Genomic DNA, 137,886 nt, shown 5'->3' with positions numbered 1-137,886 from the left:
CAAATAAACAGTAACTGGCTGGTTTTCTTCTGGCAAAGTGGAGGCCCAAAGAAGATAAACGTACACAGAAGGAGAAGCAGTGCTCTAGCCTTTGTGAGAAAGACGGAGAGAGCAAGGCCCAGAATCATGGCTGTACTTGTCCAAAACTCAGCCATGGCTTCAGAAGCACAGACAGTGCTCAGGTGGTTGGGAAATAAAGATCATGAGTTCTCTTCTAGTGACTACTGCTTTCTTTCTTCTTCTGCAGTTTCAGATAAGAATGTTTCCTGTTTTCCTGGGGTCCTAGAGTAGAACTTCCCCTTTCACTAGCTGCTCACTGGTGGTCTTTGAACAGCCTTTCCAATCCCTCCTTTATAGCCAGTCTCCCCGACATGCTCCTGATGGCTGTGCAGCCTGGGAAGGAAGTCCCCAGATGGCCCAGACTCCTGCTGATCAAAGACAGAGACGTTTCTTCATTACTCATAGGTTAGGGAGCCTGAGGCATTGATTCATGGTCTGTTGGTCACCCCCTAGACCTGGAGCACCTAAGTGTCGACTGGGAGTGTTTACTGCTCCGTCTCTCTCTCTCCCTTTTTTTTTTTAGAGGGTTGGGGAGGGGCAGCAGGACTTGGAGAGAGAGAATTTCAAGCAGACTCCACACTCAACATGGGCTTGATTTCACAACCATGAACCAAAACCAAGAGTCAGCTGAGCCACCCAGGTGCCCACCTGCTGTCTCCTTGTTGTCCCTAGGACAACATTTTGTATTTTGTATCTCAGCTGGGCATCCCTTCTAATTCATGGATCTGGGTCCTCACAAAGCAAGCCTAGAGACCATCTCAGCTGCCATCACTGGCTCTGGGATTCACTCTTATATTTCCCCAACAGGTTCCAAGGATTTTTCTCTAGTTCTGGTGGAGACTCTTGCCAAGCCTGGAAGACGGGACTTCTAGCAGGGGGAGTCATTACTCCTGATCTTGGAGACCACAAGCCCATTGCATTTAGGAAGACTTGCCAGAAATCTGCAAGATCATGACTGACTTGCTTCAGGCCTCCTATACCATTTTCTCCTTCCTTTCCCCTGCTTCTCCCAGCAAAAGTATATAAAAGTTGCTCTTATTTTCAAGCAGTTCCCTTGATGTGGTCAGTTGTGCTCAGGCTTTCAGCTCAGTCTGGGGCTCAAATCCCAGTTCTACCAGTAACTTGGTTTTCTTTTTCCTTTTTTTTTTTAAATAAAGATTTTATTTATTTATTTGACAGAGAGAGGCAGGCAGAGGCAGGCAGAGGGACAGAGGAAGAGGGAGAAGCTGACTTCTTGCTGAGCAGGGATCCTGATGCAGGGCTCAATCCCGGGACCCCGCGATCATGACCTGAGCCAAAGGGAGACGCTTAACTGACTGAGCCACCCAGGTGCCCTTATCTAATTATTTTTTAAAGTAGACTTCATGCCCAAGGTGGGGCTCGAACTCATTACACTGAGACTAAGAGTCGCGTGGTCTACGGACTGAGCCAGCCAAGTGCCCCAGGCTCAAATTTTTTCTCTTACACTGCAGCCCTTAAGCTTTTGAACTCTTCCTTGGCCTCATCATCACCTACCACTGCACCCCACAAGTAGTGACTGTAATACTTTTTGTGACTGAGGCCATACCATTACGTACATCCTTCAGACTTCTAAGGATAACAGCTGTGTGGACAACCTTCTCAGGAGTAAGGGGAATGCCACACTCTAGAACTCTGACAGGTGAAAGCAAAGATCAATGTCCAGAGCTGGACTCGCACATTTCACTTTTTCTAAAGAACAGGAAAAAGCAGACTGTGTAGTGAGCTGAGCCCTGGACTAGGAACACTGGCTAATACTGTGTCAATGGGTAGGGATATTTTAAAATTTAATGGAATTCTAAAATGAAAAATTATTATTAAAAAATAAAAATGGATTACTATTTCTAAAAACAGTTACAGTAATTCACTTGGATAATATATTTAGATCATAAAGTTTTGCTTTCTTAAAACCAGCCAATAGACAGATTAATCACAATGAATGTTTGGTCATTGATTGTGATGGTTAATTTTTTATGTCAGTCTGATTGGACCACAGGGTACACAGATATTTAGTTAAACATTATTCTGGATGTTTCTATGAAAGAATTTTAGATGAGATTAACATTTTAAGATTTATTTATTTATTTTAGAGAGGAGAGGGGCATAGGGAGAGGAAGAGAAGCAGATTCCTCACTGAGCATATAGCCTGAGGTAGGGCTTGATTCCATATCCTTGATATCATGACCTGAGCTGAAATCAAGAATCGGATGCTTGGGGTCCCTGGGTGATCTACTTTTGGCTCGAGCCATGATCCTGGAGTCCTGGGATTAAGCCCTGCATCGGGCTTTCTGCTCAGCAGCCCTCTTGCTCACCTGCCACTCCACCTGCTTGTGCTCTCATTCTCTCTCTGTCAAATAAATAAATAAAATCTTTTTAAAAAAGTCAGATGCTTAACCAACTGAGCTACCTGGACACTTCATGAATTTAACACTTAAATGGTTGGCTGAGTAAAGCAGATTGCCCTCCCCAATGTAGGTGGGCCCTATCTGATCAGTTGAAGGCCTCACTAGAACAAAAGTCTTCCTCTCCTACAAGTAAGAGATAATTCTCCTGCTTGATGGCCTTTGAACTGGGACATGGGCTCTGCAGATTTCGGACTTGCCAGCCTCCATAATTGCATGAACCAATTCTTTATAATAAATCTCTACCTCCATCTTTATCTCTATCTCTGCATTTGTGTCTACATGTCTCCTAGTTACTCTGTCTCTGGAAAACTCTAAAGTACTTGGTCTTATGTTATGTAGTTGAAAATGTGGAAACTTGGAGAATTGATATTTTCAGTCATCATACACATAATATAGCCATTGTAAAATATGTAAGAATAAAAAGTCAGTCACACTCTCACTCAATCCTCCTTAAAATTCTGTTTCTTTATCAAAAGGTTACTGTTATGATTGTTTTCCCTTGGGCATATTTCTCTGCATTTACAACTATTCAGAGAACATAAATTCACACACTTAGTTCTGTCCACCTAAACAGAATTATATTATGCACATTGCCTTGTGAATGTCTTAGACCTTTTTTTTTTAAAGACTTAATTAATTTATTTGACAGAGAGAGACACAGGGAGAGAGGGAACACAAGCAGGGGCAGAGAGAAAGGGAGAAGTAGGCTTCCCACCGAGCAGAGAGCCCGATGTGGAGTTTGATTCTAGGACCCTGATCATGACCTGGGCTGAAGGCAGCGGCTTAACTGAAAGCCATCCAGGTGCTCTTGTCTTAGAGCTTAATGTGTGTATATATACATTTGTCTTATTCTTTTTATTTTATCTTAAAAAAGTGAAATCCTTATTTATTTGAGAGACAGCAAGAGAGAGCGAGCACAAGTGGGGTGGGGGTGAGGGAGAGAATCTCAAGCAGACTCCCTGCTGAACGTGGAGGCCGATGTGGGACTGGATCTCATGACCCTGAGATCATGACTTGAGCCAAAATCAAGAGTTGGATGCTCGACTGACTGAGCCACCCAGGCGCCCCCATCTTACTCTTTTTAAAGGTTTCTTAATATACTGTAGTATAGAATCAATACACCATTTCCCCCCAACTCTTTGCTACTAATTAACAGTTTGGCTATTTCTAGTTTTTTACTGAACATTGCTGTAAGGAAGAATCTTACCTATCTTTGGGCATTTGTGAAAGTGTTTTTGGTGCATTAGAGTATTTCTGTTGGATAAATTCAAAGAGGGGGACCTGCTAGGTCAAAGGGTGTGAGTAATCATGTGTTAATGATTGTTGGGGTGGCTGGGTGGCTCAGTTGGTTAAGCATCTGCCTTCAGCTTGGGTCATGATCCCAGGGTCCTAGGATTGATTTCCGTGGGCACCTGCTTTTCCCTCTGCCTATCCCATTCCCCCCTCATGCTCTCTCCCTCCCTCCCTCTCTCTTTCTCAAACAACTAAATTAAATAATAATAAAAAAAGAATCATTTAAAAAATTTTTATTTAAGTGCCTTCTAATGAATTATCAGAACTAAAGGTGGTCCTAGGGACTCCATAGTGGGTGGTCTGGGGGACTCGTGAACTTTGCAGTTGGGCTATACTAGAATAACTTTGACTCAGTGAAAGATGATGGAAGTATGATTCAAGAAAAGGAAGGATGAGAGGGTGGGGGTTGGTGAACATTTAATTCCTGGATGGCCACTGACTTTTCAATGTCCCCGACTTACAGAGACCTGGAGAATATGCATGGAATGTGGGGCTATGGGAGTCTCTGAATTTATGTGGCCTTTGTAGGGTCTTGGGTGTTCATGCTAAAGTGGCTGAATTACACAGAGGGACCTCTGTACAAAGACCCTGCAGGGCAGGATATAGATCCCACAGAGGCAGGATCATCACGCTTTAGCTCACCAGAGTCTCTCATGATATGCTTTCTTTAGGAAGTCATTCATTCTTTCAGCACTCAACACTCTGTAACCAACTACTAAGCGCCAGACATCAGGCCAGGTTCTGGAAACACTAACGAGAGCACAGACTTCATGATGAAGCGGTCAGGGGTGGGCAGGGCAATGTGTAGACTGTAACTGAGCTCAAGAGGTTCACTGCTTGGGGTGCATGAAATGGAATACAACCCAAGGAAATGTTGAAAGCAAAGAACTTTTCATTACTTACTATAAGTAAGGAGACAAGGAAATAGCTCTCAACGTGCTGTCTCCTGTGGGGTTAGTACAGGATGCTTTCACTCAGTGCATTAGGAGACAGGAGCTCATTCAGTGTATTAGGAGACAGGAATGGGGATCTTACAAAAGCAGTCTGTTCAATTGCACAAGCCTAGCATGTCAGCATTCTGGTTGCATACATCATACGTTCAAAAAGTGGCAGAAAACCGCCTGTAGGAGGAGATGTTAGTATTCTAATGAGCTACAGTTAACTTCAGGACAACTCAGGGGGCTTCTGCAAAGGTCCTCAGCTCCAATCCAAGTCAATGACTCACATAAGGGGCTATCAGGGGAGACACATCTAGCAAGGGGCTCTCAGATGAAACATCTAACTGGGCATCTCTTTGGCTAGAACTGTTGGTTCTGCAAAATGAAACACATCCCTTCCTTGCTTTTGTCCCTTTCCCTCCTCCCTTTTGCTGATAGCTTTCAGCTCTCTTATTTGAGTAACTTCCCGTTGCATTCTAGCTAACAAGACCACAAGACATAATGATATGTCTGCTCCCAGTTCAGTGTCCAGGGAATGGTAGGTATCCCTGCGACGTGTGGAGAAAGGATAGAGCCGGTGTTGGGGTCAGGATCAGTGAAGCAGATTCACAAATGTTTATTAGCTGCTTTGAACTGTTGGAGTTCGTCCTCTCTCTGTCGTAGCAGGAGATGTAGCTTACATGGTGCATTATGTCATAAGCTGTACTTCTCAAAGTCAAGGGCATGGCCAGATAGGCTCTGAGGAAGCTCCGCAGTGGGGAGGGACTGCCCCTTGGCAGAGCGGATAACCATGGAGCCAGTGGGAATAAGCGATGCAGGACTTAAAATAAAAATAAAATGAAAAGAAGGAAAAGAGGGGCGCCTGGGTCGCTCCGTTGGTCAAACATCAAAGCCTTGATTTTGGCTCAGGTCATGTTTTCAGGGTCATGAGAGCTAGGCTCCCTGCTCAGCCCGGAGTCTGTTGGAGAGTTTCTTTCTCCTCCCTCTGCCCCTATCCCCACTTGCTCTCTCTCCCTCTCAATCAATCAATCAATCTTAAAAAAAAAAAAACAAACGGCACTTACTTGCATCCAGAATTCTTTTTCGTGCGCACTTTCAGCTACAGTTATTGACTTGAGGAATCAAATCACTAGTTATTGATTGTGAGAAACACAAGCCAAGGACTGACCCCACAGGCTCAGAAAGCAACTTGGCCAGGGTCACGCAGGTTGTTAAGTCGCTGAACTGTCCCTCTAGTCTCCAAATCTGTGCTCTGTCCAGAGCACCCTGCTTTCTTCACTGGTAGTGGAGGCTGCAGTCGGCCTCCCCTGAGCCCAGCCTCGGATGGGGTCTTTGGAAATGGATCAAAGGAAGGAAAAAAAGAAGAAGGGCTAACTGGAAGGGAACCGAAAGTATTTGCAGCTGAGGGGAAAGCAGAAGAAAGAAAAAAAAATCAAGGAGACCTGGGGTATGGCCTTAAAGCAAATGCTTTCTGGGAAGGTGGGGAGCCCCTACCTCTCCCCCTCTGTGGGGGCCTAAGAAGGGTCAAAGCTTCCTGGCCTTCGTGGAGTGCAGAACTGAAGTGTGCACAGGGGAGGACGGCAAAGATGAATTTGGTTGCTGTCTGGGTGAGAGAAGGCAAGAGAAGGAAGAGAGAAGTACCGTGGGAAAGTAGAAGAGGAAAGGAGGGAAAGTAGAAGCACAGACAGGAGATGAGCGAAAGCAAATCTACGTCAAGACATTTCAGGTTGCATGTGCGTAAACCTGGCTATCCACTCACACAGCCTCCCCGGGGTCTTAGATCTTCCTGCTCCTTTCCTTCAACATGCACCCCCTTACCCAGGGCTCCACTTCTCAGCCACACACCCCCAGTCCTCTCCTCCCACGTTCACTGTGCCTGTTGGAATGGGACTGTCTGAGATAATGACTCTTTGGTCCCCTTGCCTACTGGCGGTTTCTTCATATTGCCAGCAGGATGGAGACAGCCGGAACATTTCTTCACCTCTGTCCCTGAAGGAGGCAGCCTGACCAGGGCAGAGCGATGGACAGGATTTTGAAGCTGGTTTTGTGAGTCACTGAGAACTCAGCACCCGCCCACTTGAGGCCAAATTTGAAAGTTCAGCTTGTGAAGTGTAGGACCACGTCCAGGTACTGGGGCTTTCTCCGTGGCCTTGCTCGCTCTCAGCTGCTGAGAACAGCCTTGAGTTGAGGAAATTGTGGCCGGACAAACAGCGAGGCAGTTCTGCTCCGCGTCAGCCTCCAGCTGGCGGGTTGCTGCTGAGCCTGGGCGCGAGCAGAGCATCTGGTGGGCGAGGAGCCGGCCGACCACTCCGCCCTCTGGGGATGCTGGGACAAGCTCTCGTCCTCACACTCCTCCTGCTCCTCAATGGGCATCAGGCCCAAGGTAAGGAGGCCCAGCCTGGCATGCGGTGGGGGATAGCATGGACTTGGGGCCATAGCCTCTAGGGAGATCAGAACCCACAGCCCCTGGATTATGCCATTTCCAAGGTCACCTGGAAGCGCGATGTTGAGCTGCTCCTGACAGCTCTGGCTAGGGCACAGCAAACAGGCTGGCAGCAGGTTGGGAGGTCCTCGAGAAGGGGGTCTGGCCATGACTTCAGTAATCCAGGTGGCCTGGGGCAAGGAGACTCCTTTCCTCGGGCATCAGTTTATCTTTCTGTGTAATGGGGAGAAAGTATCCTCTCTGCTGATTGTAAGATGGACAAAGGAAATATTCTCTAAGTGGCGTGATTACCAGCAGAGAGAAGTGGTCCCTGGGCTTGGGTTTCTGTAAGGAAGTTGGGTGGTTCTGGAAAGCAGAGACTGACAGATTGCTCCCTGAGGCAGGGAAGCTGAGCAAGGCGGAGGGACCACCAACAGCCACGCTACCTGAATGGCCTGGTCCCCCACTCCCCAGCAGTCTCCAGCAGCCCAGAGGCTCCAAGAACATGAGAATTAGTAGGGAAATGTTGGCTTGGAGCAGGAGGTGGAGAAGAAGGAGGAAGGAGACAGTATCAGGAAGAGCACATGGAAAACTCAGCTTGGGGAGATCTCGGCTGAAGGCTGCTCCCCCCTCCTCCAGCCCTGGAGTCAAGGGTGCTCTGAGATGGGAGTCTGCATTCTAGGTCAGTGGCTCTTCCAGGGGCATCAAGGGGGAGGGAGCGAGCGGAGGACACATTCTGGGTGAACAGGGAAGGAAGTGGGGCACAGGGTAGTGTTGGTCCAAGGCCTGTTAGAGGCCGGATGCGGACACACTGCGGATACTCTTGTGTCCCCCAAGGCACCATCTAGGCTTCAGAGGACTGGGGGAGACAGATGGTTATGACACATGCATTTGTATTTACAAATCTGAACAAATACAGGCAGAGAAGGGCAGAGAGTGCTGGGACAGGGAGCAGTCAGGAAGGTCTGGATGCCAGAGTTGAGGGGGTCTGGGATGATGAGCCGGTGGGGCAGGAGACCCGGGCTGCCCCAGGTCCATGCTTCGGGGCGTGGGGGAGCACATCCACTGCGGGGAACGTTGGGGTGGGGCAGAGGACGGAACTGGCCCCGCCAGGGTGTGGGCACAGGCTGATGGGCTTTGACCTTGGGGAACTTCTCTCTCTTCTGGCTACTCCCCGTGTTTGTGGGGCTGGCCGGCCGTAAGCTGACGAAACTGCTGCTCCGTTTGTTTTAATTTTTAAACTTTTATTTTAAAAGTTTTTAAACCTTTATTATTTTTATTTATTTATTTATTTTAAGGAAGATTTTATTTATTTATTTGAGAGAGAGATTGAGAGGGGAGAGAGAAGGAGCGGGGGAGGGGCAAAGGGAGAGGGAGGAGCCGGCTCCCTGCTGAGCAGGGGGCTGGATCCCAGGACCCTGAGATCATGACGGGAGCCAAAGGCAGACACTTCACCGACTGAGCCACCCAGGTGTCCCATATTTTTTTAAAACTTTTAAGATAAAAAGTTTAAAATAGTAATTTCAGAGTTCCAGAGAAGTTGCAGGTATATTACAAAGAATTCTTATATTTCCTTCACCCAGACTCAACAGTTGTAAACATTTTATCACATTTGCTTTACTTCTCTCTGTCCCCTTACAGGTATGTGCATATAAATGGATAGTAAGTATGTTAACTAACAAAATTTAAATTTAAAAAATATTTTAAAAAGTATAATAATAATAATTTTTGCTGACCCATTTGAGAGTGAATTTTGTAGCCTGATTCTTCCAAGAACATGGGCATTCCCATGTCATATTATATCATATCAGCACAATTATCAAATTTAGTAAATCTAACATTGATAGAATCAAATACACAGACTGTATTTAAATATTACCAGTTGTTCCAATCACGTACTTTATGGCATTCTCCCCTCCCCAGTGCAGAATCCAATCAGGATCATGTATTACATTCACTTGTTAGGTTTTTTTCTCTTATGTGTTTTATTTTTTTATTAAAAAAAATTTTTTTAAAGTAAGCTTCCGCACCCAATGTGGGGCTTGAACTCACAACTCCGAGATCAAGAGTTGCATGCTCTGGTGACTGAACCAGCCAGGCACCCCGTTTTTTGTTTTTTTTTTTTTAAGATTTTATTTATTTATTTGACAGAGATCACAAGTAGGCAGAGAGGCAGGGAGAGGGATAGGGATAGGGGGACGCAGGCTCCCTGCTGAGCAGAGAGCCTGATGCGGGGCTCAATCCCAGGACCCTGAAGGCAGAGGTTTTAAATATCTTTTGATCTATAACAATTTCCCAGCCTTTCTTTGTATTTCATGACTTTGACACTTTTGCGAAGTACAAGTCAGTTGTTTTGTGGAAGGCTCCTGAATGTGGGTTTGTGTGAGGTTTGCTCATGTGAACTGGGCTATGTTTTTTGGGCGGGGCTACAACACAAGCGATGCTGTGTCTCTTTCAGAGCCTCCCATCAGGACACATGACGGCCGTGGGACCTTTTTTTTTTTTTTTTTAACTTGGTTTGCTGAAGAATTTAATGAGCATAATATATAAGTCAGAAGCTCCTATCACTCTTGGGGTCTACAGAACATTCTCAGAAGGCTTCTGAATGCAGAGGAAAAGCCACATGGTTCGCAATGGGCTACGTGATCTATCTTCCTTGACGCCCTCCCCCCCATTTCTTGCATGCCCTGTGTTCCTCTCTCCTTTCTTGCACGCCCGGCGTTCAGCGTCCCTGACCTGCTGCTCCTGGAGCACATGGCACTCCATGGCTTTGTATTTGGTTTTCTCCAGGGTCAACCCCACCATCCTGTAATGCCTTATCTTCCTCTCCGTGGTCCTCATCTCCACTGGACACACTCTACTGTTAACTCCTTTGTTTTCTTTTCTGTCTCCCAGGCTCCTCTTTACCTCACCGGAATGTAAGATTCTTGAGGCCAGGACATTGTTCTGTCTCGTTCACGGCTGTACCTTCAGCCTCTAGAACAGCCTCTGGCACAATTAGTGTCTCAGTAAATACTTGCTGAATGAATGGTGGGTGGACCCTTTAATCCACAGAATAAAGTGAGAGTTTTTCTGTCTATTGGCGAGTTTCATTGAGAGAAGCTGTTCTAGATTTTAAACATACTTCCTCTGTGGTCTTGAAGAAGCTAATTAACCTCTTGTTTCTCAGTTTTCCATTCATAAGGTGAAGTCCAGCGTGGTGCGTGCTCCACAGGGATGTGTGGGCATTAGGTGAGCTATGGTATTAAAACACTCTTAGAAAGTTCTTATACCAAGTCCTCCCAAATGTCCCTTGTGTTACTCAGTTCTTTGGAGGTAGAGTCTATGTTTCACTTTGTTTTGTGATCAGAGTCAAGAAGAGAGATTAATTTCTTGGCTAATTATTTGAGTCAGAGCGAGTTGGAAAATCCTGAGGGGTGCCGCAGGTGGCTCAGTCGGTTAGGCATCTGCCTTTGGCTCTGGTCATGATCTCAGGGTCCTGGGATTGAAATCCGAGTTGGGATTCCTACTCCATGGGGAGCCTGCTTCTTCCTCTTCCTGCCCCTTCGTTCTCATGCTTTTTCTCTCTCATGAATGAATAAAATCTTAAAAAAAAAAAAAAGAAAATCTTGGATGAGGGGCAGCCGGGTGGCTCAGTTGGTTAAGTGTCTGCCTTCAGTCCAGGTCATGATCTCCGGCTCTTGGGATGGAGCCCTGCACCAGGCTCTCTGTTCATCGGGGAGCCTGCTTCTCCCTCTGCCTCTCTCCCTGCTCTCAGCTTGTGTCTCCCTCTCTCTCAAATAAGTAAATAAATAAATACCTTATAAAAAAAAAAGAACATCTTGGATGAGATGATGTTTTATTTATTTTTAAGGATTTAAAGATTTTATTTTTTTTATTCGAGAGAGAGAGACAGAGAGCACAAGCAGGGGACAGGGAGAGAGAGAAGTAGGCTCCCCACTGAGCAGGGAGCCCCATTCCAGGACCCTGGGATTATGACCTGAGCTGAAAGTGAGACACTTAACTGACTGAGCCACCTGGGCACCTGAGATGGTGTTTTAATGGGTGACTCTTTTCTGAGGGTTTTCTCATTGTCATAGCTGGGATCTTTGGGAGAATGCAACATTTTTTAACTAAAAGAACAGGTGTTCAAGACACTTAATCCTATTATTACATTGTACAACATGAAATATTCTAAGATTTTCACAGGGATATCTCCTTCTCAATTCCTAGTCCTTCCCTGATGTGCTTGAACACCTTTGGGCCAGGCCTGGGGCTAGGTGTTGAGAATTCGATGGTGAATCGGTACCTGGGCCCCTTGTTCACAGAGCTAACCTCTAGCACAGGACTCAACATATAATTACAGCTGTCATGAGTGCACTACAAAGCGCCCACACTAGATACTCAAAATGTTAACCAAGTGAATAAATTAATAGTTTTTAGGTATCTTAGAAGCCGATTTGGATGATTTTGGGGTCAGATACATTGAGGAGCAAGGACCTTCCAAATGCTGCTCATAGGAGTGGGTCTGGGCCCTAAATTCAGGTTCGGCTGTGAATTCTGGGGGCACCCACACTGGGGACTGAACGCACAGGGCCTGCAGACAAAACAGAAGGGCAGGACAGCATCTCATGGATTAGCGGTAAGGCACGCTTGCCAGCTGTTCTTACAGACTGTGTTGAAATGCTCACTTCTCGGGAAGGAGCCTCTGATTCTGACTGCTCTGGCTGGGATCCAGGCATGTTCCAAGAAGACTTTAGCTGTTTATCTCTTCCTCACTGCACCTCCCCTGAAACCAAGTGAATGGTGAAGCTGTTGGGTACAGGGGACAGAAGGGGACTCGGGGGACTCAGGGCTGCAGCATTGTCCTGGAGGGAACCAGTTCCGTAAAAATCGCTCCAAGGATTGCTAGGCCATTGTCTTCATAAACGGACATTTAAAATTTTAATTTTATTTACTTTTTATTATTTTGAGAGAGAGAGAGAGCATGAGCAGGGTGGGGCAGAGGGAGAACGAGAGGGAGAATCTTGAGCACGGTACATACTCAGCACAGAGCCCAACATGGGGCTTGACCTTACCCCCCTGAGATCATGACCTGAGTCAAAATTAAGAGATGGACACCACCCGCTGAGCCACCCAGGGGCCCCAACAGACATTTTTATTAAAGTGTGACCCATGTACAGAAAAGTATACAAAATTAAAAACATACATCTCGGGAGTGCCTTGGTGGCTCAGTTGGTTGAGCATCTGCCTTTGGCTTGGGTCATGGTCCCGGGGTCCAGGGATTGAGTCCCGTGTTGGGGTCCCTGCTCCATGGGGAGACTGATTCTTCCTCTGCCTCTGCCTCCCTGTCTCTGTCTCTCATGAATAAATAAACAAAATATATAAAAAAGAGAAACGGACATCTCCATATGTTACTGTTAAATGAACATGCTTGTGTATCTACCACACGTTCTCTCCACTCATTAGCTCTTCTCCCTTTCACAAATACGACCACTATTCTGACTTTTGACATCATAGGTTAGTTTGGCCTGTACATAAAGGGTATTATATGGTGTGTGCCCTATGTTTGTCTTCTTCTGTTCAGCATCTGATGAAATTTACCTGTGTTATTACTTGCACCTGGTCATTTCATGGCTTTTCAGTGTATGAGCATGCAGAAGTTTATTCATCCCTTCTGCTATTGATGAATCTTTCGGCTGTTTCCTCCCCCCATTATAATAATGGTGCTAGCAGCGTATTGTACACACTTTTATATATGCATGTCTGTTGAGCATGTCTCTAGGTGTAGAATCATAGGGCATGTGTACAGACTTGCAGCAGATGTTGGCCAACTGTTTGCCAAGGTGGTTGAACCAAGCAGTATATGAGAATCCCATGATGTTTCAGGGCTGCTGGCTTCTTTTCTAAGGTCCTGCAAATGGGAAGTGAGGGTGCAGGTGTGTGGAGCCTGGAAGGCAAAGGCTGAAACCAAGGGAGCCACCTCTCTGCAGCCTTCCCGGTATTCTGCACGAAAGTCCTACAGTGCACTTGCTTCTGGGCCTTAGCTGAGATGCATTATTGGATTTAATTAATTAATTAATTAATTAACTTCATTAAGCATTTACTATGTTCTAAGAACTATACAAGATTCTGTTGATGAAACGAAGATGAAACATGTTGATTGTATCCTTAAGAACCTTTTAGACAGGGGCAGCTGGGTGGCTCAGTCAGTGAGGCGTCTGCCTGTGGCTCAGGTCATCGTCCCAGAGTCTTGGGATTGAGCCCCACATGGGATCCTTGCTCAGTGGAATGCCTACTTCTCCCCCTCCCATTGCTGCTCCCCCTGCTTGTGCTTTGTCTTTCCAAATAAATTAAAAAAAAAAAAAAGAATCTTTCAGACAGAGGAAAACGAGCATGTGCAGCAATGATTATAAGGGACGTGTCACCAAAAGACGAGACCCAGTAAGAGCACAAAGGGACCTGAGAAATGGAGATTCCTTCTGGCGGGGAGTGGTGTGGCCCGTGGCCTTGATGCATGCAGAATTGCTCAGGAGGTAGGGATAAGGAGGAAAGATAATATGAGTAGAGGGAACAGCTGAATGGAAGTAGGAAAAACACACAGGGTTTGGACAGGAAATGAAAAGCAAATGCACCTGTTAGTTTGGAGAAAGATTGCATAAATGAGCTGATTGACTTAACTGATACAAGGAGTTGAGGGGCATGGATTGAGTAAGGTCGATAGAGGTCAGGGGGTTGCATTGTCTGAGGAGAGGAGTCAGTATGGCCAATGAAGCCCCCAAGTGTGGGGTTAAGTGAAGAAAGAGGGGAGATAAAGTGGGATGTGGGCCCTCGAGGGTGCTTTATCTACTTTATGGTTTTGCCTTGACTGGGGCTGTCCCTGCCCCAGCACTTCTGGGATCTCACTGGGCTCTATTCACTCAGTCCTCAGCAGGTGGCCCCTCTTTTGCCTTCATCCCAAGCCTGGTGGCACAACCCAGAGCTGAGAAAACCTCAACATCCTTTTGTTGGCTGGTAAAGTATGCTGCTCTGCGACTTTCCCCCACCCCCTCCCTGCACTCGGCCCTCACCCCTCCTCCACCAGCAGTCCAGGTCAGAGTTGGCTGAGCTGACTGTGGACAGTGCATGGCCTTGGAGGCTGCTGGCCAGATTGTCTCCTTGGCCACCCTCCCTGCTAGCTGCCCGTTGTTTCCTGAGGAGGCAATGGAGCCAATCACCTCACCTCTGCTCTCCCTCTGCAGAGCTGCTGTCTTACTCCATTTGTTCTCAACCACCGGAAGAGGGGCCCCAAAGCTGCTGAACAGTAACAGCAGCAGTGGTGGCAGCCCCAGGGCCTCCCTGACCACCGGAATCTGCTGTGGCCTCTCCCCTCTGAACAAGCCAGTCCTTTTTGTCAGAGTCTCCTCCATCTCTCACTCAGCATGGGCTAACTTGTGAGGAACTTATGTTTTCTTTTTTTAAAATTATTTGTTTCAGGGGTATAGGTCTGTGATCCATCAGTCTTGCATAATACCCAACGCTCGTTACAACCCATACTCTCCCCCCACAATGTCCGTCCCCCAGTTACCCCATCCTCCCACCCCCCTACCCTCCACCAACCCTCAGTTTGTTTCCTTTGATTAATAGTCTCGTATGGTTTGTCTCCCTCTCTGGTTCCATCTTGTTTCATTTTTTCTTCTCTCCCCTATGATCCTCTGCCTTGTTTCTTAAATTCCACATATCACTGAGATCATGTGATAATTGTCTTTGACTGACTTTTTCCCCTTAGCATAATACACTCTTGTTCCATCCATATCATTGCAAATGGCAAGATTTCATTCTTTTTGGTGGCTGCATAACATTCCACTATCTATATCTATATCTATATCTATATTTATATCTAGCTATATCTCAATCTCACATCTTCTTTATCAATTCATCTGTTGATGGACATCTGGGCTCTTTCCGTAGTTTGACTATTGTGGACATTGTTGCTATAAACATTTGGGTGCATGTGCCCCTTCAGATCACTATATTTGTATCTTTGGGGTAAATAGCCAGTAGTGTGATTGCTGGGTCGTAGGGCAGCTCTATTTTCTTTTCTTTCTTTCTTCTTTTAAAAAGATATTTATTTATTGGAGAGAGAGCATGAGAGGGGAGAAGCAGACTCCCTGTGGATCTGGGAGCCCGATATGGGACTCAATCCTGGGACTCTGGGATCATGACCTGAGCCAAAGGCAGTTACCCAACCACTGAGCCACCCAGGCGCCCTGCTAACTCTATTTTCAACTTTTTGAGGAACCTTCATACTGTTTGAGTGGCTGCACCAGCTTGCATTCCCATCAACAGTGTAGGAAGGTTCCCCTTTCTCCATATCCTTACCAACATCTGTTCTTTTCTGACTTGTTAATTTTAGCCATTCTGACTCGTGTGAGGTGGAATCTCATTATGGTTTTGATTTGTATTTCCCTGATGCCAAATGATGTTGAGCACTTTTTCATGTGTCTCTTGGCCATCTGGATGTCTTCTTTGCAGAAATGTTTGTTCATGTTTTCTGCCCATTTCTTGGTTGGATTATTTGTTCTTTGGGTGTTGAGTTTGAGTTCTTTATAGATTTTGGATACTAGCTCTTTTTTTTTTTTTTAAGAGTTTATTTACTTGACAGACAGAGATCACAAGTAGGCAGCGAGGCAGGCAGAGGCAGAGAAGCAGGCTCCCCGCTGAGCAGAGAGTCCGATGCAAGGCTCAATCCCAGGACCCTGAGATCATGACCTGAGCTGAAGGCAGAGGTTTAACCCACTGAGCCACCCAGGTGCCCCTGGATACTAGCTCTGTATCTGATGTCATTTGCAAATATCTTCTCCCATTCTGTCAGTTGTCTTTGGTTTTGTTGACTGTTTCTCTTGGTGTGCAAAAGCTTTTTATCTTGAAGAAGTCCCAATAGTTCATTTTTGTCTTTGTTTCCCTTGCCTTTGGAGATTTTTCTAAGAAGCATTTGTTGTGGCTGAAGTCACAGAGGTTGCTACCTGTGTTCTCCTCAAGGATTTTGATGGATTTCTGTCTCACATTGAGGTCTTTTCATCCATTTTGAGTCTATTTTTGTGTGTGGCATAAGGAAATGGTCCAGCATGTGGCTGTCCAATTTTCCCAACATCATTTGTTGAAGAGACTGTCTTTTTTCTAATGAATATTATTTCCTGCTTTGTCAAAGATTAGTTGACCATAGAGCTGAGGGTCCATTTCTGGGTTCTCTATTCTGTTCCATTGATCTCTGTGTCTTTGTGCCAGTACCATACTGTTCAGATGATTACATCTTTGTAATAGAGCTTGAAGTCCAGAACTGGGATACCACCAGCTTTGGTTTTCTTTTCCAACATTCTTTTGGCTATTCAGGGTCTTTCCTGGTTCCATAAAAATTTTAGGATTATTTGTTCCAGCTCTGTGAAGAAAGTTGATGGTATTTTGATAGGCATTACATCAAATGTGTAGATTGCTGTAGGTAGTGTAGACATTTTAACAACATTTGTTTTTCCAATCCTTGAGCATGGAACATTTTTCCATTTCTTTGTGTCTTCCTCAGTTTCTTTCATGAGTGTTCTATAATTTTCTGAGTATGGATCCTTTGCCTCTTTGGTTAGGTTTATTCCTAGGTATCTTATGGTTTTGGGTGCAATTGTAAATGGGATCAAATCCTTAATTTCTTTCTCTTTTGTCTCATTGTTGGTGTACAGAAATGCAACTGATTTCTGTGCATTGATTTTTATATTCTACCACTTTACTGAATTTCTGTATGAGTTCTAGCAGTTTTTTACTGGAGTCTTTTTGGCTTTCCACATAGAGTATCAGAAGTTATGTTTTCATACTGGTGTTTCTTGTCTCCCCTTTTGGCATCTAAGCCCTCCAGAACAGTGAAAGAGTTGCAGCCCCCAGCATATAGTACCTTGTCCATTTGCTTTTCCATCATTTCTTCCCCACAGCATCCTGCCCCTATCCCCTTCCAGTTCTGCCCCACTCTGACCGTCCACCTTCTCCCCACATCAGGCTGGTGAGGGCTGCAGAAGAAAGTTCCACACCACAGATCAACTCCTGATTCAGAGCCTCCAATCTCAGCCAGGCCCCGGGTGTTCTGGGAATCCTTGTATCTGGCCCTCAGCACCTCCCATTCCCCAGAGAGAGGATTCTAGACCTTTACCGTCTTGTTGAGGGCCAGTTCTATGGTCACTGGCTCCGTCAACCCACACCCTCCTGGCAAGAAAGGACATGCCAGTGAGGTTTTCCAGCCATCTGCCAACCATTCCTCAATGTCAGAGACACTACTGAGGGGTTCCCCAATATCAACCACCTTGTTTACTCCCATAGGGAAACCCATTCTCCTCTTTCTTGGCTTGTCCTTTCCTGTGTGCTCTGGACGTCACCACTTCATCCACGAGGCCAGCCAGGACCTGCTTCTCCCTGATGACATCTCTGACCTTTCTTTAAACCTCTCTTTTTCTGCTGGATTTCCACTCCTAGTTCATTTCCTCTGCATTTTATTTTATTTTTTAAATATTTTATTTATTTATTTGAGAGAGAGACACACACACAGCAAGAGAGAGGAACACAAACAGTGGGAGTGGGAGAGGGAGAAGCAGGCTTCCTCCTGAGCAGGGAACCTGATGTGGGGCTCTATCTGAGGATGCTGGGGTCATGACCTGAAGTGAAGGCAGATGCTTAATGACTCAGCCACCCAGGTGTCCCTTCCTTTGCATTTTAAAAACTATATTGCAATACCACCCAGTTTTGTCTTCTTGTCTTTTGTCCTCTGTCTTCCTTTCCTCTGTAACTCCTTCACTACTCACACTTCATTACTTCACTTTTAACACTTCCACCACCAATTGTGGGGGTGCTTTTCACAAGCAGTTCTCTGTAACACTAGCTAGGTGACCTATAATTCAACTCAATTCTGACACTGTTTGCCCAGAGATAGCGTCAGATCCCACAAGTTCAGGGCTCAGCCCACAAAACTGTGCCTTCCTGCTTCAGATGCCAGTCTGGTTGTCGAGCCCCGGTTGTGCTTCTGACCAACTGGTTGTAGATCGAACGACCTACAACCAAGAGAGAATGGTTTGATTAATATGCTGGAGCAGCTCACAGAACTCAGGGAAACACCTATGTTTACCAACTTTTAAAGGGATACGATAAAGGGTAGGGATGAAGAGATACATAGGGCAAGGTCTGGGGGAGGGGTCCCAAGTGCAGGAGCTTCTGTCCCCATGGAGTTGGGATGTGTCATCCTCCCAGTGGGTTGTGTTTACCTACTTAGAAGTTCCCAAAACCTGTGCTATTGGGATTTTATGGAGGCTCCCTCATAGAGGCATGACTGATTGTTACCTCTGTCCCCAGCCCCCGTCTCCTCTCTGGAGAATAGGGAGTGGGGCTAGTTTGGATGACAACCAACTCTTCCCCAGATTATGTTGTCACAAATGACATCTTTATGCATTGTGTGCCTATTAACATAGATTTATAATTGTTGTTTTAAGCACTTTTTTTTGCATTGTAAAAAACAATCACAAACCAAAAATGCAATAATACTGGCTGTAATAATTACCTATGTAATTCCCTTTAGCACTGTTCTCTATGTCTTCATGTGGCTTTGAGTAACTGCCTGGGTGTCTTGTCTCTTTAGGCGTGCCTAAAGATCTGTTAGGAACAACTCCCAGCATTTCTTTGTCTGGGAATGCTGTCATTGTTCCTTCATTTTTTTGCAAGATAATTTTGTTGGAGATAGAATTCTTTTTTTTTTTAACCACTTTTTTTTTTTTTTAAGATTTTATTTATTTCTTTGGCAGAGACAGATCACAAGGAGGCAGAGAGGCAGGCAGAGAGAGGAGGAAGCAGGCTCCCTGCCGAGCAGAGAGCCCGATGCGGGGCTCAATCCCAGGACCCAGAGGTCATGACCTGAGCCGAAGGCAGAGGCTTTAATAACCCACTGAGCCACCCAGGTGCCCCTGGAGATAGAATTCTTAGTTGATAGTCTTAACAAGCTGTCAGAACTTTACATGTGTCATCTCACTGCTTTCCACCCTCATGGTTTCCGAAGAGAACCTGGTTATTAATCTTACTGGGGATACCTTGTGCATGACAAATAGCTTCTCGCTTGTTGTTTTCAAGATTCTCTGTCTTTGGCTTTTGACATTTTAGAATGTATCTTGGTATGAATCTCTTGTGTTTAACTTAGTTGGAGTTCATTGAGTTCATATACACATTTTTGGATGTGTATATTTGTGTCTTTTGTTGAATTTGGGAAGTTCTGGTCCATTATTTCTTTCTGCCCTTTTGTCTCTTTACTATCTTTTTGGGACTCCCATTATGCACATGGGGGTATATTTGCTGGCATCCCTCATGTCTCTTAGGCTCAATTTATTTTTCTTCATTCTTTTCTTTCTGTTCCTCAACTTGAATCATTTCAGTTGACCTAGTTGTGCTGTTGAAGCTCTCCAGTGAACCTTCATTTTAGTTATTATACTTTTAAGCTCCAGAATTTCTATTTGATTCCATCTTATAGTTTCTATTTATTAGTATTTTCTTTGTTGAAACATCAGTCATCTGGATTCCTTTAATTCTTTGTCAATAGTTTCTTTTGGCTCTTTGAGCATATTTCAGGCAGTTGAATAAAGTTTTTGACTAGGGGTGCCATGGTGGCTCAGACCTTGTTATCAGTTCAGATCTTGATCTCAGGATCATGAGTTCAAGCCTCATGTTGGCTCCATGATGGGCATGGAGCCTACTTCAAAAAAAAAAAAAAAGATGCTTTTTTCTATTAAGTTCAATGTCTACGATTCTTCCTGGTTACTTTCTTTTTCTCCCTTGTAAACAGGCCACACTTTCTTGTTTATGTGTTTTGCTATTTTGTTTGCTAGTCTTTTGCTTAGGATTTTTGCACCCCTGTTTCTGAGTGAAAGAGCCTTTGATTTTCTTCTCTTGTGATATCCTTGCAGATTTTGGTGTCAAACTAATAAATATGTTAACCTCATAAAACAAGTTTGGAAGCATTAGCTACTTCTATCTCTGAAAGCATTTGGGTAAGATTGTAGTTAAATCTTTTTAAATATTTTGTAGAGTTAACCAGTGATGCTAACTCGGTCTGGAGTTTACTTTGTGAGAAGGTTTTTCAGTATAGATTCAATTTACTTCATAGAAATTTTCTATTTAATCTCAATTTTAAAATTTACTGATGGAAAGCAGTTTATAACTCTTGAGATCTTAATATCTGTAGGATCTGTGGTGATATCTTTAAAAAATCCTGATATTGCTTGCTTGTATCTTTTCACATTTCTTTTGCTCAATCGACCTATGCATTTACCATACTTTGATTTTTTATGAAATAAAAAAATGGCTTGTTGATCCTCTGTTGTATAATTCTTTCTTCCTTTCTTCTTTCCTTCCTTCTTTTCTTTCTTTCTTCTTTTTTAAAGATTTTATTTATTTATTTAATACAGAGAGAGAGAGAGAGCGTGCACAAACAGGGAGAACAGCAGGCCTAGGGAGAGGGAGAAGCAGGCTCCCCACTGATCAGGGAGCCTGACTTGGGGCTTAATCCTAGGACCCTAGGATCATGACCTGAGCTGAAGGAAGACGCATAACCAAATGAGCCACCCAGGCATCCTGTATAATTATTTTCTATCTCCCTTTTCTCTGTGTCCTTTCTGTCTGTCTCTCTCTCTGACTCTTTCTAAAAAAGATTTTATTTATTTGAGAGAGAGGAAGACACAGAGAGAGAGAGAGAGAGAGTGTGCACATGGTTGGGGTGGTAGTGGAAGAGGGAGAGGTAGTAACAGACTCTGGGCTGAGCATGAAGCCCAGTGCCGGGCTCAATTCCAGGACCCTGAGATCATGTTCTGAGCTGAAGTCAGATGTTTAACTGACTGAGCCACCCAGGTGACCCTGGCACAATGTCATTTATGCTGCATTGTATTCAAAAGGCCACCCTAGTTACCAGAGATAGGAAAGTGAGCCTTATCTCTCTGATGTTGGGTGGAGCTACAAACTCACTTTGCAAGGGGCATGGTCATTTTTGCATTCTATCACACTGATTTTCTGCTGGAGTTCTCAAACTTTAAATTTTAATTCCTTGAAACATTCAACATAATTACAGAGTTATCTAAATGCTCCTTGAGCCTAATTCTATTGGTTATTTTTTCTTTTCGGTTTTGGACATGTTTCCTCTCCTTATTCTTGTTAGTTTTTTATTTCATTTTGGACATTTGCATGCAAATCTGCAAATTTTAGAAATAATTTAATGCTTATGTTGATGTTATTTTCCTCCAGGAATAATTTATATTTTTATCCTTTTAAGATTTTACTTATTTATTTGACAGAGAGAAAGCACAAGCAGGAGGAAGGACAGAGGGAGAGGGAGAAGCAGACTCTTCACAGAATAGGTAGCCCAACTTGGGGATCCTGGGATCATGACCTGAGCACGAGGCAGATGCTTAATCAGTTGAGCCACCCAGGTGCCCCTAAGGATTTTATTTACTTATTAGAGAGAGGGAGAGAGAGAGGGTTGGAGGGGAAGGGACAGAAGAAGAGGGAGAGAGAGGATCCTTAAGTAGACTTCATGCTGATCCCAGAGCCTGATGCAGGGCTCCATCTCAGAACCCTCAGATCATGACCTGAGCCAAAATCAACAGTTGGAAGCTTAACCAACTAAGTCACCCAGGTGACCCAGTATATCACTTCTTCTTAACATGAGATCCCTGAACTCTGTGTTCTTTTAGTTCCTTGAGTTTATTGCAAGCCTTCTGGGAACAGGAGTCAAAAATTCTAGCCTCACCTCTCCGAGTTTTCTCCTTCCAGATCTTGGCCCCGTTATATTTCACTGCTTTATTAGCTCCCTGATGCCGTTAGCAATATGCTTTTATACTTTGCCCATTTTTTCCCTAGTTATTCTCAGTGGGAGGGTTGGTTAGCATGTCTTAATGTGGTCTTCATGATCAGAATTAGATTTTTTTAGATGATTATTTATCTCAACTGTTAAGAATAAAACAGTTATGTTGTGGAATAAAAGTATGTTCTGCTTTCAGATCACAAATTCTTTGGAGTCAGAACCATGTCTGATACACAAAAGGGCCCCAACTCTTCAGGGCCCTGGTCACACTGTGGATTGTAACCAGTGGGGATTGATCTCAGGCTCTCTGGGCAATGCGTCATTGTGCCTCTTGCATTTGTAGGACCATAGGAGACAAATGCAGAGCCGGTTTCTGGTTTGGCAATGGACAGAGCCAGTTCAAACATGGAAATATGAATGGGAACCCTGTGTATGTGTGTGTGTGTTTAAAGATTTTATTTATTTATTTGATAGAGAGACATCACAAGTAGGCAGAGAGGCAGGCAGAGAGAGAGAGAGAGAGAAGCATACTCCCGGCCGAGCAGAGAGCCCGATGTGGAGCTCGATCCTGAGATCATGACCCGAGCGGAAGGCAGAGGCTTAACCACTGAGCCACCCAGGCGCCCCTTTTTGTTTTGTTTTTTAGAAGATTTTTTTCCTACGTAATCTCTACACCCAACGTGGGGCTCAAACTTACAACCCCGACTGAGAGTCTGCTCTCTTGACTGAGCCAGCCCAGTGCCCGGAACCCTATGTATTTTATTCTTAGGAATGTCAAGAGCAAAGAAATATAATCTATCAACCGAGTAACTTCTTTCTTTCTTTATTTTTTCAAGTTTCTTTAATTATTTACTCTGACTCCTGAGGAAATGCCAGGGTGAAGATGTGGCTGGGAGTGAACATGTTTGTAACGCAAGTGGACATCTAAAAGTCCCCCTCTCCATTGCTCTCCTCCCAATGTCCTCCATTTTAACAGATCTGTTCATATAACAATCCCTGTATCCTATTCTCTCCTCCAAATACTTTCTGACCCTCCCCGGCGGACCTTTTCATTTCCAGCATTTTCTATGTGACCACACAGCTTCCCTGCCAAAAATGGCCACTGGAACTTCCATTTTTCTTTCCTGACTGCACTGGTCTTTCCTCGGGGAGGCAAGAGATAGCAGCTCTATGTCACAGCCTCATTTTAATTAGCACACATCTTGATCTCTAGAGAGGACAACCGAGGGCATATATCAAGGCCGTGTAGTTTTATTTTTCTCTAATTATTCTTAAGGGAGCAATTGCTGTGGAGACTTCCTAGTGACTACAAAATTGGCAAACCTTAATGAGAAATGACCCCAGTTTGGTGTGTTAAGTGTTACAAGAGAGGATTATGAATCTAGCTCTATAGGAGGACAGGGGAGGGAGCTATGAGTTCAGTTTGGAGGGTTCATCTTACTGGGTTTGGCCGTTCAGAATTTCCTGCAGTCACTGGTGGTTGCTTCAGCTCTGTGGGGAGGGAGTCACATCCGATACAGTGTTTATAACATTATGGTTAAAAACGCCTCCTCTACAGCCTCTAAACTGACTGGATTTCAAGCTCATCTTTCTTGCTGTGTAACTTGGGCTAATTACTTTTCAGTAATATCTGCTCAGTTTTTTTTTCCCACCTGCAAAATAGGGATAAAACTCTTACAAGGTCATTGTTAAAACACATAGTTAAGGGGCGCCTGGGGGGCTCAGTCGTTAAGCGTCTGCCTTTCAGCTCAGGTCATGATCCCAGCGTCCTGGGATTGAGCCCCGCATCAGCCTCCCTGCTCACCAGGAAGCCTGCTTCTCCCTCTCCCACTCCTCCTGCTTGTGTTCCCTCTCTCGCTGTGTCTTTCTCTGTGAAGTAAATAAATAAAATTTAAAAACAAGAACAAAATCAAGAAAACCACATAGTTAAATGTGGTTAAAAAAATTTTTTTTTAAAGATTTTATTTATTTATTTGACAGACAGATCACAAGTAGGCAGAGAGGCAGACAGAGAGAGAGGAGGAAGCAGGCTCCCCACCGAGCAGAGAGCCCGATGCGGGACTCAATCCCAGGACCCTGAGATCCTAACCTGAGCTGAAGGCAGAGGCTTAACCCACTGAGCCACCCAGGTGCCCTCGTTAAAATGTTTTTATATAACTTTACATAAAAGTGTTTTATAAACTTTATATAAAGTATTTTATAAATTTTACATGAAGTGTTTAAAATCTGCTGCCCCACAGAAAGAAGTCGGGGGTTTTAACTATTTTTACTGGTTGGTGGGCTCCTTCAGAGGAGGGGCCCGGAGCCCAGGGAGCGGGGAGGCAGGAAAGGGAAGTACACTTCCAGGTTCTCTCAGGCTCTGGTCTCCTCACACATGCCCCCTTCCTCTTGGCTCAAGGGAAGTCATATCCAACTGCCCGCTATGCTCAGGGTGGCACCCTTCCTGCGGCCTCCAGCCTGGGTTCTCTTTTTTGGAATCCCTAGATTCTGCTGAAGCTGTGGTCGGACTCTCGGGAATGCAAGTCTCCCTCCAACCCCCCACAACACAGACAAAGCACATAAACTCTGTGAAATGGAAGATACAGAGGAACTCAACTTCAAAAACTTCCGTGATACTGACTTGGAAGAATGAGGTTGAAGTGTGGACTGACGATTTAAAAGAGATCTTCGATTTTAGGGAAAAGAATTTAACTCTTCTCATCAAAGCAGCTCAGCCGAGGGACAGTGGCCTCTACCTCCTGGAGGTGACTGATGACAGTGGGAAAGTCAAGCATCACCGGTTCTGGGTTTCTGTATTTGGTGAGTCCCTAGGACCGCTCAGCCTGCCCCTCTGACCCCCTGCAAGGTTTTTATTTCCAGTGCCTTTCTGATCAGAATCTCTGCTTCCAGATCCTGTAGGGACCCTTGAAGCAGTGGGGAAGACGAAGGTCCTGGGTGGAGGGAAATGCCAAGTGTCGCTGTCCTGCTCAGTCTCCGGAGGTGGCCATGTGAGCTATGTTTGGTATAGAGGGAAGGAGTTGATCGAGACCCCAGACAATCTCAGCAAACTGGAGGAGCAGATTGATGTCAACAGCTTGGAAAACTACACCTGCAACGTCAGCAACCCGGTCAGCTGGGTAAACCACACCTTCTCCCAGAGCTGTGACAACAAGCGTGAGTGGAGCACTTTGCACTAATAGGGGCTGAAAATGGTGGACCCCATAATCAGACTCATGCCAGAGATGCTTGGGTATAAGACCCCTTGGTTGCCTCCTCAAGTGCCTTGCAGCCCCTCCCTGGGGTGGTCCTAGGAGATGTGAGTTTTCCTTGTAAGGAAAGCTTAGTTGTTTGGTGGGTCACGGCCCTGCTCTGGCTGCTGGTCATCACTTCCTTCCTCTGACCGACTGATGGAGACCTGTTTCCTCCTCCCAGGGAAGGGTAACTTCCCTGAGCCATGTAGTTTCCCAGGAGGTGACAATGGGGTACAACAGTGCCCTGGGCCATGGGAAAGTCCGTTTGATCACAGGGTTCCTGGGAGAGTTCTTGGTTTATTGCCTGTGGTCATCCTAAGACTTATCTTGGGTTAAGTTTGCACCAATTTTTATCAGATAAATAAAGACTTAATGTGTCATCAGCAAAGGCATTACAGGGAAAAACCTCCTTGCTGTCCCTGTCCTTAAGAAACTTACAGCCCAATACGGGCAACAAAACCAGGCATTCCTAGGCAAAAAAAAAAAAAAAAAAAAAAAAAAAAGCAACCAACAAGCTGAAGCAATTGGAGTGACAAGAACCCTGGCTTTTGGGTCATGTCAGCTAGGGTTTCATTATTCACTAGCTCTGTGATCTCAGGAAGATTCCTTACCCTCTCTGAGCTTCAGTTTTTCTCTTGGGTAAAGTGGGGATGATAAGACGCATTTCCCAGGATTGCTGGTAAGAGTAGGTGAGGTTATGCTTGTGAAGAGCCTCACCAGCGAGCACCTGGAACGTGGAACTCCTTCTCCTTCTTCCCTTGTCGATGGGCTCCCACGTCATGCTCCGCCTATGACACAGATGTGGAATGTGGAAGTTCACACGAGGAAGGGGAGTGGCAGGAAGGGGAAGGGAGGGCTGCCGGGCACAGAGTGGGGCGCAGCGTGTTTTGTTGAGTTAGCAAAAGAATGGATATATGTCCCATTTGCTGTGCCCGCTGCTTTACATACATTAGATCATATGATCTACCCCTTTATGCAAATAACATCATCTCCTTTCATAAGTGAGAAGAGGGAGGCTCAGAGAGGTTGAGGAAGTTGCCCAAGGGCACAGAGCCAGGCCTGTCAGACATTGGTCTCCATGCCCTTAGCATCAGTCAGGGGAAGTCACCCAACTGCGGGGAGACAGGGTTGATGGTGCAATCAGTGGGTGTGAGGGGGGAGTGCAGGTCTGAAACAAGTCCTCTGGCCAACAGGTGGGAAGGGGGAGAGAGAGACTGAAAGCTCAGGCCTCATGCTTTCCGTGTCCTAGAACACACCTCTGTGGACTACTTGGTGTTCATCGTGATTTCTCTAATCATCCTGCTCCTGGTCACCCTCACCTGCTTCTGTGTGTGGAGGAGGAGGAGGAAGCAGTGCCGTAAGTGCGGGTCCCCAGGAGGTGCCGTTGCCTGACCTGGCGTCCCCAGTGGCTTGCGCCTGGGAGCATAGCACCTGCTTTTCCTCTGGAGCGTTGGGACATGTGTGTGCAGGTTTGGGGGAGGGAAAGCTGCTGGGCCCTTTTTCCCAGGTCATACCTACTGAGGGACCTCGGGGATGTTTGCAGGGGGCTGGTCTGTTGGGGGGCTGCCCAGCCTGACGGACTCCTCTGTTGCCTGATTGTTGCTCCTGTGGGCATCCCGGGGAGGGCACTAGTCTGCCTCCTTTCTAGAATCTTTCTCAAGGTCTTGGCCATCAGGGATGGAGGTGGGACTGTGAGAAGCAGAAGCCGGGACAGGAGGCCCTCTGGAGGTCTCTGCAGCTCTGTCTTTGCTGCTTTTCTCCCACAGATAACAACCCAGGGGAACCTCTGACAGTTTATGAAGACGTCAACAACTTGCAAAACAGGTGTAATCAAGTACGGTACACGAGGGGCTGGGGGTCTCTCTCCATTAGCCTGGAAGATGCTTGTGGGAGGGTGGTCATTAGGAGAAGGGAGACAAAGGGTACCACATAAGTGTCTTCCCAAAGTGGTCCTCAGCCCTCCCTTCTGTCTTCCCATCCCCCTCCTGGCTCTGGCTGTGGAGGACAAGCAGAAAACAAGGGAGAACCTGCTGAGAAGGATGGAACCCAACAAATCCACAGAAGAGGGCAGAATGCTGCTCTTGCCTCCCAGGGTGATGGCCGCCTGGTGTCCTCGTTTCTCCCTAGTCTCCCCGGCTGCGCCAAGACCCAAGAAGAATCCAGCTTCCTTGCATTTTGTGTCTGGCCACAAATTCTCATGCCCATGCATGTCCAAGTTTACTTTTGTGGGTCCCTCTATTGTTGCCCTGGGTGTGATGGAAGCCAGCCTGACCAGCCAATGCATAACAATGTTGTAGCTAGCTCAGTGGTCTGCGGCCACAACATTTTGGGAAGAGGCCTGAGTCTGGCTGAGATGCCCGAGCGAGAAACCAGTTTAGCACAAAACTGAGGAGCCAAAGTGGCTTCCTCCGAGAATCCATGAAGAACCTCCCCAAGCCAGCCTCCGCAGGGAGTGGCCAGTTCTGCCTGCCTGCAGGGTGGAGTCGGGGCGTAGCTCCACTGCCTGCCCTTAAGCAGGGCAGGAAGTGGTGACAGGCCTAGGGGGAAGGCAGGGCCTAACTGGCCAGCCGGGAGGGTGGGAGGGATGGGAAGGGTGCTCTTGCCACCCCCATTCCCTGTGCTCCACCTGAGGCGGTGAGACAGAAAGTCAGCGTGGTGGGATCTCCTGCTTTATCCCACGTGTGAGGCCTTGTGGAACAGGCAAGCCTCTTCCCTCCGGTCTGGGCCCCATGGGAATCAGGAATCAGGGCAGCTTCCCCCGCCCGTTTCCTTTCCCCATTCACGGACTACTGGGGTGTGAGACACGAAGGAGACTTTGTCTCTCCCATCACTACCAGCCACTGGGACCAATGCCCGAGAACAAATGTGTCTACCGACAGCTAGAAGCCCAGAGGCTTGTGACACATTGCCTTTCCTCCCACAAAATGAGGATGACTTTAGGTCATCTTCTAGGTCATCAACATTTAGGTAAATTCAGGGGAAGAGTGGAAAAGAGCTAGTCAGAGGATAAGAAATTTCTTGGGCTATGGTGAGTGCTGTGAAGTGTGTAAATCTGGTGATTCACAGACCGGTACCCCTGGGGCTAATAATACATTATATGTTTATAAAAAAATAAAAAAAATTATTTAAAAAAAGAAGAAAAAAGAAAAAGAAAAAGGAAAAAAGAAATCTCTTGAGGATTTAGGCCTCTGCCTCTGACTTGGGAGCTCCTCCCTCCGTGGCCTCATCCTTTGCTGGCTTCTCCCTATGGGTTTCGGGGTTTGGTCTGAAGGCCTAAATCTCAAGTTCCTGTGCTCTTACTCTGGGGCCCTGTTCTGACCTTTCTGGAGACACCCCACTCTCGTTTCTTGCCAGATGCCCATGACTCTCGAGTTCCCAGGACAGCAGGCATTTTCCTGCTCCTCTGAGCTCCTTCCTCTTGCTGGCCCCCTCTTCTCCCCGTTCGAGCCCAACCTGGCAATAGGTGCTCAGGGGTAAAACACCTCCAACCCTGACTCCTGTGGGCAGGAGGGGAACAGGAAAGGCATGGTCTCCCTGCCTTTGGCCTCCATCCAAGGCTTCACTCAGCTCTGCAGCTGCCCGGAGGCTGACTTCAGGCCTAGGGCAAACTCTGCACCAAGGCTGGATCTAGAGAAGGGGCTTTAAAACAGTGAAGGCCTCCGAGGTAGGCGCAGGCCCTGAGGTGAGGCTCAGATCACAGTCCTGCTCAGGGTTCAATGGTTACGTGGCAAATCTGGCTGAGAAGTCAGCAAAGGCAAGTTTCTAAGTTACCGAAGTAAAGCCAGTGATCGGAGCCCCCACGGACAGAGTCACGTTGTGCAATCCCTTCACACCTGGGGGGTCCTTGCATGGGACAGTAACTACTCCAGTGTGAGCCGCTCTCTCTACTGCCGCTCCCTATCCTGGGGTGACTGAGGACCACCTCCTTCACTAGCTTCCGGGCGCCCCTCTTGTTTGCTCTGTGTCTTCTCACCCAGCCCCAATCTGGAGAGACACAGCCATCCAACTGCGTGCCCCTTTACTCTTTCTTGTGCAGACGCAGAGGCAGAATCCCCCCGGGGAAGGAAGCACCATCTACTCCATGATCCAGTCCCAGGTACACTATGGCTTCTCGAGTCCGTTCCAGGCCTGTCTATGGGGCTTCCTAAGGCCTTCCAGAAGCTCACACTCCTGAATGACAGGAAAGAGCTTGGTGCTCCTAGGGTCTAAAGGACGGCGTGGCCTCAGCTGCATTAAGATGTTGGAAAAGATCTCTGTGGTTCTGGAGTGTCTTGGCAGAACTGAACAGAGCTTGAGAATCTGGTGTAGGTCTTCATTTCCTGTCCATGCCTGGTGGCAGGTGTGGCCCAGACAGCCCCTAGGGGGAGGAAGCTTGTCAGGGCCTTGGCTTCTGTTTTCTCTTCCCCGCTACTTCCAATACTTGGGGACCCTGTAGTGTGTTTGTTTTGTTTTGTATTGTTTTGTTTTCATTTCTGCTCCTTATTATACTTGTTTTCAGGGAAGAATGTGTCTGTGCTGTCCTCTTTTATCTTATTATGCCTTAACAATAACAATTTTTAAAAATTTATTTATTTGATAGGGATACAGAGAGGGGAAGCACAAGCAGGGGAGAGAGGCAGAGGGAGAGAGAGAAGCAGGCTCCCTGCTGAGCAGGGAGCCTTCCATGGGGCTCTACCCCAGGACCCTGGGATCATGACCTGCACTGAAGGCAGATGTTTAACTGACTAAGCCACCCAGGCACCCAACAATAACATTTATTATGTACTTACTATGTCTATTTTTTTCATGAATCTCACAAAACAGCCTCATGAACTGGGTCTAATCCAACCTCCATTTTGCAGATGAGGAGACAGACACAGGTTAACTAGTGTGTTCCAGGCCACAGAACTGAGCTAAAGGACTTCTGAGCCTCCCATTTCCCCTGCCCTCTCCCTGTCTCCAACATTCTGGGGTTATAGAAATTCACCATAAACTGGAGAAGCATCCTCTAATTTTGACAGCTAAAATGACATTTTCGATAACCCAGGCTGGGGCATCTCTCTCAAGGGAAACACTGCCTCTTGGTGGTTAGTGATGAAAAATTTCTAATAAATATGACATTTATTTTTTATTTTTTAAATAATTAAGTCCTGAAGCAGTAACCTCTTTGGTTTGGTGGCTAAGCTGCCGGGCAGAGAAAATCCCTGGGGGATAGTGATAGGCTTCAGAGAAAGATCAAGAGAAGGAGGAAGAGGAGAAAGTGGAGACAGAGGGAAGGGGAAGTTGGGGGGTGCCCCCTCCTGCTCCCCATAAGATCATGTGACTCACTGACAGTGGGTCAAAGTCCAAGAGCATTAAAGAGAGATGTAAGAGTGACCGATACCTGCTAGTTTTCCGGCTTTAGTCACGCTGGATTCCCACAAAAGGAATCTCAGTAAATGCAAGGGAGAGCTCATCTCAGACTGAGATGTTGAGCTAGAAGGAGCCTCTTCCTCCAGGGCTCCTTCGAAGAGGGTGGCTACCTTTCTCCGAGGACACCTGGTTCGGGTGCAGAGAAGGAAGGCGTGTTGCCAACGGGAGGCAGTGGGGTGTTGAGGAGAGACATCTGGCAAGTCTGGGGTCTAAATCCTGCTTCTACTGTGAATATACTGTCTGACTTGGGCCATTTACCTTTTTGGAGCCTCATCTGTAGAAGAGGCCGATGATGATCATTCCTGTCATGTAGGTGGAGCGTAAGGGTTAGGGGAGAACACTTATACAGAGTAAGTGCCATCGGGTTGTCTGACCTCCTGGGTCCAGGGTTCCTTTCACTAGTGCTTAGAGTCTGCCTGGGCAGGGTTGGGGGGAGGGGTGGAAGAGATGACCTCCCTCCCTAGGATTCTGCTGGATCCATGCTTCTGAAAGGCTTTTATTTCTCTTCTTCTTAGTCCTCGGCTCCCACATCACAAGAAGCAAATACGTTGTATGCGCTGGTACAGCCTTCCCGGAAGGTGAGTCTCCTCCTCCAGTGCTTGGGAGGCAGGTGTGGATCTGCACGCACACGTGAGCTTGCCGAGTGTGGGTGCACTGCCCTGTGAGTCGTCTTCCCTTGTGCGTATCTGAGCAGATTGGTTTAAATGGCCGGATTTAAATGTTAATGGGTCAACTAGAAATGCTTTTCCGATTCTGTTTGGAGAAAAAGAACAGCTCTGAGACTAAGAGAACAGCGGATTAAAGGAGTCTCTAGGAGTTTCTGTGGGACAAGGACAATCAGACAGAAAGGTGGTACTTTGTCCAGAGAGACCATGCCATCCTTAGTAGGCCAGCTGAGGCTGTGGAGGGATACTAGATGGGTTTCCGAGATGGGGGAAGATAGCCCAGAGCCAGAGGAGTAGCCCAGACGTAGAGAGACACAATGTTGACTTTCAGGAAACCGGATAAGGTTCTAGCCAGTCATCTGCTGGTTGGTGAGCTGAGGCAACCCATCACAGCCCCCTCAAATCCTGCTCCAAGCTGAGCTCACAGCTCTTTGGTGAACCTGGTGCCCATGGTGATCTTTAACCTTGAGTGGGAGGGGAGTTGGAAGAATGGTGTTTCCAAGGCTGGAGTCACAGCAGGACAATATAAACTTAACACGGTAGTACGGGAAGTTGGGAATATGCTGAACTGTGGGAGTGTTGAGTACATCGGGTGGGGGTCAAATGCGGGAGAGGTTTAAAACAGATTTTCAGACTTTTTATTCACCAGCCTTCTAATATGTCATTCAATCCCTCAAGATCCCACCTTGAGAGATAGTTACATTTCAGTTCTATGCTGCAGGGCATGGCCCTGGGGATGGTCGCAGGCACCACTGTCACGTGCTCGCTGCTGTTAAGGAGACTCTACCTAGTACCGCGAGTGCCTCTGAATTCCAATGTTTTTAGGGTTTCACCACGGTCAGGGATGTGTGTGCCAGAAATGCTTACACTAGGGGTGTGTGTGTGTGTGATGTGTATGGTGTGTTGATAAGATGCATGGTCTGAGGACACATGCGTATGTGTATGTGTGTGTGCGCTGGGAATGTGTGGGAGTGTGGATCTAGAGGTATGTGGGTGCGGGATACCAACTTCTGACTCGGGTTCAGTAAGTGTGTATTGTGCCTTCTCTGGAAACCATAAACCCCATTACTTACTCTTGGGGTAGGAGATTCCATTCACCCCTGGCTGTGGGTTCAGGGATTTTTTTTTGAAGGGGCCCTGAGTCTCTTTGGGGACCTCTCACATTAGTGAGGAGTGGGACGTTTCCTGACTTGAAGTTAAGCACTCTTTACCCTCTGAATTTCCAGTCTGAATCCAAGAAGAAAAACCAGAACTCTTCCTTCAGTTATACCATCTACGAAGAGGTGAGATTCTAGAGCTCCTTCTGAATGGGTTCAGGGCCCATAGAAAAGCCTTGAAGTTGAACACTCGTGAAAAAGCCATGCATAGAGTCTCAGAGTTGTAGAGATTTTAGGGATCTTCTTTTCTTTTTTTGAAGATTTTATTTATTTGAGAGAGAGAGACAGCATACAATTGGGGCGGGGGGGGGAGTCCATATTTTCTATTCCTTAAATGACCTCAATGGAGCCACCAGGCTCAATGGTCAATTTACAGTGTCCATTCCAGAATCAGCTTAAGATTATCCACGCCCCAGAATGGTTCCCAATTACTTGCTAACTTTGGAAAATCATTTAGATTTATTTATCCTCCCTTCTCTGCACCCTTGTCCCACACACCCGTGGAAAGGAGACATGTCCAATGTACAGCCCCCAGCTGGGGAACCAGCTGGAGGACAGTCCTAATTTAAAATTCAAGCTCCCTAATAAGAGTCCAACCCTAATACATTCTCTCACCTTGAATTAAACCCTTACTCTCCTTGGACCTCAGTTTCTTCGTCTCTAAAATGAAAATGTGGGTAAGAAGATCCCAGGGGGGCACCTGGTGACTCAGTCAGTAAGTGTCTGTGGCCCAAGTCATGATCTCAGGGTCAGGCTCCCTGCTCCTCCCTTTGCCTCTCAATGGTTATTGAGGGTGTATGATGTGTTTGGTAGCCTGCTAGTGGCATCATGTGAATTATCTCATTTAATCCTCATAGAATGCCATGAGGTAGGTATAATTATACTTCCCATTATACCCAGAAGAATTTGGGGCATGGAGGGCATTCCCACGCACTAGCCTCATGGTACATCAGAGCTTCCACCTGCGGCCCAATAAAGATGCTGCCGGTGGTCCCAAGGGAGAAGGCAGGTGGGTGCCTGCTCGAATCCCTGGCATTTCAGCAGTAGCCCCACATCAAAGCCAGCTGGACAGCCCAGGGTTGTAGAGGACACCGTGTGGGCCAATGCAACCTAGGGCTGGGTCATTGTTAAGAAAACACTAGAATCGGAGCCAGAAGAACTGGTTTCAAGCTTCTCCTTTATGTTATTTGTCCTACAACTCCAAGCTTCATTTTCTTAATCTGTAAAATGGGGGTAATAATTGATGCCTCTCAAGGATGCTGTGAGGATCTCCTCGCGGGAGAGGGTCTAAAGTTCTTCTTTTCTTCCGCAGGTTGGAAAGACACAACTCAAAGCCCAGAACCCTGCCCGACTGAGCCGCAGGGAGCTGGAGAACTTCTGCGTGTATTCCTAGTTGCTGTAGCCGTTCTCCCCTCCCTTAATGTCCCAGCGTTGCTTTGGGATTCAGCGCAATGGATGATACCACTTGAGTCTACAGAATGGTGCACAGTTTAGAGAGGACATGGGAGTTTTTTATAGTCTATGTCTTGTTTTTGGAAAATGATTTCTACTAAGAGCGAGTCTGTTAAATAATATCTCTAACTTACAGATTGGATGAGAATGAGTAGACCATTGGGTAGTTCATCAAAGACTGCAAAGCAAGCCGACAGCCACACAGCGAGTGTATCAAGTGCTATGCCGACGCAGGCTGCTATTATGACTAGCATTACGAACCCTTCCTCTGGTTTTCTAATGTGTGACTCATCTTTCCTCCTCTCTAATCGGGAAAGACCACGTTTCTAGACTCCCTCCTTGCCCAGGCCCATCTTCCAAAGAGGGAGGAAAGATAGGGTGACTCAGAGAAAGAGAAACAGCCCCCCGCCGTGAGGATGGACTAACTAGCTGTGAGCCGCTGGCAGCTTCTCCAGGAGGCCCGGGCCTAGGCTTTACTCCGATACAGAGGAAACCCCACTCCCCCCACCACACATTAAACCCTTACTTCTGGCCACTTGATCACGAGGGAGAGAGGGCAGGATTGAGAGTAGACGGTGCAGAGCAAGCTGACCTCTGAGTGGAAAGATCACCCTGAGCCCGTGCTGTCCTGATAACTGGACAGTGAGACCAGCTTTGCCTACGGTATGATGTATGATTTACAAAACCACGTTATTAGAAATCTGTTTTAGCGTCTTCGCAAATTCTTCACAAGTAAAAACATATTCTCTTTAAGTTCTGAGTCCTGACCAGTGCTCCCCATGGCGTATGCTGGAGCAAGGGTTCAGCCGGCTGAGCAGCTGTGAACTAGACCCCTGCTGGGCTCCCCTGAGTCTCAGGCCAGTCTCTTCCACGAGGCTGTGGGGACAAGAGACGAGACTCCGGCTGAGCCCAGTAAGGGGATGCGTGCGAGCTGGAAGAGGTCCCACTCAGAGACCCCAGCTGTGGCTATCGCATGGAGCCTGGTTCCTCAGTTGTCCACTCTGTATTTAACATGGAAATTTAATACAAAACCATGCTGTCATTCCGAGGCATTCTAAATTTCTTTTCTGAGTTAAATTTTTGTGTCCCTTCCATATTCTGTACTTTTCCTCTCTATAGCAGCCAGAGGGCACTTGTGACCATCAATAAACACAAGTCTGTTTAGTTCCTCCTGGAGAGGGGTCTGGATTCCTTGCAAGTTATTGGTGTCTTCCAGCCTTATTCACACTGGATCAGATGATCCCAGAGTCCCCAGACCCCAGGCCATTCAGTCTCATGGGAGCATAGTCACAGCTTATCCTTGTTCATCTCATGCCCTCCTGATCCCTCTCCCCTCGGGGCTCGTGGGCTGGCCAGCTAGCTTCCTCCTGGAGACAAGTGTGGGCAGACCACATTTTGAAGCAGGTGTCAAGGGTAAAAACCAGGAAAACATGCAAAAGGAGCCTGGGGGCTCCAAGGCACATACTGGCAACTCAGCGCTAGAGTCAGGAGTTTGGTGAGCAGAGGGAGCTGGAAACGATGGGAGCAGGAACAGTTCAGATGAACACCAGAGACACTGACCACTGACCCGGTCTTTCGTGCAGCCTGAGTTGCAGCTTATTAAAGGAGCAGAAGAGACCCCGTGGTCTCTCCCAGGACTTTTGGGGATGCTGTATTCTAGAGTGTGATAATGCACAGCGTTATCATATTGTGTGTCTTTACTGAGCTTCTGTAATAATGCCTTACGAGGATAATTATCCGTGCAATGACCAGCCAGGGAAGAAGCAGAAATTAAGCTCCTGCTGTGTAAGAAGCACTGCTTAGTCCCCGGGAGGACCCACGGCAGGACACAGAAGCATACGGACTCCACAGGACACATGCAGGAGAGCACAACAGCAGAAGCACAACATTAAGGACATATGTGGGCTTCTAGGTGCACGAGACACAAACGTTCACTATAGTGTCATGAATGTAAGTCAAGGTAGTGCAACGTACAGGCAGGGGGATCGGGCGGAGCCGCAGCTTGGGGGAAGGAGCGATGCTACGGCTGGACAGGACGATGACAGGAGAAGTTCTTTGAGGTAAATATGGGAAGCTTATATGGAAGAGGCATTTTAAGCACTTAAAAATACATCAAGAGAGTGATACACATATGCAGTTAAAAACAGAAATCCATAGGACAAAGAAGTATGCAGTAAAAGCAACGACCCAGTTCACTCCCTGGAGGTAGCCACTGATAAGGACTTCGTATTTCCTTTCGGAACGTTTGTACAACTATTTGAGCATATAGATACACGCTTCTTCTTTATCTAACCGGTAGCATGTGATACACACTGTCCTGGGCTGCTGCTTTGTCCTTTGAGTGTATTCCATATTAGCACATACAGGTCCTCCCTTCCTTCCCTCCTTCCTTCCTTCCTTCCTTCCTTCCCTCCCTCCCTCCCTTCCCTTCCCTTCTCCTTCCTTCCTTCTTTCCTCTCTCTCTCTTTCTTTCCAAGATTTAATTTGTTTATTTGACAGTGAGAGTGAGAGAGAGCACAAGCAGGGGGAACGGCAGAGGAAGAGGGAGAAGCAGCCTCACAGGTCAACACCCTAGCTGAAGGCAGACGCTTAACCACTGGGCCCCCAGGCCCCCCTGGTCTTTCCTTTCTTCACAAAAGTGGCAGGGCTTGCTGTCGCATGGGTTCACCATTACACATTTAACCACATTCCTACTAAATGGACATTTAAGTTGTTTCTGTCCTTTTATTTAACAAGATACTACAGTGGACATGATTTTACATGGGTCTTTGTGTCCTTGAGTGAGAATAACCATTGGATTCATTTTAGCAGCTGTTTAGAAGATGGGGTGGAGGTCCAGGGTCCTTCCAACAACGCTGGACCAGTCGTGGCAGAGTCCTGAGTTGGTGCCTCCAAACTGTAGAAGCCCACAAGGGGACGGATGGAGCAAGGACTTCTTGAAGGCCGGGGACTCCAAGACGGAGCCTGTGTCTGATCTATTCATAGATTTGGGAAGTCACAGGGGTGGAGGGAAGGGGGCGCGTCAAATTCAGGTATCTTGGAGACACTAAAGGCAGTTCTGAAGTGCTTCTGTCTATAAGAGCTCCAGGCCTTACACCCTCCAGGAGGTTTTCCAACTACAGGGAGAGAAGCAGCAGCTGCTTTTCTTTTCAGGTGAAATTTTCATAGGTAGGGATTTCAGAAGACTCAGGATCATTCTGCTGTGGTGGTGGCACCACCTGTGAGCCAAAAGACACAAAGCATATGGTTAACAAAGCCCGGGAAGCCCTGGTTTCCTCGGCCCTGTGCTGCTGAGAGAGGAAGGTCAGGCCAGGCTAAGACTGGTCCGTGCTGTAGGAGTCAGGTCAGATGGATTGGCCCTGGGATGGAACAGTCCATCAGGCCGACTGCAGGCATTTCTGGAGAACCTCCTACTGGGAAGCGGACAAGGCTCTCTGTAAGGCAGATAGAGGGCAGTTTAGTGCAGCACGTTGAGGGGATACAGAAATGGCAATAAAAGGCCTTGCTCTCAAGAAGCTACTGTCTAATGAGCTCAGTCTCTGCCCTGGCTGGAGAAGCAAGACAAACATCTAGAGAAAGACATTCCAGGTGGTAGAGGTTAAGCCGTAAAGTAATGGTTCAGACTCTCAGACTTCATGTTCCCAGGGTTCTGAGGCCTCTTCGTTCAGGGAAGGCCCCAAGAAGGAGGTGAGGCATGAGCTGATGCAGAGAGGAGGGGCGGCCGGGCGTCAGGAACAGCTTGGGAACGGCATAAACCTTCGAGATAACGTGCAGAGACAGTGTGAGGGAGTCCCTGGGGTGGTGTGTGAACCATGCAGGACCCACCAGACCACTGGTGACTCAAGGCCATTCTGAAACTCAGAGTAGGGACTGATGTCCATGACTTTAAGATAGACTAGTAGTGGCCCAAACACAAAGGGCCAGGTTGGAGTAGAAAGCAGCTTTGGGAGTATAGTGTAACGTACAGATGAGGTCTCAAGGCCACAGGTGAAGTACCTTGTTGGCTAAGCATAGGCGACCTTCCACAAGGCAGGACATGAGTAGACGATGGCTGAGCGGAGCTGCATACCTGCACAGATGCTTACCGACCAAGTTCTATCCACCTTTTAAGGTCCAACACAAGTTAGTTTTTTGTTTTTGTTTTTTCCCATGAAGTCTTTCCTGTCTACCTCAGTGCAATGATATCTCCTACTTTCAATGTCTGGAAAACCCTTGGGAATGGCACACCTCACAAGTAGTATGTAGAGTGTTTTCATTTCCTTTCTAGGTGATTGAATCTTCTCCATGCCTCTTCCACTGACAGCCAGATAAGATAATAGGTCTTCAAGGTTAAGGATAGTGCCTTCACCATATCTAAATTCCATAGTATCTAGCCTAATTCTAGACACACTCAAGATGTTCAATAAATATCTATTGATTGATGCATCAGTCACAGAGAAGTAGCATAACTGAAAACCTTTGAGTTTTTCTTTTTTAAATCTTGTTTGCGGGTGCCTGGGTGGCTCAGTCCGTCGAACTGAACTTGATTTCAGCTCGGGTCATGATCTCAGGGTTGTGAGAAAGGGCTATGTGCCTGGCTCTGTGCTCAGCAGGGAGTCTGCTTAAGATTGTCTCTCTCCCTCTGCACCCTCCTCCCGCAAAATAAGCAAATAAATCTTTAAAATTTTTTTGTTTGAGCATGTTAAAACAAGGAGGAAAAACAGGGAAGGAATTCTGGGGGAGATCTGAAAACAAAAAGTATATATGAACCCAATCTTTTCAGGGAAGTGAAAGCGGAGCAGGCAGCTGGATTCAGGTCAAGGTTAATTGGTTAAGGTTATTCAGGATTATTTTAAAGCTCTTTGTGGTTTTAATTTTTTACCTATAGATATATATGTATTGTTTTAAAAAGATTTTATTTGAGAAAGAGAGAGAGCATGAGCTGGGTCGGGGGTGGGGGCAGAAGGAGAGAGGGAGGGAGAAGCAGACTCCCCAGCTGAGCAGGGACCCTAGTGTGTGGCACAGTCCCAAGACCCTGAGATCATGACCTGAGCTGAAGGCAGATGCTTAACTGACTGAGCCACCCAGGCACCCTGTATTTTTATATTTTTAAAAGATTTTATTTATTTATTTGACATAGAGAGAGAGAGGAGAGTGTGCACACAGCAGAGGGAGAGGCGGGAGCAGATTCCCCCTGAGAAGGGATCCCAACGTGGGGCTCAATCCCAGGACCCTGGGATCATGACCGGAGCTGGAGACAGACACTTAATTGACTGAGGCACCCAGGTGCCCTTCTTTCTGTTCTTTTTTTTTTATTTTGTATTTTTTTAAAAGATTTTATTTATTTATTTGACAGATGGTGATCACAAGTAGGCAGAGAAGCAGGCAGAGAGAGAGGAGGAAGCAGGCTCCCAGCTGAGCAGAGACACCGATGCGGGGCTCAATTCCAGGACCCTGGGATCATAACCTGAGCCGAAGGCAGAGGCTCTAACCCACTGAGCCACCCAGGCGCCCTCTTTCTGGTTTTTAATACTGAAAGTCCAGCTACTGTCTGTATGACCTTAGGCAAACTTAGCTTCTGCGAATCTCAGCTTCTTTTGCTAGAAAATGTGGATGATAACACATTTGTAGAGGTGTCCTAGAAATCACATGAGAATATGTCCATGTTTTTTTTTTTTTTTTTTAAAGATTTTATTTATTTATTTGTCAGAGAGAGAGGGAGAGAGAGTGAGCACAGGCAGACAGAGAGGCAGGCAGAGGCAGAGGGAGAAGCAGGCTCCCTGCCGAGCAAGGAGCCCGATGTGGGACTCGATCCCAGGATGCTGAGATCATGACCTGAGCTGAAGGCAGCTGCTTAACCAACTGAGCCACCCAGGCGTCCCTATGTCCATGTTTTATAAACTTGTTATGAAAGTTAGTTCTTCTTCTTATTTAATGGTAAATTCTACCATTAAGGGACCTTTCAACATCACAATAAAACCAATGTATTATAGTTAATAGCACATTTTCCAAAAAATCTTGACATTGGACTATTGGCTAATTTCCAGTTGTTTTGGGAAATTGCCATACCGGTGGATTAAGATAGGGTTGGAAGTAAATTTGGAAATATACATAGATCATGCAGCATTTGTGTTTACAGCTTCTCATTCTGGGCAGTGTTAAGAATAATCAATACAAAACATTATTGAATCAATTAGAAACATTCAGCCTTTGGCCAAACAGATGTGAATCAGAAATATTTGTTTAAGCATTTCTGTTGACCATGGAGTGTGTCAGGGGGATGCGTAGTGGAGAGAACTTCAGCTCCTTTCCATGGGGATCTAGGACTTTCAGTTAAAATGGCCTGTGCAATAGTTCCTTGCTTTAGGAACCCTGGGATACAGAGAAAACTGTTCTTACCTTCTGAGGTATCTGTACACAGCTGTAGACTGTGGCTGAACTCTCCTTCTGCTCAGGAACTGGGGTATTTCCCTGTAATAGACCAACATCAGAGAATCTGTAATCACCAGATAAGAGCTTTCCAGAGTTTCACGTTCAGCCCTTCAGGAGAGGGGATACCCCACCAGGTTTAGGTTTCATTCAGAGGTTGGTGGCTGCCTCCGTGCAGTGGGGAAGTGCTCTGGTTGCTCCCACCTCCCTTATCAATGGCTCAAGATTGGGAGCTGAGGATGATCACCTTCACTCCAAGGGACCCCAAGGTTTGGTGAACATGGATAGAGCCACAGCTATTTGCCCATGTGCTGCTGGTTCTGGCCCCCATTTGGAGGGACTAATCATCCCAGTTATTGGATGGTTCTAGAAGTGGAGGAGGAGGGAAGGTGTACTGATCCAAAGGGCTCACCTGCAAGTTGACGACTACTTGCAAATACACTGTGTTGTCCTCAGGTGCAGGCACCATGTTTTCTGGAGTGACAAGATCATACTCTGCTTGCCCCTCAGATGATGAGTCGGATCCAGTGTCCTGAGTGAGCAAGTCATATTCATGGTGCTTCTCAGCCTTGGGTATGCCCATCCTCTCCCGGTCCTTCTCCGTTGTTTCACTGCTGTCAGAGCTGCTGTCGGAGGTGGGCCTGTGCTGTTGCTGGGCAGTCTCAGAGAAAGTGTCCAGCTTCTGACACCCTTGGGAGAGCATATCGCATGGTGTGTGGTCAGTAGTGAGTTTCGAACACATTGTGTGGCTTGGTTAGAAAGTGTGCCAGCCCCTACCTCTTTCTTGTTTTGTGCAAGGATCCGACCTGCTCTGATCTCTACTCCAAGTGAGGCCTAAGGAACTGGAAGAGAGGTTGTCCTGTGTCCCCACAGGGGACTCTGTTCTACTCTCCCTTCCTTCCTCCTTTCAGGGATTCACTCATTTCTCTTGGGTAAATATTCATGGAGGGTGACACGGGAGTGACTTAGCAACACTCTGTGAGCCGAACTGGCTCTGTGGGCTAAGCCACCCTGAGTGCCACAATGTGTGGTCTGGGAAAACACAAAGAGGCCATTAGACCTGCTCTTGAAGGAGGACACTGTTCAGCAGGAGGTCAGATCCATACAGAGATCAATGAATGCAAGCCCAGCTCTGGCAAGGGGGATGTGACAAGTGTCAGGAAAAGGTGAGGACTTGGTCTCGGGTTAGGAAGCAGAGAAGAACTCAGGAAGTTGGTGGGATTGAGGTGGGCCTTGACGGAGGGTTGGGATTTTGATGAGTGACAGGCTGTCGTTGGTTGAAGAAGCAGTATGATTAAGGTGTTCAAAATATTTAACAGGTGCACTGGGTGCAAGACAATCAGAGTGGGCCCCTGTATTGAACAATTTGTTGGTACACCAGGTGCATGTTTAGCTGCCTTTGTGGACACATCAAGTGGAGTATTTGGTCTGAGTGTAGAATAATAATGGTTCACACGTACCAAGTGCCTCATATGTATCAGACACCATCCTAAATGTCTTCAGTCTGCATGAAATCCCATGAAACAAAAACTACATTTATTTTTTTGCAGATGAGGAAACTGTAGCACATAAGGGTTAATTATTTGCCCGAGTAAGCGGTGGGGTCAGGATCTGAATGCTGGAAACCTTGTCCCTGATGTTCTTAATTAATACTCAAAACGAATACTCAAAATTTGCATAGGAAAAAAGCAGGTAAAGGGTGTTCTGGCTAAAGAATGAATGAGAATATAAGAGTAATTACCACCTCTTGAGTGCAGTGTTGGCACTGACCCACTCAGTACTCACAGCAACTCTAAGGACTGGGCGCACTTATTTTGCAAGGTAAGGAAACCGATGCATAGAGATTGAAGTGCTCAACGTCACTTATGAACAGAGTCAAGATTCAAACACAGGACTGCCTGGCCTCAGAACACACACACTTGGCCCCTAGGTTTTACTGACTTTTGAATAACAAACAAAGGCCATGAGGAGCCATTGATGGAGAGTTGAGCTTTGCAAGGTAGTGAGCAGAAGGGATAGAAAAGAGAAACCCTGGGGAAGGAATGGCCAGTTAGGAAACTGTTATACTTTTAGGGAAGAAATAATAAGGAATGGGAATGTCCGTTGATGAGGACTAGTTAAATAAATTAAGGTACATCTGTAGGATAGAATAAATAGGAATCAGTCTTACATATGTCAGTATTACTAGGATATTCTGTTAAGTTAAAAAAAGCCAGGTTCGGGAAAATGCTGTAGATTGCTCCCATACGTGTAATTAAAAGAAAGACACCCACCCACACACATATACACAAACACATACGCACAAACCTATTTAATGCCCATAAATGCATTAAAGACCCCAAAAAGATTTAGAAATGCATCTTAACGATGAAAGTCTCCGGGGGGAGAGACCAGGAGATTGGGATTGGGAAGGAGATTTAATTGTATACCATGAGAATATAGGATTTTTCAGTTAAAAAATCCCTACTCAGTAAACAGAAAAATTGTGACACAATGAACCTTGGTAGTGACCAAAGATCTGGAGAAGAGGACACTTTGATTCCGTCCTTCCTTCCTTCCTTCCTCCCTCCCTTTTAAAAAATAGATTTTGTTTATTTGACAGGCAGCGAGATAGCCAGGGAGGGAACATAAGCTGGGGGAGTGGGAGAGAGAGAAGCAGGCTCCTCACAGAGCAGGGGCCCAACATGGGACTTGATCCCAGGACCCGGAATCGGGGCCCGGGCTGAAGGCAGACGCCTAACAACCGAGCCACGCGGGTGCCCCAAGAAGAGGAGACTTTGAAGAGATGCTAGGGGGGTTAGAGAAGCGGAACTTGGGAGGTGCTGGGGAGGGAGGAAGATCAGGGATGACAGTGCTGTCCCCAACACTTCCTTACTCCTTCTCCTGTGCCCAGATCACAAAGGGACAATGGCACAGGCTGGGGGAGACCAGGGTCTTCCCCCTAGATGTGAGGAGCGAGCCGGTGAGAAGCTCCACCCTTACCATCATTCCTACTTCTTGGTCCCTTTCTCTTGGTAACATTTTCCCATCCTAAAGGCCCACACTGTGCGGTTCCTTGAGCTGCCGGCAGCCCACCCAACCCCTCTTTCCATCTCTTCGGGGGATCTCTTCCATGAGAGGTTACATGGTTTTTTTTTTTTTTTTTTTTTAAATAGCAGGGTTTGTCCCAGTGGTGGGGAGTTTGGGAATTCCTTAGAATCCCAGAGCTTCAAGTTCAGGGTGCTAATGGAGGATACTGAGCCAAGGGAAGCGGGGGTGGTAAGACGCAGGCATCTCATCTCAGCCCTCCAACGCCCATCAGGACAATTCCACGTTTGCATACTTTGTGCTGTTGGGGTGTTGCACAGTATTTTGTTCGAAGAAAGCATTCCTTAGCTTTTTTAAAAATTGGAAAACCACTGCCTCAGGGATGTTCTTGGGCAATAGGTGTCCTATGCAATCTCATGGGTTTTAATTTTAAATAGGTTTTAGTTTTGCTCCTACTGCAAATTTTACCATTCTATCTGGCCTTTGTTCCTCCATTCTTGGAGTGAGGAAAATAACTCCATCCTCATCGGAGCCCACATTTAAAGGATGATAATGCCGGAGGAAACTTACAGATCCCAGAGGCCAGACTGCCTCCCCATCTCTGGTTATCATCTTTCTGGAGTCCGTCCTGGCTTTGATTTCTGTTCCCCAAACTTTCCTTCTCCAAGCCACATAACTTCTCAAACTTTAACAAGCGTATGATTCACCTTGAGATGCAGACTAGAGTTCGGTATCTGGGGTGGTGCCCCAAACTGGAATTTCTAACAAGCTCCTGGGTGATGTCCCGTGTTGCAGATTGACAGATCACACTGAACAAATTGTCAGGCTTTGGAGCTTCCATCTGGCCCAGAAACCCCACAGCCCGTGTCATTGGTGATATTACCTGGTGCGTCTGCTGGGGTTTCAGTGGAGCTGGAGCTGGAGGCTGGGTCTGAACCTGACAAACCAAGGTAGAGAAGACTTAGCAATAGGTCTGTTTGGAGAGAGATGTGTGATTCTAAGTGACAAAGGAGACGGGGAGAGATTTCCAGAGACAAAGACAAGAAAAACGCTCTAGGGAGGGGGTGAACCCTGACATGAGTAGGAACCCACAGGACAGGGTGACCAGAGTCCCAAGGTCATTTTCAAATGAAGAGAGGGCCCTGGAGCCTCCTGCCATTCCTCTGTCCCCTCTGTGGTGGCCACTTCTCAGGTTCGTTTGCCGTGTTGTAGGAATTGCTGCAGGGATCTTATGTGTTCTACCCAATATGCTCTTTCGGGGAACTGTTCCATTTCCCCTGCAATATGAAATTCCAAGGAAGCTGCCAATCATAATAGCTAATCCCGCTGGCCACAGTGGTTGGTCCAATCAATAGTCACATGAGCCAAGGCTGCACCAATCAGAGATCTTTCAAGTCGGAGTTGGAGGGAAACATCTTTTTTCTCTTCCTGGTGGCATATCTCTTAGTAGACACCAGCCTGGAGCTACCAACTGCTGTGTTGTGGCACAGCCCACCCCCATCCCTGCCCCTCAGCTCAAAGAGTAAAGTAAGGGTGAGAGATGGAGGGCCCTGATTTTTAAGTCTCTGGTAACATTTGTCCCTAAGGCCAGCTCCTTCCCTTTCTTCCCCAAAGATTGATTATGTGAGTCCCAAAATAATGAATCACACCTCCTTCACCGCCCCCCCTTAAAGGTAGTTTGAGTTGGGCTTCAGCGATTTGTAACTAAATTTAGAGTCCCAACTAACAGCCCTCTCCCACATCAGGAGGAGAAGAAATGAAGTTTTGGGAGAGTGGGGGTAGGAGGGGACCAGGAGAGGGCAGACAAGCCTCCGAAGGTCCCAGGGATATGGTCTGGTGCTGGCACGTGCCAGTGATCTCAGAAACCCACGTGGTATTTTTCGCTTCCAAATGTACCCGATGAAGATCCCAAAGAACAGGATGCTGGCTATCAAGAGTCCAGTGTAAAGCTCCGTGTTCCTCTCAGGCCCTTTGAAGAGGAAATGAATGACATTAATACAAATAATGACAAGAAGATTGGAATAAGCAATGGACAAAGCATAATGGCCATCTTAAAAAAAAAAAAAAGCAAAATGTCCTCTTAAAAATCTCATGCTATCGCAGGAAATATTCCTTTTCATTCATTCATTCTACAACTATTTATTGAGTAGGTATTGTTCTGGGCTAGATATTATAGCAGTGCTTAAGGTAGACACTGTCCCTAGGTAGAGAGGTACATGCCTTGCCCAGTGTCACAGAGTTTTAAATACTTAGACAGGATTTGAATGTAGGCTGCCTGGTTCTACCCAAGACATGCTTATCCATCACACTACACTGCTCCTCTCTGTAAATGGTGTAAGGGCAGTTCTAGGCTCGAGACGGAGTCAAGATTTCCACTTCGTAGGGCTCTAAATCCATCTGCCAGCCTGACCTAGCGTTATCACCTCCCAGGTAAACCTTTCTTTTTCTACTTCCTTCTAGAACAGAACAGAGCACAGAACTCAGGGTTCCACTCGTGCTTTTGTTGTGTGACATTGAGCAAGTCCCTAATCCTTTCTGAGTCTCAGTGTCTTCATGTAACGGAGGATAGTAAGGGTATTTGCTGTGTAGGATTATTGTGAAGCTAATTGTGTTAAAATGCACATGGTCCTAGAATAGTGCCTGGCATCTAGGGAGAGACCCTAGGGCTTCCTTTCTAGCTTCCACTCAGAGTCTGTGGTCCTTCGTGGTTTGCCTTCCTTCACCGATCCATTTCAATCAACTCATCTCCACTAACTTCTGACACTGTGCTGTCCATGTATGGTAGCCACAACCCATGCTCTAAGCCCTTGGAGTGTGGCCAGTATGACTGAAGAACTAAATTGTTTACTTTATTTAATTTCTAAAAAATTGAAATGGAAATAGAAACATGGCGATTTAATTTCTTATTGAAAAATGGTAAGTAGGTTTGGAACAACTTGGATATGTAAAGCTATTTTTTTTCAACTGTCACTTTTATGAAATCTGAATACAGACGGAGTGCTTCCCATGGAAATTTGTCATCTGAACGGAGATGTGCTGTTGGTGCAAAATCCATACTGGATTTCAGAAGCTTAGTACAACAAGAAATGTAAGTTATCTCAATGGTAATTGTATTGAATATAATCCAAAACGGTGATATTTTGGATTTAGTGGGTTAAATAAAACATATTATTAAGGTTAGTTTTACTTGCTTCTTTTGACTTTATCTAATGTGGCTATTAGAAAGTGTGAATGACACGAGGGACTCCCGTTATATTTCTGCTGGAATGTCCTACTCTTGTCCACTCTCGTCCACACTCTCTCACTGCATTTCATAAAGAACCACTCAGACTGCGAACACTTGGATACCAACGTCCCAGTCCCTGAAGTCTGGCTGAGCAGAGATAAACGGTAACCTGGACAGATGTCGCCAGGAAGAAACTGCTGGGAGCTGCTGCTGACAGGGTTGCTGGCGATGCATGTGATGTTGGGGTGATTTGCACCACGTGTCCAAGAGACATTGAGGTGAGGTCCCTCTTGGGACTCGAAGGTTCCTTTTTGTAGGGGGGCCCATCTGTATGTCACGTTGTGTCCACTGTCCTCCACTGAGCATGTCAGGTTGACCCTGCAGATACCATCCTTAGCAAGCCCAGGATGCCAGGTAATTTTTGGCTTCTTCAATCTCCCTGTGTGAGGAGAAAGACAGACCTAATGTGGAGTCAGGCCTGCCTGCTGGGCAGTCACCACGTCCTCACTCATTCAGAACACGCTCCTGAAGTTGGGTGTTGGCACCACGTTAGGGCCGAGAAAGTGCCTCCAGGAGTCGCAGGAATTTTGGAATGCACCTGGCCTTTCTCTTGGCAGCCATGGAATCTCAGACATACCCCTTCACCACTACGGGACTTTGATGCTCAGATGTTAAACAAAGGAGTCAAAATAAAAACTGGAAAAAGAAAGACATCACATCACTCCATAGCGTACCCTGTGAAGAACCAGCAAACCCGTCCACACAGGTAGGTACAACGTCTCATGCACTCTGAGGACTTGAGGGCTTACCTGTTGAGGTTCCATCATCGACGTTCTTTACTCAGGAGATAAAGGGTGAAGAGCTGAGTGCCGCTCTGACATAGAGTTAGTGCTCAATAAATGTTAGTGATTTTAAAAGAAATATAACACTGGCACTAGTGATTCCTAATTTATTATTATTTTCACTTAATCTTCTTTCTCTTTTTTTAATAGTTGAGTCATGGCATGCTATAGATGTGGACTAGCTGACTTCCAGCATATTCTAACAGGACCATGCTCCGTGAGTCTCCATAGATAAGTAGACACCAACAAACCCAGGCAGGGGATGTGACGACCACGTCTGGGTGGTACAGCGGAAGCAGGTGGCAAATGTAAACCCAGCTGTCAAGCCAGCCTCCTGCAAGGCCCAGGCCTGAGGAGAAAGACCGCAAGTTCTGTCCCTCACACTCGGGAGAGCCAAGCAGCCGTCCCTCTTGGAGGTCAGAGGGTCTTTGGATACTAAAGCCTTTCTCCTCGGTCTTCTCTTTTCCACTCCAGCCTGCTGTGCCCTTATCTAAAAGGATACTCGTCTATAAAAATGCGGGTGGAAGAGTTCTGAGATTCACCTGACAAGCAATGCAGGAGGACAGGGATAAGCACTGCAGGTGGGGTGGCAGAGGCCAACCTCGAACTTAGCAGAAGGGGGACTTGGCAAGTAGTTCCTGCCCAGCTGCTGGCTGGAAAATTTCCCTCCGGTGAGTTGACTTGTCTGGACTCAAAAGCTGTGCTAGCGATCTGAGGTATTTGGGGAGGCAGGGAAAGGAGAAAAGAGGAAGGAGAACCATCCCAGGGGAGGAATGTAATGATGAGTACTCTTCTCAGAAACTCACCATAGACATGCAGCGTGATGTGCTTTGTGCTGATGACTCCGGAGGCCTGGGAGCACACGTAGGCATGGTAGTGGCCAGCATTCTCCATCTTTAGCCGGCCAATCATCAGGGAGTAGTCTTGGCTGGAGTTCATATTGGCATCCTTGAACTTCATGAGTGGATCAGCTGTTGCTGCTGCTTTCTGCTCTTTGCTGATAATAGACGCGTTAAACATCCAGATGACGTTCTCTCCGGAGTGACTGGCCGAGAGTGTTAGGGGCAGGGTGACTGACTCCCCCAGGATCCCCACTACTGTCTCCCCTATTGACTCTCCTCCTGAAGGTCCTGGGGCTGCAGTCAGAGATGAGACATTGTGGCTTCAGTCATTGGGTCTCTTCCCTAAACCCTCAGCCTGCCTGAAGGAGATTGAAGCCCCATAAGCTCTCCTGCCCACACCCCCTTCCCCTTCCTTTGACAAGGCATCCCTGCTGGACACTTGTCATGGACAGATATACACCTGGCTCTGCCTTTTGCATACTCAGGCCTCCCTTGCCCTCCCTGTCCTTCTGAGGAGACCGCAGGGGATACCTTCAACTAAATAAAGAACAAATTGGATCTCTTCATCCATATTCCCTTCCCTTCCCTTGCTTTATCTTTAAGGTTTCAGAATTCCCTGGGAGTTCCCAAGTGCCCTGCCAGTCTCCCTCAGACCCCGGAGGGTGGAGACCAAGAGTTCTTCAAGCCTGTCTTCGTCCTCACTCCACCTGTGTCCTGCCAGAACCCTGTTGGTTTAGACTCCGTGACTGCTCAGACCATCTCTGAAATCCCCTGGAGGGCCCAAGTGGAGCCTGTACCTATACAGAACTGCCGGGTGCGGACAGGGCTGGAGGTGCTCTGGCTGACCGGGTTCCTGGCTGTGCAGGTGTATTGCAGGTCTGGGTCACACAGCGTCCGGTGGATGATGACAGTGGAGCCTTCCTGCGATTCAGAAGCCTGGGTGTCCTGCAGGGTCCAGCTGTACAGAACACTTGTCCATGCCCTCTCCACAGAGCAAATCAAGGTAATGTTGCAGGAGCCACTGTCGGACATGTTCACAGACTTCATGATGACTTGAGGCTCTGGCACCTGCTCTGTAGGGACAACAGCAACAAGGAGATTACTCAGATCCCTTCAGCAGCAGGACACATCTGAGAGAAGAGGCTGGTGATGATAGAAGACCCAGGGACAGAAGGAAGAGCCAGAATACCTGTTCCAGGGGAAGTTTTCTCTTAGTTTCCCCCGCAGCCTGGACTGAGTGCCCCTCTTCTACACTCCCGTAAATCCCCAAAGAGTGTTACCTCCATGACTCAGCGAGACACCAGTCTGATTACTCCTCTCTCTCCCCAACAGTACATGAACTCCTTCAGGACCTTCTGTGAAAGTCTTTCTTGAATGTTTGGTGAATAAATGCACAAATGAATCAGCCCCAAACTGTGCAGCAGAGAGTTCTGCCTCTAGAATTTGGAGTTGCTTTTGTCTTTTGGTTGGAATTTATGACCATTGTGCTTTCAGACCTTCTTCCTGGTCCTTTCTTTCCCTTTTGTTCCATTTCTTCTGTCCACTGTGTGTGTGTGTGTGTGTGTGTGTGTGTGTGTTTAAGTGTGCTTTTGGGGGGGAATTGATAATACATAAAATTGAAAGGATACAAAAAAGCATACATAGTTTAAAAAGCAAGCTTTCTTGTTCCCAGCTACTTGTTTCCTCTCCCCAGGAATTATGCTATGAACTTCCTGTTGATTTTTCTAGAAACATTCTAGATATAGACAGATACATGATAGTATAGTATATGTATACTATATATTACTATTATATATACTGTATATTACTATTATATACATACACACTGTCCTCAAGCCTTTAAAAATTTAATTATATGTTGGCTTTCTGGGGAAGACGGCAGAGTAGAAGGACCCTAAGCTCACTTGTCCCATGGATACAACTGGATAACACCCGCATCCATGTGAATAACCCAGAAAATGCGCCGAAGACTGGCAGAACTAAGGTTCCACGGCTAAATGTATAGAAGAGGTCACCGCAAAGAGGGTAAGAAAGGCAGAGGCGCAGTTGGGAACTTATGGACCCACAGGACCGTCCACAGGATGGAGGGATAGTGTAGGTGCAGAGGAGGGACAGAAACACTCTCACACAAGGAAGAGGAATCCTCGTAACATTTGGTTTGGAAAACCAGAGGGGCCTGATTTCGTGAGTTCTTACAATCAGCAGGGGCTTAACACCTGGAACTTTAAAAATGGGCTGGCTGGGCTCTGGGAGGGGGAAAGGAAACTGCATCCCTTCTATAAAGAGGCAGCACAACAAACAGCACCTCCTGCCCCCCGGGACAGTAGCAGCAGTTTGAAAATCACCTGGAATATGTGGGAAGGAGACTTGTTTACTAATCTCAGAACATGTTCTGGAGGGGCAGATGTCACAAGCAGACTTCTCCAGGAACAAAGGAGCTAGAGGACATCATTTCCTTCCCCTGTCCCCACCCCGCCTCGCCTAGACACATGGACACCTGTGGGAACCAGTACAGTGCCAACGTGCAATACCTAACTTGCTAACAGCTCACTTGACCCCTGCATTCTCCTGTAGACATGCCCCTCCCTGTCATGCCTCCTTTGCAGACCTGCTCCCACCGCAGACTTGCACACACCTTGCTAACACCAGACACCTTGCCCTCCACCCAGCCCCCGCTTCTGCAGATTTGCTTCCTGCAACCCAGCTTGCCTGGGTCCCCTTTGCTACAGGTCCCCTCCTGCAGCCTGCTTGGAGGGGGAGAAGCAAAGCTTGATACGCTGCCCAGCTTGCCCCCGAGTTCTCCTGGTCCTGACCTGTCCAGTGTGCTCCCGGCCACAGCCCATCCAAAGTAGTGCCTCAAACCTGACAGTGTACAAGCAGTGCCAGCAGGGGCCAGCACTCCAAAGTGACCCCTGTCCCAGGGGGAAGGGAAGATGACCACACACACACACACACACACACACTCCAACATGGCCACAGCAATGGGTTTGGGGCCAACATCTGGTCTGAGGACAGGCCCTGCCCACCAAAGGAAGCGTCTCAGGGAACAAAACAAGGAAATCACCCTGTAATTCAGTGCTATTGCATCTCTGGCAAATGTCTGCTCTGACTCCGCTCAAGCCCAGGCAGCCCGAGACTGGTCACTAACAACACGAGCACAAATAGCCCTTAACCTACCGAGCCACCCAGGCACCCCGGCACCCCATTGATCTTTTCAAAGAACCAGATCCTGGCTCCATTGATCTGTTCTGTTGGTTTTTAAGCTTCTCTTTATTTCTGCTCTAATATCGATGATTCCTTCCTTCTACTGGTTTTGTGTTTTGTTTGTTCTTCTTTTTCTAGCTCCTTTAGGTGTGAAGTTAGGTTCTTTCTTTGAGTTTTCTTCCTTCTTGAGGTAGGCCTATATTGCTATAAACTTCCTTCTTAGAACAGCTTTGGCCGCATCCCAAAGATTTTGGACTGTTCCATTTTCCTTTGTCTCCATGTACATTTGATTTCCTCTTTGACTTCTTGGTTGACCCATTCATTGTTTAGTAGCATGTTATGTAACCTCCACGTATCTGTGTTCTTTGCAAATGTTTTCTTGTGATTGATTTCTAGTTTCATAGTGTTGTTGTCAGAAAAGATGCATGGTATGACTTTGATCTTTTTGAACCTGTTGAGACTTGTTTAGTGTCCTAGTATGTGACCTACTCTGAAGAATGTTCCACGTGCACTTGAAATGAATGTGTATTCTGCTGTTTTAGGATGAAATGTTCTGAATATATCTGTTAGATTCATCTGATCCAATGCTTATCCAGTTAAGGGTCTGCCTTGGGCCCAGGGTCTTGGGATTGAGGCCCTCATCAGGCTCCCTGCTCAGCAGGAGGCCTGCTTCTCCCTCTCCTTCTGCTGTTCCCCCTGTTTGTGCTGTCTCTCTCTCTCTCCAATAAATAAATAAATAAATAAATATTTTTTTAAAGAAAGAAAATATCAACAATATTGATAAACCTTTAGTGAGTCTATGGGAGAAAGGAGGAGGAGAGAAAGAGAGAGAGAGAGAAGACTCAAACAAAATCAGAAATGAAAGAGGAGAAACAATAACTCAGAAATACAAAGGATTATAAAGAATATTATGAAAAATTATATGCCCACAAATTGGAGGATCTAGAGGAAATGGACAAATTCCTAGAAACATATACCCTCCCCAAACGGAATCATAAAGAAACAGAAAATTCCAGTACTGGGTATTTACGCAAAGAATATGAAAACACTAATTTAAAAAGATATATGCACCCTTGTGTTCATAACAGCATTATTTGCAATAGCCAAATTACAGAAGCAGCCGAAGTGTCTATAGATAGATGAAAGGATAAAGGATATATAAAGAATATATATATGTGTATATATATATACGTATATATATATGTATGTATATACACATACATATACACACATATATATACATATACATATATATGCACACACACATACATACATATACCATATATATATATGAGTATTAGTCAGCCATAAGAAGGAATGAAATCATTTTTCTAAAGATTCTGTTTATTTATTTGACACAGAGAGAGAGAGACAGCAGGAGAGGGAACACAAGCAGGGGGAGTGGGAGAGGGTGAAGTAGGCTGGGCAGAGAGCCCGTTGTGGGGCTCGATCCCAGGACTGTGGGATCATGACCTGAGCCGAAGGCAGATGCTGAACAATTGAGCCACTCAGGCGCCCCGTGAAAGGAGTGGAGTCTTGTCATTTGTAACAACATGGATGGTTCTAGAGAGTATTTTGCTAAGTGAAATCAGTCAGTCAGAGAAAGACAAAAACCATATGATTTCACTCATATGTGGGATTTAAGAAATAAAATGAACAAAGGAAAAAAGCACAAACCAAAAAACAGATTCTTAACGACAGAGAACACACTGATGGTTGCCAGAGGTCGAGTAGGGGATGGGTGGACTCAGGGAGGGGATTAAGAGCACACTTCTCAGAACGGGCAGCGGGTGATGTACGGAAGTGCGGGATCACCGTACGCACACATGAAGCTAACGTAGCACTGTGCGTTCCTGGTGCTGCAATTAAAACAAGCTAACAATGTGACTTAGAAATTGCTGCCGGTTGGTACATATGGAGCTCACTCATTCTGTTTCTATTCCCTGCAAAGTATTCCATTTCTTTAACATATGCAGAGCACTCAACAAATCAATAAAAAAGGTCAAACTACCTGATAGAAAAATGGTGCTACAGGCTGAAGTGTGACTTCCCAGAGTCCATATCTTGAAGCCCTAATTCCCAGTACCTCAGAACATGATTTTATTTGGATAGAGGACTGTATTTGGAGATAGAGGCCATTAAGTTAAAATGAGGTCATGAGAACGGTCCCTAATCCCAAATGACTGGTGTCCTTATAAGAAGAAGAGATGAGGACATAGAGGACACAGACGGAGGGATGGCCATACAAGGACATATCAAAACAGGCAGCTATCTGCAAGCCTAGTAGCAAGGTCTCAGAAGAAACCCAGCCTGCTGACACCCTGATCTTGGGCTTCCACTCTCCAAAACTGTGAAAATAAGCTTCTGTGGTTTAAGCCACCGAGGCAGTGCTATATCGTTATGGCAAACCCAGCAAGCTAGCTAGTACAGACGGGTTAAGGGTATTAACAGAGTTGCAGAAAAGAGAACACAAACGGTTTTAAACATATTTTGGCTGTGTTTTCACTCTGACATCTGTATTTATGGAACTGCATGAAAAGGACCAACATGGTGGCCCTATTTGTCCTAGAGAGATAAACACCTAGGAAGAAAAAAAATCTGCTTTTAAAAATAAAAGATTAGGGGCACTTGGGTGGCTCAGTGGATTAAGCAACTGCCTTTGCCTCAGGTCATGGTCTCAGGGTCCTGGGACTGAGCCCATGTCCAGCTCTGCGCTCAGCGGGGAACCTGCTTGTTCCTCTCCCTCTGCCCCTCCTCCAATGTGTGCTTTCTCTCTGCCTCTCTCCCTCTCTCTTTCTCAAACAAACAAACAAACAAACAAATAAATCTTTAAAAAAAAAATAAAAGTTCGGGGTGCCTAGGTGGCTTAGCCTTTTGAACATCTGGCTGAGTCCAGCTCAGGTCATGATCTGGGTTCATAAAAATGAGCCCTGCGTGGAGTCTGCTCAGAGTCTCTCTCTCCCTCTGCCCGCCTCCTTCTCAAAATAAACACATAAAATCTTAAATAAATAAACAAACAAACAAACAAAACATTAAAACCCATGGAAACTCTCTGGAACTCACCATAGACGTACAGTATAAATGTCTTGTCAGTGGTGACTGCAGAAGTCTTCCGGTTTATCTGGGCTTTGTAGGATCCAGCATCTTCCAAAGTCAGGCTGCTGAGACGCAAGGAGTAACTGTCCCAGCTGATGTTTAGTCGGTCCTGGTAGCTTTTGGCTGTGATGAAAATCTGTTTTTCTGCAGTTACGAAAGCAAGAGTGCCTTGGGGACCACTCCAGGCGACATTCTCAAACTCTGTGTCTACTGAAATGTTCAGGGGGAAAATCACCAAACCCCCTAGAATCCCGGGCACCACTGCTGGGGTTGAGTCCATTTCAGAGGCTCCTAGCCCTGCAGAGACAGAAGAGGGATTTGGAGAAGAAGTAGCTGGACTCCTCAAGTCAGCCTTCATTCATTCATTCTATAAAAACATACTGGGAATAAATGACAGATGTTGAGAAATGAAATGAAATTCCTGCCCTCCTTCCTCTAGGCTCATTGCCCAGCAGAATCATTCCTTCATTCCCTCACTTAAAAAACACTCTGTTTTATAAACGCATCTACAAAATCAGTTAAACAGACTTTCTAGTTTTCTATCCCAATGTGGAAATTAGGCTGGTGACTTGGGGTGAGTTTTTGAATTGCTCTGAGAATCAGTTACTCATCTATAAGACAGAAATGTTCACACCTATGCTATCTTCCTTTAGGGATATGGTAGAGATGGAATAAAATAGGTTGCTGTAAATCGTAAAGAACAAAGCAAGTAAAAAGGGAGCATATTTTAAAAAATGAGACGGGTTGATGGATGGCTAGCAGGGTGGCTAGATGGACAGGTGTGGGGGAAGGCAAGTGAAGGGAAAGTAATGGTAGAGCCAGGGTGGGAAGCATGTGAGTGTTAGGGCAAAATTCTTTCAAGTTTTCTTTGTGTTCAAGAATTTTCATAATAAAACGTCGGCCACAAAGGACCATTTCTCATCTCTATCTCGCTCTTCCTTTCCCTCATTGTCCAGGGGATCTCAGACTGGCTTTGTCTTGGCCGGGGAAATCTGGTCTGTCCTTAGGAACAAGGTCTGGGGTTGGGAATAGTTAAGTAGCAAGGATTCTGCTCCTGATTTCCTCATCTCGGGGAAGACCCAGATCCCTGATGTACATTGTTACCATGGCTTCCATAGGCCCAGCATCGGTCCGAGGCAGCTCATTTCCTTGCAGGGGCCCCGTGAGTGTCTGCTGGGGGACCTCAGATTCAAGAGCTTCTGAGGCTCTGGAGAGTCCTCTGATCAAATTTGATCCAGATCAAATCAGATGGGTTCAGGACCCAGATTACTCCAGGAATCTGCTTTGAAAGTAAGTAGAAAATGTTGGAGAGAAAGGAAAATCTGAAGCACAGCCTGGAGAGATGGAAAGAGGCTGAGGTGTGCTCTGAAGGCCCAGAGTGTACAGAGTTATGCAGGTACACAGATGAGAGCCCTAGATTGGTGTAAACTGGTGCAGGGCTGGGGACCGGGGCGTGATTCTCTACGTATATCAGCCAAGCACTTGGACCTTATAGGGAGGTCGCTAGGAGGATGCAGGACTAGGGACCTTGGACAAGTTAGTCTAGGTCAGTTCAGGAAGATTCTAGGGGCAGTCAAAAAGCAGAAACTGGGTTCGTGTGATGCTGGTTTGAAGTTACCCGAAAGAGAGCTCTTCACCTCTGAAAGATACTGTTCATGATTTCTACGACAACTAGCACTGTGTAGAAGTGACCTCATTCAGTCCTCAAAATTACCTGAAAATTAGCTCATGTTTACAGAAAGGGAGCTAAAATTTTGGGAGTTTTAGCCACTTGTTTAGATGACAGGTTGGTCAGCTTCAGAGCCCAGATTCCATGTACATGATGTCCCGGAAGGTGGAGGCCGAGAGCTCTGACCACCCTCCATCCCAGGAGCCCAGAAGGGTCTGAGTCTTGGCTGGGCACATATGACGCACCCGTGTCTCCTCACATCAAAACAAGGTGCACAGACTGTCAGCAGGAGAAGAGAGCTGTGGTTCGCGTGTCGAATCCTGCTGCTGCTGCAGCAAACAAAGCTATGATGCTCCGTGACTCCCAGTGCAGGGACAGGAGTCTCAGGCATCAGCCATCTTATTTTGAACTACGCCATTTGGCAAATAATAAAAGGGTGTTCAATGATTGTGATATCTGAATTTGGCTTCCCCACCTTCAATAGTTTCCAAATAGTGTATTTAGTGATTATTATAACAATCAACTTCTCCCAGCTACATGCCAAGTGCTTGCTTACAGATAACATTTTTCATGTACAAGAGAGTCTTGCATGATATGTCTTACTAATCACATTCTATGTTTAAGAAGCTGAGGCTCACACAGCTAAGAAACGATGGAGCAAAGATTTAATTTCAAATGTTTCTGATATTTGTAGGGGCAGAGGATGGGCTGCCCTGAGGTGGGCCACTTTGGCATGAAGATTATTCCAAACCGAAGGCAATCAAGACGATGTGGGCTCCAGAGAAACTTTTGCCTTTCCCTGAACTACACAGAAGAATCTGAACTGGGGATCTTTCCCAGAATAAGGGTTACTAGCAGAGATGAATTTTATCTGAGTGACCGTTCTGCACGGCAGGGCAAACCTCTAATTTCGGGACATCTTCTGTTCTCTGCATTGCCCTGTGAACTACCCTCCTTCCCTCTGAGGTCCCAGACCCCTGCCCCCTTCTCCTTAGTCTGGGATGACGTAGATACCTCATTTTGCCTGAGGGTCTTTGGAATTTCCTTGTCTGTGTGGACTCCTCATATATATGTCATTAAATTTGATTTTTTTTTTCTGTTAATCTGTCTCATGTCAACTTGGTTCTTAGTCCAGCTAAAAGGACCTTGAAGGGGACAGGAATTCTTGCTCCCCACAAAAGGGGACAGGACATTCTTTCTCCTTGACATACCGAAGTGGAAGAACTTTTCACCCTACTGCCTCCTAAGATCCTGAAACCATTCCCTGGAGACACAAAAGCATCAGAGAAACTCCCTGCTAGACCAAGACAGTGAAGTTTGAGGTCATCCCCAATCAGCGGAGCTAGATAGAGGGAGATGCCTCTTTACCTTGAAATTTACTTGTTGGTCATCTGAGGTTTGAGTGACATTAGATGGTGAACTTCTGGTTTATCCAACACAGCCAGGTAGCACCCCAAGAGTTGGGTGTGACTACAAGGAACCATGATGCTTGTAATGTTTTTATGGCAAGCAAAGATGAGATGCAAAGTGAAAAGAGATTAGATCGGAACCCAGCCCCAGAGTCTAGGCCCTGCCCCCGAGCATGCATCTGGGAGGTTTTCTAGAGCTCCCCTCACTGCCACCCCTCCACCCCCTCTGCACTCAGATCCTTAGGCTAACTGTGCTATCCTCCAAGGTCCTGAGGAAAATAGTATTCCCAGAGGGACAGTAGAGGTCACTGTCCCAGGGGGCTGAGACCCTCCCTGGGGTCCTGAGTCAGCTCTGTCTGCTGGTCATGCTGCTGAGAGATGTTTCCAGAAAATAGCAGGACTTGGGCCTTGACGGGGAGGTAGGATGTGGGGAGAAAAGGACATTCGGAGAGAAACCACCCAGCTCAGGGCCACCAGACCATCTCCAGACCACAAGGGAAGCCCCCGGTTTGGGATATCTGATGAACATGACAGATGTAGAAAGAAGTTCCAGCAGTTCAATATGTCCCCAGAAAAGGGGGTGGCTTGTCACCAGAATTTTCATGTATCTCTCTGTGGATTTTATCCACATTGTACAGGGAACAAACTCATCACTCAGCATTCCTTAGCGGGAAAATGTCAGAGTGAGAGGAACATAGTTATTTGAGACAGGGGCCAGAACGTCATCTACTCACGGTGAGTGACTATGCACAGGCTGACACACGCACACGCCCCCCCAACGCCCACACACGTACACGCTCACACATGCACATGCTCACACACGCACATGCTCACACGTACACGCTCACACACGCACATGCTCACACACGCACATGCTCACACGTACACGCTCACACACGCACATGCTCACACACGTACACGCCAACACGTGTACACGTTCACACACGTACATGCTCACATGCCTGCATGCACGCACACATACACAAGAATAACGTGGAACCCACAGACGAACTATCACAAGGAGAGGAGTTTCCAGATTTTACCAGCAAGAACTCCAGCGAACAATGTGACCAGCCCCACAGGGACACCGCCAGTGAGGGGCAGTGGCCATAACGGGGACTTACCCACTGGCAGGAAGAGGAGATGGGTCCAGAGAAAGGAAAAGAACATGTGTGTCTTGGTCTTCTGTGGTTTACTGGAGAAGGACTGTAGAGCCGAGTCATCCGGGTGTTGCTTGGGGCCTGCCATGATGATTTGTTTTTGGATCTCCGGCTGAAAGAGGAAGCACTTACGTAACACAGACTCCTGTGCACGCGTGTGTCTGGTTGGGCGAGCGCTGTCTGTAACGGGCACCACAGGCTCCTCCCGCTCGCGGGCTGCGCAGCCACCCCAAGATCAAGAGGAGCGCGCTCTACCGACTGAGCCAGCCAGGTGTCCCCGTATCGGCCTCTTCTCCGTGTGGGGCTGGTGTCCTGGCTTGCTGCTACCGAGGAGAACGTGGCCGTGGTGATAAGCTGTCGCTTCTGAGATTAGGTGACAGAAGGTTGTGTCTTCCATCTCTGTGTCTCTCTCCCTCTCTCCCACCCCCAGGTCCCTTTGCCCCGAGCCAAGTATTGTGTTGTGAGTCGGAGGCCTCAAGGCGAGGAGCCAGGGAGAGCGCCAGCCCAGACCCAGCAAGGAGCGTACGTCTCTGCCTACAGTTCATGAGGACTTGAGAGCCCCGGGGAGGCCATGCCTGCCCAGGGAGGTCGGCAACCCCGCCCATGCCTTGACTGGTGCTTGGTGAGACACCGGGACCCAGAGGCACCAGCTAGGCTGTGCCTGGTTGGCTGATCCCGAGAGACCGTGAGGTAATAAATCTTATTTTAAGCTGCAAAGTTCTGTAATTTGTTACGCAGCAATGGATAACAAACAGCATGGCCCAATGAACTCACTGTTTGCTTTGCAAAGCTAGTTTGCATTTGCCTTCTCATCCTGTACAACCAAGAGGCTTTTCAACCGAGAGGTAGGAAGGAAGGGCCGTCAAAGCTGCCTTGAGGATGGAAGCTTCCAGGGGCAGCTGTGCAGTCGGCAGGCCAGGGGATGGCATCATTCCCTTTATCCGGGTGTGGGAAACAGACTTTTCTTTTCTTTCTTTTTTTTTTTTTTTAAAGATTTTATTTATTTATTTGATAGAAAGAGATCACAAGTAGATGGAAAGGCAGGCAGAGAGAGAGAGAGAGGGAAGCAGGCTCCCCGCTGAGCAGAGAGCCCGATGCGGGACTCGATCCCAGGACCCTGAGATCATGACCCGAGTCGAAGGCAGCGGCTTAACCCACTGAGCCACCCAGGCGCCCGTTCTTTTCTTTTTTTTTAAAGTAGGCTCCACACCCAATGTAGAGCTCAGTGCGGGGCTCGAACTCACAACCCCGAGATCAAGACCTGAGCTGAGATCAAGTGTCACACGCGAATTGACTGAGCCACCCAGGTGCCCCGGGAAACTGACTTTTTAAAAGGGGGATGTACGGTGTCTGGTTAAACGGTAACTAGTTGGTGTCTTGAGATTCAGATTGTGTGTTTGCTGAGGTTGTAGCCGGAGAGGACTTGGAAGGAAAAGTGCAGGAAAGCGGAGTGGGGGGTTTCAGGTGACATTCAGTGAGTGCGTGTCAGGTGCTGGACCCCCGACAGCGGACACGCACGGACTCATTTAGTCCACATGACAGCTTGAGGAGAGCGGTATTTTTATCACCCCCGTTTTGTAGATGAGGAAGCCACGGTATAGAGAGGCTAAGTGGCTTATTCTGACATTTTTAAAAATAAGAATTTGAGCCCAGGAAGTCTGGGAGACGGGTCGGAGGGAGAGAGCGGACCATGAGGACGGCAGGCATCTGCCATCAGAGGGCACGTGCAAGCTTCAGAGCGAGGCCTCCTTAAATTTTGTGAGGCAGGTGCCTCTCTTGCCTCCCGCTAGTCCTGGCCCTGGGGCTGGAGTGTGGCTGTCTAGAGAGAACTGCAGGACGCATGGCCAGGAGCGGTCTCTGGAGCCCAGATAAAGGGTCTTATAACCCGGTACTACGAACTCAAAATTTGGGTCCCGTCCCCCGTCACCCAAATTCATATGTTGAAGTCTTATTTCCAAAGGGGTCACATTAGGAGGCAGGGCTTTTGAGAGGTGATTAGGTCGTGAGCGTAGAGCCCTCATGTACAGAATTAGTGTCTGCCTGCAAGAGACCCCAGAGTGCTCCCTCGCCCCTCCTGCCGCATGAGGGGAGAGTGCGAAGACACTGTCTATGACGCAGGAGGTGGGGCCTCTCCGGATGCTGAATTACTGGTGCCTCATCTCTTGACCTCCCCGCCTCCGTCAGAACTGTCAGAAGTCAAGCTCTGCTGTTTATAAGCCCCCATATCTGGCACTGCTGTTACGGCAGCACAAACTCACCAAGACATCAGACTAGAGGCAAAGAGCATCTGGTAGGCAGGGTTTTTTTTTTTTTTTTTTTTTTTAATTAGAATTCAACTAGCCAACATATTCAATTAGGCATCATTAGTTTCCCATGTCGTGTTCCATATTTTATCAGTTGCATATAACACAGAGTGTTCATTGTCTCATGTGCCCTTCTTCCATCTAGCAGGTGTTTTTTTTTTTTTTTTAAGATTTTATTTATTTATTTGACACAGAGAGAGAGATCACAAGTAGGCAGAGAGGCAGGCAGAGAGAGAGGAAGAAGCAGGATCCCCACTGAGCAAAGAGCCGGACATGGGGCTTGATCCGAGGACCCCAGAATCATGACCTGAGCCGAAGGCAGAGGCTTTAACCCACTGAGCCACTCAGGTGCCCCTAGCAGGTGTTTTTAGACAGGGGTGCAGTGTTATTCAAGGACCCGCTTGGAAGCTTGCTCCAGCAGCGGTGGGGAGGGGATAGAAGGAATGGGACTGTGCTAACAGGACAATAGAGAGTTGTTAAGGAGCCCGGGTAAGAGCCTGAGAGCGGCCACACTCTGCGTGGGAGGTGGTTCAAGGACACCGATGATAATAAAAACCATTGCTAACGTTTATTGAGTAATGACTATGAGTGATGCTTTGTGCTTTATGTAAGTTTTCTTCTAATCCTCAAGCCAACCTTATTTGGTTGGTACTCTTGCCATCCTCATTTTAGAGACGAAGACACTGAAGGTAGACGTCCCTCGAATAACCATGGTAGTGGTGAGCCCGGATGGGCAGTCCGTGAAGTATAAGCATTGAAGTAAGTAAAAACCTAAAAGAATATGAATTTTGATATAATGCCGTTGGCCAATGTGTCCTGGGCTCACCCAGTCCCCCACTTCACACAGCGAGGGCTAATATTCTCAGTGAGCTGTGGACGCAGACATCATGTGCTGGGATTCAGGGAGGAGGCAAGTGGAGTTGGTTATTTTCAGCCTCTCCGTGTCCTTGGTCCAGGTCAGTAAATGTGAGCAGATAACTGGAAATTTCTGGAATTCCTTCTGCTGTCCCAGGAACCCAGCCAGGCACAGGCACAGGTGCCAGAATCACCCATCTACCGGGCATTGCCCCCAGGTATCATCAAATCTCCGCCTGGGCTGTCATTTGGATTCTGCAGCCACTGTCCCAAGCTCTGCTGCTTACAGTCAGCACTAGTTCTAACAGGCCCTTCAGTAAGTTTGAAACGAAGAAGACCCTGTCTTTTACACAACTGTATGTTGTTTTTTTTTTTTTTTTTACTTCACTTTGAGTATTATGTGGGGGTTTTTACGTGTTTATACTCCTGCAGATTGGAACAATATGAAAAGAATACAGAATTTCAACAAGTTTAAAACTTCTTACACCTCAATGGAAAGATAGTTAAATATCTTAAGAGCTGAAAGAAATGTAACATCAAATCAAGGGCTACAGTGAGAGTCAAGCGAAGAAAGAATTAGGTGATATCACAGTGTGGCAAGTTGAATTGAGGGACATGGACTATGAAACCAGCCATCTTCTTCCCTTTTTTTTAGATTTATTTATTTATTTATTTGAGAGAGGGAGAGAGAGAGTGCATACACACACACACACACACACTCTCTCTCTCTCTCGCTCTCTCTCTCTGGGAGCGGGGGAGGGCAGAGGGAGAGAATCTTCGAGCAGACCCCCTGCTGAGCGCACAGCCTTCTACAGGGCCCCATCCCACAACCATGAGATGATGACCTGAGCCGAAAACAAGGGTCAGAGCTTAACCAAGGGAGCCACCCAAGCACCTGAGACCAGCCTTTCAGAGGACGTAAACCCCCTACATTACATCTCCATTTCCTCATATCAGGGAGATCATACAAATATTGTCTTTCTCTGACTGACTAATTTCGCTAAGCATAATATCCTCTAGTTCTATCCACATCGTCGCAAATGGTAAACAAAGGGACCTGGCTAGGTACCAACAGTTGAAATCTCAGTAATGTTTGTGGTGTTTAAGCACCCTTTGTTGATGAGGCGAAAACAGCAGGAGGGGAGATGACATAACTGTGCCCTTTATGAACCTTTCAGTGCTGGAAGGATAAGGAATTCAGAGTAGGCATGTTCAAGGTATCAGTACTTTTTACTTACATACATGTATTATTTGAGACATTCAGCTTATTAAAGTAATCATTCGTGGTTCCAATTTGAACTATGTATTTGAGTAATTGATTTGCATTTGTGATTTTATTTTATTTTAATTAATAAATTTCTGTTGAAGTACAGTTAGCAGACAATGTTACATGAGTTTTGGGGGTACAACAGCATGACTGGACACATCTGTACGTTATGCTCACTGCACATGCACTGGCCATCTGTAGCCACGCAATGCTATTGCAGGTGAACCTAAGTCTATGTCAGATATTGAATATTTGAAGACTACTTAAGAATTACCCTATTTATGGGGCGTCTGGGTAGCTCAGTTTGTTAAGCATCTGCCTCATGATCCTGGGGTCCTGGGATGGAGCCCTGTGTCGGGCTCCCTGCTCAGCGGAGAGCCTGTTTCTCCCTCTCCTCTGCTGCTCCCCCTGCTTATGTGTTTGCTCGCTCTCTCTCTGTCAAATAAATAAATACAATCCCCCTCCCCCCAAAATAAAAAATAATTTCCCTACTTATAAGTTTGGTGTACTAGATTTATAAGCCTTTTAAAAATATTTGGAGGAATCTTATTTATTGATTCAAATACTTTATCCAAGGTGGTTGGGGGGTGGGGGTAAGAGGTGTTGGGGATGAGCCAGGAGACGCGTGGAAGCGCTGAATGCCTATATTGTGTACCTGAAACCGACTTAACTCTCCTGTGTGTTAACTCTCTGGGAGTAAAAATAATAGTATTAAAAATATATTTATATCTTATATATTAAAAGAAGAAGAACAAGCAGAAGAACTATAGCATAAAATCTGTTTTCAACTCTGAAAAAAAGAAAGCACTTTAAAAGGAAACTAAGTACATTACATTCAATAGTGAGATTTAAAGTCCTTAAAGAAATCAATTCATAAACTTGTAAAGTGAGTCAAATACGATCAATAGTCACCCAAAGGAGGTTAAATGCAGCCAGATTTGTAAACAGAATGTGATTCATAAGCTGAACTGCACTTAAGGCTGGCCAAGGTTGTAAATTTGTTTGTTTGTATTTTTTTGGTAAATTGAGCATGAAGTCTTTTAAAAAATTTTTTAAAATTAACATATAATGTATTTTTATCCCCAGGGGTACAGGTCTGTGAATCGCCAGATTTACACACTTCACAGCACTCACCATAGCACACACCCTCCCCAATGACCATAACCCCAACCCCCTCTCCCGACACCCCTCCTTCCTCCGGCAACCCTCAGTTTGTTTTGTGAGATTAAGAGTCTCTTATGGTTTGTCTCCCTCCTGATCTCATCTTGTTTCATTTATTCTTTTCCTCCCCCGCTAACCCCCCACATTACATCTCCATTTCCTCATATCAGGGAGATCATACAAATATTGTCTTTCTCTGACTGACTAATTTCGCTAAGCATAATATCCTCTAGTTCTATCCACATCGTCGCAAATGGCAAGCTTTCATTTCTTTTGATGGCTGCATAGTATTCCATTGTATATATATACCACATCTTCTTTATCCATTCATCCATTGATGGACATCTAGGCTCGTTCCATCTTTGGCTATTGTGGACATTGCTGCTATAAACATTCGGGTGCACGTGCCCCTTTGGATCACTGCATTTGTATCTTTAGGGTAAATACCCAGTAGTGCGATTGCTGGGTCGTAGGGAAGCTTGAGTATGAAGTCTTAAAGACAAAATAGCTTATGGATAATTTTTTTTTATGCACAAAAAGCATCTTCAAGGAAATAAATGATAATGGGGAAGTCTTATTGCCTGGGAATTAGTTTGCTAAGATCATAACTGAGCAGCAGAGGCATGAGTCAAATCATAAAGCGTCATATCCACTCCACTGCACCCAGCTCTGAGCCATTCCGGGCCTGCTTTTCTCTGCCTGGTGACTCAGTGTCTGCCCATGTGCTCAGCAACCATGTAGGTGAGAAGCCCCTGCTATGCGCCGACACTGTGCTAAGCGCTGGGAATTGAAGGATGACAAAGGAAGCCTAGGGTGTGGTGGGTGAGGCAGGGGGCAGAGACTAGGGTGACCCAGGAAGCCGATTTGCGGGAGCCAATGTACAGGGCTGAGAAATCCTACGGGGTTGTGGGGGAGACTCTAGAAACAGTCTGTGGTGACTGGAGCCCAAGATGGGAGATGTGGTGACATGGCATTAGGTCAAGCTTGACTAGAAGCAAGAGAACAGGAAAAGCCTCTTCTCCCAGAGCTGGGAGTCTGATTTTGCCTTGTAGGGGATGGGGGAGCTTCTGAAGGCTTTAAAGCATGGCTGAGACATTGTCAGCTTTGACTTTTAAGTCATAGCTCCCCTGGCCTTTCTCATATGTCGCCGTATGTCTACATCCTGTGACTTCAAAGTTACACGTGATTACTGCGGTGAACTCTAGAAAGAGGAAATATTTGTGGGCTGACATGTACACATTCACAGCTGGTCAGCTGTCCTGAGGGAGGCCATTCTGCTGGTGACTACTATGGGTCTTTCTCTACCAGTGTTCCTGCTCCTGCTTGGTCTTTTCACGGGTAAGTCTGTTCCTGCCATTGCCTCCCAGGCACCTCTACCTGCTGCACATTTCTTTTGCCAAGGGTGAGTTTCACTGAAGGTGCCGCCTCTCTGGGAGCCAGGCTGTGTGTGTGTGTGTGTGTGTGTGTGTTGCACGTGCTACCATTTCAGACCGTGCAGGCCCACACTGTGACCTCGTCATGCTCACATTTCCTCTGCTAATGAGTCACAGGGAGCCCTGGGCATCCCCACACAGGCAGACGGTGGGGGCATGAGATCAAGGACATGTCCCATCTTCATCTTGCCATTTCAGTCATGATCCTTTTACGTCTCTTTGCCTCTCCTCCCTCTCCCACCAGCTCCCGTGAGTGACCCTTCATCATGAATTGGGCTTACTGTGTCCCATAAATGACTTCAGTAGGGGATCTCAGTCTGACACTTAGTGGCTGTTTCTGTCCCTTTAGATTCTTACTGCTTGCTCCTGTCCCCGAGATCCTGAGCGGTGGCAAGAAATAGGCTTGGGAACCAGAGTTGGGGAACGAAGCATTTGAGAAGTCTGCGTGAGGGGCTAGGACCTGGTCTTGCTTTTGCTTTCATTCTCCTTCAGGGGAAAACCAGTGTGTGTCATTACGAATGTCATCTGCCTTGGGGTTGTCCCCCCCCTAGTCTTTAGGGGTTCTCCTGTAAGCCTGCTGGTGAATCCCTTGATACATTTAAAACTCGGTAGTGAAGGGAAGGAAAAATTTTTCTTTACCCTCGAGGTCTCCTACCCGAACTAAGAACTAAATTTATGTGAGACAGATTAACAGGAGAAAAAAACCCCAAGGTTTTATGACATGTGCATGGGGGCCCAATAATGAAATTGAGACCTAAAAGAAATGATTGAAGAGGCAGTTTTTGTACTTTTTAGATAAAGAGACAATAAATCTGTGAGGAATTGACAGGACAAAGAAAACTTAACTCTGGGCACTTCGATTAGTAAGGAATTCTGAACAGACTTTGGGCTGGGGGAGTGAATTAGTAAAAAAGTAACAAGAGTTGTTTGTAAGCGTTCTTGGCTCTAACTTTCCCACCTCTGGTGATCAGGCTTCTCCCTCCCTCCTGGTCCAGGCAGGCTGCCTTTCACACGGGAGATCTGTTTCCTGCTTTCAGGGGACAGCAGAGGGTCTTGGTGTCCTTGTGCGGACTTGCTCTTAAGCCACTTATTTAAATAATCAGTAGGCCCCAGTGGCCCATCTTGGGTGGCCTGCCCTTGTCACCTCTCACAGTTTATAAAGAACCTTTACCTACGTTAAACGACAACAGCGACAACTCTGATTCCCACAACAGATTTGTGATCTAGATAAGGCACACAGGATTACATATGTTTTATGATGATAGACGGAGGCTCAGGGATATTAGGGGACGTCTTCTGGTGCACGGTCTAGAAGGCAGCACGGCCGGCTCTGGGAATACAGCGGTGCCGTGGAAACTCGGAAAGCCGCGTCCTCGGCCACGGCCGCAGAACTGGCGTGGAGATTCCTGCGAGGTCCCCCTCATCCCCACTTTCCTATCCCCACACAGGATAAGCTCATCTGTGAGCTTGGGTCTCTCCATGGTGTCCAGGCCAGGTGCTCTGTGGTCCCCGCCCACAGGGGCCTCCCCCGGGCACATGGCCAAATAATGGGTAAGACTGGTCCTGCCTTAAAAAATGTTCACAGTTCAGTTCAGTTCTGGAAACATCCATTGGGACTCTTGTGTGTCAGGTCCTGTGCTGGATGTAGGGTGGGAATGGGGGTCAGCAGATCCCTGGGAGGCATTAGGTACGAGGAGAGCCCACTGCTGGCCACACAGCGTGGTTGATGGAGCACCGTCTTTGGGGTCGGGTGAACTTGGATCTTCATGCAGCTTTTGCTGCTTCTGAGCTGGGGACTGGGGGCAAGTGTCTCAAGCTCTTTGTGTGTCAAGATGTTAATCTTTCAAATGGGAAGAAGAGCCCCCCACCTTCTTGGGACATCAGATAAGAGAACGTGTTTACCCTACCGGGCACGGTGTCTGGCATTGGGATTCGTGTCCTGATCTGAGCCCTCTGTGTCTCCCCTCACCCGGATCCAGAAACAGGATTCAGACCAAGAGGTTCCACACACCCGCACGGCAGCAAACCCTGAGCCTAACGCACCCAGATACTCATTCCCATCCATCTCTCTCCTTGGGGAGCTTGTGAACTATGTGGAAAGACATGCACACAGCATCCGTACGAATCCGGGAGAAGTAAATGCTTCAACCCAAATAAGCCAACAAAAGCGCAGAGGCTAAAGGAAACCAGGGTGGGCAGGGCTGGACAGGAAGTGTGGAGCCCAGCCCGGGAGGAGCCCTTGACCGAGGCCTGATGCCCTGCTGCGTCTGAGGTGGGAGGAGGAGCCACACTGTTCGGTCGCCTTGGGGGTCCCCCAGCTGGACTTCAGGCCCCACGTGGGGCGAGGAGGGGGCCGCTGATGCCCACACCTGCCGCCCTGCTATGCTTCCTGTCGGCGTGCACGATTCTCTGGATGCAGCCAAGGTAGCCCCACAGAAGACGTGGACGCCAGGCTGTTGAGTGAACTCTGGCTGGGGGCACAGAATGCAGACCTGCCCCCAGCTTGGGGTGCCCAGTCCCCCAGGACAGCAGCCCCCTTCCACCCCTTGGACCCACACCTACCCTCCCAGGACTTCTTGGGTCAACTTGGCAAAGTGACTCACCACCTGGCCCGGGAACAGCGATGCAGCAGGCGGTCTTTTGTCCCACTCTGAATCAGTACCCGGATCCTTCCTGAGCCACTCCAAACCACTGAGCCGCACACCTGGGTCAGTTTCAGATTTTCTGTTTCCTGGGACAGCATGGCGGTGTTGCAAAAATATTCCAACGGTCACACGACTGAGCACTGGTTTTTTGCATTTCTCGATGAGGGCGCTGGTGAGTTTTGGTCAGAGTGCGAACAAGGCGCAGTCACCAGCTTGTTCCAGTGACATCAAGAATCTTGAATAACATTTAAGCCCACAGTGTCCTGGAAGATGGCACTCCCTGCTTCACAGGTGAAAAAGCCAGGACGCAGAGAGACATAAGTCACCTCCCAAGATCATACAGCTAGTACCTTGCAAGGGTTTGAACTCAGGCAGTCTGACTAGCGCCGTGGAACTTCTGCTCTTCTCCTGAGTAGCTTGGTCTTGAATGACTGTCCCCTGACTCCCCTGCAACTTGCTTGGCCAGCCCAGCACTAGCCTTCCTTCTAGGAAGATGCTCGCAGAACCCAGGTGGAGCGTCAGAGCTTGCTTCTGCTCAACACAGACCGGACGTGCCATGATGTGGGATGCTGCCGGGTGGCCCTGCTCCGGTGCGGCTGGGCTAGCTGAGTTCTGACCCATTGCCTGGATCAGCAGGAGGGTGGCTCAGGATAGCCGCAGAGCTCGTCCCCCAGGCACCTCCCAGGAACTTTCCTTTCTCTCTGTTCCTCTCAGCATCTGCAACCCTAGCCCAGCCTCTATGAATTATTTTTTTACATGTGAATTACTTACTGTAAGTGCTGAAGAAGGCCACTTCGCCATGAAGGGAAGGGGCTGGCTTGTGCCCCTGTTCTACCAGCAGCCAGCTATGTCCTCTGGGGCAAGCCACGTCATTTCTTTGGGTCTCTGTGGTCTCATCTATAAAATGGGAATAATGATCCCTTCCCTGACTCCCTCAGGCCTGTTGTGAGCCTCTGGCTTAGTCGGGCTGCCCTTGAAGCTTCTGATCTGTGTCTCTGCAGGGACAGGGGTTTCCGGACAGGACCCAGACCTTGTGACGGTAACTGGGACCCTAGGGGGGTCTGTCACTCTGCCTCTGCAGCTACAGGCTGGACAGCCGGTGGAGAGCATCTCTTGGATGTCCCGTTCCTCCTCCATGGCCATAGCCACCGTCACCTTGGCAGAAGCAGGAGGGCCAGACGCCTTCCACCAGGCAGACACCCGGTACTGGGGTCGTGTGAGTGTGGTGGGGCCAGGCTTCTCGCTTCAGATCAGCAACCTGAGCTGGAACGACGCGGGGCCCTACCGAGCCCACGTGAACCTGAGGGGCTCCCGCATCACTCGCACGCAGGAGTACCGACTGCAAGTGCACGGTGAGTGTCCCGCCCGCGGCCACAGGTGTGGGGCGGCGCCCGTCTTTCAGGCTTTCTCACGGCCTTTCCCACATCTGTTTCAGTAACATTTACGGTTTGCCTGATTACCAAGCTAACAATGCACGCTCACTGTAAAAAGCACGAGAAACCACGAGAAGTAGAGTTGCCCGGGAGCCTCTCCTGAACAACGTTAAGGCCCAGGATGTGGCCCAGACTGTGGCCGCAGAGCCCCTGTGTCTGTAGTGGGCAGAGAAGGGACCTCAGTCCCGAGAACTCAGTCACGCCACAGCCTTCTTGAGCTTGCTCGAGGCTGAAGTGAGAGTCGTCTGTCGGGTGAGGGGAAGCTCCTGGGAGCTCCATCTGCAGACGTGCAGGAGCTGGGGTCACACTGCTTAAAGGTACTTAAGGGTTGTTTCAGGAGGAAAACTGCAACAGAGACACCGGAGGCGGGGGCAGGCGCCCCAGCAGCAAAGAGGGCGAGCTGATTCAGCCAATAAAGATACAATAAGCCAGTTTTAGATTCAGACCGCTTATTACTCATACAGAGTGTGAAAGAGTAACCTGGGTCCCTTACACCACAAAGAATGACAAAAAGTGCTGGTTGGCCACAATGCAGGGGCTGGAACACCCCATTGCCAGAGAACCAGCTCTGGGGAGTGGTCTGCAGCTCTGTTCGGAGCAGGGGAGCAGGAAGCCCCTTCCTCAGGAGTGCATCCCAGGGGAGACCGTGGGGTTGACAGAGAGGGTTTTCGGCATGTCGGGGCCACTGTCCTCTCCTGTTCCGGGAGGATCCCAGGGCATTTTGCTAAGACTCAGATCAGCTGTGGTTCCAGTCTTTGCCATGGGACAGTGGCCGAGCTGCCCGATCCCCACCCCCCCTCACTGGGAAGCAAGAAGGTGCAGGTGTGAGTGCGGACGAACACGGGAAGGTCACCGACGGAGGGAAGGCAGAGAAGCTTTTCAGTCTGAGTCATGTGTCATGTGCTAGGAAATACTCCTATCTGATGAGGCAGCTTTTTTAGTGTGAGAAAATGGACTTGCTTCCTGGGGAGAGAGCGTTTCTGCCACCAATCAGGCCTGGGTAGGCCATGGCCCTGTTCTCAGACAGCTCGAGGGCACACCGGGGCTTCGGGGACCTTGGTGGGACTAGGGTGGTCCAGGGCTGGTGGGAGAGGCCCTCTCGTCCGCCCCAGCGAAGCGGAAACAGCGAAGGTAACAGCCAGCAGTTTGTCCTTCTCAGGGAGCTCTCCAAGTCACTGCGACCTCACGACAGCCCTGCAGTCGGCAGCAGGAGACGGGTTTTTCTTCCGGGCTGCCGAAACCAGTTTCAGAGAAAAGTGACCCAGAGATAGAAAGTGGCAGAGTCAGAATTAGAACTCAGGCCCCTGATGCCACATCCTGAGTGTCTGGTTTGTCCTGTGTTAGTGGGCTTGAGCGAGATAGAGGATGCTGAGGGGAAAGGGGCCTGCAGGGGGCGTCGCGGAGGAAGGATCTGGCCTCCAGAGGGACCACACGGAGGGGAGGCAGCCCAAAGTCACCCGGCCTGCCTTCTCCCCAGGGGGCATTCTGGGTGGGAGGGCCCTATTTTTGCCCAGTTGAGCTGCCCCTGGGGCTGCCGTCAGGTGGCAGGAAACAGAGCAGACTTCTCCCACAGCCGTGGCTCTGCTAAGCCTGTCCCGTCCACTCTCTCAGCGACTCTTCCTGTCACTCTCAAACTCACTGGCTCCGGCCTGGGGACACAGCCAGAACGTGGAAACCTTAAGGAAGCATCTGAGCTCCTGGTCCTGGGGGAAGAGAGGTGGGGTGCAGGTTGAAGGGAGTACACGGGAGTGGGAGAGCCCTCAAAGGCCAAGGGCCAGATCTTCTGGGAGCCTCGTTGGGCCTCTAGGGGCTTGGGCATCCGGGGGCTGGAAGTGTCCTGCAGAGACCCTTCCTGGGAAGAGATGTAATCACAACACGGTTCTGTGAGGTATGTACGCACAACCTTCATGTAGTTAGTGCGGGGGTGGGAACCCAGGCTTGGGGGACAGATCCGTTGGGTTTGGGTCTGGGAATCCTCATTTAATAGACGGGACTCTGGACAAGTTACCTGAAGCTCTCTGAGCCCATTACACAGAGTAGGTGCCCAACCTCTGCTCCCTACTTCACACAGTGGTTCTGGGAATCAGTGATGCTCGGTGGCCAGGCCTCGTGAAGCCCGAAACTCTCCAGTAGCTGTGGGCAGATTCTGCCTCCCTTTCTCCTTGTGCATATTCAGGAGGAGGCAGAGTCTTGGCCTCAATGCGTCGTGCCTTCTGCCCTGTGAAGGGAGGCCACACAGTCCTCAGTTGGTTCATTTTGTGCCCACAGAGCAGCTGGCCCAGCCCCGTGTCACACTGAGCTCCAGGGTCGGCGAGAATGGACACTGTATCTTCATCCTGACGTGTGCGGCCGACAGCAGAAGAGGCTCTGTGACCTACAGCTGGCTACCTCGGGGACCCCGGACGGTTGTGTCCCATGGAGGGTCTGTCCTCAGTGTTTCCTCAGGGCCCGAGGACAGGGCTCTGACCTTCACCTGTGTGGTCAAGAACCCAGTCAGTAACAGCAGCTCCCTCCCCGTCTCAGTGCCGTCTTCATGTTCAGGTATCTGGGACCTGAGCAAGCTCTGTGCCCTGGGGCTCTCGAGTGGACAGAGGTGGGGCGCAGAGTCCGCTTCAGGCCCCGGGGAGAACACTGTTGAGGGAGTGGGCTGGGTGCGTTGGGGCAGTGTGGTCGGGAGAGAGTGGGGAAGGCCCACCGGAGCCCGTGTGGACGCTGGAGGGGTTTGGGCAGGAGGAGCCCCACCGGGCCTGGGTGGCCCTGAGCGCATAGGGGAGCACCTGGCATTGAAGCTGTGGTTTTCTGTCTGTCTGCAGGGCCAGGAATCCTGGGAGGGGAGACCGTGGGGGAGACAGTGACCGGTCTCCTCTGGGACTTGGCCATTTTGCCCCTGGAGCTCCCAGCTGGGCAGGAAGTGGAAAGGGTCACCTGGAGCTCTGGAGGGCTTGCTGCCGTTATGCAACGAGGGCCAGGAGGCCAGCCCATCCTGGCTGCCGGGACTCAGACACTGAGCAGCAGACGGTGGCATGCCCTCCCCGACAGCTACTCTCTTCAGATCAGGCCCCTGACACTGCAGGACTCTGGCCTCTACAGAGCCTGGATCACCCTGCAGAGTCCCCCAATCAACATCACCAAGGATTTCACCCTGCGTGTCTATGGTGAGGGGCGTGGAGGGCTCACGTTTGAACTTTGACCTTTCCTCTCTCCCCTGCTTGGCCAGACCAGAGTCTGCTCAGAGCTGGAACTTTCCTTCCTTGCACAGAGAAGCTGCAGGAGCCCAATATCACTGTCAGCTCCCAGATCATGAAGGATGGGACCTGCTACCTCACTCTGATCTGCTCCCTGCAACAGGCCGGAGAGGACGTTCAGTACAGATGGGCACCCCTCGGCCAGGGGGCAGTTATGTCCCACGGAGGAACCACTCTCCACGTCTCCTGGAGACCGGGGGCCAGTGACAGCTATCGCTGCACTGCCAGCAACCCTGTCAGCCAGAGATCCAGCTCCATCCCCGCAGGGCCACTCTGCTCAGGTAACCCCTCCCTGGGGTGAGCCCTCCTCCCTGTGGGGCCAGGGGCTCAGCACCTCCACCTGCTATCCTCCTGGTGGAAGGAAAGGAGGGCAGGATTTCCCACAGCAGGGAGTGTCTCTGGGGTGGCAGGAAAAGCGGGCTCTGGGGCCACCCTGAGTGCCCCAGCCTCTGTGCCTGGGCACTCACCTCACTCCTGGAACTCCCCGAAGGGAAGAGCTTCCCCCAGCCCACGCAGTCCTGCCCAGCCCACTGAGGAGGCATCCCAGACGTCCCTGGCCATGTCCTCAGTGAAGCCTGGAGCTGCTGTACGATGGAAGTCCCAGGCTGTGCTCCTCCAGCACCGAGGGCGGCCTCTCCCGGTTGCCATAGTCCGAGGCAGGACACTGCCCCAGTGACACCAACTCATGGTGTCCCTTGCCTGTTCTCGGCTGCCTTCTGAGTGTCTCTCCGCTCCCGTCTCTGGCTCCTTACCAACCACTTGCTCTTCCACCCTTTGTGGCTGGCCTGCCCCCAGCGGCCTCCTCATTACTAAGTTCAGGGCGACTCCTCACTTGCGTTCTCCTCAGCCCACTCTCCTCGGGGGCCCTGGGCCATTGGCTCCTGGGGGGCCTTCTCTTGCACCGCAGTCCTTTAGGGTCCTGCCCAGGCCTTTCTGTTGCCCCGGGGCAGAAAGCTGGGTGTCATTATGAACCCCCGTTTCCCACTGCTGCCTGCCTGTGCTCAAGCTCCCCGTTACTCCACTCTCTCCCCTCTGGACCCCCTGCTGGTCACGCTGCTCGGGGATGAGTTCTGAAACAGAGATGCTCGGGTTACTTTTCTGCTTTAAACCTTGTGGTGTCTGCCCACCATCAAGGTATAAAAATATTATCCCCTCTACATTCATTGAAGCAACTCATGTTTACAGAGCATTTGTTATTATTATTATTATTGTCATTTTAATTGAGATATAGTTAATGTATAATATTAGTTCCAGGTGTGTAACACTGTGAGTCAACATTTATATCATCATGAAATGCTCACCAAGATGTGTCCCATGCAAAGTTATTACAGTATCATTGACTGTATTTCCTGTGCTGTACTTTTCATTCTCACGACTTATTCCTTGAAGGAGCATTTTGTAACCCGACAGAGCATTTTTTTTTTTTTTTTTAGAGAGAGAGAGCATGTGTCTGTGTGCAAGTGGGGGTGGGAGGAGCAGAGAGAGAGGGAGAGAAAATCTAAAGCAAGCTCCACGATCAGTGCGGATCCCAATGTGGGGTTCGATCCCCTGACCCTGAGATCATGACCTGAGCCAAAACCAAAAGTCAGATGCTTAACTGACTGGACCACCCAGGTGCCCCTTACAGAGCATTTTTAAAAAGATTTTGTTTTGTCAAAGAGAGAGAGAGAGAATGAGAACACGGGGTGGGGAAGAGAAGGAGAGGGAGAAGCAGACTCCTCACTGAGCAGGGAGCCCCATGCGGGACTTGATCCCAGGACCCTGAGATCATGCTCCGAACCAAAGGCAGATACTTCACTGACTGAGCCACCCAGAGCATTTTTAAGGTGTCTTGTGTTATTCTAGGAATTGAGGGTAGAGTGAAACAGAGGTCTGGATGGATGGGCAGTCCTCAGGGAACTGTCACAATTGTCACAAGGTGCAGCTGACCCTACTAAATGATTCGGTTGGGTACTGCGCATGTTGTATTAGGGGCTTCACCTGCATCTGTCTTCTCCTTTGAATGACACCAAAGCCCATTTTCATCTTCTCTCTATCTCCAATACACAGCATGGAATAGGCCTGGAAAATGTGAATCCGACAGTGATTCGGGGAGCAGCCAGTGCTGGCTGTAACGAGGCACGAGGAAACGTGGTAGTTGGCTGTGGGCACTAATGTTCTCCCTGCCTCTCCATGGGGCCCAGAGGGCAGTTCATCTCTGTCCCCCAGACTCAGCTTCCTTAAGGGCCTCCAGTCCCCCGAATCCTCTTGGAATCTCTTCCCCTGCCTGCCTGTCTTCTGTCTCTTGTCTTCCCTTCCTTTTACCCCAGTGGCTAACCTGTGGTCATTGTTTCATTCAGCCTCCTTCCTACTCTGCTCCTGGAAGAAGGAATTTCTTCTCATTTTGATCCTGGGAGCTTTGCAGATTGAGTAGATTAACTCTGACAAGTGGAGAAGCCAAGAGGACTGTGAGAAGGTGTCACCCTGTGAGACACAGAGATAAAGAATTCTGTCCCTGAAGCGCCACCTGCCAGCATCTCCTGGCGAGAGAGAAATCAGTCCCTGTTAATACATAAAACCTATTTCATTTACATACAGTTCAAAATTGTCAAGAAACTGCTACCTATCGTCTGTTTAAAATAACCTGCTTATGTTTTATTTAATCACCTTTTAGAATGTTCAGACAGAAAAGAGGAGTTATTCATTTATTCATTTAAGAAAAGTTGCATGTTTGTGGGGCGCCTGGGGGGCTCCATTGGTTAAGCCTCTGCCTTCAGCTCAGGTCATGATCCCAGGGTCCACATTGGGCTCTCCACCCAGCAGGGAGCCTGTTTCCCCTACTCTCTCTCTGCCTCCCTCTCTGCCTACTTGTGATCTCTGTCTGTCAAATAAATAAATACAATCTTTAAAAAAAAAAAAAGGTTTGTGAGATGATTAAGTGTTGTGAATATATGTATTCATCTTCTGTTAACTTTGAAGTAAATGGGCTAAGAGCCCGATTGAACTTAAATTTCATCTTCTTGGAGCAGTCTTTTGATCACCTTATTTATCCAAATCTTTCCTCTTATTCATAATTATTGTACCCAGCTCAATTTTGTCAAAACTATCACAATTTGTAAATACATATTGATTCGTTGGATTTTTTTTTTTTTTTTTTTGCTGCTCACTTTCTGTCTCCCCCACAAGATGTTTAGCTCCAAGAGCTGTATCTGTTTAGTTCACAACATAAATTCAATGGCAATAGAGTGCTTAGCTTATGGCAGATACTTCATTATTTTATTTTTTTTCCAATTTATTTATTTTCAGAAAAACAGTATTCATTATTTTTTCACCACACCCAGTGCTCCATGCAAGCCGTGCCCTCTATAATACCCACCACCTGGTACCCCAACCTCCCCCCCCCCGCCACTTCAAACCCCTCAGATTGTTTTTCAGAGTCCATAGTCTCTCATGGTTCACCTCCCCTTCCAATTCACCCAAATTCCCTACCCCTCTCTAATGCCCCTTGTCCTCCATGTTATTTGTTATGCTCCACAAATAAGTGAAACCATATGATAATTGACTCTCTCTGCTTGACTTATTTCACTCAGCATAATCTCTTCCAGTCCCGTCCATGTTGCTACAAAAGTTGGGTATTCATCCTTTCTGATGGAGGCATAATACTCCATAGTGTATATGGACCACATCTTCCTTATCCATTCATTTTTTGAATGAATGAATAAGTAATGGATGAGAGTTAAACTTTTTTCTTAAGATCCAAGGACTGTCAGATTTCATAATCATTTGGGATCTGTACCATTGTGTGTGTTTTCTTTCTGCTTTTGATAGAGGAGGAAGGAAATGGAATCCTTACCCTGAAATTTCTGTTGTCAGGCCATCTCAGACAACTACTTTGGCTTCAGATTATGCTGAGCTGAAAACAGTCAAGGCTCAAAAGACTTAGGGAAGAAGCTTTGACAACCCCCAGTCCCAAGAATTTGGACAGAGGACCAGCTGCAAGAAGATAAACATCACTATAGATAACTACAGTGTAAGAGGAACTAAGGGTGGCAGACAGGGAGGAATTTAGCAAATTCTGTTAAAATTCCTCTCTATGTCCAATTGTTTCTGTGTGGACTGGCAGACATTTGTTTTTATCATTTATTCTTTTTCACCTTCCTGTGAATTGACTTCCTTTCCTTTGAAGTCCCAGACCCCTATCCTCTTCTCCTTCTATCAGGTCAACATATAGTCCCCTTTTTGCCTGTCTTTGGAATTCCCGTGTATATGTGGATTTCATTTGTACAAAACTAAATCTGATTTTCTCCTGTCAATCTGTCTGTGACAATGTGATTCTTTGTCTAGCTAGAAGGATCTTCAATAGCTGAGGAAATTCTTCCTTCCCAACATCTTCTAAGGAGTTTGCTTGCATCTAAGTAGTTTGCTTGACCCTCTGTAATGGGTTTCTCTCACTGCAGTCACTGAAATTTTAGAAGCACAACTCCTCTGGCCCAGACACACTGACTTTCTTCCTTGCAGGTCTCACTGTGTCCAGAGTCTTTGCACGGGCTCTGCCCTCGAATAAAGCTCTCCTGTCCTGTAAGGAGGTCCTACTTACCGGTAGACTTCAACTCAATCATCATTGTGTGGGAGAAGCCGTCCCTGATCCTGACAACAGCCCCCATTACAGGTTATCCTTATACTATGTTTCTTTTTGTTTATACAAGTCATTGTTGCTGTGGTGGTATTTGGAGATAATTTGATTCTTGGCTTCTAAAAAGGAAACTCTTTTCTCTCTCTAATGCACCAACTCCAGGAAAACTTCTCTGTTCTTTTCTACTCAAAATGAACACATTTGACACTAAATGTGTGGCTTTCCCCCCTACACGAACCAATTCTCCAACACCAGCTAGGTGTCCTACAAGTCAATGAAGATTTGACACTATTTACTTAGTGTCAGATCCCACAAGTGAGGGGCTCAGTCCCAAAAGACTGCTCCCGCTTCAGAGGCCAATTACAAGTCTGGGCCCGCCATACTTCTGCTAGAGGTTTATGAGGTATAGTCTAAGGCTTCCATAACTCCCTCCTGGGGGTCAAGAGTTTGCTAGAATGGCTCACAGAACTAAGGAAAAACAGTTTACTTACTACATTACTGGTTTATTACAAAAGGAAACATCTCAGGAATAGTCAAATGGAAGAAATGGATGGGGCAAAGTATGTAGGGGTGTGTGTGGAGTGTCTGTGCTCACTCTAGGTGTCCCACTCCCCAGAATCTCCATGTGCTCCCCAATCTGGAAGCCCTCTGAACCTCTCTGTCTGGGGTCTTTTTATGGAGGCATCGTTATGTAGGCATGATTGATTAATCGCTGAACGTTGGTGACAGAATTTTATCTCCAGCCTCTCTCCCATCCCTGGATGTTGGGGGTAGAAGGTAGGGAATTTGGGGGAAATAGGGCTGAAGTTCCAACCCTCTAACCATTTCGTTGATTCTCCAGGCAACCAGCCCTGAGACTATCCAGGCGCCTCCAGCCACCAGTCATCTCATTAGTATAAAAAAATACTCATCTCTTTCAAGATTCCAGGGATTTTAGGAGCTGTTTCGGAGGAAACGGGGAGGAAGACCAAATCTATACTATTATCTTTCAATTTCACAGCCTCCCTCAGAATTAAGCACCAGAAGGATAGAGACCTCTGTTTGGTCACTGCTCTATTTTCTGTGTTCAGCACAGTATCTGGTACTTGGTGGTGCCCAGTAAGGAATGCGTGCGTGGTTGAGTGAATGCCTGCCTGACATGATACAGACACCTTCTTTCCTCCCCCACCAGAGTTTCTGTATTTATGATCTGTATTAACAGCTCCTACAACCCCAAACCACACAGCTTTGGGTGCTGCATTTGATGGACCTTGGCGTGAAAAGTGGCTTCCTGCCCCAACACGCGGGTGGTTTCCTTTACCTGCTGATTGAGCTCATGAGGTGAATGCTTTTTCTGCACATCGATTTGGAAAGGTTCCTACTGAGAGTCCAGGCTTCAGATCTATCTTCAGTCCAAGCCCAGTATCCCTGGGCTTGATTTTAGTCACTGGTTTAAAAGGAGGGAGGGAGGGCTGCGTCTAAGGATTTCACCATTCAGACTGGCTTAGAGGAGAAGGGGTGGGCATAGATGCATTCTAAACCCTGCAGGCAGGCAGTCATGTTAGTCTCCCCTCCAGATCTTTGCCTGCTCTGAAGCTCCCCCAACCTCAAACCACCCACTCTGAGGCAGAGTGATCTTTCCCTCTGATCACCACATGTCAGGGGCTTCACTCTTCTTCCCACCTCATTCTCACCTGGGGGAGTCACTTTCCGTCCTCTCCTCCTGCACGCCTCCCACCCCCAAGACGGGGGTCTCAGAATTTCCCCTCAACTCCTCACAGTGGGTCACACCTCTTTATACTCACTGAACACTTATTTATTTCTTCCGCTCCATTATGTAATACATCCTTTCTCATTAAGGAACTTTTGGAAAATTAAGACAAGCAGAAGAAAACCAAGCCACTGAAGTTATCACCTGCCCCACAAAACTCAGCTTTCGTATTTTGATGTTTTTTCTCCTAAGTTTTTCTTTGCATTGATGTTTTAAAAACATAGTTGTACTCATACAGCACATTAAATTTCACTTTGTACTTTCCTTCACTCATGATATTGTAGGGCAGGGAAAGTAATCTTCTCTGTACCTTCCTAGATTCTGTGGCTAAGACCCTCCACCTCCCATAACAAAAGATTAACAAGATTAAAAAAAAAACACAGAGGTTTAATAACATGTATGCCTCCTGTATACTATGTAGAGATACCCAGGAAACTGAGTAAAACTCCCTGAAATGCCCCAAGCCACCATCTTAAATGTCATCTTCAGCTAAAGGCAAAAGGAAGGTGTTTTGAGGGGGAAGCTTTTTCTGGGAAGTTATCAGGAAAAGGACAGTAAAGAGTGTCTTTGTCACGTAGTAAGATTCTTTTATAATTCAAATTCATCCTTCTCTTTCTAATATAGGAGGGAGACACCTGTACATTTGGAGATTTCCTTTGTAAATGTAATTGTCCCTTACAAAAGAGACAAAAGATCTTCTGCATCTGTTGTTTCTTTAAAATAATCAACTGAACATAACCCTTATGATCAAGAGGCGTATTTTGGGATGGCACTCTCCACTACCCTTCAAAGTCATTACACTTTCTAGCTTTATAACCCGTAATTCCTAACATCTGTGTCGCGTCACCTTTCCCTGTGGTTAGAGTCTTAGGTAGTTTCATAGAACATCACTATAACATCACTATAACAAATGGCAAAGTAATAAATATTTTTGTATGTAAATCTCATGGTGTCTTTTTGAGACAATATGATTTTCCATCCCATTCTTGCCCAGGAAGCATTGTTTTTAAGTTCTTTCAACACAGAGGAAAATAAACTCCCAATTTCTCTCTCTCCTCCTGCCCCCTTTGCTATAAGTCAGTGCTGACACAAATTTCTAGGTCCAAGACGGACCACTTCTGTCCAAGGTGCCATGTAAGCAAACCAAAAGTTGCATAACTTTTATGTTCCTGCAAATGCTCTGTTTGATCAGAAATCCAGTGGTATTTCCAGCCCACCAATCTCCAAATGCCAAGTCAACCTGGGACCTTTTCATTCCAAAAAAGTCTGATTTTGTGGCTCTAGTCATTCAGATATTTTCTGTTTTTCTCTTCCTCTTTCTTTATTTTTTTTTAGCTACGTCTTTTTTTTTAAAAAAAAAGATTTATTTATTTGACACAGAGAGAGTGATCACAAGTAGGCAGAGAGGCAGGCAGAGAAGGGGTGGGGAAGCAGGCTCCCCGTGGAGCAGACAGCCTGATGCGGGTCTCGATCCCAGGACCCTGGGGTCATGACCTGAGCTGAAGGCACCCAGGCGCCCCTCATTCTTTCTTTTTTATCTTACAAAGTCTTCCAGCCTTCTGCCCACATCTCCAAATGAAGACGGCCCCATTCATGAAGCGTTTAATAAAGCTTGTTTGTATTATCTGCCTTTTGTTAGTCATTTTTTAACACCATTGAAGGGGAGCAGAATACACCAGCCCAAAATATATCACCCACGCTTTGGCATGTGGATTATTTTGAAGTGAAGTCAATCAAGACCCAGCAGACTCACAAAAAGATTTTTGCCTCTCCATTATTACCTAATAACATTTAGAAAGGGAGCCTGAACCAGACAGAGAGCTACCACTAGAGGTAATGTTTTCATCTGAGAGACTTAGCAGCCTGGCAGGGCAAACACCATATATAATACACTTGCTCTTCTCATTCTCCTGTGAATCGCCTTCCTCCCCTTTGAAATCTCAGGCCCCTACCCCTTTCCTTAGTTCAAGATGGTATAAAACCCTTAATGCCTGAGAAGTTTTGAGTCTCATATTTTTTATGGGGCTCTTGTACATATAAGATCAAGATTTTTGACTTATTAATCTGGCTTTTGTCAATCCAATTATTATACCAGCCAAAGAACCTAGAAAGAAAGAAGAGAAAATTTCTCCTCTCTTCTCCAGACACCTTCTTTTAAGGGCTGATTCTTCATTTTAATGCTTCTGCATCTTATGCTAAGTTGACGTGGGAAGTTAACCATTTCCCCCCATATTATTCCTTTCCTTAGGCATCATGAGCCATGTATGAATCTTCTACTACATACCATGTACTCACAGTTGTTTCATATAATCCCACATTGCAAACCCTATCAGGTTTAGAAATAAGAAAGTAGAAGTTCACAGAACCCAAGTCTTTGGCAAAGGTCATTCTGCTAGTTAGGGCTTTTGACCCAGGCCTGCGTGTCTCTAAAAACTATGTCCTTTTCTCCATGCTACACCTGGGAAGAGGGGGATCCACCCCTCTTTTGAGCTCCATCTTCCTCACCCTCCTTTGGTGATGATGGCTGGTAGAGTGGGCACTGCCTTTTTTTTTTTTTTTTTTTAATAGCTTTGATCACATACTGAAGTTTCTCCTTGTCTCAATTTCAACATTTGTAGAAGGGACATAAGCCCAGCTTGCCTCATGGGAGTCATGTGAGAACAAAACTACAGAAAGAAACTGTACATAAAAGCAACCAGCCCCTTGCAAGAGGTTGTGAGATGCGAATGGGCATGGGAGAAGGTGTTTGGAAACACCTTAGAAAACTCACCTGTTGTTGGGAGGTTCACCTTACTCAGGAAATCCCCACCCTCCTAGCCAATTGTGCCCTGCTTCCATGTTGTCTCTTCTAATGCTTTGTAAAACTTGGTCTTGCCCAAAATCCCTTGAGAAGAGTACCCAGTGCTTCTGAGTCAGTGTGTTCCCCAATCCATGGGTTAGTTTCTTTTGAATAAAGAACTTCAAACAACACTGTTTCAGCTTTTTCATTTAACAATTTATACCCCTCAGACCGAGGGCATCAGATGCCTCCCCAATATTTTCATTCAAGATGTGTTCAGAAACATATCAAAAGCAACTGTCCTCCTCCCCCTGTTTCTCATTCCATTAAAAAGGTAAACTGTAAAAAGGGAGACAGGGATTATGTCTGTTTTATTTGCCAGACTGACCTGGCAGAGATCCTCAATAAATATTCATTAAGTGATTTACATGACTTTAAATATTTACATATGATCACCCCTAATTCCAAGTCTTTTAAATAGATTCTAAATGTGTCTTCAGGTTCACTTTTCTGTTGAGATGGCCGAGGCTTCTCACTGGCAGCACAGAGTGTCAATGAAGCTGGGGCTGTGGTCCTTGTCCTCAGGTCAAGCACACTTTGGAGTATCCATCCAGACAAAACCAGGCTCTCTGTCCTCATACACATTGGCTCCCAAGTCCTACGGATTCACACCTGCCTCTCTGGTTATTGGGAATTTGCAGTCAGATCCGCTGCTAATGCCCACAGAACTCACTCATGATGAACCAATTTCATGAGAGCAGAGAGCACACCCAAGCAAAATCAGTGTAAGTTCAGCACAGTGCCAGGCACATAGGTAATGAGTTGGTTAAGGAATCCATTTCTGGGGACTACATCTGCTTTTTCTGGAAATATCTATCATTCCTAGGTTCTCACTCTTTTGGTCACCAGACTCTTGGTCTAGTCCTATCTCCAAGCCCTGGAATGGGAGTTGTCATTCCTATGATCGGACAGTGAATGTACATTTCAATAGAGATATTTCTAAGCCTCTTCCTTGGGACTGGCTGATCAATTCACAGTAACATTTCCAGGAAGAGATCTGGGGGTTGAGGAGATTTCTCAGGAGTGAATGGAATTAGGAACTCAAATCTGAAGGAGCATAGAGGATAGTTATTCTGGAAGGAAGTCAGTGTTCTTCATTCTTCCTCAGTATTTCCAGTCAATTCAGTGATTTATTTTTCTTTGAGGCGAGGCAGAAGGGCTGCGCTGCTGTTTAGATGACATTCTCATAGGCAAATGACCTTGGTGTATCTGGTGATGTGGGTGGAGAGTGGAGTTTCTCCGTCTGTTAGGCACATAGAAAGATGCAGGTTGCTGGAGGTGGGAGGGCACTGGATCCCACCAGGAGACCCCACCGTCCCAGACACCCTTCCTTGCTAAGGTCATCCAACCCAAACCTCCCGTGGTAGAGAAACTGTTACTTAAGGTTAAATCACATTTACTTTTTTGAACGCTTTATGAACTGAACTTTACTTCCAATAATCCTATTATTTTCCCCATTACTATGCAAACTGCTTTACTCATTCTTGATTTTTCTGACCTGGTTGGAAGGGGAGACAGGAAGGTATCACTATTTCTGCCAGGTATGATCTGTGAGGGAATAAGCTTTAAAACTTAGCCCATTAGAGGCGCCTGGGTGGCTCAGTGGGTTAGGGCCTCTGCCTTTGGCTCAGGTCATGATCCCTGGGTCCTGGGATCGAGCCCCGCATTAGGCTCTCTGCTCCGCAGGGAGCCTGCTTCCTCCTCTCTCTCTCTCTCTGCCTACTTGTGATCTCTGTCTGTCAAATAAATAAATAAAATCTTAAAAAAAAAAAAACAAACTTAGCCCATTAGTAGTCTGGGGAGAGGATGCAAACCAGACATAACATAGCTAGATCAAAGAAACGTATTAAAAATCTCTCTTGCCTCCAGCTTACTGGTAGCTCAGAAGCAAGCTGGAGTTGTCTCCCCAGCAATCTCTCCCTTCTGAGGCACAGCCTGAACCATGGGCTTTTCTCCATCCAAATCCTCAGGACCCTACTGATTTTCTTGATCATCTCTACCTAGAACCTCTCTCCCTCTCTGTTTGTTCCATATTACTCCATTCGACTCATAATTCTCACTTATTCCATATATTCTTGTGTAACCCTAAATAATGGGAAAGGGAATGTGCCGGGGAAATTTTAATACCAGAGAATACAAGATCGCTGGGGCCCAACACAGTTTCAGCTAAGCTCGAACCAGCAAAAAGGATGAGACAAGTAAGGTGAATTGCGGCTTTAAAGCTTCTTACCTTTTGGGGTATTTGCACAGAGGAGTAAAGTGTATTTGCTAGATTCTCCTCTGGAATAGTGTCCTGTTAAAAAAAGAAAAAAGCAATCATAGGTCACCTAGACAAACCCAAAGAGACAGGCAGAATCCAGGAAGGAAAGCAGAGATGGGAGGAAGAGCAAGGCGGAAGAGAGCTTCTGGACCAGGACTGGGAAAGGGAGGAGCTCTTGTTGGTAAGTGCTATTATAATTAGTAATAACTTTTTTCCAAGAAGCAATTGCCAGATTTCTATTAGCAATAATCGCGCCTCAGATAAACTTAATTGGCTACAATACTGCCAATGCGCAAAGCTAATTGCCAGATTTCTAAACTGTGTTGTGTTTAAATAAATCAAAACATGTATAATATATAGAAGTCTCATGAGCTATGAGAAGCCTAAGGTGATCGAAGGATAATTTGAAGTAATATGGCTCATGTTGCAAGTAAACTTTGCCATTAGCCCGAAGGACCCTTGGAGCAAATATGTGAGGATGACTGTTGGGTCAAAACAACAAAACTGCAATGACAGCAATAGCAAAAGCAACTTCCAGGCTGGAGAAAAGTATCCTGGTTCAGTGAAGTTTCTTCCTGAACACCCAGGACAGTCCTGTGGTCTCCTGAGAGTGTGTCTTGAGCAGGGAAGAAGGAGGGTGGTGATAAAGCAATCAGTTTTGATATAAGCCAGGCTGTGTGGAGCCCAGAACAGTCACCCCTGGGAGGCAGAAAGGAGCTCTCAGGACACTAAGGCTTCAAAAGAAAGTGTAATATCTCCTCTCAGAAATGTAGTAGATCAGATATAACTTGAGACACCAAGGGCTGGACTGAAGCTGGAATTCTGAGGCCCCAAAGGGCTGCTTTTATTTCTTCACTGAATGGGACAATGTGGAAAGTGTTCTATGCCCTCTAAGGAGTAGGCCCACCTGGGGCTACAGTGATTCCTGGGGGCCCATCAACGTTGTCTGTCTAGGTCATGCCTCAAAATTATCTTATTATTTGAGTTTCTTTAAACTTTATTCTTATGAACTTCTTTTTGAAGAGTTTCATTTGAATTGACAATGTGCTTGTTTACCTCAGCTTGGTGACCCATACCTAGAAAGCCTTGAATGTGGGCCCAGAGCAACCATGGGACCCTGAGCCTTCTCTAGATGGAAAAGGCATCTCTATAGCCCATGTTCTGACATCATAACTCAAACATCAGGCCAAACACACAATTCCCTATCTGCTATTCTTTCAAAAGGAATTTGGCCTGTTGAGTGGCCCTTGTAAACAGTGGAGGGAAAAGAGAATTCCATAGATCACAGGGCAAGCATTACTAGCTGGGTCAGAGCCCAGGGCTCAGAACCAGAGGTCACTGACTCCTGCACGAGAAAGCATTCATAAGGACTTAGGGAGACACAGGCGTGTTGGGTTTCAAGGGTTATGTGTCCTCATATTCCATGTTGCCCAAGTCCACAGAGAAATCTCAACTAAAACAAGGAGGGCCTTGAGAGGAAGATTAGGTCCCAGGAAAGACGGGAAAGGACTCACATTAATGCCAGTGATTGTGTCATACACCGGGGTCTCTCCAGAAGGGGGGTAGTAGTTAAGAATTTCCTGATGAGTATCTATTCTCTTCTTTTCCTCAATGGACTCTGAAAGCAAGGAGGGAGGGAATCAGAGCGGACCCTCCTTTGATTCACCATCCCACCAGCCTATCCCTCAGAAGACCCACTTAGGGTGACCACCATGCTGGTGACCACCATGCTACACCCAGGGAGATCCCATAATGAGCTGTTTACCCTGTTTACTTCACTTCTCAATTTGTGGACCAACGCAGTCAAAGGGGAAGCAGAGAAAGTCAGAAACCCTTTCAGAGTGCGTTTGAGAGGAGGAAAGATCTTAACACCTACAGTTTATACACAACTGCTGCTTAGGTCTCTCCCTAACACTCCATATGGACAGTATCAGGGAATCTGAGAAGAAAAAAAAAAAGCAGCAATATTTAGGGATGCAGAGCATGGGGTTTGGCATGGAGAGAGACAGAGATAGCCTTCTCCAGGAGGAATGTGTCCAGACTGAGATGGTAGTAAAGAGAGGTCTCTGGAGTTGGTCCGATGAGGAGGACTGGGTATGGGTTGGGGCTCTGAAAGGGATAGGGATTTGGAGGGCTGACAGGAGTGTGTTGGTGTATGGGACCTCAGAGTTGGAGGCCATGCCCCAGGTCTGGGGAGTGGAGTCAGTAGTGTAGGGCGTGTGTCAGTAGGAGGGCCACACCAGAAAGGCCCCTCAGGGGGAAGGAGAAGGGTTAGCCCTGGAGAGGGAACTGGGAGGACTTTGAACTTAGGAGATAAATTATGGACTCAAGTACTCTCTTACTCCAGAACTGAGGAGTGCAGGATGACTGTGCTCTCCTTGAGGACACAGAATATGGCCTCTTCATTTCTGTACCCTTAGTGCCTAGTACTAAGTCTGACACACAGTTTAACATACGTTTGTTGAAGAAATGAGGAGGCAAATGCAGGAATGAGGCTGAAGACAAAACATGCTCTACCTTTTCTTCTTTCTCTCCGCATAATTAGAATTACTGGCACCAAGGCAAAGGTGCTGAACAGGAAGACCAGCCCCAGAACGTACAGGAACATGGAAGGTTCCGGGTCATCAGCAGCACCTTTAGAGAGAGAACAGGTGGAGGCACGGGGAAGGGAGAAGAGTCAGCGAGGGAAAAGTGACCCAGCTTTTGGAGCAACTACCACCTTCCTCCCAGTCTGGTGACTTCCCAGGAGCCCTCAGTTTTCATGGGCTATTCACATTCAGACCAGTAGCTGAAGAAGGTATAGGTCCCCAGACAGAAGTTTCTAGAGAAAAAGGGGAAACAGTCACCTTCACAGAGCTTCCAGGCAAAGACAGGGTTTGAAGAATTGCTGCTGATGGGGTTCCTGGCCACACAGATGAAGGTCATGCCCCTTTCTCCCAGCTTCCAGGATATGGGTAGGATGGAGCCAATATAGGACTCATTGGCTTCCTGCCCCAGGGACTTCCAGCTGTAGGTCACATCCTCTCCTCCTTGGTCCATGAAGCATGTCAAATTAGTCACACAGGTGCCATTCTCATTGTTCTGTAGACCCATGGTAACTTTGGGCTTTGACAGGTGCTCTGCAGAAGAGAATTGGACAACCAAGGGTAGAAACTATGCCTTTTCTGAATTATTCTTGCATACCTTGGACCTGAATCTCTGGGGGTGCTACAGAGTGGAGAGAAAGAAACAATTCAGAACAGAATTCTCATTCTTATCTGGAAAAAAGAACTGTCTAGGTTGGCTTTCCCACAGTTGTATATAAATAACAGTAGCAATAGAAATAATAATAATACAACTAGAATGCAGCTGCCATTTTCAAAGCAAAGCTATATAGCCAGGCTCATGCAGATGTATTTTAGATGTGAGCTAATTTCATCTTTTTTTTTAATTTTTATTTTTTAGAGGCTCCCTATTCCTTGGTCTTTAGGTTTCTTTGAAGAGACTTTCAGTTTACTCTCCAGGAGAGAATAGTATGGGAATAATATTTCTGGCCCTCTCTTTCTCATGCTCACTGTTCTCCCTGAGAGGATGAGCAATTGGTTCGTTGATGAGATGATGAGAGTCTGACATCCAACATCCTTTCTTTATTATTACCTTCTCTACTCTGAGAAAGTTAAGATTGCTGTTTAAAAAAAAAAATTTAAAAAAAAAGATTGCTGTTTAAATGTGGTTTGCTTCCCCCGCCCTCAGCTGACGCATGCCCTCTGTTCCTTTCAACTATGTATATATGGAGGACACACCTGGATCAAGGTACATGGCCTACCTCTTAAAGGCAAACCTGGAGGCCCATCTCTGGCTGTCCCTGATCCTACTGCTTGGTGAGTAAGGCAGCTATTCCTGTAACTGGTTGAGTAATTATTTTGTAAGGTTATCTGAACTGAATGGACTCCAAAGTCTAGAATTGGGGGAAAATATTTCTCCTATCTAGCTTCACCAGAAAAAAATTAAAGCTGATATTTTTATCTTCCTTTTGATTGCTGTGTTTTCCCTACCCATAGGGAAAGAGGTGTAGTTGATGTTTATATGCAATAATCTTTCTAAAATAAGTATCACCTTCCTCCCCACTACAGATATGAAAATGAAGTTTCACAGAGTTTAAGTAATCTGGCTAACACCATGCACTTAGTAGGTAGAGAAGCCAACATTTGACTTGTTTGATCCCTGCTTCCCCTATCACTCATCCTCTCCACTGCACTGCCTCTTGGCAGAACCTCTGAGTAGGAAGGGGCCTTAGGAATCAACTACATTTACTTCATCCATGCAAGACTTCCCTCTTCTACATTCTTGCCAAATGTTTACCCAACCTTTGCTTGAACATCTCGAATATCAGAGAGTCAACCACTTCATGAAGGCAGTCGTCCACATTTAGAACTGATTCTGCTCACCATAGACACGCAGCCTATACTTCTGGATGAAGTGATCTTTGATGGAAGAGCCGTAGATAACCACGCTGTAATCACCCGAGTCACTCTTATCCAGTTTGCTGAGCTTCAGGGAATAGTTTCCACGTAGATAGTCCACCCTTTCCTTGTTATGACTCTGGGTCACTATAGCATTGGTTTGGTTCTCTGGTGTTTTTGGCTCTATGGTAATGAGAGGGGTTGTGTTGAAGATCCAGACAAGGGTGTGAATCTGAACTCCTGGGGCCTTCAGAGGGAAAGTCACAGACCCACCAAGGTCACCAACCAGGTCCTTCAGAACTCCAGAGGTTACTGGCCCTGCAGACACAGAGAACCATAAAGTAAACCTAGGTCTCTGCCCTTGCCACCAATTACTCCCCTACTTTGGGTCCTGGGAAGGTCCCAACAAACCCTCTGGGGCCAACCCAACCAGGCCCTGGGAAGCCCTTTGAAACCTCACACAAAGGCAATAAGTTCAGAATACTTTGCCCAGGGGCTCCTGGGTGGTTTAGTGGGTTAAAGCCTCTGCCTTCCGCTCAGGTCATGATCCCAGGGTCCTGGGATCAAGCCCTGCATTGGGCTCTCTGCTTAGCGGGGAGCCTGCTTCCTACTCTCTCTGCCTGGCTCTCTGCCTACTTGTGATCTCTGTCAAATAAATAAATAAATAAATAAATAAATAAATAAATAAAATCTTAAAAAAAAAAAAAAAAGAATACTTTGCCTGAAAGGAGGGACTGCAGGTGAACCCGCCCTTTCCCAGAGACATCAGGCTGGAAGATCTCATGCTCTGAGGTAAGTCATGAGGCCCACCTCCATCTTAGACAAGTTCCTGTTGGGGGACAAGTGGTGAGGTTATCGTCCAAACCCCCCTTTGGACTCCCAGATTGCTCCTGGGAGAGCTGATTTTGCTGCAGATGCAGAAACAGCAGCTTGTCTGATGAGGGAGGGTATGGGGTGGGGGGAGCAGTGGTTCTCAAGCAGAGATCAGGACACTGGGAAGGGAGCTCTAAGTTCTTAATGATAACAATAGCTGAGAAGCTTGTAGGTGTTTCATCTTCTGCTTTATGATAGATGAGAGTGCATTTGAAATCATCCCCTAGTGAGGTTCTCATTCACTTGAATTTCAGTGTCCTTCCTTGAGTGGAAAGGCAAAAGAGCACTGGACGCTCTGTAGGATGCCTAGACCGACTTGTGATACTCACCCCCAAATATTAAGAGTTGTAGTAGGGGTTCACTTCCCCAAGAAATTTTTGTCTCACCGTAATCTTAGTTCAAAAAGTATGACCTATGAACAACCACCACTGGTTATGTGGTTCCAGGCAGAAAACAGTAAGAATGGCTGTGGGAAAAGCTTTCAGAAGTGGCCCATGGAGCATTTCCAATGAACAACTGTGGTAGATGAGTCTTCTACCTGTTAAGATCTGAAGGACAGACTTGGGATAGCACAGAGCAGAAAGGAAATTTAGAGGTACACAGTAAGAGGCAGAGCTCACATCAGTACTCACAGGATCGAGTTCCCATCCATCATTGCTTACAAATGAGAAAACCAAACAGCAGAAACTGAGAAAGTGTTCAAGGATCACAAATAGTGGCAAAACCAAAACCAGAACCCAAGTCTTCTTAAAGGTGTTCTCCATACAAGTACAAAACCCAGTTATTTTCCATTCTACCTCTTAACATAATGCGTCATGCTGAAATGTCTAAGAGTAATTTTATTAATTCCATCATGGAAAGCACAAGGAAGAAAGAAAAGAAAGAAAGAAAGAAAGAAAGAAAGAAAGAAAGAAAGAAAGAAAGAAAGAAAGAAAGAAAGAAAGAAAGAAAAGAAAACCTTTTTAAGTCATTTCCATCCCCAAGGTAGGGCTCAAACTCACAACCCTGAATTCAAGAGTCACGCTCCACCAACAGAGCCAGCCAGATGACCCTGGAACATCTTTTTAAAATCCAATAAAGCAACCAAGCTATAGGATCCCGACAGTTGTATTATAATGAGGCAGCTGTTGGGCTGCACTCTGACTTTTGTAGGCTGTATTCACTTTGTAGGATGTATTCACGCAAAAGTGAATACATCCATAAAAAATATTAAAAATTATACTTTATGACTGCATTGGTATAAAAATGAATGTAATGCCACCTGGATTCATTATTACATATTAATTATTTTTATTATATTTATTTTTCTTCTGATTCTGAAAGAAATTCAAATAACTGTGGGCCCCGGACACTGTGGCTAATTGGCCCTGTGTGATTGACCAAGCATCCTGGTTCTACTTCATGTCAAATCTTGATCTGTTACCATATATTTTTATTTGAAATACAGTTGATATATAATAATTATATTAGTTTTAGGTGTACCACATAGTAATTCAACAATTCTATACATTATGCAGTGTTCACCATGATAAGTGTAGTCACCATACTAAGTTATTACATTATTTTTTTTCAAAGATTTTATTTATTTATTTGACAGAGACAGAGAGATCACAAGTAGGCAGAGAGGCAGGCAGAGGGACAGGGAAGCAGGCTCGCCACTGAGCAGAGAGCTCTATTTGGGGCTCAATCCCAGGACCCTGAGATCACAACCTGAGCCGAAGGCAGAGGCTCAGTCCTTTGAGTCATCCAGTAGCCCTTATTACATTATTGACTTTATTCCCTGTGCTGTACTTTTCATCTCTGTGACTCACTTATCTTTTTTTTTTTTAATTCTGTTATGTTAGCCACCATATAATACATCATTAGTTTTTGATGCGGTGTTCCAAGATTCATTGTTTATGCAACATTCCCAGTGCTCCATGCAATCCATGCCCTCCTTATACCTACCACCAGGCTCACCCATCCCCCACGTGCCCCTTCTAAGACCCTCAGTTCGTTTCTCAGATCCAGTCTCTCATGGTTCGTCTCCCCTCCAATTTCCCCCCCATTCACTTTTCCTTCCCTTCTCCTACTATCCTCCGTATTATTCCTTATGCTCCACAAGTAAGTGAAACCATATGATAATTGACTCTCTCTGCTTGACTTATTTCACTCAGCAGGATCTCCTCCAGACTGACTTATTTATCTTCTAGCCGGAGGTTTGTACCACTTCATCCTCTTCATGTATTTCATTCATTCCCTCACCACCTCCTCCCTCTGGCAACCACCAGTTTGTTTTCTGTATTTGTGAGTCTGTTTCTGGTTTTGTTCATTTGTTTCTTTTGGATTCCACGTATGAGTAAAATCATATGGTAGTTGTCTTTCTCTGTCTGACTTATTTCACATAGTCACCATACTAAGGTCCATTGGGTCCATTCATGTTGGAAATGGCAAGACTTCATTCCTTGTGATGGCTGTAATATTCCATTGTATATATATACACAACATCTTTATCCCTTCAACTACTGATACACTCGGGCTGCTTCCATATATATAATTATAAATAATGGTGCATTAAACACAGGGGTGCATATTTCTTTTTGAATTAGTGTCTTTGTATTCTTTGGGTAAATACCCAGTGGTAGAATTACTAGATCGTATGGAATTTCTATTTTTAACTTTTTGAAAAAACTGTTTTCCATAGTGGCTACACCAATTTACATTCCCACCAACAGTGTGCTAGGATTCCCTTTTCTCCGTACACTTGCCAACACTTGTTATAGTCTTTTGGATACTAATCATTCTGACTGGTATGAACTGATATCTCATTGTGGCCTATTTGCATTTCCCTGATAATTAGTGATGTTGAGCATCTTTTCATGTGTTTGTTGGTCATCTGTATGTCTTCTTTGGAAAAGAGTCTATTCTGGTTCTCTGCCCATTTTTTTTTTTTAAGATTTTTTATTTATTTGACAGAGAGAGAGCACAAGTAGGCAGAGAGGCAGGCAGAGAGAGAGAGAGAGAGAGAGAGAGAGGAGGAAGCAGGCTTCCTGCCTAGCAGAGAGCCCGATGCGGAACTCGATCCCAGGACGCCGAGATCATGACCTGAGCCAAAGGCAGAGGCTTAACCCACTGAGTCACCCAGGCACCCCTCTCTTGGATTATTGGGGGTTTTTGGTGTTGAGTCTTACCATCATATTTTCTACCACCCTGGCACTGATGCAACTCATTCCCCTTCTAACAGACCAAATTCCTGTCCTGGCCTCTCCAGTTATCCAAAATTGCTTCACTAGGGATTTCTTTCTTTCTTTTTTCTTTTCTTTTTTTTTTTTTTTTAAAGATTTTATTTATTTATCTGACAGAGATCACAAGCAGGCAGAGAGAGAGAAGAAAGCAGGCTCCCCACAGAGCAGAGAGCCCAATGTGGGGCTCGATCCCAGGACCCTGGGATCATGACCTGAGCCGAAGGCAGAGGCTTTAACCCACTGAACCACCCAGGCGCCCCGACTAGGGATTTATTTCTATAGTTCTTCTTAAAACTCAACTACTCCGGCAATAGTCCTCAATATAGATACTATATATTAAGGTTGTTTCTGTGCCAAACATTTATTATAAAGATTATGCCCAAAACCTAAAGCAATCCTAAAAACCAGGACTCTTGTTCCTTTTACACAGACATCAGCCACCTACATAGTCCATGGGCCAAATGTGGCCTGCTGCCTATTTTGGTAAATCAGATTTTATTTGGACACCTCCACGGTCTTTTTTTTTTTTTTTTTTAAGATCTTATTTTAGAAAAAGAGAGAGCTGGGATGAAGAGGAACAGAGGGGAAGGGAAGAGACAAGTAGACTTCATGCAGAGTGCAGCCGCCATTAGGGGCTCTATCCCACAACCCTGAGATTATGAGCTGAGCTGAAACCAAGAATAGGAAGCCCAACCAACTTCCTGGCACTTGAGCCAGACAGGTGTCCCAGGAGACAGCCATGTTCTTTCATTTACATATTGTTTATGGCTGGTTTTCCACTACAAAGGCTGAGCTGAGTAGTTGTGACAAAGGTTATTGTGCTGCAAAGACTAAAATATTTACTATTTGACCCTTCATAGCACAAGCTTATTAACTCCTGATCTGATGAGAAAACTGAGATTCAAAGAAAACCTAAATAACTTTTCCAAAGGCACAAAGCTAGTAGGTGATGATTTGAGGATTTACTCAACGCCATTCTGGCTCTGGAGCTTGAGGTCTTTCCAGTCTGGCTCAGTTTGAGGGGCTTGGAGCACAATTGCCAACTGCAGCTCTCTCCCTCGCTCCTCTTCAGCAGTGAGGGCTCAGCTGTCAATTCTGAAGCCCTTGGACCTCACAGAATCTGATTACCCCTTTGTGTCTTTTGGTGACCTTCAAGCACAAGCTGCTTTACAAGTGCCCCAGAGAAAGGGAATCCTGATGCTACCAAATGTTAATCAAGTGACTTGATTACAATTTTGGGATTTTTTTTAATTTAAAGATTTTATCTATTTATTTGAAAGAGAGAGAGAGTACACACACGTGCTTGACAAGGGGGAGGGGCAGAGGGAGAAGCAGCCTCCTGGCTGAGCAGGGAGCCAGATTCAGGGCTCCATTCTAGGACACCACATTCAAGACCTAAGCAAAAGGCAGCCACTTAACTGACTGAGCTGCCTGGAAGCTCCTGCAGTTTTGGGATCTTAACCAAATCTTTTTGCTAAATTTGTCTCCAAAAGTACTGGCTTATCCCCTGGTAAAAGTCTTTTCTGGGGGCTGATTCCTGTTTTCAAACATTTCTGTCTCCTCACCCCCATCAGTCAGTGCATATATAATTTGGATCTCTCAAGTCTTTATTAAATCAATCTGTTAAATAATCTGATTTTTCAAAAACCCTCTCCCTTGCATCCCTAAATACTAAAGCAGAATGATTTCTAGTTGCTCTTTGATCATCTCCATGGTATGAAGATCTAGTCCATGCTACAAAGTCAGTGTCAGTTTGAATTTTCGATGGATCCTATAATGCATGTATCCTTTTACATCAACAATAAGGTGAATATTTTGCAGTCAAAGAAAGGAGTTATCACTTGGCTCCAAGTAGCTGCAACCCTGAATTTTCACACAAGGTTTGGGAGAGATGTTGAAATCAGGGAGACGGCAAGAATATGACTTCAGTACTATAGCTGGTGTGCACACATTTAGACACGGGCAATCATTGTTTTCACTTCTTCACACATGTGGTGTGCTGTATTCTCTGAGCGAATGCCAAGACAGGTGAATTTTGTGTGAGGATATAAAAAAAAGTCTCCAAATTCACTGCTCCTTGTAAGGATGAAATTGGAAGATGACACAGTGCAAGTTGTCAACACAAGCCTAGAGGGAGTATATTGTTTCTATCATAATTATATCTTTAGGATGAATAAAAGGGTCATGCAAGAAGAAAGTAGCTCCATGCTATTCCCCAAGTGTGAGTTCAGATGATAAGAGGCAGGGTTAGCCAGTCCTAGCCAGTTTTGTTTCCTCTTCTGTGGAAAGAGTTTCCCAGAGTTGACTGTGAAAAGGGATCCAGAAACAAGAGACTTCTGTCAGCTGCCCAAGGCTGACCTGAAGTTCCCCATTCTGTGATGGCTTTTCCACCTGAAGCAATCCTGTTGAGTTTTACCTTGCCTATGCAGGTCATGTTTTCCTCACTCAGTCATTCTTTCCTCTCGCAAGAATTTATTTCGTTCCGTATTTGTGCCAGGCACTGTCTAGGCGCTGAGGACATAACTAGGGAGGGATACCATCCTAACCCTTATACTCTCGCAGCTAGGAGATAGCCATTAAATGAATGGCTGTATGGGATATGAAAGGGGATGTAGTAGGCATTTGGAGAACCTACAATACCAAAATTGAGCATGATTTGTAAGATTGGTAGACTCTAGAGAATGAGTGGCTACTAACACCCAACTACGAGGCCTGGGAGGATTGGACCCCATGAAACTCAGCTACCCTCCCACCTAGATCAGTGTAGTGAATGTCCTAACTTGTCTTTTCTGCATCCACTCCATCCTTTCCTCATTTAATAGCAGCCAACTGGGTTGCGTAAGACTGACAGGAAACCAGTTCCGTTGGTAGACTTCCTCTGGCATGGTAATCAGCTCAGCAGTATCACATGACCTGGGCTGACTTATCTGAAAAACACTGGGCTTTTGCTCTAAGACATGATGCTATGGAAAGATATGAAGCTGGGGACCAGCATCCACTTGCTCTCACCAGACAAGCAGCCAGGTCTCCTTTACCTGACCCCCAGTTTCCTTTGTACCTCACATTTTTGTTTGCGCTTTATCCTACTCTCTGCCTATCCAAATCATATTCAAGACCAATAAAACCTAGTTCAAAGCCCTTCCCTGAGTAAGTCTCCACCTTTTCCTCACACCCATTCCCTGAAATTCTATCTCAAATGTCCCTTCTTTTTCCACTTTAAATTCCCCAGAAGGAGTTATTGTCCTGGGTGGTGATTGGACATACCGTTTGTAGACCAATAGTTGATATAAAGGCATTAGGTTCCAGATTACCTGGTGGTAGGCTCTGGGGTTGCACCCAGAGAAGGGTGGGGTTGGCCTCTCCTCCAGGCAGCATGGAACAGTGTAAAGAGGTAGTGCTCTGGCTTAATTGAGAGTCAGGAGACCTGGGTTCATTCTGGTTCCTCCGTAATAAACAACAAACCCTTGAAATCACTCCTTAGCTCATAAACTGATTTAATGGCCATCATGTTTTTACCCTCAAAGTAATTCCATGGGATAGAGGTTAATTAAGCTCCATTTTATTAATGCGGACACTGGGGCTCTAAGATGCTGAGTGATTTCCCCCAAGGTCCCAAACTGGGAAATGGTAGACTTGGGATGTGGAGCTAGTTGAGTCTTTTGTGTCAGAGGCTTGCATTCTTTCTACTACTTATTTACCACACTGAGTTACAGTGTTCTCAACTCTCAAAAAGAAAAATAACCTTTATTTGTGAGGATGAAGGGTGAATACGGATTTGAAAGCATTTCGAGAAGTACAGAGCTTTCTGCCACACAGTAGGAGGTGGGAGGGAAGGGTGAGGAACAGTGTTATGAGACAGGCCTTGTGAAGGCTTCTCATTTTTAATTCTCATTTCCCCAAGGAGGGCTAGAAGTGAGAAACAGATTTCCCAAAATTTCTTTGTATGGCTTCTCAGCAGGATGAGCTTTTCAGAAGGTGGTCTGGAACCTAATGCCTATAAACCATTCACTGGCTAATTCACGGCAAAACACTGTCCAGTCACCATGCGTGGTGAGATCTCCTGCGGCAAGCATTCCCTGCCAACCTGCCTTTGGAGTTGGAGGGACCTGGAGCTGGAGGCCCTCTGTCTTCTGTCCCACCCAAGACTCAGATACTTTGGTATTAAAAGAGTCAATCCTAAGATACCCTTCCTAACAGGAAGGTAAACACCTCCTCCCCTTTACCACCTCCTTTTCCTCTGGGTTATCACCTGTTCCCCTCACCTGCTCCCCACCACCCAGCAAAACTCAAGAGTTGATTGGAGGTAAGGATCCATATTAAGAGGAAGGGACATCATCAGTACAGCAAGAATTAAGGGATGGTACCAAGGAGGAAGACTTCAGGGTAAGGGAGGGTGTAAAACTCACTTCCTGCTTGGTGGCCTGGTCCCCAAACAAGTCTCCAAGGATGCAGTGTCTCCATTAGAATGTACCAGCATATCATAGCATCCTCTTTATGGAAACAAGAGCATCTCCGAGCTGGAAGAGGTCTCAGGGACTACTTAGTCCCATCTCACTTCACAGATGAAGAGACTGATACTCCAAAGGTCCTGGTGACATGCTCTAAGTCAGTGGAGCCAGGACTCCTAATGCAGGGCTTCCTAAGCTATGCCCCCAACACCCCTGAGATCTGTAACACTGCCTCAGTGTATTTCTGAAGAGCTTAAGAGGGAGCAGGGGGAGATGAGTGAGAGGCAGAACAGTAGGGAGTTTGAATGTGAATGTGGTGGTTTAGGGCCCGAGTGCTGGAAAAGCCATGTGGCATATTGGGAGGTTTGCAAACCTCTGTTCCCTGTGTATCAGTCTTGGTACTGATTTGAAATTCTCTTTCTGTTGCACATTAGTTAAGGGGAAGTTGGGTAAGGCACAGTAGTTTCCAAAACTGGTTTTTTCTTTCTTCAGCAAGAGTTAGTTTTGATGAAATGAACTCTATGTAGAATCAAACATGTAAATTACTGTATAGCATCAAAGCCTCTCTGATGGAAAAGGAGTCCCCTAGCTTCTGCCCTATCACCCGTCCCCATCTCTCACCCCCTATACTTTCTTTAAGCTCTTCAGAAGCACAATAGAAACACAATAAAGAAAAGATAAAGGGCAATCTTGGACTCCTTTCATCCATGGGAAGTGAACCGCGTAGCCTCTCCATGGAGCAGGGCACACACATGTGTGCCTGTTGCTCATAGTTGAGGTTTCAGGAGACAGCTGGGATTTTCAAGAGCTCTGCTGTGTACTCCCCCACTTCACCATGAAGTTCCACTTCTGATCACTATTTCTATTCAGGGAGTGGTTTTTAAATTGAGAAACCTATTCTAGGACTACCTGCTTAGAACCAGGTGCTTCCTAAATATGCAAAATTCTAATGAACTCAGGGAGGGCAACAGTCTGCTGAACACTCAGTGAGGCCAGGTTGTGGGGAGGAAAGGATTAGGAGTATTGACTGACTGTGTGGTCTTGGGCAGGTCACTTCAGGCAGGCTGGGGCACACATAAACATACCAACCAAGTCCTCAGAGGGAGATCTCTTGGTGGTACCCCATGAGTTTGATGAATAGAGAGATATTCCCAATTTACAGGGCTCCAGGTCCTATCTGAGAGCCAGGAGGACAGTAAAACCTTCAAAGACTAAAATCTTTGTGACAGGAACAGAAAATTCCTCAGTCCTTCATAGTATTAGACATAAAGTACCTATAGTATAAGGTGGTTTTCTAAGTAGAGACTGACTGAATTGTTCAGACTAAGAGAGAAAGTTCAAATGTTTCCTTCCACTAATATCATTATTACACATAATCATTTAAAATATTTTTCTAATATATTTCTAAATAAATACTTACAAATATGTTTAAGCATAAATATTTAAACTGTATATTTATAAATAAATAAATATACACCTGTATGATCTCATTTTGGTTTTAAAGTTGCCCTCAAAGGAAAGGAGGGCTAAGGCTCAGGGAAGATAGCATTCTTTTTTTTTTTTTTTTTTTAAGATTTTATTTATTCATTTGACAGAGATCACAAGTAGGCAGAGAGGCAGGCAGAGAGAGAGAGAGGAGGAAGCAGGCTCCCCGAAGAGCAGAGAGCCCGATGTGGGGCTCGATCCCAGGACCCTGGGACCATGACCCGAGCTGAAGGCAGAGGCTTTAACCCACTGAGCCACCCAGGTGCCCCGGAAGATAGCATTCTTTATTTAATTCATGACAGAATCTAGATTAGAACACAGGTCAGTTTGCTTCCCAACACCCTTTCTTCCAGCCCTTCCTTTCCTAGGACAATCAGAATGGAAGTCTGTCTGCAGATTCGTTCTTTTTCTCTCCTAGTTTCTTTCTGTCCTTTGATTTAGAAACCACAGATTATAAAAAGATATGAAGTAGCAGAGCTTCTTGAGTTGGGTCAGAGTCCCAGAGTGGACCCAGAAGCCTGGAGGTATACCTCAGGATGGGGAAGGCAGTCAGAACAGGGGAATTTGGACTCACCTGTGAACTGGCAGAGGAGAAGGATGAGAAGGAAGCATGCTCGGGGACCAGGCATGTTGTTCTCTGGATGACAGTCACTAAAATGTGTCACTTCCTCTCACAGTGCTCACATCTCTTTCACAGCTAGCATTTGCAAAGTAGGAGGGGTCATGAAATCACAAGTCAAAGTGAATGGTCTATATTTTTTTCCAATGTTTACCTCACTTGTTAATTGTAGGTGGTCAATAAAGGATGGAAAAATTGAGCGGAATCTCAAAAACGATGAAGCCCTCCATTTTACAGATAAGGAAACACTGGCTCAGAGATGCTAAGAATTGATCAAAGCCATATGATCAGTCTTTTCTACAACATTATATGACCTCTCAGATACTCAGAACACAAGAAATGTTAGGAAATAGAAGATTAGAAGGAGGGGAAAGGGAGGCATTAGGGATAAAATAATAATATTTACTGAGTTTTGCTAAGTGGCAGGAGTACATGCATTCTTTTACTTATTCCTCTTAACAACTCTGTGAGATACACCATAACTCATATTTTCCAGATGAGAAAAATGAAGACTTAGAGTATATTACAGCAAAATTAAAGTTATTTTAATTTAAAAAAATGGAATGAGAAGTGAAAAGTCAAGCCAATTAGTGGGAAATGATATTTATAATACATTTATTCCACAAGTCTTGTATCCATAATACACAAAGAAGTCTTACATATCAATAAGAATTAGGCGGACAATACAATGAACAAGAGACTGAAATAGGTACTTCGTAAAAAAAGATATCCAAATGGCAGATAAAGATAAATCACTAAGAAAATGATGTCAATAGGAATAACTAAAAGATCAATAAAGGCACTAAATGAATTCTAAACAAAATTCTAAAAATAATTTTTTAAAAAAGATTTTATTTGTTGGAGAGTGAAAGGAGAGAGAGTCAGAGCACAAGCAAGGGGAGCATTAGGCAGGGGAAGAAGCAGACTCCCTGTTAACCAAGGAGCCTGATGTGAGACTCAATCCTAGGATCCTGAGATCATGACCTGAGCCAAAGGCAGATACTTATCCAACTGAGCCACCCAGAAAAGAAAGGAGAAAAAAAAAAGAGTAAGCAGAAAACATAATAAAATGGTATATCTAAATTCAACTTTATCAGTAATTACACTAAGTATAAACAGGCTAAACACTCCAATTAAAAAGCAAAGTTTTTTAAATGTATAAGAAAACAAAACCAAATTATATGCTGTCTATAAGAGGTGAGTTTACAGATAAAGACATGGTTGGGCTCAAAGTAAATGGATGGATATCATTTAGCCACTAGGCATAAGAAGGTTGGACTGGCTCTTGATATCAGATAAAGTAGACTTTAGGACAAAGTGATAATGATGGGCATTTCATAACATAGGATCCATTTATTAGGAAGGAATAACAATCATAAATGTGTATCACTAGTAATCACAGATATTCAAAATACAAAAAGCAAAGAATTTATTTAGGATAAATGCCCAGGAAAATGATTGCTGGGTCATATGGTAAATGAATGTGTAATTTCTTAAGAAATTGCCAAAATATTTTCTAGAGTTGTAACATTTTACATCCCCACTAGTACTTTTTTTTTTTTTTTAAGATTTTTATTTATTTATTGGACAGAGAGAGAGATCACAAGTAGGCAGAGAGGCAGGCAGAGAGAGAGGAGGAAGCAGGCTCCTCGCTGAGCAGAGGGCCTGATGTGGGGCTGGATCCCAGCACCCTGGGATCATGACCTGAGCCGAAGGCAGAGGCTTAACCCACTGAGCCACCCAGGCACCCCCCCACTAGTACTTTATAACAGATTCTATTCTTCTCTATCCTCATCAGCATCTGGTTTTGTTACTATTTTTTATTTTAGTAGTTTTAATAGACATGTTGTCATATCTTATTGTGGTTTTAATTTGCATTTCCTAAAAGGTAATGATGCTGAACACTTTTTCACGTGCTTATTTGCATCCACATATCCTCATGAAACATCTATTCATGTCTTTTGCCTGTTACATAAGCAGATTCTTTTTTTTTTTTTTTTTTTTTTTTTTTTTACTGTTGAGTTTTGAGAGTTTTTAAATATCTTCTGGATACAGTTTTTTGTTAGATAACTTGTTTGCAAATATTTTCTCCTAGTCTGTAACTTTGCTTTCTTCTTCTTCTTCTTCTTCTTCTGACAGAGATCACAAGTAGGCAGAGAGGCAGGCAGAGAGAGAGGAAGGGAAGCAGGCTCCCCACAGAGCAGAGAGCCCAATGTGGGGCTTTTCTCTTTTCTGACCCCATTGAAATAATGGTGAAATCCTTAAAAAGGATTTTTTGTTAGTTGGTGAAATGAATCCAACATAGTTAACTTTTTAAATATAACTTGAAAAACATAGTAGCATTAGATGAAACATTTTCAAATATATTAAAGTCTATAGCTTTGCTGAAAATTAAGATAACAATCTCTGTGAATGGGAAACAGTGAAGAGACCCACAACACATGAGAAAGGAGTGTATATGCATCTAAAAGGAACCTTGATACCAAAAACCATACAAAAACAGGAAAAGAATTATAGACCAGTATCACTTATGAACATAGTTACAAATGAAATATTAACAAATCAAAACCAGTGGTGTGTTAAAAATACATCATGATCAAATATCACTTATCCTAGGAATGTGACAATGGACCAATATTATAAGCATTCACTAGTAAACCATCACATTGACTGAAAACAACACAACATATGATCATTTCAGATTATATAATAAAAGATTTGGTAAAATTTAGTATTTACTCATAATTTTAAAAATATGTAAAAAATTGCTAAAAGGAAAAGCTATAGCAAACATCACATATAAAAGCTGAGCCTTGAGAAGCAATACTATCAAAGTAAGGAATAAGATAAGAATTGCTCCAGTAACTGTTACTATTCATTAATTAACTAGTGTCTTGGAAGATGTATGTGGATTAGAAAAGGAGAGACAAATTATTATTATTTTTTGACCATATCACTGTTGACATAGGAAATCCAAAAGAATATGCAGACAAATTATGAGAATTAATAAGAGTAAACAAGGACTCCAACCATATTTTTCTAACTGGGCTTACAGGTTGACACTTGTTTACTAACCTTGACCTAGTCTGATTAAGAGATAGAGAGATATTTTCCCCAATGTTTTATTAGCAGAGTCTGGAGAGAACATAAATACTGTGACCTCTAGGCAGTGGTTTTTCCATTGTGAGGGATCACCCAATTGTAAACCATGGTACTACAAATGTGGCAATGGTAGAAACAGTAGCTTTGAAATGTTGTGATTTTGATTCTGACATTCCTGGCAAAGAGAATGAGGTTGGAGAGGAGGTGTTTTGTTGAAACCTACCCAGCCATGGTTTTGATGCTGGTGCTTTATTCTCATTTAATTTCACTTTGGTGATTCCTGTCATGGCTTTCCTTGTCCTAGAGATGACCAACCAAGGTTTCTGGGAAGATAGGGGAAATAAACTATTTTAATATGGGAAGGGGCCAAATTGGCCAGAATGACATCACTGAAAAATCCTGGGGCACCCCATCAAGATATATGTGGAGAGAGAAACCAAAAAAGAAAGCATATGCTGAAACAAAGTAATTGCTTTTGTAACATTAAACATATCAGCAACATTTGTTAATCATTTCTTCTTTTTAAAGACATTTTGGCCCATGAGGATCTATACTCTCTTGATTCTTCCTTCCTTTCTTTCTTCCTTCCTTCCTTCCTTTCTTTCCTTCTTAAAAAATTTATTTAAATTCAATTATATATAAAGCATTATATATTTTCAGAGGTTTCAGAGGTAGAGGTCAGTGATTCATTAGTCTTTTGGTTTTTTCCTACCCAAGGCTTCTCATTTTCCTTTGCTCAATGATGCAAATTTCTCCCATCTATAAATATTGAAAAGTCTCTGAGTTTAGTCCTTATACTTAACTCATTTATTTATTTAATCCCAATTCTTTTTTGTTGTTGTTGTTTTGAAAAAATTTTTTTAATTTTTTATTAACACACAATGTATTATTAGCCCCAGGGGTACAGGTCTGTCAATTGCCAGGTTTACACTTCACAGCACGCACCATTGTATTTATTCCAATTCTTTAGTCAGTCTCATCTAGTCTCTTGCTTTGAAATACCCTGATTTTGTTTTAAATTCTGAACTCTTTCCTGAATTCCAGGTCTGTATATCTGGTCACCTACACAGCATCTCCATTTGAATGTATAACAGGAATCCCAAACTCCACATGTGCCAAATCAAACTCTTGCTTCCCTACCTTTTATCTCCTCCTCTACTTGTCTTCCTTTCAGTAAATTGTAGCTCTAGTCATTAAGTTTTCATGCCAGAAAATTATAATTATCCTTGATTTACTTTCTTATATCTCATATATCTCATGTCTCATATATCAGCAAATTCTCTTGTTTCTACCTTGGACTATGCCCAGAATCTGACCTTTCTTATCACCCTTACCAGCTTTCAGCACTACCATCTCTCGCCAGCCCTATTGCAGTGGCTATTTCATATCTTTGCTTCTACCTCAGTCCCCTATAACCTGTTCTTCATTGGCCACTAGAGAAATACTTTTTTTTTTTTTAAAGATTTTATTTATTAAGCTGACAAGAGAGAAAGAGAGAACAAGCACAAGCATGGGGAGTGGCAGACAGAGGAAAAGGGAGAAGCAGGCTCCCCACTGAGCAAGGAGCCTAACGCAGGACTTGATCTCAGGACCATGGGATCATGACCAGAGCTGAAGGTAGACATCTAGCAGCTGAGCCACCCAGGTGCCCCACTAGAGAGATACTTTTAACATGTAAACCAAATCATGTTATTCCTCAGCTTGCCAATTTTTTCCCATAACACTTAGGATTAAACGCCAAGTACTTTCCAGGGCCTCCAACCCTACATGATGGCTCTTAGCTACTTTTCTGATGTCATCTCCTAACTCTTTCCCCCTATCCTGTTCCACACCTGTTAAACTATCACCTCACTGTTTCTGAATACCCCAAGCACACCCTCAAGGCCTTTACACTACAGGAAAGCTCTTCCCTCAGATATCCACATGGCTATCTCTTTCTTAAGATTTACTCAGTGTGGGGTGCCTGGGTGGCAAAGTTGTTAAGTGTCTGCCTTTGACTCAGGTCATGGTCCCAGGGTCCTGGGATTGAGACCCATATCGGCTTCCCTACTCTGCCGGAAGCCTGCTTCTCTCTCTTTCACTCCCCGTGCTCATATTCCCTCTCTTGCTGTGTCTTTCTTCATCAAATAAATAAAATCCTTAAAAAAAAAAAAACTCCTTGTTTAAAAAAATTTTTTTTACTCTGGTTACTTATTAGAGGGGGCCTTCTTGTCCCCTTGTTAAAATATCACTCCCTGATCTTTTACTTTCTATTCCCTTAGCTATTATTATTGTTGTTATTATTATTTTCCATAATATGTACCATACTGAAATCCAAGAACCATAAGAGGAAAGACTTTGTTGTGTTCACGCCTCCATTCTCAGCGACTAGAATAGTGCCTGAAACATAGCAGATCCTCGACACACGTGTTAAATGAATGAGTGATTGTCTCGAGTAATAAAAGGGGAGTGATTATGAATAACACTCATCATTCCTTCTTTTTCTATTTGGAGAGGAAAATTGGGAGCAGAAAAGGGATGGGATTTCTTAGGGTCTCAGGATCCCATTTCCTGTGAGATTGATATGGTGGCAGAGCAGAATATGGGGTGGGGGGGGTAGATTCAAAAACTCTAGGGGATGAAAGAAAATTTGCAAGGAAAATAATGTTCTTGTATTTCCAGGGGGAAATCTGTGTCATCTCAAAGTGAGAAACGTTTCTTGGTCTAAACCATAACAGTTACAACTCATCTAACTTAAAAATATCTCTTTCGATAGTTATTTCCTTTTTAAAACACCAATAATTAGAATATATTAGGCAAAATAGCCATATAGTAAGAACAGCAGTCACTTTTCTTATGATGTGATTTTGCACTCAATTATCATTTACATTTTTTTCTTTGTAAAATAACTAAGCATGACATTAAAATGTGAAATAGAGAACTATAAATTTTAAGCTAAAAAATATACAGGAACTTTTTGGTATCTTTCTCACTAATATACTTTCATCGTAATTTGACCAAATTTTTGCACATCTTCAGTTGAATGCTTTTCCAACTCACTCTGAAATATTTAAATCAGTATTAAAACTTCCCTGGAAATGCACATTAATACTTTGAGACTTCCTTGAAACCAGCTGTAGTCCAATGAGAATATTCCTTTCTCATTGGCTGCTGGCTTCTCTGTGGTATAGCCATGGAGTCTACACTCCCGTTGGCAGAGCAGAGCTACACACCCCAGTTCTCAAGCCCAGTGTGGGAAGCTGGGAGGACATGCATTTCCTCTGTGGGCCCTGGTTCCCCTGCTGACTGCTCACAAGCTCAGACTCTGCTGATTGCCATGCCCTGTTAGATCAGTGAGCTTTGCCTCTGTGGCTGTGCTTTCCTGTAACTGCCCCAGTTTCTGAGAGTCACTTCTAAGTGGGCAGCGGTGAAAGAATTATTACTATGTCTCACATGTCTATTGTACATTCCAGTTTCTACACCTCTTTTTTTTTTTTTTAAAGATGTTATTTATTTATTTATCTGACAGAGAGAGACACAGAGAAAGAGGGAACACAAGCAGGGGGGAGCTGGAGAGGGAGAAGCAGGCTTCCTGCTGAGCAGGGAGCCTGATGTGGGGCTCGAACCCCAGAACCTGGGACCATGACCTGAGCTGAAGGCAGACACTTAGCGACTGAGCCACCCAGGAGCCCTCAGACATCTTAAACTGAACATATCCCAAACTGAGATTATCCCTCATGTCCCCACCCACTGATCTGGCCACCCAAGTCAGCAAGGAGGCTTTTCTTTTTCTCATCACCCCACCCCCCACAAAGCCAAGTATGGAGGCCTGCTGATCCTGACTCCTCCTGCCGCCTCTCCACCGTTGCTGCTGCTGAGCCTTCGTTACTGTGTAGCTGGATTCTTGTAGCATCTGCATGATTCTAGTCTCATCCTTCTCTTCATCAACTTTCTTTCTAGCCTGGGGAATGAAGCCTATCACCGATCTGCTCAAAATCCTTCACTTGGGGTGCCTGAGTGGCTCCGTTGAGTAAGTTTCTCCCTTTGGCTTGGGTCCTGATGCCAGAGTCCTGGGATTGGTCTGCATGTGGCTCCCTGCTCGCGGGGAGGCTGCTTTTCTCTTTCCCTCTGCCTCTGCCCCCAATCCTGCATGTTCTCTTTCTCTCAAATAAATAAATAAAATCTTAAAAAAAAAAAAAAGTCCTTTATTTACCTCCCCTTAAAAGGGATCAGCGGAAATCCAAACTCGTAAGGGCATACACCAACGCCTTCGGGCTGGAGCTGGTTGGTTTCTTTTGCTTTCCTTTGAATTTAGCCACGCAAAATATCCTCAGTTTCCTGAACTAGCCTGTTCTCTGGCTTCTCAGATATTACCATGTTCATCTTCCATAACGTAACACACTTTCCTTACTCTTCAAAGGAGTCACACCTATTCACTGTTTCCCAGCAGCCTCCCACCACCGCAGCATTTGTGTTGGGTGGTCCTTCCACGCGGCCCCATAATTCCGCATTTTAATAAGACTGTGAGCCACATAAGAGCAGGCAACAGTGTAGCTTTCATTTCTATGTCTTCAGAAATGATGTAGAGCTCAAGACATACCTCGTTGATACAGGGAGGGAGGAGAAAGGAGAAGGGGAGGGGAGGCTCTGGTTTCTGCTTCCACAAAACGGCTCTTAGGAAGATTAAGGTCATGACTGACCACACAGTTACTAAATGCAATGGACGGCTTTTCCCTCCGAGCAGCCTGAGGTGAACTCTGAAAATGTTTGTTAGTCACTTGACCCAGAAAACCCTACAAAAATCATGAAAATCAAGAGGTTCACATCTTGATTCACTAAAAGAGCACCCAAGAAACTGCCAGGGCCATCAGGGGTATGCAAATCTAAAAAGCCACCATGAATCTGAAGGATGTCACTTTGCAGAATTAATGTGTGTCACTCTGTCACTACAGTGGTGGAGTTGGGAAGTGCGCCCAGGCCAGACAGCGGGGCTGGACACAGGGTTGGTGGCCCAAGAAGAGGGCTGAATTTTTACTGCACACGCTTAAAAATGCATAGTGCTGGGCGCCTGGGGGGCTCAGTGGGTTAAGCCTCTGCCTTCGGCTCGGGTCATGATCTCAGGGTCCTGGGATCGAGCCCAGCATTGGGCTTTCTGTTTAATGGGGAGCCTCCTTCCCGCCCCCCTGCCTGCCTCTCTGCCTACCTGTGATCTTTCTGTCAAATAAATAAAATTAAAAAAAAAAAAAAGCATAGTGCTGAATTTAAGGGTTGAGATGTAGATTCTCTGGTCATTGAGCACATCCAGGCGAACAAAGTCCTCAAGATGTGGCCCAGAACTTAGAGGGCTCGTGGTGGAACTCACCCCTACCTGAGCTCTCCCTGCCACATAGAGGTGATCCTTACTGGAAAAGAGCAGATTGCTCTTACATCAGAAGAGGGGGTTGCACCAAAGGAAAAGATATCCCACAAGAAACTGAAGAAACAAAAGTTCATGGCCCGGGAGTAAATTCTGCATAAAAGAAATGCAAATATAAATTAAAAAAAGAAAAAAAAAAAGTAACTTTCTGCTACTCTGGATCCAGTTTTTTGAAACCTCACTTTCTCCTAGACGTCGGATGCTGCTTCTCATTTTCCTCCTTAGCGTCCTTTTCTTCTGCTCAACTCTTAAAGGTTAGGCCTGCCTCCAGGGTATGGACCCGCGGTCGGGCTCTTTGAGGCTCCCAGGGGTGTGTCTGACCTGCAGTGTCGCGCTGCCCCCTACAGGAGCCAGAGAGAGAGACCAGCCAGCGAGAGTATCGTCCCTTCCTGCTTTGGTGGGAAATAGGTTTTGTTACACTCCGGGCGGCTAACCTCGAAGCCTTCCCTGCACAGGAAGGTTTCACGGGCCGCAACCCTCCCGAAACCATTTTGAAAACTCCCCGGAGGAGTCAAGGTCTGAGTAAAGCCCACCCACAGTTGACTTCACTTCCTTTCCTCTTTCTCTGCCCTTGTGACTCTGCTTCTTCCTCCTCCTCAGCTTCTGGTTTTTGCTTTCTTTAAAACCTTCCCAAGCCTGGGTGGCTCAGTGGGTTAGAGCCTCTGCCTTCGGCTCAGGCCATGATCTCAGGGTCCTGGGATGGAGCCCCACATCGGGCTCTCTGCTCTGCGGGGAGCCTGCTTCCCCCTCTCTGCCTGCCTCTCTGCCTCCTTGTGATCTCTGTCTGTCAAATACATAGATAAAATCTTTTTAAAAAATAAATAAAAAATAAAATCTTCCCAAGCTAACTGCATCTCAGCTTAGCTCATTCTAGTCCTGTCTTGTCTTCTCTTCTAGTCCAAAGATTTACAGTAGACCACGCTGCGGGGAGAGCTGAAGACTGGGGTGGATTGGAGCAGAACCTCGGTCTGACTCTGAGATTCAGTTAAAAAGTGAAGGCAATGATGCCTGCCGTTCTCACCTCCCGGGGCTCCAATGTGTTCGAATGAATGGGGTGTCAAGTGCAATTTAAGGCACTGAACTGACTCAGTTTCCCCATGCTGGTCCTTTTGGGAAGGGTATCTACTATGACAGGAGTTCAGAGGTTGAAGAGAGCAGTGTCTTTACTGGGCTCCTCTATGTCAAATTAGAAATGTCTCCAATTTGAAAACAGCTACGAATATGCTGTATTAGAGACTGTGTCTTGCCTTATGGGTCCCCAAAGTGTCCTGGGTGGGCAAATAATTCATTTAGATTCAAGAGGGATGGGCCTGAAATTTCTTAGACCACAAGGCTGGGAAATCCATTCTTCTGGGCCAAGTAATCTTGCTTTTTCTGTTAATGTTCAGTAGCTCGGCCAGTAGCAGTGACTTTATCATGAAGGAGGAGGAGCCCAAGGGTGGGACTTAGGGCATGGGAGATTTGATTTCCTAGATTTTCTGCTCTGAAAGACACTTGTATATGACCTATTCCTCTCATGATTTGGGGTTGGCTCAGGCCACAAATCCCCTGCAGGCTCGGTGGGTACCTTCCAATTTTAAGTTCTGCATTAATCAGGGTGACTCCTGCCTGGGAAACCAAAATTAGATATTCTCTACCGGGGGACTTTAATCTTTTCTTCTCTTTTTTGGACTTCAATCTTTTCTGAGCACTGACCCTTCCAAGAATCCAACAGAAGCTACGGATCCTCTCTCCAGAAAACAGAACCGACGCATATTCAAACAAAATAGTTAATTTCATTTTGCTTCCGTAGTGCTCTGAGATACGGGGCCTTCCTGTTTTCTGTCTCCAAGCTCCACCCATGAGTTGCTGAGCATCAGAAAGGTCAGTGAGATTTCCTCTCACCTTGGACTGTGACTTCAATGGCTCTGGAGCCCTTGGTCTCTTCTTAGCCTGATTCCCACCTGTCTCCAGCGTTCCTGGGAAGTAACATGTGCTCCCAAAGGAGGAAGCCGTGTCTGGCTCTGGAACTTCTCCTGCTGTTTCATTTGGTCTCGCCAACCAGCACTCAAGGTACTGCACACAAGTTGTGTGCATGTGATTGTGCACTGAAAGCTCGGGTGAGGTGGGAAAGGGGCTATGGGGTGGGGCTTAGTCCTCAGGGGAGTGTGGGCTCCAGGCAGCAGATACTTCTGTGCTGGTAGGAGGGCTGTGGCGAGTTGGGGAAACTTTCTGAGCCTTGGAAAATCAGCCTCTCTCTTTCCCCAAGGGATCATGACAAAAAACAGGACCTCAGGGAGATGGGGAAGGAGGCCCCTCTGCTTTTGTTCCATGCTTTGTGGTCCGGGAAGATGTTTCGTTTTGTTTTGCATTTTGAATAAGAGGAAGCTGCCCATTGATGGCTGCCACGTTTTCTGCTCTGCTCAGTCTGCTGTGCTCCCTGAAGCATTCTTCAGACCTCTGTCGATGCAAGGGGTTATGTCCTGAGCAAAGGTAAATGATGTTGTCATGATCCCAAAGAGACACCTAAACTGTAGGAAAGAAAACCTGGAGAGGATTGCTTTCTCTAGAGTCTCTGAATGAGGGTCTGAGCAGAAGCCCGAGGCACCTCAGTATCAAAGGAGCTCTCAGCATCTCGTTGTTCAGCGTTGAGGGTCATTCCTCTGCCATGGGCTGTCCTGGTCCCCCTCGTGTACCCAGGGACTGAGTGAGCTCTCCGTTTTGTTACAGCTGTTCACCTTCCAGTACCTTTTTTTTTTTTTTTTTTTTTTCACGTCAGCTGAGAAGTGGGAGTTCAGCTATTGCCTTTCTCACTACTCCCTTTAAGAGATACTCAGGTCTTTTTCATGTCGAAGGCTTTAGTGCTCACCACTAAGGGGAAAAAAAAAGAGTAAAAATGAACAAGCATGGGGAACCAACACAGCATCATAAAGTTATGGAGTAACTTTTGGGAAGAGGAGACAGTCATGCTCAGTCATGCCCTGTTGACCACTGCTGTAGGAACTCTCCGGGTGACAGTACTTCGGGTCTGGTTGATGACTGTGTACATCTAGACACACGATGTCTTCAGGACATTCCTAGCTGTACGGGCTCCATGGCACTGACTCAACTCGGAACACGGATATGGCCTTGCGAGTGGGGGCTGATGCGAAATATTAATCCAACTGTTGGGAAAGATAGTGCTGCTAAGAGAACTGGAGTATTTCAGGACTTTTCTAGACATAGGGCATGTGTCTAAATCTCTTCATGCATAGATAATGCCCACAGATGGTCATCTCATCCCCAGTTTATGGCTTCCCCCTTATTAATTGCTGTTTGCCTTGAAGGAGGAGCTTTCTCTGTTATGGCTAGGTTTTTCCTTCTGCCCAGGATTCACTGCACCATCCTCTCCTTCTGCCCCGTCTGTAGGCTTCCATTTTTATGAGACTTCCTCTTATAAGCCTCCGGATTATGACGGTGAATTGCTAGTTCGAGTGTCTCCTTGAGAGGCCGTGAGGACAGAGACCATGTACAGTGCTAAACTTAGCAGAGTGCCTGGAACCTAGCCTGGGCTCAATAAATAATTATTGAGTATATGAATGAAAGACTTCAAAGACCTTTCTTTCGGTCTCTATGTTTAGATCTTCCTGGGGGTCATAGTGGTACTCTCCTCCCTGGTAAAGGATGCCTTTGTGGAAAAATCTGAGAAGCATTTTTAAATCTCCTCTTTCATCCCTCCTCAGGCTTGTCTCTCAGTGCTCTGATTTTAGGTTCCCTCCATGACTGGGCATCTTCTCCTCCTGCTCATGGCACTTAGCAGAGTGCAGTGGAAGAAGCATGTACTGCGTCAGAAAACCTTTGTTTTCTCTGGGATTTTCTATAAATCATAAATGCTTCCTGGACCTCTGCTTTCTCAACTCTATAATGGGTATAATAATATACTTCCCATTTCTTTCTTTCTTTCTTTTTCTTTTTTTAATATTTTATTTATTTAATTGACAGAGAGATATAGTGAGAGAAAGAGAATGCAAGCAGGGAGAGGTGGGAGAGAGAGAAGCAGGCTTCCCCCAAAAGCCTGACTCGGGGCTTGATCTCAGGACCCTGAGATCATGACCTGAGTCGAAGGCAGACACTTAATGACTGAGCCACCCAGGAGCTCCTTATGATTCCTGTTTCTTCAAGAGGTTATTATTAGGATCAAATCAAATGAAGAAGGTGGAATTGCTTTGAAAATGTGACATACATAATCTGAGACAGATAAGGGCCTGGGAAGGACATAAGTAAACTTCAGAGCCCCAAGTTCTCTCCTTACCCTCAGATCTGAATTTTTAATTGCTTTTAAAACATCTCCAGATTCTCCAAACATATGCCCCAAATCTGATTCATCATCTTTGTTCTGGCTATCTATTGCTGTGAAATAAGCCATCACATCTCTGTAGCTTAAGTTAATAATCACTTATTTTGCACATGAATGAGGGGGCACACTACGCTCAGTATCTCCTGTGTGTGTGGCCAGATCATGGTGGGGCGTGAGGTCATCTTTGAGGTTTCTTCAGTCACATGGTTGGTGCCTAGGCTGAGTCATACTACACTAACCGTTTGTCTGATCTTCTTACATGGTAGCCAAACCTCCTAGGGTGAGTATCCTGACAGAGTAGGCAGACATCACATGGTCTTTTCTAACCTCACTTGTGAGTCATACTTCTGCTGTCTCCCACTCATTGAGGCCATCACCAAGGAGAGAGGATGGAGATACCACCTCTTGATGGAAAGAGTATCAAAAATTTACTGACTTAAAAACATTTTTATAATCTGCTGTTCCTCTGCTGTTTGCTTTCTCAACAAATGACATCTCTGTGTCCAATTACTGAAGCCAGAAATCTGGAAGCCATCCTTACCTCCTTCCGTTTCCTTGCCTGTCATTTCCAGTGAGTAAGTCCTGTTAATTATACCTTCAAAAAGTCTCTCAAATATATCTAATTCCACCCACTTCTGCTGGCAGATCAAACCATCTGTCCTAAATCAAGACATTATTTTCTCTCATCTAATTACTAGAATTGTTTCCTATCCTGCTTAAAAGGGGGATAGGAAACTCAGTTTAAAACTCAGTTCTTCTCTCTGTCTAGTATTTACCATACTGCCATTGGTATAAATTTTCTCAAATGGTGACCTGTTTATTTTACTCTTCTTTTAAAAACTCATCAATGGTCATCATAATGAACAAGAATTACAGCAGACACTGAGCATAAGCCTGCACTAGATAATATGGTCACTTCCTACTGTTGGGTCCCCCAATAATGGGTCCATGGTCAAAGGAGCGAGACTGATACATAGCAAAGGTCAAGCAAAGCTTTATTTCGCGCCAAGCATCAAGAATCAAACCAACCATCAAACAGACTGGTCGGGGCCGCACCTTACAGAGAGGGTGACCCTCCCTGCCTCACAGACCAACTTTTATAGAGCAAAGGCCATGTGGTTGAGCCTGGCCACACACAGGTGGCCAATGAGATTGTAATACACAGAGAAAGCTACACAGTCATGCTAGGTCACACACGGGTGGCCAGTTGAACTACAATTCACCCCATAGTAGCTATTTGAACTAGCCTATCACCTTGGTCAGAATTGGCACCCAAAAGGCGCCCAGAAGGTGGGGCCCACACTCCTTGGTAGCTAGGGAGACAGTATGCGCACTTTACTGATTGGATGTCTCCACCTGACCCGACTCATCCCTGCATTCGGGCCATTATCTCCACCTGACCTGACCCACCCTTGTATTTGGGCTTTGTTACCTGGGACTGGTTTCCCAGTTTCCTGGACTTGCTTTTAAGTAAGTTCCCCTAGGGTGGGGGGGGCAGGGTCAATTTAAGTTTTACTGCATAAACAAAAAAATGGCTGTTCAACAGAGGTGGGGCCAATCTGGCTAAATAGACCCTTACATTCCCCCTTTTTCTTTGGAGATTAGTCAAGTCTTTGACTTTACAGTCAGTTCTTTGTCCTATTTTGCCAGATTGTCCTTAATGACTCCAGTGTGTTTTACCCAGGAACAGCATTCCTCTCCTAGGGCTAAGCAGAGCCTCCCTTTTCCTAGAAATAGTATGTCAAGCCTTCCTCTGTTTTGCAATTGTCTATATCTCCCACCTATACCCTAACAACAGAAGCAACAAGGAACTCAATGAACTCATTGTTTTTTGAGTCTTAGCTTCAGTCCACGATGGACAGGGTCCATCAGCAGTGGCATCCATCTCTGGAGGGCGTCCTCAACCTTGGCTTGTTTGATGTGATCTGCGTGAATCTAGGCCCCGATGCCCTCAACTTCCACTGCCGTGGAGGTGGGTCGGGATGACAGCAAAGGGTCCCTTCCAGCAAGCTCCAAGTTTCCCACTTGGTGGGCCAAACCAAGTCCCCGGGTTGGCAAGGATGTGGCTCCACCTCCGTCTCCGTCCCAGTGTAGGCAGTTCGATCTCTGCGAAGGCTCCTTCCAAGACAGACTGCAATGCCTGCAGTGACTGGAGTACAGACCGATCAGTCTTTTCTGCTAGGGCAACCTTTTGTAGCAGAGGGTGGGGGGGGTGTCTCCCAAACATTATTTCAAATGGGGTCACCTTGTTTAAGTAAGGTGCACATCGCACCCTGAGGAGAGCAAAGAGAAGATCCACCCATCCACTGCCAGTCTCCAGAATTAGCTTTGTCAAGGTCCCTTTTAGAGTCTGGTTCATTCTCTCTCTACTTGACCAGAGCTTTGGAGTCGGTAGGCACAATGTATTTTCCAGTTAGTGCCCACAGCCTTGGCCAATGCCTGCAAGACTGAACTCACAAATGCAGGGCTGTTGTCTCACCTGATCTCAAGAGGTAACCCAAACCTCTAGTAGCTTTTTGGCTACCACTCCTGCCATCTCATGTTTGGCAGAAAAAGCCTCTACCCAACCTACCATCTGTATAGATGTTGACGTTCTTACCCTTGGCCATCTGCAGTGCCTTGGTGAGTGCAATCAGCTCCGCTTTTTGTGCCAAGGTTCCGTGTAGCAGAGCTGTCATCCAGAGTTCCTGCTCAGGAGAAACCACCGCACCCCCACATACCTCATTCCATTGATCATGTAGCTACTCCCATCTGTGAACTGAGTCATCTCCACATCTGGGAGGGGAGTGTCTCTGAGATCCGGCCTTATTCCTGTGACCTGGGTTAGTACTTTCCCACAGTCGTGTGGGTGGTCAGCCAGCTCCTCTGGTTGCAACGTGGCTGGATTTAGCACTGCCAGGGGCGAGAAAGTCACTTTCAGTTTGTTGAGAAGGAGGGCCTGATACCCCATCACTCTGGCATTTGTCATCCACCGGTCTGTGGAGTCTGGAGAAGGCCCTCAATAGCACGAGTGGTGGTCAAGATGAGATTTTTACCCAAAGTCAATTTACTTGCATCCTTGACCAGGAGAGCGTGGCAGCAATTCTGCGGAGGCAAGGGGGGAAACCTAGCCACTGCTGGATCTAGGTTTTTTTTTTTTGCTAAGATAGGCTGCTGGCCTTGGCCAAGGCCCCCGAGACCGAGTCAAACTCCTTTGGCCACCCCTGCCTTTTCATCCACATACAAGTGGAAGAGCTTGGTAACATCTGAGATGGCCAATGCGGGGCAGTAAGGCTATTTGTAATTCCCGAAATGCTCCTTCTGCCTCAGCTGTCCACTCTACCCTTAGCCAGTTCGAGAGAGGTCGCACCATCTCCATGAACCGCAGTGTCCACAGCCTGCAGTAGCCCACCATCCCAAGGAACTCCCTCATGGAGATCCAAGCCTAAATAAGTGGCGTGGCTCTGACAAAGCTGTACTTTCTTTCTTGTTCAAAACCCTCATTTCTAGAGATAGCCAAATCAGGACTAATTCATTTGAAAAACAAGTCCAGTTTTAACAAACTTGGCCTAATTATTTACATAAGCTCAGCAAGAACAGCGAGTGTTCATATAGATCTTTTAGAATCTGCTTTGCTGGAACTTCTTATAATGAATCTCTAGGTTGAAATTTTAGTAGCCTCTCCAGGCCAGAAGCCAAGCCACATAGAAGCCTAGCCACAAGACATGCCTGCAATACCTGTCAATTTGGGTGAGTTCCTCTTCCTGAGGTTCCCAAAGTATCCTGCCAGGAAGTGACATTCTTTACTCACCTGGTGAGGCTGCTGGGAACTCTGTAAGCAAGGTATCAGGCCAACAGTTTCTAAGGGCTTTACGGCTCCAGGTTTTATAAAGTTAACCTTAGTTCCTTTAAGCTGTCTGGTCATATCTGAGTCTTTTCAAATATGACATTCCAGTCAAAGCCTTGGTAAAATAACCAGTGTTTCCAATGGTGTCCTGTTACAAGGAGAACAGATTCTTTTTTTTTTTTTTAAGATTTTATTTATTTATTTGACAGAGAGAGATCACAAGCAGGCAGAGAGGCAGGCAGAGAGAGAGGAGGAAGCAGGCTCCCTGCTGAGCAGAGAGCCCGATGCGGGCCTCGATCCCAGGACCCCAAGATCATGACCTGAGCCGAAGGCAGCGGCTTAACCCACTGAGCCACCCAGGCGCCCAGGAGAACAGATTCTTATTGAACTTATGCAAATGACTGATTGCCATGGAACAAAGAATACTTACTGAGACCTTTTGATTTTTGGAGGGTTCAGATAGAGAGAAAAGTTGAATGCCTTGATTCATTTACAAATGAATACTTTTTTTTTCCAATTTATTTATTTTCAGAAAAACAGTATTCATTATTTTTTCACCACACCCAGTGCTCCATGCAAGCCGTGCCCTCTATAGTACCCACCACCTGGTACCCCAACCTCCCACACCCCCGCCACTTCAAACCCCTCAGATTGTTTTTCAGAGTCCATAGTCTCTCATGGTTCACCTCCCCTTCCAATTTACCCAAAAGCACATACCCTCCCCAATGTCCATAACCCTACCCCCTTCTCCCAAACCCCCTCCCCCCAGCAACCCACAGTTTGTTTCGTGAGATTAAGAGTCACTTATGGCTTGTCTCCCTCCCTATCCCATCTTGTTTCATGGATTCTTCTCCTACCCACTTAAGCCCCCATGTTGCTTCACCACTTCCTCATATCAGGGAGATCATATGATAGTTGTCTTTCTCCGCTTGACTTATTTCGCTAAGCATGATATGCTCTAGTTCCATCCATGTTGTCGCAAATGGCAAGATTTCGTTTCTTTTGATGGATGCATAGTATTCCATTGTGTATATATACCACATCTTCTTGATCCATTCATCTGTTGATGGACATCTAGGTTCTTTCCATAGTTTGGCTATTGTGGACATTGCTGCTATAAACATTCGGGTGCACGTGCCCCTTTGGATCACTACGTTTGTATCTTTAGGGTAAATACCCAGTAGTGCAATTGCTGGGTCATAGGGCAGTTCTATTTTCAACATTTTGAGGAACCTCCATGCTGTTTTCCAGAGTGGTTGCACCAGCTTGCATTCCCACCAACAGTGTAGGAGGGTTCCCCTTTCTCCGCATCCTCGCCAGCATCTGTCATTTCCTGACTTGTTGATTTTAGCCATTCTGACTGGTGTGAGGTGATATCTCATTGTGGTTTTGATTTGTATTTCCCTGATACCGAGTGATATGGAGCACTTTTTCATGTGTCTGTTGGCCATCTGGATGTCTTCTTTGCAGAAACGTCTGTTCATGTCCTCTGCCCATTTCTTGATTGGATTATTTGTTCTTTGGGTGTTGAGTTTGTTAAGTTCTTTATAGATTTTGGACACCAGTCCTTTATCTGATATGTCGTTTGCAAATATCTTCTCCCATTCTGTCAGTTGTCTTTTGATTTTGTTAACTGTTTCCTTTGCTGTGCAAAAGCTTTTGATCTTGATGAAATCCCAATAGTTCATTTTTGCCTTTGCTTCCCTTGCCTTTGGCGATGTTCCTAGGAAGATGTTGCTGCGGCTGAGGTCGAAGAGGTTGCTGCCTGTGTTCTCCTCAAGGATTTTGATGGATTCCTTTCTCACATTGAGGTCCTTCATCCATTTTGAGTCTATTTTTGTGTGTGGTGTAAGGAAATGGTCCAATTCCATTTTTCTGCACGTGGCTGTCCAATTTTCCCAACACCATTTATTAAAGAGGCTGTCTTTTTTCCGTTGGACATTCTTTCCTGCTTTGTCAAAGATTAGTTGACCATAGAGTTGAGGGTCTATTTCTGGGCTCTCTATTCTGTTCCATTGATCTATGTGTCTGTTTTTGTGCCAGTACCATGCTGTCTTGATGATGACAGCTTTGTAATAGAGCTTGAAGTCCGGAATTGTGATGCCACCAACTTTGGCTTTCTTTTTCAATATTCCTTTGGCTATTTGAGGTCTTTTCTGGTTCCATATAAATTTTAAAATTATTTGGTCCATTTCTTTGAAAAAGATGGATGGTACTTTGATAGGAATTGCATTAAATGTGTAGATTGCTTTAGGTAGCATAGACATTTTCACAATATTTATTCTTCCAATCCAGGAGCATGGAACATTTTTCCATTTCTTTGTGTCTTCTCAATTTCTTTCATGAGTACTTTATAATTTTCTGAGTATAGATTCTTAGCCTCTTTGGTTAGGTTTATTCCTAGGTATCTTATGGTTTGGGGTGCAATTGTAAATGGGGTTGACTCCTTAATTTCTCTTTCTTCTGTCTTGTTGTTGGTGTAGAGAAATGCAACTGATTTCTGTGCATTGATCTTATATGCTGACACTTTACTGAATTCCTGTACAAGTTCTAGCAGTTTTGGAGTGGAGTCTTTTGGGTTTTCCACATAGAGTATCACAAATGAATACTTTTAAATCTCTGTAAGTTACAGATAACTTAAGAAAAAGTTTCCCTAGTCTGAGAAAACATTACAGAACCAGTCATGTTTAAAATAAGACAAAACATTAAGAGACACAACATTACAACCTTTCAGTTCATCTAGTCCCATGTTACTGATTCTGGTTTAGTCCGAATGCAGCTCTTACTTCTATAAATTCTTACCCATTTCAGTTCCAGGATTTTAACATATCAAAGACCTGTATTTGTCCTGAAAGTCTCCCATATGAATTTCCTTTAGGGCAGAATTCATCTTACAAGAGAATTAAAACAATTACAAATGATAAAAACTCAGAATAGATATGGTTAAATATCAAGCGATGACCCTTATCAAAACATTAAAACTTTAGGAAATGTATAGAACCTCTAGAGTAGTTACAGCATTTACCCAAATGTAACCCAAGGCTTATCATCGGCTTAGCAGTACTCCCTGAGTAACTTAGCGTATCAAGGAAAAGCCTTCTGAGTCTGGGTGGGCTAAGAGAAAACCATTTACATTTTCTTGGAAACACCTCAATCTCTAATGATGACTATTAACCAATCATGAGCTGTTACAACAGAATTCAGTTAAGCACAAAAGATGTTTACCAACAGATTTCAAAAGCACAAACCTAGTTCTAACAACAAGTGCTCTAGCATTGTATCGCATTTGGTTTTTTTTTTTTTGTAAGATTTTATTTATTTATTTGACAGAGAGAAATCACAAGTAGATGGAGAGGCAGGCAGAGAGAGAGAGAGAAGCAGGCTCCCTGCTGAGCAGAGAGCCCGACGCGGCACTCGATCCCAGGACCCTGAGATCATGACCCGAGCCGAATGCAGCGGCTTAACCCACTGAGCCACCCAGGCGCCCCTGTATCGCATTTGGTTTAAAGTTTCAGGTTACCAAAGACTTTGAAAGCTACTTTAACAATTACCCATTAAAACTTTGAGACAGACAATTAACCATCAGTTTATTCATCTCTTTGTTAAGAGATTTTAACACAGATTTTAACATAAATAACTTGAGTTTAATAGACCTTAAGTAAAAACTCTGAAGTTTCACATTTACTACTGTTAACTCAAAAGACATGTTCATCCTAATTAACCCAACAAACTTAACTTAGTTCAAATACTGATTTACGTTCCACCTGGGTCCACTCTGCTTTGAATGTTTACCTGAGACCCAGGTAGGAAGATCCAGAGTGGGGGGTGTTAGGTCCAGGGGGTGCTCTTCTTATTTCCCAACAGTGAAGAATAGAAGAAAGTGCCACCAGAAGGCATAGAAAGGTTTCCCAGTTCTAGGGCTCATCAGCTCCAAGAGAGGAGCAGACACCATGCTTTCCTTCCAGCAAGGGGGAGGGGCTAGGAAGTCCACATCGGGCCAGAGAAGGCAAGGAATGTCCCCAAAACAAAGGGAGTTTCGGCAGCTCCTTGGGAATATTCCTTAAAGTCTCTGTCTCGAGTTAGACTAACCACAGTTAGTTCCAGTTATAGCCATTAAAAGTCAGAGTCCCCTTACTCTTTGCTTACCCCATTCCTTCAAACACAACAAACAGCACAGCAGACGACAAAAAGACAAGACAAAGAAAACCGCAGGCCCAGCGGTTCTTACCCAGAACCTGCCACCGGTGGGGACTTTCTTGATCTCCTGACCACCTAGGGAGACTCGAACCCCCTGATGATCTACCAGTGGAGGGAAGGAGTGTCCCTGCATCCACTCCAGCCCTGGGGAGCATGGCTGCATCCAGTTTCTCCCCGGTGGGCCATACCCTGGAGCTCCTCAACCAGACAGACAGACAGGATCCCAGGATTTTACCTCCAGAGGCTTTTCCCAGAAATTCTGATGCTGGCTCAGTTCTCCTCGTTTAATCCCGGATGAGCCCCCAATGTTGGGTCCCCCAATAATGGGTCCATGGTCAAAGGAGTGAGACTGACACAAAGCGAATGTCAAGCAAAGCTTTATTTCATGCCAAGCATCAAGAATCAAACTGACCATCAAACAGACCAGTTGGGGCCGCACCTTACAGAGAGGGCGACCCTCCCTGCCTCACAGACCAACTTTTATAGAGCAAAGGCCATGTGGTTGAGCCTGGCCACACACAGGTGGCCAATGAGATTGTAATACACAGAGAAAGCTACACAGTCATGCTAGGTCACACACGGGTGGCCAATTGAACTACAATTCACCCCATAATAGTTATTTGAACTAGCCTATCACCTTGGTCAGAATTGGCACCCAAAAGGCGCCCAGAAGGTGGGGCCCACACTCTTTGGTAGCTAGGGAGACAGTATGCGCACTTTATGATTTGGATGTCTCCACCTGACCCGACTCATCCCTGCATTCGGGCCATTATCTCCACCTGACCTGACCCACCCTTGTATTTGGGCTTTGTTACCTGGGACTGGTTTCCCAGACTTGCTTTTAAGTAAGTTCTCCTGGGGTGGGGGGCAGGGTCAATTTACAATTTGTTTACTGCATAAACAAAAAAATGGCTGTTCAATTGAGGTGGGGCTGCTCTGGCTAAATAGGCCTTACACTACCTTCCCCCATTTGGTGTTCTAATCAAATGCACTACTTCTGCTTCCTTAAGTGGACCTTGCTTTTGTGGTCTCTGAGCACTTGATACTTTTCTTCTCCTCTAGATGGAACATTGATTACTCTCAGTCCTCACCTTTCCCTGGCTAATCTCTACTTATACTAATTCCCACTCACACTTTCTATGGAAGCCACTCCTGACTCCTAAATTCAAGTGATATGCTCCCTTTGTATTCCATATTTTCCTTATCCTAATACTTATCACCAATAGTGATTAATTGTCTGTATCCACAATAATGGAAGCTCCTTAAGATAAGGAGCTATGTCTCTTTCATTCTAGCATGGTGCCTACCACAGAGCCTAGTCCATAGTAAGTGTTTGTTCTACATTTATTAGAAGAGTGAATAAATGAATAAATTGATGTACATATGTATATGTGTATGGACATATGCATAGATAGAAGGAAGGGAAAAGGGAGGGAGAAAGGAAGTTGTGAATCATTGTTTCTGTCAGGCTGGGATCTCAGGAAAGAATTTGCTTCCTATTTCACTAAAAAAATGGGGACTGGAGATCATTAAGCAGAGAACCTTTCAACTTGTTGCCTACCACCTCTAAACTACAAACTCTCTACATCCCCAGCTGTCTTTTCCTCCTTCTCTTTTCCCTCAAAGGATGAAGTATTTCCTCTTCCAGGCAAGACCTGAGCCATTAACTCTTCTCTAAACCCCTTCTAGCCCAATGCCACTGGTCACCTTCTTTCTCTTCCATGTCTCCTTCTCCACTGGCTCCATCTCTTGACCTATCAAAACTTATCTTTTCCTTCTTAAATAAAAGTAAAAAATAAAACAAAAAACCTCTTTTTACTTTCCATGTCCCTCTACAAAATGTCCTGCTAGTTTCCTTTCCATTCACACTGAAATGTCTTAGAACAGTTTACTTTTGTTCTCTCTTCTCTCTCAGCTTCAACTGAGTTCTTGACCCATTGCAGTCTGGCCTAGTAAACTCATTAGTTTTCCCATCTTAGGAAATAGTACTCTTGTCACCCATAACAAAATCTGGGGTCCTGATCTCTGTTGCCAAATTACTTCCTTAAGGTAGGAAGCAGTTCAAGATGGTAACGTAGTAAGATCTTGAACTCATCTCCTTCCATGGACGCAAATCAATGACTACACACAGTATAATTCTCTCTGAAGAGAACCTGAGAGCTAGCTGAACAGCTACTTTAGAACAAAGGATAAAAGGACCACATCAAGATGGTTAGGAGAGGTAGTATCACCAAAAGCCCACCCTAGGCATGGCAACCCACCATTGGAAAGGGTTTCCACAAATATAGAACTTCTTTCTGAAGGAACAGGGTTTTTTGCCCTATATCAGGAACTCCAACTTGGGACCTGCACTGGAGAGACAAGCCTTACCCCAAATATTGAGCTTTGAAAACCAGTGGGGCTTATACCCAGGAGAACCATAGGACTGTAGGGAATGAGATTCCACTCTGAAAGGGCTCACATGCAGATTCACTCATTCTATGACTCCACACAAAAGCACCGTTTGAAAGGAGCCTATATCATATGTGAAGGAGATTAATTTGCTGATCTTAAAGGGTCTCCCACAAAGACAAAGCCTCTTGGGACTCTATCCAGGAATGGAGGTGCCAGTGGGTGTCATTTTTATGTTCTATCTCTAGCTTGCTAGTGCTGTTAGGTGCCATTTTTTCGCTCTCACTCTAAACTGCTTGCACCTGCTCTGTTGTGCTGCTGATGCAGCTCTACCCTACCATGCTGCCTCCTCAGTGGGCTGGTGTTTTGTTCCCTTCCCACCCCATAGTCCCTCCAAATCAGCAAGCACACACAGCTCACACAAGGGATGCCCCTTGAACACCCTCTTTGGTGATTCAGGGGGATTGTGTTTCTGGGTTCCATGGGTCTGAAGTAATCAGAGAGAGTGCAAGAGACAATCACTTTAACCACGGTTAAATAATGAGATTCATCACCTACAGAGGCCAGCATTTCAATACCAGGAGAGGTAGTTGTTTTGCCTAACACATAGAAAAAACACAGAGAAAAAAAAAAAAAGAAAAAACACAGAGAATAAAGCAAAATGAGGAAACAGGGGAATATATTCCAAAGGAAAGAACAAGACAAAATCCCAGGGGAAAAAAGACCCAAAACCTTACTAAAATGGAGATAAGTAACCTGATAAAGAAAGAGTTTGAGGAATTGTCATAAAGATGCTTACTGAACTCAGGGAAAAGAGCAGATGAACACAGTGAGAACTTCAACAAAGAGAAAATATGAGGAAGTACTTAACACAGAAGTCACAGAGCTGAAGAATGTGACAATTGAACTGAAAAATGCACTAGAGATGTTCAGTAGCAGACTAGATGATATAGAACAAATAATTGGTGAACTGGAAAACAGGGCAGTGGAACTCACATAAGCAGAGCAGCAAAAAGAAAAAAAGAACTTTAGAAAGTGAAGATAGCTTAAGGGACTCATGGAACAACATCAAGTGGAATAATATTTGCTTTGTAAGGTTCCCAGTAGAAGAGAGAGAGAAAAGGGAAGAACACTTATTTGAAGAAATAATGACTGAAAACTTTTCTAACCTGGGGAAGGAAACAGACATCAGACCCAGGAATTCCGGAGATTTCCAAGAAAGACTCACAACAAGACATTAAAATGTCAAAAGTTAAAGGTAACAAGTGAATCCTAAATACAGCAAGAAAAAAACTAGTTACATACAGGAGAACACCCACAAGGCTATCAGAAGATTTCTTGGTGGAAACTTTGCCAGGAGGGAGTGGCATAATATAATCAAAGTGTTGCAAGTAAGAAATTTCCCACGAGGAATACCTGGCAAGATAACCATTCAGAATTGAAGGAGAGATACTTTTCCAACAAGCAAAAGCTAAAAGAGTGCACCTTCACTAAACTATCCTTAAAAGAAATGTGAAAGGGACTTCTTTAATGCGAAGAAAATGTATGAAAGTAAAAGTCCCACTGGTAAAGGTAAATATATAGTAAAGGTAGCAGAATAATCACTTATATAGTATGAAGGTTAAAAGAGAAAAGTGGTAAAAAATGACTGTAACTTCAATAATTAGTTAAGGGATACACAAAATAAAAAGATGTAAAATGTGATATTAACAACATAAAATGTGGTAGAGGGGAGTAAAAATGCAGAGTCTTAGAAAGCAATCAAACTTAACTTGCACTTAAAGTAGACTGTTATATATATAGCCTGTCATATGTGAACCTCATGGTTAACCAGGTGAAACACAAAACAAAAATCTATAATAGGTCCACAAAAGATAATGAGAAGGGAATCTAAGCATAACACTACAGAAAGTCATCAAACTAGAATTATTGTGGTGACCATTTTACAATATACACAAATGTTGAATTATTATGGTGTACACCTATAACTAATATAATGTTGTATGTCAATTATACTTCAGTTTTAAATATTACTTCCTTAAAAGGTTGTACAAGTTAGATAAATGGTTGATCCCATCAGAGAGCTCTTGGTAACTCCATATTAATATCTTTAAAACTCATGTCTTTTCTTCCTTAATAATTCTATTAGATGCCATGTGACTTGATTTTAAAGTGATGAGAACTTCTTTAGGACCGCTTTCGCTTTGCTGGGTAGACCCTTTGATATGAAATGATCACTTTCTTTGTTCTGTTTCCTTCCTTCCCCATTTTAGTTTTGGTTTTCTACGGACAGGAAGCATGGCTAGGCACAGGAAAGAGCTGCTTCATTTTTTTATTGTCAACTGCACACAAACACAGTTACTTTATCCTAAGCATCCACATAACCAAATACTTCTTCCTGTTAGAATTAACTTTCTTTACAGTTACTTCTCCTGCCTTTGAACATATGCAATTGTTAGGAAGGTGAATCAAAATTTTGTCAATTTACTTTAAAAATGAAAAAATATATATATTATAGATATCAATTTATTTGAATTTAGTAGACAATTAGCAGACTAAACCACCATCTTGATACCCCAAATTCTAGTACTTCATTTCCGCATTAATTTTGCAATCTATACTTGTAAAATTAATCCATATTTCTTCTTTAACTTGTGAATGAATTGTAGAATTCTTTCAGAAGACTATTACCTCTTTTTAAATGGTCAGTCGAGCATTCTTTCTATTGCTTCTATCTTCAGGTTTTTATTACTTTTCCAGGCTACCCTTTCATTAGATATTTCAAAACAAAATTCACTCTTCCATTTTCTGTTTTCAGGCATGATCTCAGCCCTTCTGAGGATGTTGGATTAATATTTTAAGGTTTCTTTTAGGTGCTTTGCATTGACTTTTGATATCTGAAAACTTGAATGCCATATTCAATACATTTCTAAGTTGTTGGGGTTTTTTGAGAATTCCTGGGCATCTTTTCTACTGCTCCTCTGCTTTCTTTGTCTTAATAATCATCTTTTATTCATTAATTGTTGATTTTATTCATTTATTATTATCAGGGTCCAGCCATTAGACAGGGCCCCATTGGCCCAGTTTGGGCACATTTTCATATCTAAGAAACACAGTTCATTGGTTATAAGTAACTAAATAGTAACTCAGATTTCTACTTACAGTCTCTCAAAAGATGTTAAAAGAAACCCAATTAAAAAACTACAGCAACACTTCCTACACTCATCCTTCCTGTCCTCTCTAGTCTTCTCAAACCGTCCCATCCATCTGCTGCCCAGACATTCTTACAGTTTTGAGCCCCAATGTGCTAACACCCTATTTCCTAAACCAGCTTGGGTAACCTTGGTATTTGCTTATCTCTTCCTTTCCTCCCTGCCTCATCAGTCCAAATGGGTCTTAAGAAGTAAACAAGAGGGAGAAGTTGAGTGGAAAGTAAGAATATGAATAATGTTTTTGACTAGCAGGAGGTTATGAAAAGAAGACTGGGAGCACTTACATATACATTTTGTCACTGTCATCCATTCACCCATTGTCTACTAAACTCTTAATGTCAACTGAGTATGGTGGGGATTCAAAATTGAGCAAGATACTGTCTTTGCCTTTGAGAAGCTTACAAAATTAGTGACTGTGTGTCTGCTGTAGCTTCTCCCTGTCCCTTACATTAAATTTTGAAGTTCTTTTGATCGTCTTGGGAATACCCTTGCCAAATATAATCTCTTTGTCCTTATAAAGCAGCTTTTTGTCCTATAAAGCAGATTCCATTTTCACAAGGAGAAAGGATGGAAGATATAACTGGACCTGGATCATAACTTGAGTCTATGTGCTGTGTATTCTTCATTCTTGCTCATTAGATGCATCCTTCTTTCCCCTTCCACAAGGAAGCTTCAGGGAAGTTGACTGTTCTGATGGAGGTACTGGGACCTCTTTTTCATTACATGTCCTACGTCAGTGACCTGGTTTTGTGTTATCTCTTGTGCATACTGACATCCTTTATTTTTAGACCATTAGTCTACAAGTGAAAGCTGATTCAAAAGCTGCTACATTTTTTTTTTAAACTTTAGGCCCCTTCTTTCACATTCTTCAATCTTTCAGATTCACATATGAACATCCATTTCTAAAAAAAAAAATCATTAGTCTAGTCCTTGTTTTACCACTGTCTTGGCATAATAAAATAAGTTCAACAGGTAATTGTTAAACATCTCAGTAACTTAGGCATAGTACTGGGTGTTATGGATACAAAAAAAATGTAGGTAATAATAATAAGAAATACATTAAATTTATTGAATGCTTACTATTCTTCCAAGTATTATTCTAAGTACTTTACTTTTATTAATTGATTATTTGTATTGTTATATTCTAAGCATTTTATTAATGAAACTCTGTATTAGACTTTTTCAGAGAAACAGAATATATATATCTATATATAAATAAATAGAAAGAGGTTTATTATATATATGTATGTATATATATATATATATATATATATATATATACACATAGAAAGAGGTTTATTATGAGGGATTGTCTCATGTAATTATGGAAGCATAACCCATACTGTGTACTTCTTTGTATGGAGAAGTCTCACTACCTGTCATCTATAGGCTGGTGGCACAGGGAAGCTACTGGTAGAGCTCCAGTCCAAATCTGCAGGCTCAAGAACCAGGAGACCCAATGGTGTAAGTCCTTGTCCAAGTCCAAGGCCCAAGAGCCAGGAATACTAAAGTCCAAGGGTAGGAGAAGATGGATGTCCCAGATCAAGCAAAAAGTAAATTTGCCCTTTCTCTGCTTTTTTGTTCTTTTTGGGCCCTCGATGGATTATGGTGCCCATCGCATTGGTAAGGGAGATAATTTTTACTCAGTTTACCTATTCAAATGCTAATCTCTTCTAGTAACACCCTCAGTCACATCCAGAAACAATGTTTTACCAGCTATCTGGGCACCCAGTCAACGTGACACAAAAATTTAACCATTAAATTACTCTATGAGATAATAACTAAAAGAAAGACAGAGAAGGTAGGTAACATGCTCATGTTTACATAGCTAACAAGTGGTAGAGCCAGGATTTGAACTGAGGCAGTGTGTGATTTCAGAACACATGTTCTCAACTCTCACACTTTAATGGAAAATGAATTAGACTCAAAGGACTCATTCCTTTCTTTAGGAAGCGTATACTCTGGTGATCGAGGCAGGTAGAAGACATCAAACATCATTTCAATATGACATGATTGCTAAGATATGGACATGCACAGGATGTTGTAGCTTTCCCTCCTCTTGTCTTCACTACCTATGTGTACTGATGCCCAAAAGATCATTCTGGTGGTTGGCTATCACTTCTTACTGAGATATAAAGACGGGGTTAGTTGTGAGTTGTTCTATCTTCCTGAGATATGTCTGACACTTATTGGAGAGTTTGCCAAGGATGACTTAGGCCAGTAGATCTTACCCAGAATGGGGGTGGGATATTTGGCAATATCTGTAGACATTTTGATTGTCACAGCTGGGAAGGGCTACTGGTCTCTAGCGGGCAGAGGCCAGGAATGCTGCTGCACTTCCTGCAGTGCACAAGGACAGCTCCCACAACAGAGAACCCTAAAATATCAATAGTGGCTTAAAATATCAATAGTGCCAAGGTTGGAAAACACTGATCTGGGCTATCTATTGTCATCACTTCTATTAATTCACACGGAAGCAAGTAGCAGAATGAGAACAAGTCTAGAATCTGTGTCTGGTGATTTTAAAATCCTGAAGAGAATGTCCTGCTGGGCTGCATGCTCTGAGAGGCAAAGCCTCCGCCTGCATCACTGATGCCAGAGCCTCTCACAGTGCCAGGCACATAGTGCTTGTTCAAATACCATTACGGGCACTGCGTTGGTTATGTCCCAGGGAAGACAGTGTGTGGAATGGACCAACCAGAAGCGCTGTGACCAGGAATGCCTGAGTATGTCTGCCTATGCACCAGACACAGGGTAGGTGCTCAATAGACTGTTGAAGGCAGAGACGGGGGTGGGAAGGATTAATAACCAGAAACTTGAAAGCCCTGGGGACACAGGCATTTTCAGTCTTTTAACAGTTGAAGAGAATGCTTTTGGAAAGGATAGATTTGTGGAAAGTGAACAGCTGAGTATGTATACATGACGTTGAACAATATAACTGAGGTTTTGAGGGACAGTAGAGGAGGCCAGAGTAGTACAGGTTGTATTTCTTTTTCTTCTACAGGTAGCTTCTCTCCACTGTTCTTTCTCAGCCTAATTATATCCACATCCTTTGTTCTTCTCCCTCTACAAAGATTCAACACACCTTCTCTTTCATCTTGCATCTTTCTTGCTGTCATCTTTTCTTTTCTTTGCCTTAACCAAACAAGGTTTGGGCACCCTCATGAAAAAAAAAATAATAATAAATAAATAATTAAAAAAAGTTTAAAAAAAGAACAGCAAACACAAATAGGAACAAAAGTGAATTTAGTTAGAATGAGAAAAGAAACCCAATGTATCACACGTTTTAAAAGCGAAGAAATACTATAAAAATTACAAATCCCAGAAAAATAGCGTACGACTTTCATTAATGAAATGCCTTCATGCTTCTATCATAATTTGCCACTGAATAGCTCTGGTTCCCATTCACTTTAAACTTTGTTTCTTCTCTACTTCCTGCCTACTGCTAGAAAAGTAAATTAAAGCAAGAGGAAACACAAGCCCAGAAGAGGGGATATGACTTGTCATCATTTTATTTGAAAATCTACTGGTATGAGAGCAAGAGAGAGAGTTGGGGCCAGTATCAGTGTCCTTTTTCTTTATCTTCTGGGGAAGAACTAGAAGGATTATCAGCAACACACCCTACCCCCATACCCACCCTCATGCTCCAACTTTTACTGCATTCCTGATCAGAGGTCAGACCCCCTGGTGAAGACCATACTTACTGTTTCCAAGCAGAAACTTCTTCTCTCTTCTCCCTCCCACCAGCTCAGGCAGAAGTTTTGCCTGCTGGACCCCTCTGCCTTTCTAAGAGGGCTCTCACTCTCGTTGACAGGTCATTCAGAACAGCGGGTGACTGCCATCTCTGGCACCAACGTGAGTCTTCCTATCTCCAATTTGCCTGCTAAGTACATACAACTCACCTGGTTTTACACCACCAATCAGAAGATTCTAGAATGGGAGTCCAACCAGACTCTTCTCTTCGACTCTGAATTTAAGGGCAGGGTCAGTCTTGGTCAAAGCCAGGATCTGTGCATCCATAATGTCCAGAAAAACGACAGCAGCACCTATATCCTCAGGGTGTTGACGGATTCTGGGACAGAGAAGGAGTGGCACACCCGACTGGAGGTATACGGTGAGTTTTGGGCAGTCCCACTCCAGGACGCCGGAGGGACCACTGGGAGGTTTCCTAGGGTTCATGGGGGCTCTCTCTGGGAGAAGGAAAGAGAAACCTCAGGACAGGCTTCATTAATTTCCCTTGGAGCCACTTCCTCTGGGGAGTGACCCTGGGCCAGCAGAGCCCAAGTTGATAGCCTGAGGACATTTAAAAGTTCTTCTGATATTAGTGATCTGAGATGTGAAGAGAGGGAAAACTATAGAAATGATTTCCTATTTTCTTGATGCTCTCCTATGATCAACCCAAATCAGTTCTGAGCTCATCTTAATAATATATCTGAACACAAACTTCATCAGACTTAAGGAAAAAGTTACAAGAGACACAGGATGGGGCAGAAGCTGTTAAAGGAAGGTTGTTTTTTTTTGTTTTTTGTTTTTTTTTTAATTTTTCAAAATGGATAGGACAAAAACTTCCACTCACAGCTCTAGCCTAACCAATATGTGGAGAATAAGGACTAGGATATTATACTTGGAATCAGACAGACCTGGGTTAAAAACGTTGGTTGCTAGCTCACTTCCTAGCTGTGTGATCTTGGAGAAAGATCTTAACATCTCTGTGACCATATTAGGTAAGTTTCTTTTCATGGCAAGTAAAAGAAACCAATTTGATGTAAATTTAGCAAAAAAAGAAAGAAATAAAAAGAAAAAAGAGTCTGTTAAAGAAACCAGAACTATTTAGAGCAATTCAAGGAACTGAGAAGAGTTAGGAAGGGCTGAACAGCGGGAAGAAAGAGAACCAGGGCCAGCCCTGAGTTCCCGTCCTCAGGAATCTGTGGACTATGCCTCCAGATCACTGCCATGTACCTGACTTACCTCTCAGAGTCTAGACTTTTGTATCTCTGGGTTTAAATTCTCAGAATTTAAAGAGAAATTAAAAGAGAGAAACTGATTAAGCCAACTTGATTCAAATATGTGTACTGATTGAAATACTTATGGCCCAAAGGGTCAGAATTTAAGGCAGAAACATGGTTCCTGGGGAGACCTCTGTGGTGTTGAGGTAGACACAATTAAAGAAGAGGGGTGGGCAGACATCCACCCACAGATATCTACCCAAGAACCTCATCTTATGAAGATGATGACTTCTTCCTTTTAGGGTGTTATGAGAATCAAAGCAGATAATGGGAATGAAACATAAAAAATGAAAATAAGGGGTTTTTCCCAAACCAAATCATTCTATCATCCAGTTTCCTTCTACCAGATGATTACCAAAAATATAAACACAAAATCTCTACAGAATACTTAGAACATATCTGTAATCTTTCTTCCCCAAAACAGTGTATATGAAGAGTGTCTTCTATAACCCTCCCACTAGATGGTTCCTGTTCTAAGAGGCTGGAAGCCTCTTCTCACATACTTCCCCCAAGTCACATGGCCTGAAAATTTGGGAGGTTCTGGGAACAGGAAAAGATTCAAAGTCTCTTACAGTGGTGTTAAGAAAAGCCCAAATTTATATCATTTACCAATTTCTGTTGTAATTACTCCCACCACAGCCAACTCCAAGTTAGCAATGGTTTCACAATCAGCTTGCAACAATTCTAGATATTTTAAATTCCATAAGCTGGTGTGATGTAAGCACACCTGCCTGGGCATATGACCCTCAGGATGGGATTAGCAGAAATCTCATTCTTCAGTACAGTCCTTGAATTTCTGATAGCTCCAAGGAGATATCTTAGAGCCAGACCACCCTGGCTAGCCCAATGAACCCCACCACAAACCACCCAGTGCATGCTGCTCGCCATGTGAAATGCGGAAGATGTATGAGGTGAGGTTAGACGACAGGAAATGGCAAAAAATAGTATGAAAATTGCTCAGTTCAAGCATGCAGGGAAAGTCCAGCAGTCTCAGGGGGGTTCACATAGAAGATGGGGCTAGAGCTCCGGAGGCCAGACAGATGGAACTCCCATTGCCCCCCATACACTTGCAGCCAGACGTGAGTTCTGTTCTGGTCAATTCTTGGCACGTCTAATCCTTTGACACCAAAGTAGCACTGATTCTGCAGGTGTTTTACCCATGGGCAACATGAAAATGCCCAGAGGGTTTCAGAAAAAAGTGGCCCTGGCAAAGGAAGCAGCAGATGCTGGGATTATCTTTCTTTCCATCTGGTGGCAAGACGACAGCAGTAATGATTATGTGACCTCCAACATGCATAGAACGCTTGTGCCCCATGGACAATGTCACTTTATCTCACTAACATTGTTCTATGGGGTACAGTCAGTTTACCCATGAGAAGGAAATTCAAGGGGTTACTTATCTCGATAATGTCATTCCAAGTCCAAGACCTAGGCTGATTTCACTCCAAAGCTGCTTCTTTGTCCTTTGTATATCATAACTGCTCCATCCACCCATCCACCCATCCATCTACCCTTTCATCAGATGCTTACCGATCCCTATCAGGTAAGCATTGTGCTAAATCCCGAGATACCAAAGTTAGCAGATATAGTTCATCACGGCTGATGTGAGCTGGGGGTTATAGGAGCTTCTTCTCATGAATCCAGGAGAGGGCTTTGCCGTGGGCAGGGTAGTATCTCTTACTCCAGGACTCTCTGTGAATATGAGCCCAAGAGCTCCTGATAGGCAGGTGGGTCACGGTGCCAACTGTGGGCTGGTGCTGGAGAAGGAGGCTCACATAACTTAGACAGTTGGGATACCAAGTCAGACCCCAGGAGATCTCTGCTGCTCTTTCTGGCCCACAGAGACTCAGAACCCCATTTTGTTTCTGGGTGCACAGCTCCCCCTCCTGGATCCATTTTAGCTTTACCCCCAAGCAGTAGCCCTTCCAGTCTGAACCTCCAGAGGGCCAAGCTGCTCACGGCTCCTCCTGTAGGGGCCTCTTCTCCATGGCACCAGTTTCCGCTGCACTCAGGGCTCCTCCCTAGCTCCCTTTGTGTTTTGTTGGCTAAACACTCAAAGCATAATTGCCTCATAAATGCATGAACTCGTGTCTCATCTTGCAACGTCCTCCTGATCTTCAGATCCTGTACCTAAACCTGAGATAGAAATCCAGAAGACACAGGAAGTGGACAATAGATGTCACCTGCAGCTCTCATGCAGGATCTCAAACCAGTCCATAAACTATACCTGGTATAGGGACTCAGGGCCCTTTCCAACAGGGCTCCAGAATTCTGTGCTTGAAATCATCGTTGAGCCAAATAACTACTCCACGTTTTACACCTGCCAAGTCAGCAATCCCGTGAGCAGCAAGAATGACACTGTCTATTTCACCTCACCTTGTAAACTAGGTAAGAAGTGTTCCCAAGGGAGCTGGGGGTGGGGTGGGGGTGGGGGGCTAGGGCAACTAGTTTTCTTTTGGATGAAATGAAGAAGGGTGTGGGGAGCCTGTTCAGTCCCCTGCTCAGATGGAGGATCCCAAATGCATCTGTGAAACCTGAGAGGCTCGGGTTCTACCCCGGGCTCTTCCACCAGCTCTCAGCAAGCTTACCTGGCTCTTGTGGAGTTCATCGTCCTCGCCTGCAAAGGGTGGCTGGCACTCCTACCCCGCTCTAACAATGCGCGGCCTTAGAATCCGGGGCCTGGGTGATTGTAGGACAATCTGAGCTGTCAGGGGAAAAGTCCAAGTGGAAGAGCAGAGCAGACAGAGTTGAGCAGGTGCATGAAGGGTTCCTGGCAGACAGCCGAAATCAGCAAAGGAAAGAAGGGCCAAGTAGATGGGCACAAGCAAGAACAAGGATGGGACAGGGGTGAGGGCCTTATCCTAAGGCAGAGACTCTCTGCTCTTTAGAAACACAGACTCTAGGTTTCATGTTTCGGATTTCTCTGTCTCTTGGGAGGACACACTCACTTGAGCATCACTGCCGGCTCTATCAAGCCTACGCAGGTCTGATAGTGGGATAGCCAGGATCGGGCAAAAAGCTCATAGGTTTTAGAGTCAGGTACCTGGGGTTAATCCTGGGATTGTCACTTAATAGCTAAGCAAGTGACTTAGCTTCTCCAAGTTATGCCCTTCTCTAAGTTGTATCCTTCTTAAATACCAGACAAAATAGTAATCTTTATGCTGTTAAGAGGACTAAGTGAGACAGTACAGATACCCTCTCTAGAACAGTGCCTGACAGGTTTCCAGTGAATGGTACTTCAATTAAAACCAGTTTCTTCCATTCTGGAGACACTAGAGCCCTCAATAAATTTAGATTACTATCCCCAGCATTCTGGGTCTTGTACCTTCCACACCCCTGAAACGACATCCCTGAGTATACAGATCTATACCCTTCCAGAATAACTCATACCTATGGTACCGACATTTGCCTGAGTTCCCTGTCATGCCAGTCCTCAGGGACCATGGCCCCGGGGACAGTGCTCTTCACGGTCTTCCTAGACCCAGTCTACTCTCCCACCTGTGCTGATTTCTTCACCTCTGTTCCCACACAGGGACAATGGAACCTGGGCATTCTTCTTCATTCTTCCCACCTGACTTGCCATGCCTCTTCTAGACTGTCCTGCCACCACAGACCCTCTGTGACAGTTTGGTATCTGACCATGAGACCACCTTCATATCAACACCACATCCTGAGATCCACAAAAAGAAAGAGAGACAGTCCCTGTCCTTTATAAAATGAGGGTGACTGCTCATCTACAATGAGGATGAAAACAATACTAAGGCCATTTTTGGGGAAGGGTTAGGCCAATCTTTTCACTTTCTAGCGACCCAAATTGTCCTAGAAAAGCATCCCTCATTTCCCTTCCCTACTGTAGCACTCATTCCCTTCTTCTTTTTATTTTCTGCTTCCTTTCCTCTCCTCTCCTCTTACTCCTTCTCTCCCCTTCCCTTCCTATCAGTCTTCCCCTTCCTTGTCTTTTTCCCTCTTGGTATAGATCGGATGTGGGTGGTGAAATGGAGAGGGGAAGTAGTCTTACCTTCCTGAAAGTCCAGACACTCAAGCATTTGGGGTTTTCTTGCTCTTTCAGGCAGATCCTCTGCAGTAGCTTGGATTGTGACATGGCTAATTGTCATGGTACCCATTGTTCCTGGCCTCCTCTGGACCTGAGACAAGCTCTCCTAACTCAAGACAGCTGGGTCTTGCTTTCATCAGCAGCCAAGCTGTTATCCAAGGCAGAAGCTCTGACTACATGGGATGATAGAAAGTGTGCCATTGAAACATCTACAAGGATTTTCAAGTTAACTTTTTAAAAACTACAGTAATATTTTATTTTATATCTTCTACTTATTTTCCAACATAGTTGCGTCGATACTCCTATATTCTTCCCACCAAAACATGTGATCACATCATGCAATGTTTTCTTGTTTAAATAAACGACGTGACCATCAATGTCAAACTGCCAGACCACGTCTACTCCATTGGCCTGAACACATGCAACACAAAGGAGAAGAGCCTGGGACCATAGGCTCCTATGTGTTCGTGTGTCCGAGGTGTTAATTTGTGCTGTCTCTGACTCTTGCTCCCACATCCATGCCAAATCTCCTGGGCTTCCAGCTCCTCCCCCCAAGTTCTGGCCTCCTTTCTGAGGAGCATGTTCTTTAGGTTTCCTGGGAATATGGCGCTAGGCTTACCCCTCCGGAGTGAGTAGGAGTGAGCATGCAGCTTTGCCACATAGAAAGGGTCCCTCTCAAACCTTTCCTGGGGAGCCGAGCACCGCCCCCTCCCTTTGCGAGCAACTCTTCAAGTCCTACCTGTGTCACAGGATCTCATAAAACCAACAAATGAACAAAATGTTCTCACTAGGGTCTTCCATTACAGGAAGGTAGGAGCCTCCATCCCAGGCCCAGCACTGACAGAACACCTGGGAGTTCTGCTGTGTCTTCAACTCCTCCAAGGCTTTCATGGGCCTGGAGCTGAGAGGGCCTCTCAAGGATGTATTCCCCTTCAGGGAACGGTCCCACCACAGATCACTTTTCCTCTACAGCAAACCAGCCTTCCCTGCCATCCAGCCCTCCTCCAGCCAGAACATGCCGTGTGCTCTCATTTTCCTCTTGGGCTATGCTGGTTAATTTTCTGTGTCAACTTGACTGGGCCACAGAGGTGACCAGATGTTTGACGGGTTTTGATGTTTGACTCAACATTATTCTGTGTGTGTGTCTGTGAGGGTTTTCTGGATAAGATTAACATTTGAATCAGTAGCCTGAGTAAGGCAAATTTTCTTCCCTAATGTATATGGGCGTCATCCAATTAGGTGAAGGTGTGAATAGGCTTACGTCCCATGAGTCCGGAAAAATTCCCTCGGCCTGACTGCTTTTGACCTGGGACATTTGGATTTTTTTCCCTGCCTTCAGATGCCATCTGCAGTCCTGGGTCTCCAGTCTGATGACTCAGATCTTGGGCCTTGTCAGCGTCCGTAACTGCATGAGCTAATTCCTTATAATAGATGTGTGTGTGTTTGTGTGTGTGTGTGTGTGTGTGTGTGTGTGCAGCTCTTATTGGAGCTGGAGCTGGAGAATCCCAATACATGGGCCAAAAGGAAAGCTACCTTTTTCAGCTCCCTTTCCATTTTGCTGGGGCCATGTGACTGGTTGTAGCCAACAGAAAATGGATGGAGTTAAAAAAAAAAAAAAAAAAAGAAAATGGATGGAGTTGATGTGACAAGAAGTGAGGGGCTCTGAGAAGTGGAGCCACATAATGCAAGGGTCCTGGGTCCAAGCCATTGCATGGAAGCCGGTTGCCTGGCCTACACCGAACATACATAAGAAAGTTTGGTGTTTGTTTGTCACCACGAGATAGCCTGGGCTCCCTAAAACTCTCACCATCTCCTTCAGTCCAGCCTGTGGTTCCGTCCCAGCCTCACCTCTGGTCGGCTTGCACCTTCTGGTGGGACTGTCCGTGTCTCTTTTTTACATGCAATGTCCTTCCCTTTTACTTCACTGTTTTTGTGGCAGAAGAGGTTTTCTTGAAGGGACATGCACACAAATGTGCACAAATAGAATCAAAGAGCATTTCTGGGGAAAAGCAGTAAGAGGAAAGAAATGTCACTTTCTATCCAGAATAAGCACAGTCCTTCACAGCCAAGGAACATGCGCACCTCCCCAGGCAACAGGTTTCCATCGGATCTCGTTCCTTGAAGACCAGAGGCAAATACTGCCTTTGCCAGCCCAGGTCACTGGCACAAACTGTTCCCTGCCTCTTTCCCTTAAGGCAGTGCCAGATACGTATTTTGTTGGACTAAGTGTGGAATGAAAATGTGGGGCCTCTCGTTCAAAAAGAAGGGAAAAAGTGTCACCAAATGCTCTAAAATATAAAGTTTTGTCCTTTATTCTGCAGCCTTTCTGTACTTGCGATGATTTTCTAAAATGCCTATTTAATGTTCTAAGTAAAGGAAATTTAAGATTTAAGTTATTATTATGAATTTTATTGTTTACATTGTGCCATGTTAGTTTTGAACAAAATAAAGAATACTTAATTTGTGAAATAATTGAAATTACTCAATTCATATCTTGTAGCCTGTACATGCCTACGCATTTTGTTTTAGCTAGAACAGTAGGAATCATGCAAAAAAACTAACTTAACTATTTGTTTTATCCCTTGATGGACTGTGGAAGCCAGTAGCTTTCATGACACAATTCCTCTGAAGTCATTTTGGGTCTCTGTGAACTCCTACAGACCATTGATCCACTGGATTCTGTATTGGGGGGTGGGTCCACAAGAGCTGCATTTGGTTGAGGCAGCCAGAAGAGGACGGGTATGCATACTGCATGT

The 137,886-nt window shown here is 45.5% G+C and overlaps 5 protein-coding genes and 1 pseudogene across 9 annotated transcripts; 3 read left to right on the top strand and 3 right to left on the bottom strand.

Moving 5' to 3' along the window:
• The first annotated feature begins 6,716 nt into the window (after positions 1 to 6,716).
• Positions 6,717 to 35,031, top strand: CD244 (CD244 molecule). Of its 3 annotated transcripts, none has more exons than XM_044266695.1 (9): positions 6,717 to 7,097; positions 24,445 to 24,759; positions 24,850 to 25,113; positions 26,440 to 26,547; positions 26,957 to 27,024; positions 29,227 to 29,286; positions 31,097 to 31,159; positions 32,473 to 32,529; positions 33,716 to 35,031. In XM_044266695.1, the coding sequence occupies exons 1-9, from the start codon at positions 7,037 to 7,039 to the stop codon at positions 33,794 to 33,796; spliced, it is 1,077 nt and encodes a 358-aa protein (XP_044122630.1). In that variant the 5' UTR covers positions 6,717 to 7,036; the 3' UTR covers positions 33,797 to 35,031. The 3 variants fall into 3 exon arrangements, with proteins under 3 accessions (XP_044122630.1, XP_044122629.1, XP_044122631.1); XM_044266694.1 differs by having other exon boundaries at positions 24,835 to 25,113; XM_044266696.1 differs by lacking the exon at positions 6,717 to 7,097 and adding an exon at positions 7,501 to 7,818 and having other exon boundaries at positions 24,835 to 25,113.
• Positions 35,032 to 36,565: 1,534 nt separating this feature from the next.
• Positions 36,566 to 58,851, bottom strand: LOC122918355 (T-lymphocyte surface antigen Ly-9-like). Of its 2 annotated transcripts, XM_044266691.1 has the most exons (10): positions 58,703 to 58,851; positions 54,468 to 54,797; positions 48,998 to 49,273; positions 48,165 to 48,494; positions 46,686 to 46,955; positions 45,161 to 45,259; positions 44,174 to 44,227; positions 40,676 to 40,953; positions 40,234 to 40,305; positions 36,566 to 37,073 (listed from the first exon to the last, which is right to left on the bottom strand). In XM_044266691.1, exons 1-10 carry the CDS (start codon positions 58,824 to 58,826, stop codon positions 37,005 to 37,007), a joined length of 1,902 nt encoding a protein of 633 aa, XP_044122626.1. In that variant the 5' UTR covers positions 58,827 to 58,851; the 3' UTR covers positions 36,566 to 37,004. The 2 variants fall into 2 exon arrangements, with proteins under 2 accessions (XP_044122626.1, XP_044122627.1); XM_044266692.1 differs by lacking the exon at positions 46,686 to 46,955.
• Positions 58,852 to 65,581: 6,730 nt separating this feature from the next.
• On the top strand, positions 65,582 to 75,789 carry LOC122918077 (T-lymphocyte surface antigen Ly-9-like). The gene is made up of 6 exons (XM_044266235.1): positions 65,582 to 65,662; positions 69,404 to 69,754; positions 72,104 to 72,376; positions 72,649 to 72,990; positions 73,095 to 73,361; positions 75,420 to 75,789. The coding sequence occupies exons 1-6, from the start codon at positions 65,614 to 65,616 to the stop codon at positions 75,491 to 75,493; spliced, it is 1,356 nt and encodes a 451-aa protein (XP_044122170.1). The 5' UTR covers positions 65,582 to 65,613; the 3' UTR covers positions 75,494 to 75,789.
• A 6,633-nt stretch (positions 75,790 to 82,422) lies between these two features.
• On the bottom strand, positions 82,423 to 99,674 carry SLAMF7 (SLAM family member 7). 2 transcript variants are annotated; one of them, XM_044266232.1, is made up of 7 exons: positions 99,588 to 99,674; positions 88,969 to 89,301; positions 87,388 to 87,660; positions 87,059 to 87,175; positions 86,056 to 86,159; positions 84,512 to 84,574; positions 82,423 to 83,524 (listed from the first exon to the last, which is right to left on the bottom strand). In XM_044266232.1, exons 1-7 carry the CDS (start codon positions 99,640 to 99,642, stop codon positions 83,453 to 83,455), a joined length of 1,017 nt encoding a protein of 338 aa, XP_044122167.1. In that variant the 5' UTR covers positions 99,643 to 99,674; the 3' UTR covers positions 82,423 to 83,452. The 2 variants fall into 2 exon arrangements, with proteins under 2 accessions (XP_044122167.1, XP_044122168.1); XM_044266233.1 differs by lacking the exon at positions 88,969 to 89,301.
• On the bottom strand, positions 84,738 to 84,841 carry LOC122918901 (annotated as a pseudogene).
• A 9,881-nt stretch (positions 99,675 to 109,555) lies between the features above and the next one.
• On the top strand, positions 109,556 to 137,599 carry CD48 (CD48 molecule). Its single transcript, XM_044266690.1, has 4 exons — positions 109,556 to 110,181; positions 129,885 to 130,184; positions 133,198 to 133,464; positions 135,146 to 137,599. The coding sequence occupies exons 1-4, from the start codon at positions 110,100 to 110,102 to the stop codon at positions 135,223 to 135,225; spliced, it is 729 nt and encodes a 242-aa protein (XP_044122625.1). The 5' UTR covers positions 109,556 to 110,099; the 3' UTR covers positions 135,226 to 137,599.
• The last annotated feature ends 287 nt before the right edge of the window (positions 137,600 to 137,886 follow it).

Source organism: Neovison vison, chromosome 10, assembly GCF_020171115.1.
Source record: "Neovison vison isolate M4711 chromosome 10, ASM_NN_V1, whole genome shotgun sequence".
Classification (NCBI taxonomy): Eukaryota; Metazoa; Chordata; class Mammalia; order Carnivora; family Mustelidae; genus Neogale; species Neogale vison.
This window is presented reverse-complemented; position numbering and strand designations above follow the sequence as displayed.

Bases quoted from the DNA above. Each gene is read 5' to 3' on its own strand.
- LOC122918077 (XM_044266235.1), top strand. From the start codon at position 65,614: ATGGGTCTTTCTCTACCAGTGTTCCTGCTCCTGCTTGGTCTTTTCACG. The intron at 69,755-72,103 runs GTGAGTGTCCCG...TTGTGCCCACAG, and splicing joins GTACCGACTGCAAGTGCACG to AGCAGCTGGCCCAGCCCCGT. The intron at 73,362-75,419 runs GTAACCCCTCCC...TGTTTCATTCAG, and splicing joins CGCAGGGCCACTCTGCTCAG to CCTCCTTCCTACTCTGCTCC.
- SLAMF7 (XM_044266232.1), bottom strand. From the start codon at position 99,642: ATGCCTGGTCCCCGAGCATGCTTCCTTCTCATCCTTCTCCTCTGCCAG. The intron at 87,661-88,968 runs GTGAGCAGAATC...TCTCTTCTGCAG, and splicing joins GTATAGGCTGCGTGTCTATG to AGCACCTGTCAAAGCCCAAA. The intron at 84,575-86,055 runs GTGAGTCCTTTC...TTTTTTTAACAG, and splicing joins ACACAATCACTGGCATTAAT to GACACTATTCCAGAGGAGAA.
- CD48 (XM_044266690.1), top strand. From the start codon at position 110,100: ATGTGCTCCCAAAGGAGGAAGCCGTGTCTGGCTCTGGAACTTCTCCTG. The intron at 110,182-129,884 runs GTACTGCACACA...TCTCGTTGACAG, and splicing joins CTCGCCAACCAGCACTCAAG to GTCATTCAGAACAGCGGGTG. The intron at 133,465-135,145 runs GTAAGAAGTGTT...TTGCTCTTTCAG, and splicing joins CACCTCACCTTGTAAACTAG to GCAGATCCTCTGCAGTAGCT.
- LOC122918355 (XM_044266691.1), bottom strand. From the start codon at position 58,826: ATGGCAGGCCCCAAGCAACACCCGGATGACTCGGCTCTACAGTCCTTC. The intron at 48,495-48,997 runs GTACAGGCTCCA...CTCTGACTGCAG, and splicing joins CACCCGGCAGTTCTGTATAG to CCCCAGGACCTTCAGGAGGA. The intron at 44,228-45,160 runs GTGGGTTTCTGA...TTGGTTTGTCAG, and splicing joins TTGGAAGCGAAAAATACCAC to GTTCAGACCCAGCCTCCAGC.
- CD244 (XM_044266694.1), top strand. From the start codon at position 7,037: ATGCTGGGACAAGCTCTCGTCCTCACACTCCTCCTGCTCCTCAATGGG. The intron at 31,160-32,472 runs GTGAGTCTCCTC...CTGAATTTCCAG, and splicing joins TGGTACAGCCTTCCCGGAAG to TCTGAATCCAAGAAGAAAAA. The intron at 32,530-33,715 runs GTGAGATTCTAG...TTTCTTCCGCAG, and splicing joins GTTATACCATCTACGAAGAG to GTTGGAAAGACACAACTCAA.